The 144,179-nt window shown below is 35.6% G+C and overlaps 3 protein-coding genes and 1 long non-coding RNA gene across 4 annotated transcripts; 2 read left to right on the forward strand and 2 right to left on the reverse strand.

Annotated features, from left to right (window-relative positions):
- Positions 1-12,538: 12,538 nt before the first annotated feature.
- Positions 12,539-14,432, reverse strand: LOC127841530 (uncharacterized). Its single transcript, XR_008031054.1, has 2 exons — positions 14,285-14,432; positions 12,539-13,351 (listed from the first exon to the last, which is right to left on the reverse strand). It is a non-coding gene; the product is annotated as an uncharacterized LOC127841530 (long non-coding RNA).
- Positions 14,433-14,747: 315 nt separating this feature from the next.
- Positions 14,748-42,911, forward strand: LOC127840601 (uncharacterized). Its single transcript, XM_052369009.1, has 14 exons — positions 14,748-14,773; positions 17,471-17,521; positions 26,552-28,066; positions 34,885-35,355; positions 36,638-36,868; positions 37,415-37,633; positions 38,487-38,559; positions 39,187-39,297; positions 39,892-40,062; positions 40,315-40,455; positions 40,651-40,786; positions 40,995-41,307; positions 41,529-42,495; positions 42,697-42,911. Exons 4-14 carry the CDS (start codon positions 35,302-35,304, stop codon positions 42,870-42,872), a joined length of 2,592 nt encoding a protein of 863 aa, XP_052224969.1. The 5' UTR covers positions 14,748-14,773; positions 17,471-17,521; positions 26,552-28,066; positions 34,885-35,301; the 3' UTR covers positions 42,873-42,911.
- A 12,177-nt stretch (positions 42,912-55,088) lies between these two features.
- LOC127840602 (uncharacterized) lies at positions 55,089-90,665 on the reverse strand. Its single transcript, XM_052369010.1, has 17 exons — positions 90,623-90,665; positions 78,951-79,081; positions 78,701-78,795; positions 69,659-70,780; positions 68,624-69,040; positions 68,388-68,440; positions 67,005-67,241; positions 66,114-66,326; positions 65,638-65,707; positions 65,106-65,228; positions 63,742-63,867; positions 61,974-62,138; positions 61,278-61,407; positions 60,628-60,709; positions 59,601-60,291; positions 58,744-59,274; positions 55,089-58,234 (listed from the first exon to the last, which is right to left on the reverse strand). The coding sequence occupies exons 3-17, from the start codon at positions 78,735-78,737 to the stop codon at positions 58,065-58,067; spliced, it is 4,167 nt and encodes a 1,388-aa protein (XP_052224970.1). The 5' UTR covers positions 78,738-78,795; positions 78,951-79,081; positions 90,623-90,665; the 3' UTR covers positions 55,089-58,064.
- A 34,177-nt stretch (positions 90,666-124,842) lies between these two features.
- On the forward strand, positions 124,843-132,440 carry LOC127841519 (integrase/recombinase xerD homolog). Its single transcript, XM_052370399.1, has 3 exons — positions 124,843-125,098; positions 126,769-127,201; positions 129,398-132,440. Exons 2-3 carry the CDS (start codon positions 126,769-126,771, stop codon positions 130,384-130,386), a joined length of 1,422 nt encoding a protein of 473 aa, XP_052226359.1. The 5' UTR covers positions 124,843-125,098; the 3' UTR covers positions 130,387-132,440.
- The last annotated feature ends 11,739 nt before the right edge of the window (positions 132,441-144,179 follow it).

The following is a 144,179-nucleotide window of genomic DNA, read 5'->3' on the forward strand; positions in this document are numbered from 1 at the left end:
AAGGAGATCATCAAGAATCTTGACTATGTGACAAATTCCGAACTTGTTAATGGCTATCCACTTAAATGCGGTGCTAAAAGTCTTAAATATCGTACAGCTTGCGGACACTCCCATTGGCAGGCATTTGTCATAGTAGTAGTTGTTATCTCGACCAAAGCCTAAAAGACCATAGTCAGATGGATATATTGGGATGATACGGAATGCTGAACAGATTCTGTTTTGCCATGTATGCATTTTTACCTATGGATTTTATTATTTTTATAGCGTCATCCACATTTTCATACGAAACTTCTGTGAATCTGACGGAATTTTACCATTTATAGACGTTCCAGTGTGACGGGGGTATGGCAGGTGATGAATCATACTAAAGTCTCGAGGTTCCTTTTTTTGGAACAACGCCAATTGGCGATATCTTAAAACTGGGGAGGATTGCCGGAGCATGTTCTGCATCTGTGTGAGAAACTGCAGCCGTGTCTCTTCTATTAAACCGGTGACAGGTTTTAGTGCGTTGGCCCGAATGTGGGCCGGTTGACCGAAAGGGCTGCCTCTGATTCAACGCTTTGATGTAAAGCTCGTGATGAATTGAGTCCCATGGGATGGGGCGGTTTTGGCGAAATTGACGAAAGTTCGTATCGTAGAAATGCCAGTTTCCACGGGCTTTGGCTATAGCTCGTACAATGTTACAGTACTGCGCTAGTTGTTCGGCAGAGTGTGGATATTTTTGCCTATACACAAAAGAAAAACGGCAAAAGCATTTTTCCACTGCTCAACACTTATAAACGTGTGTGAGGCCACGGGGGTCAAGGACTGGATACCTTGATTAGAAATTGTAATGCTGAAAGTGTCAGCAGACTTACTGAAGGCAATGGAAAAATCCACAAATTTATTAGCCCAAATTTTCTTTTTAACCTTAAGGGGAATTGAAGCATAAAGAGGTATGGGCGGTGACTTTTGAAGGGATATAGAATTATTCAAGATTGATGGGTTCCCTGAAATACCAGTACCTGTGAAAGAGCTATTTTCCGCCGGTACCATGTTGTTGTTCAGAAAATTGTCCCGCGGTCCCTCATGTTGGTTTGTTTGATGCCCCCCATCGTTAAGTTGCTGTTCTTAATCATCCATTGTAGTTGATGTCTGGTGCACGTTTTTCTCAAAAAATGTCCAATATTTTCTTCTCCACTATGTCCTCAAGGCTACTTGAAATAGTGTACTATTTGTCTTGATATTTGTGTTTCGATATCGTTCCCAAATTGTCTCGTAATTTGTGGATTGGCCTCGTGTACAACTTGTGATTGGTTCCCATACAGTCCGGGTGTGTCAACGACTGGTCGTCTTGCTGCCCTATGACTGGTATTGTCAGTTAGTGCCAAAATTGCAGGGCCATTTGTGTTGACACTGTTTGTGGCTGTGTGTGAGGCTGTTTTCGCCTTCTTTGACAGTGTCGGTGGACCAACGCTGTTCTTCCTTTTCTTCGGGGGCATGTTGGAGATGAAATGAGTTCAAAGCAAAATGTTTTATCCCTGAAACGCACTCTATATAATACATATCGCAATGACTTAAATTTATATAGCAAAGTGAAGCCATTATAGTATCATACCATGTGATTTATGTATATACAAATAAATTACAGTACACATAAATTAGTTAAATAAATCCATCCACAATTCCCATTCCACAAGTAGTTAATAATAACCTTAGGGTTGATAGACAATAATCATTGAGCAAAACGTTTATTTTAAACAACAGTAGCCATATTCGGAGTAAGGGAAGTAGCTGCTACACTGCGGCACACTGCGCCCAACAAAACACCAAAATAACTAAACATATTGGTGTTCAATCAAATGCAACACACACATTCAACCAAATGTGACCACATTAAAGCATACAGGCTAGCAGACAGTGGGATATACTACACACCAATAAGTTAAATAAATCCATCCACAATTCACATTCAATTAAATGTGACAAGCACCTTCAATCAAATGTGACCGCGTTAAAGCCTACAGGCTCGCAGACGTGGGATATACTACACACAAATAAGTTAAATAAACACATCCACAATTCACATTCAATTAAATGTGAAACGCACACTCAATCAAATGTGACCGCGTTAAAGCCTACAGGCTCGCAGACAGTGGGATATATGACAAATACAAACAACCTAAATTCACACAAATAATGTGACCGCGTTAACGCCAAATGGCTCACAGACAGTGGTAATAAACATAAAAACCCACCACAATTCACAAACATGTGAACGCGATAAAGCCTAATGGCTCGCAGACGTGGGGGATTGTACAAATATAAGAGCCCAACCACATTCACATAACAAATGTGACCTCGATAAAGCCTACTGACTTGCAGAAAGCGGTGGTATATCAAAGATAGATAAAATAACAAAACCATACAACCTACATGTAAACAATACACCTGGCCGCATTTAATGGCTCACAGTCACAGACACTGGTGTATACTATATTAACATACATGGACATTGTCCTTATGTATGTACCTCGGCAGCTACAAAATTGAAGCAATTGTTATGTAATTGACAACTCATATGCTAGGATATATATTAGAATGTTTTTTATAATCTGTTGCGACATATCAAACAAAAACTGTAGTAAACGTACACCTGGTTCGAAATCAATTTTAGTTAAAATGGAATCGTCCGATTCATTGATTATGTAATGTACATGTTATCTATCTTGATAAACTGCTTTCAATTTTAAATAATCAATATTCTTGACATTTGAGATCAGCCTTGATTTCGATTTCATTACATATTGATTAGTGGTCTACAGATATTATAAAATATACTCTCATAGAAAACTGTATAATTCTTTACAGCTCTCATAACCGCATGCCGCAATGACCTGTAGAAGCGATGTTGACCAAATTGGTGGACCCCGTCTGCTGCAAATATATGTGTATAGGCACCGAAGATACGCCTGTGACTCCAGAATGTAATAGATGGATGAGATTACAATAAAATCTTTAAAATTGAATTTGTGTGACGTCGTTTTGCCTCGTATTCCTCTACACTGACGTTCCGAGGTTTCGCACGTGTGGACAATTCACACCGAATAACCTGCTTTACACTATAGTCCTTCAAAAGCAGGACGCCAATCTCCTCTAATGTACTCGACACGGTTAATGGCACTATCCCAGAGTCAATGCCTATCCCACAGTCTAAGTCGTTCTCACCGAGCTGAATTGCAACAACTTGTGGCTTGTGTCATTTTAAGAAAATTGTAAAATCGTTGCTTAAACTTGTCAGTGCTAATATGTCTCTGGTTATTTTCGCAAACGCACAGCCCACCCAGCTTCATATGGATCACCTCGCATTCCCTCAGGTCGTAGTTGGCAGGCAGGGAATGATGCTGAAAGTTCTCATGTATTCTACAGATAAAACTATGCACCAAAATCGTTACAGAAATTCTTTGATTTCTTCCCTCCATTTTCAAACAAAGGAAATCGACCTGTGCACTATTGAAAACTTGAAATATGCCCAAACCTGGTAATTTGTAGTACAAGTATCGATTGTATTCCGTGTAGTGCACAACTTGTCAAATAAATATCACTATGCAATCATGTATATTCAATAAAATAACGTATTGATTCAAATAAATAAAAAAATTCGTTGTTCTCTTTGTAGAGTCGTATAGCATCGGAATGTGCATAAATAAAGATCGTTACACTTCGTGTGTTTCCGTCATTTTTTACAGTGAATATAGCCAAGCTGATCCGATTTTCTGTAGATAGGTTAAAGTCTATCTGATTGCCGTCCCTTTTACTCAACGCATATAAAAACACAGATACGTTATTTCGTATAGTTTGCATGTATTCCCATCTTAGTAAGCAGCAAATTAAAATTGTTGAAAGCGCCTGCTAATCAAGTTTTTATGCATTGAAACTATGCCATATCCCATAAATATTATTCTCTTTTATTCAGCAAGGTGATTAATATACGACTTTCAAAAAGAATGCACCACATTACACATTTCTTAAAATGGTTATTGGTTGTTAACGGTAGAACCATAATTTTGCCGTTTATGGAAAAACTGCTCGATATCCTTTATTGGTTTTATGTAAGAAAAACCACCAAATCACTAAATAGTGTCCAATAATAAATCGCTTATTGCGTATAGTTCGTACACCACCCTCAAATGATTGTCATGATCATTATCAACATTTTCATTGGTATCGTTATGATCATCACGACCAGCTCAACCACATCCACAACTTCTTTTGTCCGTCATCATCCATCTATCAAACTGACACTTAGATCAATTTATTTCCCACAAACATCGACATCCATCACATAAAATCAAAAAAAAACGATCACTGTCAACGCTAACGCCGCGACCACTAGATACATTGCTACCACCGCTTCCTCTTCCATCATCACCACACTCGCCATCTCAAACACCATCGCAACAACTGCCATAACTACCCTCACTGCAACTACCGCAACCAGCGCCGCCGCTGCAACCGCCACCACCACTGCTACAGCCTTCATCTTGTTGCTGCAATTTATAAACATTTCGCTTGTATTTTTAAATAGATGTATATACTCTGTACCTGATGATTTGTTTACATCTGTACTTATTTTTTAAGTAATATATTTCACATAGATTAAAAATAATATATTTAGTTGATCCTGTATTGCAGCTTAAAACTAATCATAGCAGAGCAGTTATGAGTTCACAAACATAGTATTTGTTATTTTAATACAAAACTACTTATTTTAAGTGGATCTGTATCCGTAGGACTGTCAATGGAGATACTGTACATTAACATAGTGCGTTTTAAGTTAAAATAATGACATACGTAAGTGGTAATTTGATGCAATATCTCCACATGAACGTTTTTGTTTTTTCGTAATTTTGTAATTAAGTGCATTCGATTGTCCTTATGCGCGTATAGCTATTTTAAGGTTACGTTTCTCTATATAGAAGAACGATTGTGTTTGAACCAAGCTTTTTGAGTTTGTATTTAAATATATTTCACGATTCGATTGCGCGTTAGACATTAGCAGGACGGATATAATACCAAGTAACAGCTCCGATAGGTTGAAGTACCAGGTTGGTAAAGTACTGAGGGGTACATGCATTTTGTAAAAAAAATTGATCAATTTGTGTTTGTCGCTTCAATCATGTAGCGGTTCCCAGTTAATTTCATTTGCGGTTCACTTAAAGATTCTAATTTTAAAATTGAACGCGTATGTTTTTAGTGTGTTCTGTTATGAACGGTGATGTCATACTGTTTTGATTTTTGTTGAACGTCAACTATATTTTGTTAAACCTAGTTTTCTAATCACACAAACAGAAACACATGTTTCGAAAAATCACATCATTTTTTTTTACTATACACTAGTGCAACAGAAATGTTCAATATATTTAATATACTAACTCATATAAGTCGCTAAATGTTATACTGAGCCTTATGCCATAATGGGGGCAATGAAAGATGTCGTGACTTTATAGCGGACAGCTCCTGACTAGACTGCGCGGATGCCGTACATGACATAATACCAATGTTCGCATATTATCTTATTAGATGCTTTGAATAATATACACAAACATGTAATTGGCACGGAATTATTGTCAAGGTGATTTATTTGTCAATATTGTTAATGGCAGTGGAACTTGTTGAGGTCAATATTCATATTGTCTTTATTTTCTGTCGAGAAATGAAATGTTATCATGATTTTTGTCAGCGTTGTGTACAGTATAACAGCGTTTTCTATGCAACTGCGATGCATTGGTATAAATCATTGCTGGCAACTGAACAATTGGACTCTACATTCCAACTAAGCATAACAAAACGTGATTTGTTTACGAATATCTCACGCGATTTTTTTCCCATGCAAAAAGTTGGACAAAAATCCCATGGGAAAACGAAATATTCAATGGGAAGGCCAACTTTGCTCATACATTTTAAAGTGAAAAAAATACACACGATTTTTTAAGCAACAATAATTAATTATTAATAAAAAAAATAAGACTTCTATCGTATACTTTATCTCAAGGAAGCAAATCCTTAAGAAAAAGGGAACATACGTTTGCGAAATTTCGGTTACGCAAATATTTTTCCGGTGAACGTTTATTAAAGAATTAAAAAAAACATGATTAAAACATAATCATGAAAAGCGTTGGTGTACATTAACTATGCAACGCTTCTAATGTATTCAATTTTAAGGTGAAATACTAGTTATATAACGAGTTGTGTAAATACAGTCCTAATAGTGTACCGACGTTCATTTTAGAGCGTATTCTCCGATATTGTTTAAGAATGACAATTGCTGGCTACTTACATAGCTTGGCTGGTTTTCACCACAAGTGGTTAGCGTGTGGTTATGATATTAATTAGTTAAATGATCATTTTGAATGATAAATAATCATATTATAACGAAAAGTCTACTTTTCTGGAAAAAAAATCACTATCAAATATATGTATAACAAGGTATTCACCTCGAAATCACCCGAAAACAGGGTGCATCATCGCTTTGTTCAGCCATTACTTCATCAATTTTGGAGCGATTTTCACGATCTCAGTCTTATTCAACGCAAAAATGAATTTCCTTTCTTGAAATGAACATGTCTTGCAATATTATTACAAATACTGGGTCAACTTTTAAATAATAATACGATACACAACTCGCGTGACCCACTCGACATCGATCAGACCGGACTTAAGACTGAAATCTTCACGGAGTAAAGGGCTTTTTTCCTGCAAAGTTCACGGACCTCGATACCATAATTCAATAAAACGTATGAAGAAACATTCTTACCGTGCTTGCCGTTGCATTATGCATCAAAACTAACTTTCCAGAGTCGTTTGAAACCTTTGTTTACATATATTTCAACTAAATGACATTTTAACCACACGAGTGATTTCATTGGTCCAATGTGAAGGTGTGTCTTAACACCTGGAGATTTCATTCATGAATCCTGTCTGATGTGTAGAAATATAACAAGGTATATACATTACTAGAAAGGAAATTCATTTTTGCGTTGAATAAGACCGGGTTCATGAAAATCGCTGCAAACTTGATAAGTAATGGCTGTTCAAAGCGATGCACCATGTTTTCGGGTGATTTCGAGGTGAATACCTTGTTATATATATATATATATATATATATATATATATATATATATATATATATATATATATATATATATATTTGATAGTGAGCTTTTGTTGCTAGAAAAGTAGATTTTTCGTTATAATATGGTTATTTATCATTCAAAATGATGTTTTCACACATGAATATCATCGCCACACGCTAACCACCTGTGGTTTTCACCTTTTACATTCCTGCACGTACTCACAGTAGGTCATTATTTGCGTTGCCACGTGAAATAAACTAAAAAACATACATTATTTTCAGTAAAATTGTAAAGAACCAACGTGCGAGGAATATGAATAAGCCCATATTTGTTTGTATGTATTGGTGAACGAGGTGTGTGTGCAAGTTAAAACTGTAAAACATCGTAACCTGAAAACAATCTACGGGTTCTCTTATATACGGACCAACTTCTCCGATAAAGTTTATAAAATTGTGTGTTTTTAAATTATTTTACGTACTTGCAAGGTTCATAAGACAAATGTCATAATAAGAAGTGCCGGGTACCAGACTACCGTTGTCAGAAAAATCGATACTTAGTTTAGTATAGCCTTCGCCGGTCAGCGCTCATCATAATCGAAAGCACTCTGGATCAGCAGACGATTTATTTCATAAATCAATCTCTGGGTTAATGGTCGCCATCTTTCGAACTACTTTAAAAAGTACAACAACAACAATAACAGTAGAAGACAAGTTTAATTGCGAAAAGTTGAAAAATTGAGTACATGTGTCACGGTTGTTGAGTGAAATAGTGTTATTTTCAACTGTGTATGAAGCATGTGAACTGGTAGAGGAATAACCGAATTGTTGGTGGAAATGGAATTTAGAAATATATCTAATTATTCATCATCGTGTAGAATTATCATCAGCATCATTTCTGTGGAACATTGCACTATTCAAAATACAAGTGTTTCATAGATATGGTGCTTTTGACATAGTTCACTAACCATCAAGACTGAAATGATTCATGCACACAGGTAAAGTAAATAATTGAATTTGTGCAGAATGTTTATTTTTTACAAATTATTATTTAATTTGACCAATTTATTTAAGATTGAGTGCACTGAAACTCAGAGTCTAAAGCTTAGTAAGACACTTAAGCCAGTTTTCTGAGAAGAAACAATACTTGTTCAGAGTATAGCAGGCTCATGCGACCTCTGGTTTATTTATTTTGCCTCGGCCTTTAACCTGGGTCGCTTTGATTTCAGGTGTTTAGCCCCCATATCAACAAGGCTCTTGACCCTATATGTAGTTATTCATATTGTTTAAAGATTTTGAGAACCCTCACTCGGTGCCAGTGGGGATAAAACAGGGACCTTCTTATAGCTAGATGAATGCATCAAATATGCCAGCAACACTTTATAATCAATAACTTTATAATTGATGATTCTGCTCATTTAACTACATTACTAATTTACCAAAACAATGTGAAACACATTTTTATGCCCCCAAAGGAGGGCATATAGTGATCGCACTGTCCGTCTGTCTATCCGTCACACTTTGCATTTAGGTTTCGAAAAAATGCTCATAACTTCTATGTCGCTTCAGATGTAACATTCATATTTGGTATGCATGTGTATATGGACAAGGCCTTCCCATACACACACAAATTTTGACCCCTTTGACCTTGAACTTAGGGTCGGCGTTTAGGTTTTGAAAAATGCTCATAACTTCTATTAAAGCGTTTATCGGGGGCGTATGTCATCATACGGAGACAGCACTTGTTTTTGCTACTGTCCTCTGCACAAACCATGATATAACTGCATATATGCATCCAACCAAATAAGTAAAACTATTTGTCACTTAATTACAGTAAACTTATTGCATGTTAACTTTTCAACAATATATATATACATGTACATGTATATATAATTATATATAACAGATCTTGAAAAAAACACACATCAACTTCAAATTGTTTTAGTAAATTATAGGCTTTACTTGGTATTGTGACATTGACACCACTCATGCATGCGACTATACAATTATACAACTATGGAACACATTATTTATGAGAAATTCCAATACATCAACACATTGTCTCAGATTTAAGGCAGATAATCTAGTGCTTTTTTGATGCCATTTTTACTATTACACAAATTTTCATTTTATGTTATGATGCATTGATCTTGTTTCTAAATTAACCAAGCAATCATGTTAAACTTTTGAAGAAAGATGTTGTCTGATAAATATAGAAAATATAATCACTACAAAGTGAACAAAATTCAGTTGACTACTGTGACCAACAAAGATTTGCCAAAGAGCAATTCAGATCATGATTTAAATTAAATACAAGTAATATGAAAGTCTGCCTATTGGATCCCAGTTAAGACTTATTTGTCAAATCTGCACATTAATTTTCCCTTAGCCATGTAGAATTGGGGACTAAATACCATCAAGTCATGTAAAAAGGAGCAGGGTATAGCACGCTGCTATTGATCTCTTGAGCTTTCACATGAATTTTACGGGCAATTTTCATACAACAAATGATATTATATAGTGTAATGATAAAGCATTATGAGCACAAATTATATCTGTTACTAGTGGTGCAAAAATCTATTAAGTGTCACATTTCAAAAGAAAATTTATATAAAAAGGTATTATTAATTGTTAAAACGTTATAAAAGGTTATTTCAATTCACTAAAGCATTTAATTACAAGAACAAGTGCATTTTATGTCCATTACAATACATGTAACAGTATTGGCATTGTATTTATCTGCATTTGATGTATTTGTTACACTTAAAAATGCAGACAAGACACACTTCTAACAGAAACAAATGTATTTTTTTCTGCATTTTTCCAGCATTAATACTCTTCAAGTGTATTTTTTATCATCCCAAATACACTTTACCAGGAAAGAGGTATGTTAAAATGCATTTTTAGTTTGTTTTAAGTATATTTTCAAATGCATTAAGACACTCTTTTCTTTTGCAAAAAATGTTGAACAAAAACTTGAAAATATTTAATATACTAAAGTGTTGTAATAATTAAAGTTTTGTATGAGCATCAAAAACAGTGTCAAATTCATACCAGTGCCTATTTAGTAGCAGTAGGCCTTATATGGTCTACTTGTGGTAGAAATAATGCATTTTGTATAATACAACATACATAAATTAAAAAATATAGCTGCCCATACAGTTCAATACAATGTTCAATTAACTACACTATGCAAAGTTGAAATATGACATCAAGCTTGGAATATTCTTTTCAATAATGAATAATATGCTGTTTAAATTTATAAGTGAAATAGACACTTGCATATAAAAACTGATTTTACATCAAAACTAAATGTTTAATTTGATTTTTAGCTCCACTGGCCAAAGGTCATGTGTCCATCGTGCATCCATGCATAAACTTTTCCTTTAAACATCTTCTCCTAAACTACTGGTCCAATTTCTTAGGAATGTTCCTGGGGTGAACCTCTTTCAAATTTGTTCAAATTATGCCCCTGTGGTCAAATTTGACTCTGCCCTGGGGGTCACAAAATTGAAAATTTGCTTAAATAAGGCCTATTTTGTGAAAACTTTCAAAATCTCCCGTCCATAACCATTGGGCCTAGGGCTATCAAATTTGGTATGTAGAGACATCTAATAGTCCTCTACCAAATTTGTTCAAATTATACCCCTGGGGTCAAATTTGACCCTGCCCCGGGGGTCACAAAATTGAATATATGCTTATAAAGGTCTTATTTTTTGAAAACTTTAAAAATCTACTCGTCCATAAACATTGGGCCTAGGGCTACCAAATTTGGTATGTAGAGACATCTAATAGTCCTCTACCAAATTTGTTCAAATTATACCCCTGGGGTCAAATTTGACCCTGCCCCGGGGGTCACAAAATTGAACATATACTTATATAGGGTATATTTTGTGAAAACTACAAATCTTCTCGTCCATAACCATTGGGCCTAGGGCTACCAAATTTGGTATGTAGTGGCATCTTATAGTCCTCTACCAAGTTTGTTCAAATTATGCCCCTGGGGTCAAGTTTGGCCCTGCCCTGAGGGTCACAAAATTGAACATATGCTTATATAAGGCCTATTTTGTGAAAACTTCAAAAAATTTCTTGTCAATAACAATCCGGCCTAGGGCTATCAAATTTGGTATATAGTGACATCTAATAGTCCTCTACCAAATTTGTTCAAATTTAATCCCTAGGGTCAAATTTGACCCTGCCCCGGGGGTCACAAAATTGAACATATGCTTATATAATGCCTATTTTGTGATAACTTAAAAAAAAATCTTGTCCATAACCATTAGGCCTAGGGCTACACAATTTGGTATGTAGTGACATTTTATAGCCCTCTACTTAGTTTGTTCAAATTATGCCCCAGGGGTCAAATTTGACCCTGCCCTGGGGGCCACAAAATCAATTATATGCTTATACATGTATAGTGCCTATTTTGTGAAAATTTTAAAACTCTTATTGTCCTTAACCATAAGGCATAGGGCTACCAAATTTGGTATGTAGTGACATGTTATAGTTCTCTACCAAGTTTGTTCAAATTATGCCCCTTGGGTCAAATTTTACCCTGCCCGGGATCACAAAACTGAACATACGCTTATATGGGGCCTATTTTGTGAAAACTTTAAAAATCTTGTTGTCCATAACCATTGGGCCTAGGGCTACCAAATTTGGTATGTAGTGACATCTAATAAACCACTACCAAATTTGTTCAAATAATGACTCTGGGGTCAACTTTGACCCTGCCCCGGGGGGTCACAAAATTGAATAAACGCTTTTAAAGCGCCTATTTTGTGAAATCTTTAAAAAATCTTCTTGTCGAAAACCATTTGGACTATGGCTACCAAATTTGGTATGCAGTAACATCTTATAGACCTCTACCAAGTTTGTTCAAATTATGCCCTTTGGGTCAAATTTCATCCTGACCCGCATGTCACAAAATTGAACATTACATACGCTTATATCTTGCTTATTTTGTGAAAACTTTAAAAATATTCTTGTCCTTAACTCTAGGACCTAGGGCTACCACATTTTGTATGTAGTGAGATATAGTAGTCCTCTACAAAGTTTTCTCAAATTATGCCCCTGGGGTTAAATTTGACCCAGCCCAGAAGGTCACAAAAGTGTACATGTGCTTAAATAGGGCCTATATTTAAGTATTTGCACATGCAGAGAAATTTGTTTCAGCCTTTTTTTTCAGCAGTGGAGTGATACACAGCCATCATAGCCCTCTTGTTTAAATACTCAAAAAATGAAACCGTGTTCATGCTTGCATGAACACAGTTTATAAATGCTGTCAGAATGATAAAATATGCAATTACTATAAATACAAATGCCAGGGAAAAGTGCTTTTTGTACTAAAAAATTCGAATGAATATTACAATAATACATTCTGAATACTTTAGTATGTAATTAACAGTTTTTGTCTGAGAAAATCACTAAATTTTATATATTTATTCAAATTCACATAAATCATATTTCAAAAACACATCATTACTTCAAATCCTTTCACACAATACTGAAAAAAATGCACAGTTTCTGATTGTTATTGATTGTTTATTAATTTATACATGTACCATTTTTTAATCTTGATGCATCCTCAGTTGTATAATGCACATCTTAATCTGTTTTAACAGTTATAATATAAAGATTAAGACTGACTCAGTAAAATAATAATCCATGATTTCTGCAGTACTTGCAGACAAAATAGGAATACTGCTGTGATATTATCTATCTATCTAATGGGATATTAATTTGGCTTCAATAGAAAAAAATCAAAGCATACACATGTATAAAATGTGTATGTATATATTAGTTAAACTTAAATTGATTGACCATTGATAAAAAGATATTATAATATATATGTATGTATATATATATCCTTGTAAAACTAAAAATTAAATATGTATGTTTCTATTACATCATTTAGGACTTTTATTTTCAGACAAAGTAGAGTGAAGCTTAAAACAGTATCCAATTGTAACAGTCAATTTTGGGAAAATCAACCTTATAATTGTTTTCTGTGTTGGCCAATGTCATAATTGGTATAAAATGTATATTGAACTGGAAGTTTTCTTTATTTTAAATGATAACATTTGCTTGGTCAGCCATAATTGTCACAAACAAGTGGTCTTTTTACACTGTAGTTTTCTCACTGACTATGGGTTTGTTCTGAGAATGAGCCACACAAAGTATCGTTGGGGAGATGAGTTGTCAATTTTATGTTTATCAGTCTTTCATAATCCAGTATACCTGTAAAAAGGGAATTTGTAACTAATAATCACACAATATACACAATTAAAATTGTATGCATTTAGATTTATTTAGTACTGCACATTAATCATTTTCCAAAAATATGTAGCAACATTACATTGTATAATGCTGCAATACTAAAGTAATTTACTAATTAAAGGTCGCTGATGTGTAATGGATGTGGTGTCCACCTAATGATCTGGAGGTCACTGGTTTGATCCCCAGTGTGGGAGCATTCTTAAGAAATCTCCAAGAGACACCCAAGTACTGGTTCTAGGCCCAGGAAACGAACTCAAGAGCATTTCACATACATGTACGTAGTTAGTACTTTAAATTTAATCGAACTAAAAATGGGTTAAAACTAACAACTGAAACCCTTATTATTACATTTTATTTTGAATCAAGCAAATGTGCAAATTCATTAAAAATAATGAGTAAAATTTAAAAATTCTACTTTAAAGTAATCATGATAATTTAGATCATTTTCAGAATATTTAATGATGATAATGATACAATTATATATTCCCTAAATGATAAAAATAAAACATGTAATGTTAATTTATGAAAAAATCGTTTTAATTTTATCAATATCATGGTAATTACAACTAGATACAGGCAATTAGATCAGAAACGTGAAATATTAACCCATTCATGCCTAGCGTCCTGAAAAAAAGGACATTGCAAACAGCGTAGACCCAGATGAGACGCCGCATAATGCGGTGTCTCATCTGGGTCTGCGCTGTTTGCTTAAAGAAACTTCTGTAAGAAATATTCTAAATATAGAAATAAATATACCAGACACCCCTACTTTTGGAAACAAATTGATCCAATTTAGAAGGATGGGAGAGTCCACTGGGCATAAATGGGTTAATGAACAACCCAGACATTTGTAGTGATTTATGGTCACTATTTGATTAACGTTCTATACATGACCTGTCATAAAAGGTATTTTTAGCCAGTACTACAATCGGCAATGATAGTCTGTATTGCATACATATTCCAACGTCTATTATCGATTCGCTTCCTCAAACTGAACAAATATTTAATGTTTACATCGCGAAACGAAATGCATCCAGTTTCACTTTCGGTTTGGTTCGTTTTGTAAACACCGTAATTTCATCTTAAAAATTGGTTGATAGGGTGATTAAATAATAATGGAAAAGTAAATCACTTGGATAACAGGTCAAATTGCAACACAAATGAACGTTAATAGTGCTCTTAATATCAAAGTTTCGGTAAAAAGTTTAGCGCTAGTTCAACGCGCATGTATATAGCCTCATAACAATAGACTGACAACCTTTTGGGTAGTAAAGTAGTAATACAAGGCAATATGGCGACCGTTAGCCACGAGGCCTATCTTACGGAGGAATCCGAGATAGCCGATGTATCACGATTGAATCGAAAGAGGAATACACAGACTTGGTATTAATTTTCATTTTATGTAGTGTGCCGCTTGGTTAAACTTATTTAGAAGTATTCAGATGAGTAAAAAAGAAACTGATAAATAACCCGTTAATGTTCAGCTTATATAATTAAAACAGTCCATCAATACAAACCTTATATTAATAAATATGAACAGTGAAGGGTAAATCAACTTTCGATTTAAAGATTTTAAAGTGTTTATTAAATTTTAATTATACGTGCATGGTTCGTTAAGCTGTTTGTGTTTGAAAACAGTTTGTGTTCATTTATTATATCAGTGATATTAATGAGAGTAACCCGATTGTAATTATCTGTAAAGAAAAATATTTTCTACTTTCGATTTTGGAATCCCGGTACTTTCGTTTTCCGTATACGTTGCATGTGAATTACCGAGAGGGCGGTTTAACTCAATCTGATTGCTATTTAACAAGTTAAAAGTTGTTGCTTTTAACAAAAAGATAAACTTGACATTCATAATATATTTGTTTGTAGTATTTGCCAATCACCATAGTCTAGGGATTATTCTTGACTAAAAGAATGATGAGACTTGAAAAGGGCCTTGACGATTTATTTCATGACAAAATGTTCGATGGTTAAATGTGTACACAGAAAGTGTCTGAATTGTGCTGTTTCAGTACTTAAATTTAATCACCCCTTAAGCATATATTTCACGAGATAATTTTTTTAATTTAAAATATGTTGATGTTAAGTAAAAATGTTGTCAACAGCAAATGGTTATAGTATCCCCCGCCATAGGCGGAGAGATATTGTTTTGGTGTTGTCCGTCCTTCCGTCCGTCTTTCCGTCCGTCCGTCCGGCACTTTTGTGTCCGGAGCCATATCTTGGAAGTGCTTTGGCGTATTTGATTGAAACTTGGTACGAGTATTTATATATATGATTAAGAGGATGATGCACGCCAAATGGCATTGTACACCATCTGTTAATAACTGAGTTATGGCCTTTTGTATCTTGTAAAAATGTTTTTTTGTCCGGAGCAATATCTTAGAAGTGCTTTGGCGGATTTCATTGAAACTTGGTATGAGTATATATATGGATAAGAGGATGATGCACACCAAATGGCATTGTACACCATCGGATAATAACAGAGTTATTGCCCTTTGTATCTTGAAAAAATGCTTTTGTGTGTGTCTGGAGCCATATCTTGGATGTGCTTTGACGGATTTCATTGAAACTTGGTATGAGTATATATATGGAATAGAGGATGATGCACGTTGGCATTGTCTATCCGTCCAGAAAACTTTTGTGTTTAGAAGTATATTGGCGGGGGATATCAATTCAACGAATTTGCTTGTTTTTAATAAAATGTAAACGCAAATAATACTCCGGTAATCTATTTTAATACACATTATTTTCTAAACTACATTTGGTTGTAGACATTTCGTAACAGGTCATCTAATACTTCAGTTAAGTGGACTGTATAAGGTAACACGTTTCTTATTTCTATTGTGATCATTTTAGGATGATTTAAAGGTATATAATTCTTTAGTTTTAATAATGTAAGGAAATTAAAGCACTTTTTAAAAAAAACCAATACCTTAAATTAATTAATATCGCCTCAGTATTTTAGTTGTATAGTGCTGCGGTCCGAAGTTGTGTTTAGTTTAGTATAACCATGCTCGGAAATAAACACAGAAGAAGCAAATATGTTTAAGACATCGCACAGTAATTATAAAATGAAAAATTAAAAATACACGTAAGCTTTATCGTTATATAGGTAGTTGCTGAATTGACGTTTTTTCTGTATTGTATGTGTAAAGACTGAATTCACCAAACCTATTATGCTTTCGTTTCATATCTATATTATTTTGCTCCCCGTATATGTTACATGACAAACACATACATGCAATGTTGGCTTTTAATGGGCTAAGCAATACCAAAATTAAAACATTATCTTATTGAGATTGTTTGAAATAAAACTTGCGACAAATAAAAACATAGCCTTGGTAAATGTTTGAATAGTTTTCAAAACGCAGTTTTGAAATTATAGTGTAATGAGTTACCTTATATGTCGGACTAGCTCTTATTGTCAGGTAGCTCAACTTCAGTGATATTCAACGAGGTTGTTTTCAATGATTTTCATTATTAAAATATAAAATGCAATATAACTCCGGAGCCCCGAGACTTGTTAAATGCATTTTTGAAGTGCATCGTTTCTTATGTAAGAAAATAAGTTATATCTTAGAAAAGTCCATACTCCCTAGGCAGTCGTCGCGTTATACAACTGAAATAATTATTGTTTTTAACGCTTATTGAAACCCTCTCGGTGTCTTTAGGGAGATCTAATTAACGCTCCCACAGCTGGGATCGAATCCGTGACGGACAACATATTTACTACTACGATTAACGATCTTTCCTCGGTACGATGTCTTTTTTCCCCACAAATTCGAAGAATGTTAAACCTGTTGCCAAACAATAGTAACAAAAATTCATATTTAATAGGCGTTTACCAGTCTTTATCAATTTATTTTTCGTAAGTTTATTCGCCTTATAGAGCCTCTACGATTGTATTCTTGTCCATATAAAATTATTTCGTTTCAGATATGTATTAAAATTAACTATATCCTTCTTGTTATTGTAGTTTTTTCGAATTGTAAACGCTTCTTTGTTACATATGGTTAGTCTTTCTTTTTGTTGTTTGATGTTTGTTATTAAATGTAGGTTAATATATTCTTCCAGATAGACCACCAATGGCGCTCAGCTGTGCGCCTGTTCCTAGCAAGTCAAGTCGTGAGTATTTAACGTAGTTTAATTTGTGACTCGCTTCATTAAAAAATGAACATTCACATTACTTCATATATTGTCAGATTTCACAAGTGGACTTAATTCATATTAACAATGTAAATTGCAATTCTAAAATGATGTACGAATGAGGTTGTATTGAAATTAAACCGAGCCTACATAAACGTGAAGTACGAATGAGGTTGTATTGAAATTAAACCGAGCCTCCATAAACGTGAAGGAGTAAACGTTAATTCTTGCTTTTTCACCTTGGTTGTTGATGATAGATTTTCATGTGATACCTTTAATACCCCTCGGTCGTCCGTATGCCGTTAACAACTTCCTCTTTGTCATAAAAGGAGATTCAATGGTTGTAGGCAACCATACATGCTGAATGTTTGATTGAGGGGCATTTATTTACGAGTTATACGGAATGCTTTTTTCAATGCTGACGATATTATGTGAAAGTGTGACCAACATTCCGAACTTTGATCATCAGAGATCAATTGTGTTAATACGAATAACTTGTGCCAATCCAAAATTCGGATAAAGATAACCGATTCTGTTTCAAATACCTTTGCTAAATCGTATCCAAAACGGAACCAAAACTTGCACATGTTCGGATATATATTTGTTTATAAAACTCGCAAACCAAAACAGATATCATAAAATTGTAGATAACCAACAGTTTTATCCGCTGGATAAGTGTTTTCCATATTTATACAATTAGCCACTGATGTCAGCAGGAGCAAAAGGTTGGAATAATCAACCGTTTCGAAAATACCATCGGAAGTAGTTGATTTGTGAATACTGATTTCGAATTAGACTAGCGGCGTGATGGGCAAAACAAAATGCATAGTATGCATGTTTATGCCCCGAAGGTGGGCATAAAGTGATCGCACTGTCCGTCGCTCTGTCTGTAAGTCTGTACGTCTGTCTGTCCGTCACACTTATGCGTTTAGGTTTCGAAAAATGCTCATAGCTTCTATGTCGCTTCAGATGTAACCTACATCATCTGGTATGCATGTGTATATGGACAAGGCCTTTCCATACGCACAAATTCTTTTACCTCTTTGAACTTGACCTTGAACTTAGGGTCCGCGTTAAGGTTTCGAAATCTGCGTTTAGGTTTCGACAAAGCGTTGTTCGGGGGCATATCTCTTCCGATGTAGACAGCTCTTGTTTCTTTAAAAAAGAATCAATACGACATTTTTACTAGAAGATACATACCTATAAAAGACTCTGTATTTTCTAACTACATGTCTATATTAATGGAAAGAATCGTCGATATGCAACTTTAATACTATTTATTTATTGAAGATACGGTAGACTTCATTGAAATACATTCATATTAATCAAATTTAATGAATTTGAAAAAAAATCTGGATATCATATTAACGGAAATAGCGCGGGCTTGCAGCTTTTCGGGCGTTACGGCGACGTTACACGTTGTACACTTTTTATTTACATTGTTTATCTTGATGAAATCTTGCATAAAGCAAGCTTCTATGGATGTATCGTTTAGGATTTCAGCAAGGGCAGGTGGGGTCAAGGTCCAGGCCAAGGTGGCGATCATTGAAAACAGTTTCTGCTTCATAAATAGACTTTGGATAAAGATAATGTATGGCGTATAATTTGTAAGTAGAACCTAGCATAGGATTGCAGCGAGTGTAGTCCAGAAATGTCAAGGTCGAGATCACTGTTACTAAATATAGTAAACAAAAACAAATAGGTTGTCTCCTGTCTATAACATAAGCATTGTTCACTCATATGATGTAGAAAGCATGACTGGAGACATAGCTGTGGACATTTTGGATTTGTTTTCAAATGTCAATCTTACTGTTCCAAAACTATAGAAATTGGTTTCCAGTTCAAAACTTGCAGTTGGATAACTATTCACTCAAATTGTGCATGTCGGTTGCGTATTTTCAGGACAAGCAACATACTTCTTTTGGGACTACTCGGCTTAAGGTCATTTTTTTACATGTAGGCAACTCATAATATAAAAAAACAGATTTCTGCATAATAACTTGAATATGAAATGGGGTGTTGTGTCGACACTTTTTTAATACCACATACATGTATACCTAGCTTGTGATTTTTTTTGATAAAAGTTATATCAAGAACAACGTCCCTGTTTCTTAAAATAGAAAACAAGAAACTTTTCTCCTCCTCAAAAGCTTGTGTTTAATTGGGATTTAGTTGTGCGTTATTAGCTTACATATACCAGTTATCGCACCATTATTTATAATAAGTTAAAATGTTGAAAGTCTTGTCAAATATATATCATACTAATACGGAAATGTGAATGAAAACAAAAGTGCATGAGAACAAAATATCCTGCTTTAATACATTACCTCACTCGAGCATACCGTTCTGTTGTTGAGATATCGGGTAGCATCGATGTCGTTCGTCTTTGCGTCCTTGTGCAACTGTGTCCATGAACCTTCTTTTGTCCAGAACGAAACTTAACGGAAATACGTCTTGCATGGTCCTATATGCAAAATGATTAAAGGTGAGTTTAATTGCTGTACCATGTTTTTTGTAAGAACAATGTATATCATACCAATTAGGGGATGAATAGTTCATGTGAACAATACCGCTTGCTTTAATATATTACCTCACCCGAGCCGTTCTGTTGGTTAGCTATCGGGAAACATTGTCCGATGTCCGTTGTCCGTTCGTCCTTTCGTCCGTGTGCAACTGTGTCCATGAACCTTTTTTGTTCAGAACGAAATTTCTCTGAAATCTTAATTGGATTGCCCTATATTAAAAGTGTCGAAATGTTTTCGACCCGTTTATTAATTATGGCATGGGGCTCCCAAATTGTTTTTTCTTTAATCTTTTCCTTTCTAACCCGAAGGCCCAGATTTTAAATATTTGGTATAGCGAATCGTATTTTGGTTCTCAAAGTTTGCGCAAGTTATGCTTTTAGTGGTCATAGTCTTGCATATACATTTTTAAGGAAAACCATAAGGAAACCTTGTCTGAAAGCGAAAATCCCGAGGCTTTGTTGTTTGGTTAGAATCAGTGTGTAGATTTCCTCTACAAATTAGGTCAAACTTATGAGCTTGGGGTCCAATTGACCTCGCCTTAGAGGTCACCATTATTACTTTAATTATATCGGGAAAACATAGACAAATAAAATAGTTTCTGAAACCTAAAAATCTATCGGGTTTATTGACTCACTTGAGCAAAACATGATTGCGTGACGTCCGTCGTTCGTCTGTCCGTGACGTGACGTGTGTGTGCGCGCATCCGTTTATTTCTTCTGCAAAAGACTTCTCCTGAAGCGTGGGGCATAAAATTACTTTATTGAACACGAAGGTCTCTATACAATTTTTTAATTTTTACGGAAGTCGATTTTAGCTCGACTTTCCGAAGAAAAATGAGAGCTATACTACTCGCCCCGGCGTCGGCATCGGCGTTGGTTGAAGTTTTTTATAAAGTCAAATATCTTTAACACTATCAAAGATAATGAACGCAAACTTGGAATACTTCTTTATGGCAACAAGACAATTGTGTAGGTCAAGGTGCATAACTCTGTCAGCATTATTTTTGTATCATTGTCCCTGTGGCTGTGTATACTTAGAAAATTGAAAATTTTGTTAGGTTTTGTGTTTGGGTCCACTTTATTCCTAAAGTATCAAAGCTATTGCTTTCATATTCGCAACACTTATTAACTATCAAAAGGGGACTGTGCAGTTAAAGTTAAACTATGACTGGCATTTTGACAGAATTATGGTCCCTTTTATACTTGAAAATTGAAAATTTGGTTAAGTTTTGTGTTTTGGTCCATGGTACTCCTTAAGTATCATAGCTGTTGCTTTCAGACTGGGAACACTCTCTAACTATCATAAGGGGACTGTAAAGGACAAGTTGCATAACTCTGGTTAGCATTTTGACGGAATTATGGCCCCTTTTTGACTTAGTAACTTTGATTATTTTGTTAAATTTTGTGTTAAGTTGCACTTTACTTCTAAAGTATCAAGGCTATTGCTTTCAAACTTCAAATACTTTCTAACTATCATGAGGGTACTGTACCTGGCAAGTTAAAATTGACATTGACCTTTGAATGACCTGGAATCTTAAGGTCAAATAAATAAATTTTGCTTAAATTGCCATAACTTCTTTATTTAGGATAGGATTTTGATTCATACTTCGACAAAACAACACTTACCTGGCATACAACTATAGACTCCACCCAAACCATCCCCCACGCCCCAACTCCCAAACCCGAATTTTTTTGTTTCCTTTTGTTTCTTCTTCTTTTTGAAATATCATCTAATAAATGACCACACCCCCACATTATTCCCCCTCTCCACCCCCCCCCCCCCAACACACAAAAAGATTTTTTTAAACATGGTAAAAAAACACACATATTTATTTTTATTATTTTATTTTTGAAAGACCGTCCAACCATCCCACCCAAGCTATTGCTATCAAACTTGAATACTAACACTACGCGCGACTTGTTTTCTATAGACAAAGAAGGAAATCAAGTGTGAGTTATTCTGCAATAATTATGGGCGGAGCTTAATGTTTCAAAAAAAAGTTCCGAATAAATAAATAAAATAATTCGGTAAAATGCACGTGCTTAAACCCGCTCTTAAATAAATGTTATAAATGAAGCATGAATATAAATGTAATGAAACAACAAATTGTATATTTGGTGATAAGTGGCATAACCACGCCTACAAAGAATGTTATTTGTTAGGAAACGTAATTAAAAAAACATTTATAGCATGTCATCTTTTCAGTAGCATCAATACACGTGACGTCATTTTGTTTCTACGATTTTTGTTCTCATTGAAAGTGACGTCATTTGCAAAATATTTATGAATGAAAACAACGTCATATGTTTGTACAATTATATGACGTCACTAAATAGTGAACATTGTACTTAGAAGGGCGGAGTATTGAAAGATATAGTTCACGTCCAAAAGCTTGAACCAAATCAATCAAAATCGTGTTATAATCGAAATAATATTTTTCTATGATGGTTTGCTGACGAATAACACACAGTAAAGAGTATAGATGCGTGTAATTAAATCACTCGTGCTTCGCACTCGTGTTTTAATTCCTACGCATAGATCTATACTCCTTACTGTAGGTTATTCGACAACAAACCATGATAAAATATATTATTCTTAAATATAATCTTATCAGTTTGTTTTATGTTTTTACAAATGTTCAATAGATTGTGGAAAACAAACCATTATAAAATTAGTATTTCTTAAATATAATCTTATTAGTTTGTTTTATTTCTTTACACATGTTCAATAGATTGTGGAAAATATACATGAATTCAGAATCGTCTATAATGAACCACTTTTTAAAAACATTAGCGATCAATATGTTTCAATTATGGTCATCTTCCAGTTAGAATATGACTATATTACCTTGACCTTATTGAATATGAACAATTTTCCTATGATGGCTTACTGTGAAGCACTCGAAAAGTCGAGCGCGCTGTCTTATGACATCTCTTGTTTTATAATTACTTACATTCAAAAATCATACTGATATACAAAACGTAAACGTTATTGCGTTTCTAGAAAAATCGTTTACTGACGAATCACATATTTCGACTAGTAAAGTACAGTAATTTATATTAAAATTACATAGTCCCTTTGATAATTCGTTTCTTGGGCGTGGTCATTGCTTCTTAGTGTAATACTGCTCCTTTATTTTTTTTTAATTAAAAACTACCTTTGTGTTTGTTAATAACTTAGCCCTTCACAATTATAACGTTAATATTTTAATTATGCCCTGTTTCGAAGAAAAAGGGATATATTGTTTTGATGGCTGCCCGTCGGTATATTGTCGGTAGACCAGTCTGAAATGTCGGTAGACCAGTTCGTTTCCGATCAATAACTCGTCAACGAATTGACTGATTGGCTTCATACATCACATGTGCATTGGCCTTGGACATAAGATGACCCCTTTTGATATTGGGGTCACTAGGTCAAAGGTTAAGGTCACTATCATACTAAATTTGAAAATATATTCAGATCAATAACTCTTTAACAAATTGACCCATTGGCTAAGAACTTCACAAGTGCATTGGCATTTTACAGAAGATGACCCCTACAGTTTTACAGTAGATGAAGTAGGTGTCACTAGGTCAAAGGTCAAGGTCACTATCACACTAAGTGTTAAAATCGTTTCCGATCAAAGACTCGTGAACGAGTTGACCGATTGGCTTGATACTTCACATGTGCATTGGCCTTGCACAGTAGATGACCCCGTTTGAATTTGGATCACTAGGTCAAGGTCACTATCACACTTAGTGTAAAAATCGTGTCCGATCAATAACTCGTCAACCATTTGACCGATTGGCTTGATACTTCACATGTGCCTTGGCCTTCGACAGCAGATGACCCCTATTGAAATTGGGTCACTAGGTCAAGGTAACTATCACACTAAGTGTGAAAATCGTTTCCGATCAATAACTCGTCAAAGAATCGACCGATTTGCTTGATACTTCACATGTGCATTGGTATTGGACAGTAGATGACCCCTACATATATTGAGGTCTCTATGTCAAAGGTCAAAGTTTCTAGCACAATTAGTGTGAAAGTCGTTTCCGATCAATAAATCGTCAACCATTTGACCGATTGGCTTGATACTTCACATGTGCTTTGGCCTTCGACAATAGATGACACCTATCAAAATTGGGGTCACAAGGTCAAAGGTCAAGGTCACTATCACACAAAGTGTGAAAATCGTTTGCGATCAATAACTCGTCATCGAATTGACTTGATACTTCACTTGTGCATTGGCCTTGGGCAGTAGATGTTCCCTATGGAAATTGGGGTCACTAGGTCAAACGTCAAGGTCACTATTACACTAATTGTGAAAATCTTTTCCGATCAATAACTCGTCAACGATGGACCGATTAGCTTGATACTTCACATGTACATTGGCCTTGGACAGTAGATGACCCCTTTATATGTATATTGAGGTCATTATGTCAAAGGTCAAGGTCACTATCACAGTTAGTGTGAAAAAACATTCCAATCAATAACTCGTCAACGAATTGACCGATTAGCTTGATACTGTAAATGTGCACTGGCCTTGGACAGTAGATGACCACTACAGAAACTGGGGTCACTATGTCAAAGGTTAAGGTCACTATCAGACTAAGTGTGAAAATCTTTTCCGATCAATAACTCGTCAACGAATTTACCGATTAGCTTGATACTTAACATGGGCACTAGCCTTTGAGAGAAGATGACCCATATAGAAATTGAAGTCACTATGTCAAAGGTCAAGGTTACTATCAGACTAAGTGTGAAAATCGTTTCCGATCAATAACTCGTCAACGAATCGACCGATTTATACTTCACATGTGCATTTGCCTTGTACAGTAAATGACCCCTATTGAAATTGGAGTCACTATGTCAAAGGTCAAGGTCAGTATGAAAATTGTTTCCGATCAATTACTCTTCAACAAATTGACCGATTGGCTTGATACATACCATGCGCATTGGCCTTGGACTGTAGATGTCCCCTATCAAAATTGGCTTGAAACTTCCAATGCGCATTGGCCTTTGACAATAGGTGACCCCTATCAAAATTGGGTTCACTAGGTCAAAGGTCAAGGTTACTGTCACAATAAGTGTGAAAATTGTTTCCGATCAATACCTCATCAACGAATTGACCGATTGACCGGATGCTTCACATTTGCATTGGTCTTGGAGAGTATATGACCCTTTTTGAAATAAGGGTCACTAGTTTAAAGCCCTGTTTAGAGGGGCATATGTCTCCGACCGCAGAACACTTGTTTATCTTCAATCTGTTAATCAAACAAACACACAATGACGATCAAGAATGCATTTAGCTCACCTTAGCAGGACATGTTATCTGAGATACATGGATGGAGTAATTATCGTTGTGTCTCCACAAATAAGTCCAATATATTTTAACACATTTTTAAATATATTCCTTTCCATGTTACCGTTCACAACAAAAACGAATTGTCGAGAAAGCAATATAAGACTTTTATGGTACCCTTTCGGTGCCCTCAAATATATGAACGTATTAGGATATTGTTCTTCAACCCGCCATTACATGGTGCTAGTTAAACAAAGCTATAAAACATGGCTAAACAAATAACAACGTTTAGAACTTGCTGAACGCTTTTTAAGTTTTTTTTTTATACAAGCTGCATTGGATATATAGGCTATGCTGATAGAAGCCATCACTCGATATTGCATAGTGTAATGTTGTCAAAACGCTAGTACTTTACCAGTCATTGTCTTGTGGATCTTTTAATATAACATTGGTAATTATTAAGTTAAAGCGATAGTATTGCATAAAAGGAAATAATAAGTTATTATTTATTAATGACTATTGTTAAAAGACTATACAAATAAACCTGCATATGTCTGCCCATATTGCCGATCTATACGGTTATCCGAAAAGTATCCTGATATTACATACGATTATAAGTATACGGATTATGGAATTGGTTGATATCCTATTTTTATGTTTCCCAGTCTATACTGGGGAACATATATGTTTTTGCCCTGTCTGTTGGTTTTTTTTGCGTCAAACTTTAACATTGGCCATAACTTTTGCAATATCCTGATACTATTTGGATAACCATATAGTTTTGCAATATCGGCAGAAAAAATGCAGTCTTATTCGTATATTCTTTAAGCAAAAGTCATTAATAAATATTGAGTTATTATTCCCGTAAATGACATAATATCACTTTTTAGGAATAATTACAGGTTAAATTGTCAAATTCCACAAGAAAAACACTGGAAAAACCACTAGCGTTTTCACAACATTACAATATGAAATATATCGTTTGATGGATACTATCAGCACATCATGCCTATATGTTCACGGAAGCTTGTATTTAAAACTTTAAATGCGTTGGGTAAATCCTAAATGTGTTTTTTAGCCAATTTGTTTTACAGCTTTCTAACAAGCATCATGTAATGTAGGGTTGGAGAACAAATTCAATATCCTGATACTGTCGGTAACTCAGCTTATGCCAAACCATACTGTTCTATCTGTTTTCAGCATTTCCACCTTGGATATCATCAGCCTGGAAGTCAATAGAGATAAAATGCATTGTGAATAAAAGTATACAGAGTACAACACCAGTTGCGGATGTGGAGGAGATATGCAAATACCAGTATGCGCTAACGTGTCAATTACAAGATTTAAAGTCACGATTAATGAGATATGACTTAAACGTTAGTTATGCACAAAAGCACAATAAGCAAACGTGTTTAATTACTGTTGAAACATCCAAACAAAAGAACGATCTCAAATCATTGTTTGCAGATATTTGTTTGAATAACTTTCTGAAGAACTATTCTATTTTCAAGTTTAACCTTGATTTGGGAGAAGCAGTAAATGTAACCAGGACAGTGCAGCAACGAAAACCAGAATTGATTAGGAATGGGAACGCCATACTTTTTTCTAATGGTAATGAAATTATTTGTTTTGCCTCAAATAAAGAACATATGCATAACACGTTACGAGAAATCGGATACACAGACATCCAACGTGTGGAAACAAACATGTATAAAGAAAATTTGTTTTTACTGGGAATAACTATTCCTAACTTGTTCCCAAATGTAAAAGTGGAAATTGAGTCAGATTATCATTTTTTAAATTTCATATGGCAGGGTAAGGCTGACACTACGGCTCAAAAACTTATAGAAAAGTTTCTTCAAAGATGCTCTCGATCAACGGTCATATTTGATCGTAGCAGCGACGCATGCATGTTTATTTTTGACGAGAACGGTAATAATAGCAAGTCATTCAATGAGTATATAATATCGAAATGTAAAACGCTGCGAATGAACGCGCCAAAATTCCACTTTCGAAAGGAGAATAATGAAGTTATATTGTACACACAGCCTGCCAATGATCAATTGCGAATCATCATAGAAAAATCTATATGTTTTTTCACTCCAGCTGCTCCAATTTCACCAGATTTACGAAGATTTTCGCAACAAAATAAATGTAGGATATGGCTTGATGAATATAAAAACATTGTTGTATGCACGGATGATTATCGAAAAGACGTTAGTGAACTGTGTGAGAAATGTGTTACTGGTAAAGTTAGTGATGTTCTTAGTAGTGGGCAATCATTAATGGTTGATTTCTTTACCAAGCAAGGAAACGAATGTAAACGACAATGCAAGTCCAAGTTTAATGTTGACATACACGTTGAAAATGGAGTAGTCGTTCTACGAGGTAATTGTAAGAATGATGTCGCAAATTGCAAATCATTTATAAAATCATTGATCAAAGACATGCATACAGCAGTAAAGTTTGAAGGCGAGTGGTTGGAAAGCTTGAACACTGAGTGTAAGTATTTAGCTCCGGATAACTCATGTTCTTGGAGAGTGCACACACGCAACGAGAACAGTCGCGATGAGGCGCGTGAGGTAGAGTGGCTGGACCCGTACGGTGCTTTGAATATCTGCATTAAGGAAGGTGATATCGACCTATCCACGGACCTGTTTGTAGACCTCGTCGATGACAAACTGTTTTCGCTTTCGAAAGCATGTAGCAATACAGGTATGCGTATTGCATAACCAACAAGTGTTTAATTTCAAGCACTGTATTTTAATAGCCCATTTACCGATATAAAAACGTATGTATTTTATATGGAAACAAGTTTTAATCAATTATAAATGTTATTTATTGCACTAGTCATATACGTTAAAAGGTTAAGTTGACAACACGCGTATGTTCACAGTATGAGACATTATGCGTTGATTGAATATGTGAACATATCAGTTGTATTTTCTACAAATGATTCAAGTAAACACATAATAATCAATGCAAATCCCTAAAGCATTTCTCTCACAAAAAATAGTACTCGTAGCACGAGTTAAGTATGACCAAAGACGTTTAAGTGATGTTTTATGCATCCCCAAAACTTTTTTTAAAAGTTGGTATCTTAAAGTGCCCTTTTCGCGTTTCGGAAAATTGACAAAATTTTAAAAAATCCGTAGATTTTCGTTTAAGTTATGATATTTGTGAAGAAACAGTAATACTGAACATTAACCATGCTCTAAAATAGCCAATATATGCATTGTTATGCCCCCCTTCGAAGAAGAGGGGTATATTGTTTTGCACCTGTCGGTCTGTCTGTATGTTTGTCCGTCCACCAGATGGTTTCCGGATGATAACTCAAGAACGCTTAGGCATAGGATCATGAAACTTCATAGGTAGATAGATCATGACTCTCAGATGACCCGTATAGATTTTGAGGTCACTAGGTCAAAGGTCAAGGTCACGGTGACCCGAAATAGTAAAATGGTTTCCGGATGATAACTCAAGAACGCGTACGCCTAGGATCATGAAACTTCATAGGTAGATCGATCATGACTTGCAGATGACCCCTATTGATTTTGAGGTCACTAGGTCAAAGGTCAAGGTCACGGTGACCCGAAATAGTAAAATGGTTTCCGGATGATAACTCAAGAACGCATACGCCTAGGATCATGAAACTTCATAGGTAGATAGATCATTACTCGCAGATGAGCCCTATTGATTTTGAGATCACTAGGTCAAAGGTCAAGGTTAAGGTGACCCGAAATAGTAAAATGGTTTTCGGATGATAACTCAAGAACGCATACTCCTAGGATCATGAAACTTCATAGGTAGATTAATCATGACTCGCAGATGACCCCTATTGATTTAGAGGTCACTAGGTCAAAGGTCAAGGTCACGGTGACCCGAAATAGTAAAATGGTTTTCCGATGATAACTCAAGAACGCATACTCCTAGGATCATGAAACTTCATGGGTAGATTGATCATGACTCGCAGATGACCCCTATTGATTTTCAGGTCACTAGGTCAAAGGTCAAGGTCACAGTGACCCGAAATAGTAAAATGGTTTTCGGATGATAACTCAAGAACGCATATGCCTATGATTATGAAACTTCATGGGTAGATTGATCATGACTCGAAGATGACCCCTATTGATTTTGAGGTCAGTAGGTCAAAGGTCAAGGTCACGGTGACCCGAAATAGTTAAATGGTTTCCGGATGATAACTCAAGAACGCTTACGCCTAAGATCATGAAACTTCATTTGTACATTGATCATTTCTCGCAGATGACCCATATTGATTTTCAGGTCACTAGGTCAAAGGTCAAGGTCACGGTGTCCCTAAACAGTAAAATTGTTTCCGGATGATAACTCAAGAACGCTTTTGCCTAGGATCATGACACTTCATAGGTATATTGATCATGACTCCTATTGATTTTCAGGTTGTTAGGTCAAAGGTCAAGGTCACAGTGACAAAAAACGTATTCACACAATGGCTGCCACTACAACGGACAGCCCACATGGGGGGATGCATGTTTTACAAACAGCCCTTGTTTGACGATTTGAAAACCTGAAAATTATAAAGCGTTGCAACGCGAAACGATTGAATCATTTCTAGAGTTCTGTTGTTGTCGTTATATTTTGTGAAGCTGCGAGGATTGCTTATTTAAAGTATAAGGGATGGCCGAGTGGTCTAATTGGTAAACCTTTTATTTCAGGACTCTAGGGGTCAGTTGTTCGAGTCCTATTGAGGGTTACTTTAAAAAAAATATTCTTGATTTTTTACTGGAGCATTTTAGATCCAATGGTAACATTTATCAATATAACGCATCCAATGACAAACCTTTATACATGCCATAATCTGTGAAAAGGCCCCTTTAAGGCATGATTATTATTATTACATTCTAACTTATAAATGCACGTAGTTTCATTAAGCCTAAACAAAATATATGTTTCTAGTAACGTGTTAGAAAGTATGGGTAGATCTAGTTGGGTTTGGGTCTTTTCTGTTTTGTTTTTTATGATAGGTTGTGTTAACACACCTTTATTAGGTAAATGAACTTTCTCCTTAATAAACTGGTAAAAGGAACTGTTTATTATTTGATCTTGATTTATTAATAAACCTTTTCGGCGGTTTCTTATTCTGTAAACTTTATACATTTTGTACCTCAGAAAAGATGTACTATAATGGCAGTCATAGACCTTGGCCTAAAATATATAGTTATAGTTATCATATAACTGTTCCTTAAATAAACGTCATTTAAGATTCAGAGAAAACATTGAATCGCTGAATTATTTCATTTTTTGCGATTGACGCTCAGTGATTAAACTTCTTCAAAGTTTGAATTGCTGATAAAATTGTCGTATACTTATTTATATAAAAGACGAGGTCCAGGATCTTCGTATCATTAGTGTTTAGATTTTAGTAGTGTGTATTGCGATGCACGAGTATTTGTGTTTAATCCATGAAGCCATATGACATGGGAAGGTATTTCAAAAAGGCATGCTATTGCAGTGGTAGTTTTGCGCAAATATACACTCAGCCTCTTACAGGCTACGTCCCAATGGCAAAAAGTAATGTTTTTACCAACATCTAACCAGTCTAAGTGTCCCTTTGAAAAGCCAAACATTCCCAATAAACTCAATGTTGGGTTTAATGAGTAACTTTCAAAGCAATATATTCTCTTTCCACTTAACAATATAAATGTAAAAATGCAGGTACCTATGCTCTTATAATCAATTGGAAAACTGATATTTATGAATTTATTAATAATGTTTCATTAATCGCGCTATGTTTCCTAATCCTAAACGCTGAGGCTGTAAGATAAAAAAAAACACTGGAAGGGGCTTTGTATTTAAACAAAAAGGCCTGTTTTGGGGGTTACAACATTTTAGTGCATAAATGGCAGTTTGGAAGAATTCAAAACATTACCATATATAACCAAACACACGTAAGTAATTGTGTCATGTAATTGGTATATTAATACATTTTAATAGGTTTACCTTTCGAAAGCTCCCATTTCAGGCCCTTGCTGTCTCAATAAATTATACAGCGTGACGAGCGCAATTAAATATTGTTATGTTGTCCGATTAGCGCAGTGGTTGGTACATGCGCTTCTCACTTCTGCGAACCGGGTTCAAATCCCGTTCCCGGCGCATGTGAGTTTGGAAGGTGGTCACCCTTCCGGACAGGTGGGTTTCCTCCGGGCACTCCGCCCCCCCCCCCCCACACACACACCAGCATAAGAGCATACCAAACTTGAATAACTGTCAACAAAAACTAATAAGCTGGAAATTGCAGCTACAATTCAAAAGTTGTCTCAACTTTCGTAAGTCTAGTAAGCTAATTATGAAGGAGTGCTCGAGCATACTCCAGGTAAAATATAATGTAGCACCAGGCTCGAAAAGGACCTCATGTACTTCGAAATGCACTAACACACACACTTACTAGTTTTTCATGCAGATTATACAAACACAAACGCTTAATTTATCGTTTTCGTAACAAACTGTGGTATAGTACAATTTTAGTATGAAAACACGGTTGGCGTTAAAACAAAAATACGGTCGGATGGGCTACTGGAAACATTAGTAGCTTAAGGCATTAACAACTATCAATACACTGACACATATGTTGTCAAAATTATGTGATTTTAAAAGTTTATCATTATTGTCCCCTACCGGTTTCACCGGAGGGGACTTATGGTTTGCGCTCAGTCTGTCAGTCTGTCTGTCTGTCCGTCAAACTTTTCTGGATCCTGCGATAGGTTTAAAACAATTTGAACAATTTGGAATTTTGATTTGACCCCTGGGTCAAAAGTTATCGGTAAATTATGGGTAAAAACAACTCATTTAAGTAACAACATGCGACGCACATGATAATAACTCTTTACCCAGGGGTCAGATAAAAAATCCAAATAGTGCACCGTCGCACATATGCTCATAGCTACCATGTGTGTAAGTTTCAAGGTTCTAGTGCTAATAGTGTCGGAGGAGATAGTGTCCGATCACGCCCACCCATAATTTTGTTTGAACATAACTTCTTCATTTATTCACCAATTGACTGCAAATTAATACTGAAACATATCTTATGACAAAACGGTCTATCTTGACCATCCATGCCCATATTACCCACCCCGGGGCCCCACCAACAAAGACCATGTCCACCCAAATTGCCTTTTAATATAACATCTATGCGGCGTGGCGATACGCGTCGGCTCCACTTCTAGTTTATTTTGTATTAGGCGGCAAATAACACCGTTTTTAGCCGGATTTTTTTCGAAAAAATCTCGGCTTATAGATTGATGTTGTCGGGCGGGCGGGGGGGCGGGCGGGCGGGCGGGGTGGCGGCGTGCTCGAAAATGTTAAAGTTCTTATTTCATGGTATAACTTTGGTATGCTTGGACCTAGAGTCTTCAAACTTGACATGAAGGTTGGCCAGGATTAACAGATGACCACTGGTCATTTCAAGGTCATTCATTTGAAGGTCAAGGTCACTGTGACCTTCAATATAAAAAATGTTAAAGTTGTTATAACTTTGGTATGCTTGGACCTAGAGTCTTGAAACTTGACATGAAGGTTGGCCATAACTAGTTAGTAACCACTGGTCATTTCAAGGTCATTCATTTGAAGGTCAAGGTCACTGTGACCTTGAATGTAAAAATGTTAAAGTTCTTATTTCATGGTATAACTTTGGTATGCTTGGACCTAGAGTCTTCAAACTTGACATGAAGGTTGGCCAGGATTAACAGATGACCACTGGTCATTTCAAGGTCATTCATTTGAAGGTGAAGGTCACTGTGACCTTCAATATAAAAATGTTAAAGTTGTTATAACTTTGGTATGCTTGGACCTAGAGTCTTGAAACTTGACATGAAGGTTGGCCAGAACTAGTAAGTAACCACTGGACATTTCAAGGTCATTCATTTGAAGGTCAAGGTCACTGTGACCTTGAATGTAAAAATGTTAAAGTTGTTATAACTTTGGTATGCTTGGACCTAGAGTCTTGAAACTTGACATGAAGGTTGGCCAGAACTAGTAAGTAACCACTGGACATTTCAAGGTCATTCATTTGAAGGTCAAGGTCACTGTGACCTTGAATGTAAAAATGTTAAAGTTCTTATTTCATGTTATAACTTTGGTATGCTTGTACCTAGAGTCTTCAAACTTGAAATAAAGATTGGCCAGTACTAGAAGATGACCACTGGTCATTTCAATGTCATTCATTTGAAGGTCAAGGTCACTGTGACCTTAAATGTTAAAATGTTAAAATTGTTATAACTTTGGTATGCTTGGACATAGAGTCTTCAAACTTGACATGAAGGTTTGCAAGCACACTTAGATGACCACTGGTCATTTCAAGGTCATTCATTCTAAGGTCAAGGTCACTGTGACCTTGAATGTAAAAATGTTAAAGTTCTTATAACTTTGGTAGGTAAAAATGTTAAAGTTCTTATTCCATGTTATAACTTTGGTATGCTTGTACCTAGAGTCTTCAAACTTGACATAAAGGTTGGCCAGTACTAGAAGATCACCACTGCTCATTTCAATGTCATTCATTTGAAGGTCAAGGTCACTGTGACCTTCAATGTTAATATGTTAAAATTGTTATAACTTTGGTATGCTTGGACCTAGAATCTCAAACTTGACGTAAAGGTTTACATTTGATAATGAAATTGATGGAAACTTCAAACAATATGTTACTAATTTGCTAATAAAAAAATTGAGATCAAACTTTCCTAATTGTCAATTCAAGTTCATATTTGTGACCTTAAATGTTATTGTTGTTCATGTATATGCATGCATTCAAAACATAACACAAGGTTTGCTCATGCCTTGAAAAGTACTTACATTTCATTTTGACCTTTGAACAATATTTCAGTAATTTAAGTATTGCATTGACAAAAACACGAAAGGTACTTTCCTGTCATTTAAATCAAAAATCCGGCTTCAATGCGGTCATCTCCGACCGCGGAACTCTTGTTTAAATGTTTGAATGATCTCATAAATATTAAATAACTTACAAAATTAAGCACAATTTAGCAAACAACACTTTCGAATAGAACGTAACTCCCTCGATATATTTATAATTTGATTATTATTAGATTTTAAATCACGAATGAAAAAACATTTAATTAATTAAAATACATATTATATACGTATCCGTTGGAGAAAAATCTAAGTCACCATTGACATTCGCTCATATTTACAGTTCAACAGCATATTGTAGATCTTAATAAAAACAAATACGACCAAACAATAGCTATGCTTAACTTCAACACAATAAATAATGACTGAAAAATCACTTAATAAGAATCTGCTAATGGTCGCTCAATAGTACGTAGGTGCAAGAGTTGCATCCTATATAAATGATCTGTTTATTTAGCGACATAAGCATTTTCTTAAATATATATATATATATAAACATAGTGCAAGTTATAACTTTCTGTTATAATATTGTTACGAATGGTCACCTTCCGTGCAAATTAAAAGGAAAAACGAAACTATGCTATGTGATAATTTAACTGGTTTGAATATGTTTATATCATTTTTCTTTGCAGATCATCCACTGCGTAGCGTTTTTCCCCCGGCTTTTAAAATTCCGAACCTAAACGACATTTATACGCACAAAGTGTGTGGCTCGTTTTCTAATGGAAGAGTGCGATACAAGGACATTTGGGCCGTTGTGTTTGCAAAACAAATCGACAACAACATACTTGACACCATTCGCAATAGAGAAATTAGGATTGCGTTCACGCGCATGTTTGGTTTTGCGCAGCAGCAGAAATACAGAAGTATTTACACCAATGTTTGCTTAAGAGATGGCATCGGGAGCGAGGAAGAAGACCTAGTGCGGCAAATGGTACTGGCAGGCTTTATGCGCGTGCGATCATGTCTGCCAAACGATCGGAAAAAGCTCATTATACACGTCGGCAAAAATAAAACAGACGCGATGAAGGCTATAATTGATCGTGTGTATGCAGATGAATTTCCACTACAAAAGGCGCTCCCAAAACAAATGTCGCAATCAAGTAAGTGTAGTTATTAACTGCGAAAAAACTATCGAAGTTTTTTATTTTGAATTTAACAGTCTGTGTCCGTCTTTTTTGTCCAAACATTACCAATCAATTTCCATTATATGCATGTTTATTCCACCTTTTTAAATGTTAATTGCTATGAACATTAATACTAAAGGTTTTAATCTTAACCTTCGTTGATATATCGATGTTTAAAATGTGAAATGAATAGCTCAATCGTATCACTCGATATCTATTTGCTAGGGTGTTAAATAATTACGGCAATCTAAATGTCTTTTTTTACTTACAAAGACGTGCACTTATGTAACTCAGTTGGTTGATCAGAAACATATACATGTACATATTAAATGTTCCTTCTTTTCGCATAGGTGATTCTATCAGAATGCGCGTGGAAATTGGCAGCATACTGACCACTAAGGTAATGGTTTGAACATGTATTATAACAATGTGCTTTGAACACAATTATCGAACTTAACCTGCCGGAGGAAGTCACTGCTTACTTTAAATTGGTACTGCAGATATAATAGCTGTACACAGATGTTTCTCTGTTCCATTAAAAAGTGATATCCATTGTTATTGTTTGAACCATTTGAACTAATATGTTTGGCATTGTTTGCCTTCATTTCTGTGTGCATCATTGCTTCTGGTTGTTGCTAGACTAGCAAACCTTTACAATATTACTTATTTTAAACCTATTTATTTTAGCTCAATTTCATCGAAAGCCTAAGGCTTATATAAACACTCTCGAGTCCGTTTCCTAGGCCTAGAACCAGTACTCGGTGTCTTTGAGGGAGATCTAAAGAACGCTCCCACGGTGGTGGTCGATCCCGTTACCTCCCGGTCGCTAGGCGGACACCATATCCATTACACCACGGCGACAATATTACTTGAACATTTAAAATTTGCTTACGTCCAAAAGTAAACATTGTGTGCACTATGTTTTTGCCAAATTCAATTGTACAAACTAGTTTAATTACTCATATATTGATATAAGTAGCCTATATCTTACTGTGAAGGAATGAAATCATTGAAAACTTAAAAACATTTGGGTGATGCATACATGTTTTACAAACATCTCTTGTCTCAAGCATATTGTCATGGGATCAACGTATACATCTATACGGTTTTAGTTAATGAAGTTATTCTCATGCCAAGGTATATATCCGTCTATGATCGGTAATTGAGGACTTATAATCGCATTTTGGTGATAGCTCTGGTTTACATTTTACCGATAAATATTTGGTTTGATAAGACAATATAATTACAATATTTTCAGGCATGCGTAATTGTAAACTCCTGTGATAAAAAGCTACAGTTTAAGGGCGGTTGTGCACTACAAATCAGTGCCGCTGGTGGTAAACCACTTGAGGATGAGTGTCGGATTAAGTACCCTGATGGCATTAAACCTGGATTTGTCGCTTTCACCGGAGCACATGAATTGGCAAAACATGGAATCCGCTTCATTTTTCACATTGCTCTAGACAAGTACAAAGGCAATATCAAGATGGTAAAACTTTAGATTGTTAGTGTTCAAAGAAAAGCATAGCTTTACACATACCAAACAAATTGCTTGTATTTAATAACGCTTAATCGAAGCCAGTGCCAGTGAGGTATTTTGTTATTTCTGAAGTAAGGACAATTTAAATAAATTGTTTGATTGGTCATAAAACGTCTTCGCTTGTTTATTGTAAATAAGTTTTACCTTTGAATAAGTCATGTTGCATATTTAAATTTTAGCCCCAATTCCATTTTCAAACTTACAGATGATGAATTTGTAGGCACACAATGGGATACTAGTGAATTATGTCTGTCTTGTTCGTAATATGTGTTTTTAAGTGTGTTTTTTCTAAATAAGTGCATGTTTACATTCTGGTCAAGAATTATTGTATCAGTCTAAATGAGTGCATACTTGTTAATTACACGTTATTTATGTAAGGCATAATGCAGAATGCTTTGCACTACGACAATAGTTTAATAATTAGGCACTCTGGTAAAATGCCATATCGTTTACGACCCGATTTCGTTGTTGTTATTCAGCGTTTGTATATTGCAGATAAAAGATGCTGTTATTAGCTGCTTGAAATTGGCGGTGGAATTGAAGTGTTTCACAATAGCATTTCCAGCTCTTGGTGTTGGTACTCTTGAATATCCTTGGCGTGAAACAGCTTTCGTTATGTTTGAGACCGTGGAGGAATTTTCAAAAATCAACCCGGGGGGAAGCGTCAAAGACGTGAAATTCATTTGTCACACAAATGATACGCGTACTTACAGCGTAAGATTTTGTATTTTTGTCATGGCTATGTTTAGGGTAGAGTTGGTTCTATATACTCTGTACATTGGTTATTATGCTCTACACAATGCCCGTATCGCCACTGAGTATGTCCGTTCGAAGTCAGATGTTAATGTTTTTTGCACAATTGATCCGTCATAATCAATATCCGTCTGTCGGGTACTTAGTTTCGTGTTGATTTTAGTTTTGGTACTTTCTTTCTTAACCTTTAAAAAAGTGTAGATAAATTGTATGTGTTTCAATATACATGTACGAAGATATATGTTTTGCTCGTTATTGAACATCAGTGTAAATTAAAATACACAATAGTTTAAATCATTGAGTCATTGTCGACCTGAAATTGCTTGAAGGAACCCGGGGTGACTAGAAGCAGATTCTTGTCACCCTAGGATGACTTTAAGCGGATTCATGTCATCCTGGGGTGACTTCAAGCTGACCGGGTGACTAGAATCGGCTAGAAGTCACCCTAGGGTGACATGAATCGGCTTTTAGTCACCATCGGCTGACTTCAAGCCATTTCAGGTCGACAATGACCCAATGAGCAATAGTTTATGGAAGGTTAGCTTGCCTGACATCACCTAACGTCTACATGTAGGAAATATCCGTGTTTGAGCGGCAACGTAGAAAGTAGAATTTTACGGGACGACTTGTAATAAAACTCTCGTAACGTATTTTTTTTTACTGCAACATGCTTTTTACTGCCCTATTGGGACATGTTAAATACTTATATATGTCGGTCAGAGTTTTCTACACATTTCATTTATTTTCAGTTTATTAATTTAAAGTATTGTTAATAAATACGCGTTAATGTTTAAGTGATATCAATTGTTTGCAGGCTTTTGAAAATGAAGCTTTCAGACGTAGCGAGAACGGCAAACATAAACTTGGGCATCCTATTAACACAGCAGGTACATATTGATGTATTTAGGCAATTTGCAAATGTATGAAAAGATTAATGCGTCAAATGCAAGATAGTCCTATAGAGGTGCTAAAACTTGTTTAAAAATAATGCATATTTATCATAAAGGACTTTCAAATACATACACTCCTGTAAAACGTTTTGGCTAACAATAATAATTATTAAATCCGATATTGCATATCTATTGCTAGTTCGTTAGCCATTATAAGAGGATTGTCCAAAAAGATTATTATGACAAAATTTAGTCAAATTGTTATTTAAAATATCTATAGAACGCATAATACGAAGGTGTGTGATTTCAGATTTGTTAGTGATCATGGCTCAAAACAAGCTTTTAAATGACTATATTACTTTTGGACGAAATAATAGGGCTACGATGACAAATACTTGTTCAGCAGGAAACATAATTTAACATTGAAGTAGGCACCGAAAGTAATAGTATACCATTCAAGATGAAGGGTGTACGTTCATGATAAATTGTCCACAACACATTGCTTTGTATTCGGATGTGTTTAACCATCCGAGACATTATTATCAATAGTTTAACGAGCGGTTTGAACTCTGTGTGAACAAATTCAACAACACGGTCATATGTTGTGGACGTTTTTTAATTTAGCCCTTTTCCAATGCCTTATTGGAAAGAATGGTGGGACAGAAATCCGGGTTCTTAAAAGTCCGGGATATTGTGCATTTCCAGCATATGCAGTGGAAGTCAGAGAAAACGCAGGTACAGCCTTTACTATTAATAATGGCATAGGTTATAGGTCCTTTTTTCCTAAACCCAACCTAAAAGCAAAGTTGGAATTAGTCGTATTTTAATAAGACCGTTTTTTTTAATTTAAAAGGTGGTTCAAGGATTTGTATAGGAAAATAACTACGTCACCCATTATAATACGCATTTACAGTTTACAGTGAAATGATATCAACATTGATATTCTATAGTTTGTTCTGTAATGTTATTATGAGCTCTAAGTTTTAAAAATGCATGTTACAAAAGTTCACAGTTTGGAATAGCTGCATGTCACCATTATGTGTATGATATTCCCATATACAAAATCAGAAGGCATGGGCAAGTGTTGCACTATTCGGACTGTTTATCTAGTTTGCTCACCTAACAATATTTTTATGCCAAGATTTTGTGGATGATATACTATTATGGTTAGTTCTGTTGAATTATATCACGGCAAATTTAATTCCGGGTAATCGACTATTTTTAAAACAAATTGCAGCTTTCAGTTAAACATATGATCAGGTTAGCACCCTCAGACACTTTGGGCCCGTATGTTAGTAATCATTTTGGCTGTTGTTCTGTTGATTTCAGGTCAAACGAAGTTGAAGACAAATTGTAGCAAATCGAACGCTTTAAATCAAATAAAAGAAGCTAGACACCAGCCATGTTCATGGAATGATATTTTGTTGGGGCCTGTTGATCTGCAACAAGTGTTTTATACAATAATGAGTGAACGGATTACACACCTGATTTGGAATTTAGGTTTGTTTTTTAATTGTACTTTGATTTTATATACTAAACTTTACTGAGTGTCTTTGCAAGTAATATTTACAATGATTGATACATATCGTGTTTTTTTGTGGAGGTTAAATAGTGTGTATAAACATTTTAAATGGTTCATAGAAATATATTTGACTATCGATCATTGACATAACCATCATTCATCGTTCAATAGTTTTACTCAAGTGCGTGCACGAATAAATATGCAGAACCCTAATTTGGCTCTTGTTTTAGATAATTCATCAATGGAAAATATTGGTAAGCAAATAGAGACGATTGTGCGATCTATGGACGCAATGTGTGATCGTTTTTCGAATAATTGTTTAAGAACAATCGATATTGTAGTAGATGGTGATCGAGCCAACAGCCATCGGGGTATGTTCATAGCTTTATTTAATATTATACAATCTATCTACGTTTGATACATAACTTGTTCTTTGTTTGAGTGTTTTGTTCTGATCGAATATTCATATATGTTACATTTCTACATGCAAGACATTATTATAAGATGCTATATGTTAAGGCCATAATAAGGTGTTGAATACAATGTAACGTATTACTTTGTTTAAGATATACTCACGATCAACCCAGGGATATGTACGTTAGAGGTTATAGCCGAGACCAAGGAAAAGCTTTCTCGTGTTCAAGAAAGGGTAACCAAACGAATTCATGAGCTCAGAGAAGAAAAGCTTGTTCGATTCTTGAAGTAGGAATGACTTTTATGTCACTTTCATAGTTTGAAGTCCAAGTGACATGTGTTCTTACAAATATGTTTTGCAGTATAATATTGTTTAAGTTTCACATGCACATCTTAATTCAAAGTTGTAGTCCATAATATTGCAGCGTGTTCAGTAAAAAAACTATATCTGCAATATTTTAGTGTATGAGATAATACTCGGTTTATTATTTTTAAGATCTTTTGAAATGCTGTCACTTCCTGATACTGACACAACAACAGACTCATTTGATGCACAAATCCCTTCTTCGGGCAGTATAAATGGATATCAACAGCCAATCACACCTTCAAAGACTGTCGCAACAGACGCGTCAACGATTTACGACAAGACAGATTCACTAAACTTAGTTCCCAATATTCCGAACAATACGCAATTAATTACAGAGGGTATCGCAGATCCTACCAAACAACTTCATTCTGATTCATCTCTGTTGGATACAAATTGTGCGACATATACACATTCTGGGACAGAAATAAGCAAGCATATTCATGTAAAGTTTACCGTTTCTTTTTTTCAAGGATTGTGTTATAGTAGCGTAGCATATTCATATCTTGTTATCATAGGTTTAATATCGTTTCAAAAACTTATTTTTAATGTATATTAATGAGAAAAAATATGACTATTATGCATTTATTTGTTATAAATTATGTATATTTTTATAAAAATGAGCATATCTTTATCATCATATAATTATACCTTTTTTACTTGAAGATGATAGAGGTTTCGGCTGAAATAAACAGTGGAATCGTTCGCTTTTTGGCAGGCAGTCTTTCAAGTTGGATACAAGATATGTACAGTATTTTCTCTGTTGAAATTAAACACCATGATGGGGACTGCGCTACCGTGTATGGATCGCTCGATGCCATTTCGAAATTTGAAGAGTATTTAAGTACGAAATTTCCTAGAGGGCCAGATGAGTTGGATTTCAAGGAAAACCATTTTGGAGATACGACAAAAGTTAGAAAAGTCGTCTCTCAATACCAATATGAGTTTATTTGTAAGTTTGATATCAAACATCCGGGAAAGTACACTTACGAACACGGTCACGTTGAAGTAAATGTTAAAGAGCAAGAAGTGACCGATCTGCATTCATGGATAGATACGATTGTGACAGAAGTTTTACCGTTTGACAATGAGACTGATGCTAATTTTGCACTAGATAAACTGAAAATGACTGAACAGCTTTTGTCGTTTAAAAAGTTTGATACAAAAATAATAATCACAGGAATACTCTCAAATGTTAAAACAGCATTTGCAAGCTTTCTAAACAAGAAGTCATTAAGCATTAGTTTTGAAAGGGCGGCACTACGTATCGATCTGCAACTAGATCATGATGATATACTGCAAACAAAGTCTGATTTTGTTGTCGTATCATCAACTCCAAAAATGCACATGTCAAAGGGTGCCGCCAGACTTATACATGACATGTTAAATTTCGATGAAGCCTTTAGGACCAGATGTGAGGAATCTATAAAAGAAAATAAAGAAGTACGAGTCGGTGAATGCCGTGTAATTGAATCTGGACTGGGTATAAGAAAATGGATCGGACACGTTTACGTTGCTAAAAGTACGTCACATGCTGATATGCTTCATCATATAGAAACATCAATTAAGAACAGTCTCCGGGAAGCGGAACTGAAAAACTGTCAAACAATCGCATTTACATGCATCGGATCAGGTACGTGATTGCAAAATTATATTTATTTAGATTATAACCTATGTCTGTTACATGTTTATTAAAACGCTTGTATTTTACTTTGAATCATTATTATCAAGGAACATTCCCTGGTATAAGTATAAAAAACGATAAATAATACAGACTTGCTTTTATTTCTTTCATACATTTTAATTATTATTCATGTCACATTTATATTTGTAGATCTTGGGCATGATGGTTTGACTATTCACCAGTGTGTAAATTGTTATGTGAGTGCAATCACGTCGTTTACGCCTAAACACAATATGAAGATTATATTTGTGGAAAACAACAAACCACGTTTTGAAGACATGTGTGCAGCCTTCCGTCTAACGATTCCCCATGGAACTCCGGTTTAAAATTAAAAGGCGTTTAAACATAGACTATAATGGCAGATCAGTATTATGGCATGTTCGCGTTGTACGTCGTTTTGACGACACGTGTAAACCCTTCAATAGTATGATAACGAAAGTTCAAATACTAAGGAGTTTCTAAGACTTATCATTACATGTTTACGTTGTATTTAATGTTTTTCCCCCGACTCTAATCGAGACAGGGTTCAATAAATTGGATTTGTTCGACTGACCGTACACTGTTCGTGTACGCCCCATGTATGGTACTTCTATTTACAGATTTCCATAATGCTCGGCTAAAATGTAAAGGTCTGTGTGACGATTTGCAGTTTATTTAATATGTCGTGTTAGATAAAAATAGAGGTCAAAGTGCAAGATCTAATTTTTGACGCACTTAAAGGTGGCATGATTGTACCAACATTTCAATGTTCATTTTTGACGATGCTGGAACAGCATCGTCTAAGGTATGATAACCATCAAAATATCACAATGGCGACCTATGTAAAAGACCGAGCCAGTCCGATTGAGATAACTCGATTTTATTTACTTCCCTTGGGCATACGTCACTGCGTAGGAGATTGCTCGTTGATTCTCCTAGCAGAGTTGTCGTTCGTGTTTCAACAAGCTCAGCTATAAATAGGACAGCATATTCTGGGGAAAAGATTTAATAATAGTTTGAAAACGTTAATTTTAAATCAGTTATATTCAATCTATTATATGTTTATAGTTCAATGAAACAACTATGCAATTTCTGTATTGTATTTGACATTGGTCAAGATTTAGTAAATAAATTGCGAATTAAAACGTGTATTATTAACTTTCAACGCGATCATTAGTGTAAAGAAAACGAATTATTTCGAACCTGCCATTTGTAAACGTTGTAGCGACTATTGTATATAAACAACATAATAGCAGTAACATATCTGTGAAATCGCTCTTATGCGTGCTTTCTCATTTTGCATATTTAATAAACTTTTCAAACAGAAATTACAGAGCCACGTCAGTGCACATACTATGTTTGATAATTCATTCGTTGTTGGATATTGTTTGCTGTTATAAACACATATTAGGTCATATCGCGGAGATTTAGTTAACCTTACCATGTGTTCATGGGCGAACTCACGTATTCAAGTGCTCTTACGACTATGTGCTCATGCCTTCTTTCGGGAATCATCATGAAATTATTGCCGTACTTAGCGAACAAACATGTCTAAGCTTATTGAATTAGAGACAAAAAATAATCAAAAGAGAAAAAATATATGTTCATGCACATGGGTATGTGAAATCACGTTCGTACACATAGCATCATTAACTTAGGAAAGAAAACAACGAAATATAACGTTTGGTATGATATACAGGCGGGTTACATTCTCGATTAAATATAACACGAAATATCTTAAAAAAGATAATCGACGTGTATTTTCTGTACCACTTATCTTTGAAAACGTTCTGTTACAGTAAAACTTTTGTGGGTTATAACATTACGATTCAGCATATAAATTCGTGGAATTGATCAAGCTCCCCATGGGTTCTACTTCCCCGTACACCCACATTTTTTTCGTACCCTACATTTTTCGTACCAAATTTTTTTTGTACCCATTTTTTTTTCCTACCTAAATTTTTGCTCGTATCCATTTTTTTTTCGCAGCCAATTTTTTTTCTTACCCCAATTTTTTTCGTAACCAAATCTTTTTTCGTAGTTATTTTTTTGGGCATAATTTTTGAATCCAAAATTGTCGTATCCATTAATTTTCCTAACGAACATTTTCGGACTCACATACACAATTGTGGTGATGTAGATAAACTTAAATAGATGTTTTTATATCAATCCTTTTCAAAAGCATCGACACACCAGTACTGTCAGTACTTTGATTATTCACCCACTGGGAAGGCGGGGGATAATAAAGATTCGCTCTTGGCCTTACGTTCATATGCACTTTCTTCTAATCGTCGGATTGTTTTGACCAGCTATATTCTCAACATGTTTAAAATAAAACGACAACATTTAACCAGTCTATGAAATTTCGCACCTGGTTATTTTTATGTAATTATTTTGCGTATAAAGACTAAAGTCACTCTTGCAGCAAAAACATATGATTAAACATTTGTTTTTATTCATAACCAAGATAATTTGTACACTTGGTGCATTTGTTTTCAATATAAGTGGTACAAAGTTAAATGTATGGAGATCTGTGCTCCTTTGACATTTTCCTTGTTAAGTGAACTGTAGTCCAATTTGAAAGTGGCGCATTCAGGTTTTATAAGTGCGGTCTTCTCAATTTGTGTCCGCATCATATCCTTTATTGGATTCACGAAACGTTGCGTAAATGAGTTTCTCATTAAATGTTCAGAAAAAATTCATTAAAAGTCAGTCATGCTATATCGATGTATGCCTTCAAGGTTGATTGTTGATTTCTTTATTTATGCCCCCCTTCGAAGAAGAGGGGTATATTGTTTTACACATGTCGGTCCGTCGGTCGGTCCGTCCACCAGATGGTTTCCGGATGATAACTCAAGAACGCTTAGGCCTAGGATCATGAAACTTCATATGTACATTGATCATGACTGGCAGATGACTCCTATTGATTTTCAGGTCACTAGGTTAAAGGTCAATGTCACAGTGACTCGAAATAGTTAAGTGGTTTCCGGATAACTCAATTATGCTTACGCCTAGGATCATGAAACTTCATAGGTACATTAATCATAACTTGCAGATGACCCCTATTGATTTTAAGGTCACTAGGTCAAAGGTCAAGGTCTCAGTGACTCGAAACAGTAAAAGGGTTTCCGGATAATAACTCAAGAATGCTTACCCCTAGGATCATGAAACTTCATAGGAACATTGATCATTACTCGCAGATGACCCCTATTGATTTTCAGGTCACGAGGTCAAAGGTCAAGGTCATAGTGACTCGAAACAGTAAAATGGTTTCAGGATGATAACTCAAGAACGCATACGCCTAGGATCATGAAACTTCATAGGTACATTGATCATGACTGGCAGATGAATCCTATCAATTTTCAGGTCACTATGTCAAAGGTCAAGGTCACAGTGACTCGAAACAGTAAAATGGTTTCCTGATGATAACTCACGAATTAGAAGGCTTAGCATCATGAAACTTCATAGGTACATTGACCATGACTGGCATATGACCCCTATTGATTTTCAGGTCACTAGGTCAAATGTCAAGGTCACAGTGACAAAAAACGTATTCACACAATGACTGCCACTACAACTGACAGCACATGTGGGGGTCATGCATGTTTTACAAACAGCCCTTGTTCCAATACATTTTCACGCATGTTGCCTCAAGTACTTAATTGTGGATTGCGCATTCAATCAACCTCATACACTAAACAACTTACTGTGCTTTTCATTTTCTGTCATGTTCCTAAAGCATTGAAAAAGCCCTTGTTTTGCTCCATTGTTCTTTCAAAATGATTGTTTTAAACAATTAATTATAGGTGTTCGTATATAAATATTAATGTTTTATCATATTGGTTACAAATATTAGCAGACCGATCTGCTTTCTATGTCATAGCAATACCAATTCACTGGGTCTCATTCACTTGTTTTAAACCTCAAGTTGTTTTTATTTAAGAAAAACAAAGAATTGACATATGGGTGTATGCATTTTGCGCAATGAGCTGACTATCATAAATTTGGCTAACCCATTATAATGTTTAAATAAGGATTTAAACATTAACCATCGTCAATCGGTTTGATGCCTTTAAAGCAAGGTTGGAGTCGATTATCCAGTCCTATTATGTATATATTTGCTGACTAGAAAAAGTGTATAAATTGCAACTTTCCGATTAACGTTGTTTCAGTGTCGTGGTCGGGTCATCTGATATTGGTAAGTAATAACACACGAAAGTGGATTTTTTCCCTTATTTCTTGCAACTTTCTTAGGTAGAAACACATTCGGATAAGCATACATCAACATTTTCTTCATGAGTGGGTGTTATGTCATTACATGTAAATACGTATTGTATTAACCATTCAATAAAGCATCATCAGCACAATAATTTGATCTTAAGTTACACGAACATATTTTATGCAAACTACCAAAGGTCATAATTTGTTCTAATTACCAGTCTCTAGAGCTGCAATGCCTAAATTCTACTTAAACGATATTTGTAAATTTTGTGAACCGATCGACAACCGACAATTCATACAAATAAGTTTAGGATTAATGTGTTGCCCCTCAAAGTAAAGTTCAAATTAACAAGACATAATAAATTGTTTATATATTATGAAATGTAACTTAGCTGAAAACAAAAGCAACAACATATGTTTTTTTGGAGTTCATTTTATTGTTGTTTGGAATAGTCTGGTTGTCCGTTCGTTGATCGCGAACAATGATGCGCTTATTTTAATAAACGTTTACACTGTTTTTTTTATTAATTAAACTTAACAATAAACATGTTTGTCTTGATATTAAAGTGGCCTCGCAATTTATTTAAAAACTACTTTATATTTCTAAGATACGTCTAGACCTATTTAATATCTTGCACAGGGGAGAGTCGTAACGCGCATAAACGTAATGGTATCAATAGGTTGATCAATAAAACGTGCGCTGATAATAATTTGTAGATTTCCATTATTAAATGAAACCTATAGGCGTTTAATTACAAAACAGGTGAGTACAAATAACAGGGTGGTTTGCTTCTGTCGTTGTCTCAAGATATCGCATGCGCAGTATGATACATATATTTTAATATATGTCTCGTATTTGCATTTAAGTAGTCGTAGAGACAAAAACGATATAATGCAGGACAAAAGCGTCGTATCATCACAAAACTAGTGTCATCGTTAACGAACTCATTTATGTTGATAAAGGCATACAAAACATAACCGCATTTTATGATGCTTACTCGGATCATGTGTCGAATATAATGATATGTACATGGCAATAACTATTGTATTGTTTGAAGTGTTTTTGTGTTTTTGTTTCATTTTGTTTGCTTTTTCATTTACTTGTTTTTATTGTTGTTTTCAGAAAAACAATATATATGCAATTAACTCAATATTCACTATTTGTAAATACATGTAAAATTAGACTCACTGAACTTTCATTGAATAACGTTTACACTTAGCAATTTATTTGAGCACAAAATGTTTACAGCGGAGTCAAAAAGTAATTCGAGGTTGACACTTGTTTTACCACATTGTTTGTGTTTTGTTATCTTTTTTTTTTCAAACGTGTAACGCTCACAAGTTCGATCATTCCTAAGCTTAAGTTACATTAACACATTCTTGCAAATATTTGCATTTTCACACTACCGTAAATCATAGTGCAAAGTTTAAATATGGTATTGTAGCAATCATATTGTTTTTTAAGGCTATTTTATCCAAACATTTCATTGTAGAATATGCTATATAATGTGGATATTGTTAAGTTAAAACACTTGTTTTCAGGAGTATTCCCAAATATTTCTGTATTTGCAGATTTATTTTTAAAGAATGGAATTAATATCAAAACCTTATGTTTATTGTCATTTGTTCTGTTTAAATTACGGCATACACATTCCAACCAATATCAAAACCGTTTCGTTTTGATTTTGGACGTGAAGTTATTATTTATTGAAAACTATTTTGGATTTACTGTAACTCGATTTTAATTTTGTTTTATGGTTTCCTGTATTTTCATATTTGAGCTGTTATAATGTTTTAAGTGGTATTTTTACACATTGTTGGAACTAAGTTCAGAAAAATGTGTACTTGATTCTTCTTAATAGTTGTATGTTGTGACAAATTGCGTGTGGGTTGTGATTTTTATGCCCCCTTGGAGCGGATTGGAATTCGACATTGCATTTGTCCGTCCATACGTCCGCTCATTTTGTGCAGCTCCTATTTAACCACTGAGTTGATCTCACTCAAATTTTAACATGTTATTGATCTTTGTGACTAGGTGACCGGATAGGAAATAACTAATGATAAGTTGTTGTTTTTTCTTCAGTAGTATTGCCCTTTATCTCTTATAATTATGCCCTATCTTCTGGGTATGCAGTATTTCGTCCGAATATTGTGTGTTAACTACTTCTTAACTACTTTGCTGATATAATTGAACTTTTTACTGTTGTAAGGTGTATATGAAGAGAGGAATGTTTGCTGCGACAAGGTTTGGACGAATTATGGCCCTTTTCTGTTTTCCACTATGAAATGTAGAGTTCAACATGTAGGCTTGTTCATCTCCTCTAATTTGTTAGAGATTGTTAGAGAGTTTTCTCAACTTTCACAGCTGAATGTTTTGAACTTTGTCTTTTTGTTAGATATTAAATGTATAGTTGATTTGACTGTGTTCAAACGTACGTAGTGGGGCCTCAGAGCCGATTTCAGTTTTAGTAGTTTTTGTATTTTATTTTTATATATAGAATCCGGGTTGTCCGCCCGTCCATTAGTCTGTAAGTCCGTCAGTCACAAAACTATTTAGGAGTTTATCTCAGAAACTATATAAGATATTAACATGAAACTCCATATGTGTATAGATATCAATGAGGAGAAGGGCCATGCACAAGAACCATAACCATACTCTTCTATAATAAGAGTTATTGTCCTTTGTTTTTGTAAAATGAATTTGTTCAAATCTATATCTCGGATACCATACAAGATTTCAACATGAAACTTCATGTGTGTATTGAAAATAATAAAAAGAAGTAACATGCTTTAGAACCATAACTTTTCAAATACTTAGATAAGAGTTATAGCCATTTGTTGTTTTTGTATGATTGAACTTTTTAGGGCTATAACTCAGATATTATACAACATATCAACATGAAACTTCATGAGTGTGTAAAAATAAATGGGAAGAAGTGCCATGCACAAGAACCATAACCGTGCACTTTCTTAACTAAGAGTTATTGAACTTTCTTGTTTTTGTATCAACGAATTGCTTGTTTATATTGCGGTAACCTATATTTATACTATTGCATAGTACAAAAAGACAGCAAAACAAAGCCGGTGACTCTCTTTTCACATTGCATTTGTAAGAATATGTATATATGTTTGGGAAACGAATAAACACATATATTATCCGATGACATACACACTAAAAGTAGGTTTTATTATATCTCCCGTAAGAATGTCAACGGAATTATATTGGAATGACAATGAACATCTGCCCGTAAGTCTGTCCTTTCGTATGTCTTTCTGTAGAAACATACATAAGCATAGTATTTTCTTGTCATTGTTATTCAGCTTCATTATAATCACGGTGCCTTTACCACGTGACTTTTTAAGATATGTGTGGTGAGTAAAATATCAACAAAAGCGCGACGCAGGTAATATTTTTAAGGATAACTTTTTTAATATTTCACCATTTGTAATGGGATAAAGTGGAGAGCCCGCTCATTCATGAGAGTTTTCTATAGGTATCATGATTTTATAAAACAAATAGTATTTTTTTAGGTAAAATGCAACCGCTCGTGAAAACGGTTAGAAAAAAGGTAGGATCAGTGTGGGGACATTATTTTATTTTGACACAGAAACCACCTCTGGTGAAATTAAGCAATAAACTTTATGGGCGGAGCTTACAATATATCATTTTGCATTCATTTTCAGGTTCCTGTTATATATTTACGAAAACAGTTCAAGAATAATATTCTTACAGTAATATGATCTGTGTGGTATACGTGTTTAGAAGGATCTGTGTGGTATCCGTGTTCCTACAATTTACGGATAAATTGAAATAATAACGACAATATGTATTTTGTATTTAATTTCAATTATTTCAATCCAACTTCTACTACTACTATTACTACTACTTCTACTACTACTACTACTTCTACTACTACTACTACTATTACTACTACTACTACTACTACTTCTACTACTACTACTACTACTACTACTACTACTTCTACTACTACTACTACTACTACTACTACTACTACTTCTACTACTTCTACTACTACTACTACTACTACTACTACTACAAGTAGCAAAAATAGTAGCAGTAGTAGTAGTAGTAGTAGTAGTAGTAGTAGTAGTAGTAGTAGTAGTAGTAGTAGTAGTAGTAGAAGTAGTAGTAGTAGTAGTTGTAGTAGTAGTTGTAGTAGTAGTAGTAACAGTAGTAGGGATAGTAGTTGAAGTAGTAGTAGTAGATCTATTATTATTATTTAAAAATTGATTCATTTCAGTAACAACCTATATGACACTAGTGAACGGAAAATGGTTAGGGGAAGAAAAAAGAAGAAAAAGTTTCACGAGACAGGAAAGCTATACAAAAGGGGACACTAGGAATAAGGTGGGGGCGGACGAAACGAAACGATAGCAAACTGTTGCCAACAATAAGAATGGGGATAGACGAACACAATTGAAATTTTAACATATGTTATGTTAAAGTATGCATGAGCTTGCATTATCATACGGTACACATCCATACCTTTATTATATTTCTTTGGATACCGTATACAATCGTTTGTTTTTGTATTCGGACACAAATTCTGCAATAGAAATTGTGTAAAATATAACACAGTTTGACACAAAGCAAAGGCATGTTCTTATCTGAGTAATATGTACGTTTTAAAATCAAAGTTGAAATAAAAACTGATAAAACAGAATCCACCAGACGTATTGGTTTGTCATGGATTTCAAAGTGCCTTGCATCATTATGAAGAAACTTTAAATGACACATATTGTTTCATTAGTTTATTACATATATAGATCTTGACAATCATTCGCTATGTGTTGGTTTAAATGTCATGTTATAAATTATGTCGTTTTATTCAGTATAACAAGTGTATGCTAATCTTTAGTGTTAATTATTTTTAAGAGAATATAAAAAGTAAATGTAGAAATAGTATATTAAATGATTATATATGAACGATTCTCCTCTTGTGCTGTGGTGGGATGCAGCTGTGAAGAATGTCAAGACATATTTCGAATTAAGGAGTATTGTATTTTATACACAACCTTAATGCACCTGCATGTTACGTGCGTCGCGCTTTTGTTGATATTTTACTCCCCACACAGATCTTAAAAAGTCACGTGGTATAGGCTCCGTGATAATGGTTCTGTAACTGTAGTTCCAACATAAGTTTTGATGAATAGCCACATAATGCGGTCATACATTTTAAAAACTTCTGTCATGTTATGTTAACACAAATACGTGCTAATATTGAACAACTCTGTCATTTGTATTTATTCAATTATCTTAAATATTGAGCTTTTCTGGTAAGACATTCGTCCGAGTATCCTCAGGGCATCCTGGTGTTTCAGCGGCATAATTTTTGCGCGTGAACTTGTTCAACTTTATGAAAAAAATGTTTACTAATCGAATTGATCAAATTAAGTGTATACACTCAGAGGCACTTTAAAATCGACAATAACTTTTTCACAACTTTCTCGATGTATTATCCAAATATTTCTTTAAAATGGCTTATCAATAAAAAAAATATCCCATAGAAAATGTTTTCGAATTGATCAACGATTCGATAAATTATCATTACACTATGAAATAAGCATCAGAACCTCACAATAATGTCACGCAATTATTCATCTAAAAAGACATTCAGTGATTTCTTTTTAAAGAGAATCTCAATCAAAAATTACATAAATAGGAATATATGTTTGGCTGTTCAGTTATGTCAATACATTTCTGTGATTGCAGATTGATACATGTTTCTCATTAAGAACCCATAATACAAGCTGATTGTCGATGGAATGCTCATTCGTTTATGAAAACGGTCAGGTTTCCGTAGGTTTCAAAGTGTTAAAGGTCTCGTCTTCACACCGATCTCCAATTTGTATTACAAATGTAAAATAAGTATTGGGATTGGGTATGGTTGATGGCAAAGTATTGTGGTACATTTTTAAATACGATGCTTGTACGAGCGTGTGATCAAATACGACCCGTAATCGCATCATCATCTATACACGCCTTTCAATAAAAAAGAACAGGCCATATGTTGTTGTTTTTCGAACATATTTTCCGGAGAAAATAATACTATGAAAGAGACCATCACATACTTCAATTAGCACGCCCGAGGAGACCACACGCGCACCTGATCGAAAAGTATTAGAGCAGCACGGATCAACGATTTTAATGCAGTTTTTCAGATATTGCTCTCAAAACACAATGTGTTAAATTTCAATTCGATTTCTTGCACAGTTTTTGAGCAATTAGAAGATTTATGAAATTGTTGCGAATTAAAGAGCTTTTGAGCAGTACGATATAATAGTATTGCCGTCAATATGTTGAACAAGATATATCTTTAAAAAAAAGATATACGGCGTTGATTCTGGTTGGAGTTGGTGAAAGGTAAAGAGTTCAATGAATGAGATCAAAAATAGCGAATGTCTTTTCCTGTGCAGTTCTTAGCTCAATCACACGCAGTACGGGATGTTACGCGGAGTTTTCGCGGCTTATTTAACATTATTACATATTGCTGGTCATAAACCTATAGATACAAAACAGAAAACCAAAACAACGATGGAAGTAAAATTAAAACATATGAGTCAACCGGCCACACCCGAAGTATCCGTACATATTCTAAATATTTATACGCGCGTTCTTCGAAAAACCTGTTTTAGTGGTTTGTCGGGCATTGCTATTTGATTCGATTATTTAAAGTATCGAGAATCATCGCGCTCATGCTTAATACATAAGTCAATATTGTGGAATAATTCTTGATAAATTAATAAAAAAAATATATTTATCATGATATTGTTGAAAACACATTACGAATCTATTATTGACAAACCATAATTATATCGCTGAATATCATTGTACATATTTCTGGTCTAAAAAAAAATTCCAGTTCATCTAGTTCACGCGATAGCGTCTATATTATATAACGATTATTTTACTGGCCGTGAACTGACCCTGATACCTTGCGGGTTGGAATGCAATTCATTAAATTTAGGCCACTCTTCCACTGCTGGAACGACGGCTTGTTTAAAACTTTATACTTTTACATGTTAAATATTCAATTTCGAAAACAATTTAAAATGGTTTGGCCAAAATGAATATCAGGATAGGGAAAACGATACTTTTATGAACTTAAATATACTAGTACACAGACAGGTATATGGAAGTAATTACTAAATATGAGAACATAGCCTTTATGTACAAACGCTCTGGCGCTGGCAATCCTCTGAAAATAAAAGGTGCACGCGCAAACTGTATTGATATCGAGAGTTGTGTGTAAAACTGTTCTATCTATCAAGCCTTTTCATTAGAGATAAAATTGTTTCATGCTGAACACGCAGTAAACAGTATTACAAAGACGTGGTCATGTTTCCAATGTTCTGGTGGTATGCACAAATCAGCCAATGGAATAAATGAAGTGTCTTCATTCGTGTCTAGACGCGGGAAATTTTATTGGACACTTACAAAGGTCAGGAAAGGTCAAAAGTGGCGTTAAACAGCTACGCCGAAAAAATGCCTGTGATAAGAGCGCTAACTAGTTTATAGATACATTCATTAATAAATTTAGTTCATACTGTACCTGTTTATCAAATAGGCCATTTCATCAATTTAAACAGGACCTTCTTTCAAACATAACAAAACCCCCCATACCAGTGAAAACTTACACTATGCTGGTTAAATAATTTTTTCTGAATATGCTCATATCAATCAAATTAAATGTCCCCGAGTAACAATAGTATTACGAAACTTGTGTAACAATAGTATTACGAAAGTGTTCTTTCAATATTTGCAACATGATTATTAAGCTACCACTGGACCATGCTGGCTTTCGGAATATAAGCTACGTTAGATCTAAAATTATTATCCAAATTATCGATGAAAAGAGCAACAGACGCTTTGTTATCTACTGATTTTTCTTTATTGTAAATCGTCCACAAACGAATTGATTGTTTTACATTTTCTTCGTCATTAAAGTTACTTCGCTATTTCAAATTAAGTGCATTCATTACTTTTTGCTTACATGATTAAGATATCTAAAATGCTCATTTGCCACATTGTTAATAACTCAGCTCTACACAAACAGTACATGTGTACTTATTTTAAATATAATTATATTCTCTGATAAATGATTCTTTCGCTGGCTAATTGAGCGTTCATAAACACTGCCTTGCGCTATTTCGATGTTTTGTTCTTCTTATTTGTTCACGGATTGGGGATGTAGTCACAACGTGCATTAGCATTTTAATACAATGGCAATAGGAAATATCAAATTTGATATTATATTTTTACTTAAGTTTATGAAACAAAGCGGAATATTATTATTATTGAGTGAATAATTAGCACACACTCAAGTAAGGTCTTTTATTTTCTCAAATAAATCGTAATATAAAAACAACAACATAATGTTCCAAATGATTATTTCATTATTCGTCAAAGCCTGCGATTCCTCATTATACTTTTTATCAATGTTAATGTATCAATTTAATAACCAATTAAATACAAAACCTTAACATTCAACTTTCAAGTGTTTTTGTTAGTATGCATCAGTTACTAAGTTGGAAGAAAGCATATAAGTTACGTAAAGTAGCTGTACTTGAGAGGTATTTAGTAAATGAACATGATATATTTTTCATTACAATTATAAAACATGCACTATAACAAGACATATTATTAACAAGATTATTGCCAAGCAATATATGTCCCCTACCGGCTCCACCATTGTCATATTTTTTTATAAATATTTGTTGCCATAGCAACCATAATTTTTGACGTAGGAACATAATGAAATGACGTCATTATGTCCATATTGCCATCTATTAATGTTTCAAGTTTCATGAAAAAAATGAACTTTTTATGTTAACGCAGGATCCAGAAAAGTGTGACGGACTCACGGACACACAGAGCGCAAACCATAAGTCCCCTCCGGTGAAACCGGTAGGGGACAATAAATCTTTAACAACAAGATAAATGTCGCATAGTCCGAACACATGCACTCATTTTAAGCAACATACACAGATTTATTCAAAGAAGCGGACTTAATACCATACGGAACTCACCTGAGACCTCAATTAAATAAACAATTTGGCTTGTGGCGTTCACACGGTTTCCCACAAGATTAACCAGGCTTTTGATCACACCACAATATTTTTCGAACGCCTGCCAGAGACCATAAAAAACAACTGTTAGAATGTTCTGAGCGTGTTTCATGGGTGAATCTTACGACGTAAAGATCATTCAAATGGTTGTAATAAAGGCACATCATGAAAAATGCCAGCCTTATTGCACAATACTTTATTGTTAACACTCTTCGCAGAAAAGTGACGTCATTCATTTGACCAAGTATTTTTTACCCCATATGCCCCCTTTTAAAACTTTGCTGAGTAATAATTTGGGCGAATGTTCTGAACAAGTTTTAAAGTAAATTGGTCGATTAATATGGTGTCTAAAGTGTTCGACGGCTTAAAAAAAAAATTGACGTAGTGTAAAATTATACGTTACCAAGTTTAAAGCTCTGATGAGATTTCATAAAAACAATTGTTCTGACCAGGTTTCATTAAAATCAAGCAAAAACAAAAAAGAAGCCTCTATTGTCTCCACGTTTTTTTACTTGCTCTAGAGACTTGGTCTCAACGTTACCTAGTTTCAAGATCAGCTAAGATTATATTGGGACAAATATTCTGACCAATGTTCATGAATATTGGGCAATAAATGTGTCTTCTAGAACGCCCATAAGGTTAATGTTGACCACGCATGATGGCCGACGAATTAAAGGCGACCACGGAAGCTCACCATCAGCACGTTGTGCTCATGTAAGCTCCAAACAGCAATTAATTTAGTGCGTGCTAACTTAAAACATACAATCATCAAAATATGTGTAATAACGATAATACAATAATGGGAATAAAACAATTGCCAATACAAGCAGGCCTGCACACATTCGTCAACATGAAATCTTTTAAGTCATAAGTTTATAACAATATTGCCACTAATGCTTGAAACGTTTTGACGATACATGAACGGCATGTGTTAAAAATGATAAAACGAATTTGCTTTCTTTCATTTATTAAAACCCCTCTACGTCCAATTTATATATAAAGTTATTTGAACAATGGACAGTTTATTAGCACGTTTGTGCACACCTTGAGTGAATTTCTTGTAGGGAAATTGCAGATGATATCTGGAGTAAGCTATCTGGATCTCTCTCTGTTGAAAGGCAAACTATAATTATGTGCGAATCAAGTATTTTGTTAATACTGTGGCTACCGTTGCGTCCAAAAATAAAATGCTAAACAAGTAACTTTATTGAATTGCTGTCCCCAGCCAAATTGATTGTGTTTATGGACTGGTGTGAATCCCTTGATATACGGTGTAATCCTAAATACTAATTTAGTGAAGTGTTGCTTTATGCATTGCAATTTTCCTACGTGATATTTTTGCGCACATGAAGTTTCATCTTAAAATCTGATTATCTGAGATCTTGCCCTGAACAGTTGCATCGTATCGAACAACAAAGGGCAATAAATCGTATTTGAGAGTTGATTTATGGATCTTGTACGACATAATTCTCCCAAATGACATGTTTACACCCATGACGTTTCTTGTTGAAATACTGTATCCTATATGAAAGATATCCATGAAAAGTTATATCATATGCAAACAAACACAAACAAAAAAAAATATTTAGAAGGAAGTGTATGGTTATAGTGCATGTGCATAACACTTTCACATTGATTTCAACACACACGTGAATTATCATATTGATACATTATATAGTTTATAAAATAAAGCACTGACAAGTGTGTGACAGCCGGACGGAGGGATAGATTGACTCTCCGACCATGCCAATTCTATACCCCACGCTCTTGGCGGGGTACAAAAAGCACATATACAATAGCTAAAACGAATATGTCATCCACTACATACAATAAACGCCGAGAAAAATGTTCGCACACACACGGTATGAAACAGAAACAAAAACTTTTTTTCACATGTGCATTAATATTCCAAAGTATTACGACGTAGAGACTATGTTTTTATAAGGATTAATATAAACAGCAATTATATTCCTAATAAACCGTAAACAGTACGCAGACTTTAAATTGATTACAGTGTTGCAAAATTTACTTCAATAACGAATCGAAATTGCACACGATGTGTTCACACGAATGTCTCGCATTGTATTATTCCATCAATTTTATTTAAAATAGTAACTTGTTTTAAAACATTTAGATACGTTGAAACTCCGCCACATTGGTATATGATCATTTAAGGCATTATAACACAATTGTGATGTCCGTGTTCATGTATCATTCCAATGTTATAATTACAGTAATTCTCTTTGTAAGATGTCGTTAAACATCTTTAAATGTGCACCGTTGTCACAGATAATATAGATTTCAAGCTGTGACTTCAATTTTACTTCCAACGCCTTCAATCCTCGTACAATTGCTGCACTTGACTGTCGTACGGGTGACTGAAAGCGCCTTTCGTCGACTGAAAACATACATGAGAAATTATTATAATTGTTGCCACCACAAACCAACAAATAAAATCAACATTTCTAATAAAGACACGTCACAAATTCCAATTTTTATCTTCACTAACAAATAAAGTAACTAATATAACGCCAATCGCATTACTGATAATCACAGGTTATCTGTTTAGTCCATGAAAATCGTATTATCATGTGCTAAAGTTTATGACCACAACTTAACCACGATCACAATAAATAATTAAGTTGGAGATAATCAAAATAATTATAGTTTGACCAAGTCACAAGAGCTTTACATCTCAGTTTTACTCAAGAATACATACTGCAGTATATTACTTTCTGAAAAAATGCCGCACCCAATTTAATCGAGTTTATTTACGTAATTTATGTATACATACATAATGAGACACTTACAGTTTGACATGACGGACGGAGTGTGAATGTATAGTTCGTTTCATTAAATCTGAGAAGCGTCTAAAAACCAAATTTTAAGAAAAACAGTTAAGTTTACCGCTTTTTCCAAACAATGGAATACCAATTGACCGCCATTTATTTTGTATAACCATCTCAAAAATAGATTCTGATATTTGTTGAACATGTCTTCCGAAGACTAATATATCGTCGAATATTTCTGGATTCCATAATGGTAGGTCACACGACAACACATTCCTAATGCTGGCAAAATTGCTGCCAATACTTTGCTTGACATTTACACTTTTAGAATTTTCCATGAAATCATCGAAACTTTTGATCGAGATATTTCCGCCATCATGTACAATTAGTGTGTCGATATTACATTCGTTTCCGTGTTGGAATACAACTTTTACGTTTCTTCTCTGCACTGGAGGTAAATTTTTGCATACATTGGGCGCACTTTCACTGTCTATAGTTTTTATCAATTTATCAAATACTTCTAAATATTCCTTTGTTTCAAGAACTATATGTATGTGATTCAGCAAAGTGTTGTTTCGGTTAATATCGCCAATCGCTCTAGCAATTTGCTGGGCACTAAGTTCTAATATTTCAATGTCCGAACCATTTCCTGAAAGCATATAAAAGTATCATGAAAATCAGTGTGTCATTATTCTTTTAATTTATGTGCTTGAGGTAAACTAAATATTAAAAAAGTAAACTAAGACACTGCTTGGTTTTTAAAGTTTAACTGATTATTAAACACCTATATTTGTATGCAACATGAACACGTAATTTCAGAACCTACATCCAAACGAAAGTTAAAATGCATATGCCCGGCTTCCGCCTTACCCCAATAAACAGGACTTAAAAATCCAACTATTGAAAGAAAATACTTCCTAATATACTACCCCTATTCTAGAATTCTAGAATTGCAAACAAAACCTTTATACTAACCCGTTCCGATAGCAGGAATAGCAATGCTGTTGTATCCATATGCAGATGCAGTTTCAAAACAGTTCAAAAAGATTCCCTCTAGCAGCAATTGTGTGTCGTTATTACACGCTTTGAACTTCGGAACGCGTACGTGAATAACTCGTTTACATGAAAGGGCATCCGCTTTTGTCACGCAACATTCGTTGGGATATAGCTTTTCTTTTTTCACTGCAAACAGTTTTCTGTACGCATCGCCACCACGTTCGAAAAGGCTTTTTGATAGCCAAAACTTTTTCTCACTAGTCTTGTGAGTAGGGGAAACAACACAGTTCTCGTTACATTGTAAAATGTCACCGATAGTTAGTTTAACATTCACATTTCCGAAATCATACGTGTAATAATCATTGCCTTTTGATTCAGACAACGTCGCCATTGAACTCAATGGTGTGCTCGGATTTTGTCTGGTATTAGATGTATTGATTTTATGCCCTTGGTTACGCGTTGAAGGACTTCTAGGAAACTCATTTAGCAGGTATTTTTCAATTTCAATAATGGCATCGAAAGTCCCTGCCACTTTTATTTCCGAAAGGTTTTTGATAATTTTCAGTCCGAATATTGTCTTAACATCCTGTAACCAGGTGTCTAGGCGCTCTGACTCTAACAAATACTGAATTATCCCACAGTTTATTAATGCAGTCATCTCATACAATTCCTAAAATACAAAACACAATGTTAAGAAACAATACAACCATCAAATACACATTTTGTTTTGATAAAAGAAAACTCCGCTTTTGGTATGGCGATCTTTATCGTTTAAAGTAGATTGTTCTTTTAATGTGTTTAGCTAGAGTTTTCAGCATGTGTAATAGTTTTAATATCAAACCGACAAGTTAACCAACTATTTCTTATTCCGGGTTATTTGGTTTACCAGTAGCAAATGCGCATACGTATTAAACTTATTTGTTCTAGACACCCATACTACAGACGAAGTTTTTTTAGTAAAGAGCAGAACCTCATTTAGTTAAAGACAACACACACTTTCACATACCGTTTGGCTCACTTCTGAGTTCATATTGTGTTCAAAACTAATATTAACAAAGTCATCATCCACGTTCGTTTCTTTAGTCGGACTGAAAACAGACAATAATAGCAAATTTGATACCACTGTTGCGCTTAATTACCCTCATGAGTCTCAGCTACGATAGCAACACTACTTCGAGTTAATAATTGTTGGATAAAGTATTGAGGCCTGCATCGAGATTTCATGCCAATAAAAGGCTAAAGTTCACTTCTTTATTCGGTAAACAGGTTGCTTCAAACAATCATTACTGTTGTGTAAGCACACGTTACTATTTTAATGCATGCTTGATTGTAAGCTTGTAACATTATAAAAATGCAACATGATCTAAATACATTAAAAATAAACGCCAAGACAATTCTCTACAATTTGGAACAATCAAATATATTTAAGTTCAACGCAATTTTCTTTGACTATAAAAGGCGAATTTGTGTTGCGTTTTAAACACATTTATATGCATTAGAACACTACATTCGTTTCATGTAAATTATATAATAATCATGTTACAATTGAAAGTAATCAGATACGAATCGGTAGAAGAAATGATATTTGCTTAAGGTCTTTCGATGCAATCAAGCACACAAAATAATGTTAAAGAAAAAACGTCTGGTGACAATTACCATAAATCACCCTGTATCATCGCATTGATATGCGTGAAACATGCGTCCACTGCTTCGTTTGCAAGTCCTAAAACCGTGACTCTTGCGACAACCGCGTTGTCTTCTTTTGGTAACCATTCGGGTGCAAAAACTGAAGCAAAGAATTTGCAATCGTGGTATGAGATTTATTTTATGTATAGTTTGTATTATATGAAATATCATTGCAGACTAATATGGATCACTGTATGCATATATCTCTTTATAATAATACGGTAAACATTATAAGTCTGCATTGTCTCATTATCTCCATATAAAAGACATATAGTACGTTTCAGCTTTTGTTTTATTTGAATATGGGCCTCATTTTAACAAGAAGAAGTCCACTGTGTAATTTTGCAAACCAAATACAACACTTTCCGTGTTTGGGGTATCATTTGTATTTTGTCTCATAAGTATTAATCTACCTCCTTCCCCGGACGTTGCCAAAAACAAGTGCTTTCATATAATCAGATAATACAGTGTATTTGATTAATAAGTCTATATAAATCATAAATGTTGCATAACCCGGGTAAGCTAAGAAAGGAAAGACGCTTTTTCAATAATCTGATTTATATGTCATCGGAGCAAAATAACGGGTTCCTTTTAAATCTTTAAATCTATATCGGATAATTGAACAAAAAAACATAGTTATATGAACATGAAATTCGTCATACATACATAGCGATGACAACCGCTGTGACTTTGTGGTGACTTCAGTTAACTTATAGATTGTGTCATTGTAAATACGGTTTGGAAGAATAATGAACACATGTTGTAGGTACTCGTAGGAGCTTGCCGTGTTTATTCCATCAATTATTGAGCGAATTGCAACCATGCAGCGCTCTGAAAAAAAAAATTTATTCTTATACGTATACACTGTGAATAAATGGACATATATGAAAAGCTAGTGGAAATAAACCAAATAATTTGATTATTAAGTATTAAATCGATTTCAATAAAATAAATAAAGAGCTGTATTTATGAAACACAATGCCCCTTACTGAACACTTAAGCCTAGAGGCAACCATGTAAGAGAAAAAAATTAAGTCCAAGGCCCGTAACTCCGTAAAAAAATCGATAAACCGGAACGAAACTCGAACTTGATCTATAAGTCATGCAGATTCACACACCAACAATCAGGCAAATATCTAAAAGCGTTCAGGAAAAGAATCGAAAAACGGATGCCGGACGGACGGACAAACGGGTAGAGTAACGAACGACACACAGTGCGACTGCTATATGCCTTACCTACCGGGTAGATAAAATGGAATGCTACAAACAAATTAACAAACACCTCTTGGCACAGGCATAAGCTAGAAAACTTGAGGCCAACAATAGTCCTTAAGTGATCACATGAGTTAAACGTAAAACAATAATCAAAGAAAAGACTTGCGGATCTTTTTGAGTTTGCTTAGATTGGTAATTAAACAAACATTCAGACTTAGACAATGTGGCTAACAGGGTTGCTCTTGGATTTGACTGGATGATCTAGTTTGTTTTATCGCACTTTACCCAGCTTCGACCTTGGCATAAATTTAAGATAAACATTCTGACAAAGTTTCAATAATATTGAGCCATAGAAGACTATTAAAGATGGGTTAAAAGATTTTTTTATCAGATTTAACCTACTTAGATTGATTTGACACACTTGACGTGAATTCGAATTTTAACCACGAAGTATCAAGATCTCAAGAATTTGGTGTAATAAATCTGACTGTTTTAGTAGAAAGAGATTTGACATGATGACTTAGCTTTGAACTCACTTGATTAAAGCTTATAATAGTTGTTCTAACGATAAACCTTATGACTTAGTTTCTTCAGGACTGAGGCATGCATGAAATGTGGCTTCTCATATAAAAACAAACATGTTCGAAGAATTGACATTTCAACCTTCTTTTAATACATACGTTACAGAGATTCGAAACTGGTCTTGGTGTTTTGCATAATTAAATTTCTGACCACATTTTATCAAGATTGAGACGTAAATGTGGCTTATAGAGTAGAAACAGTGTTTTTCGAAGACTTGACCTGGTGGCGTAAATTATGTATACTCTTGAACAAGATTACAACTTATAGTGTCAAGATATAAATTCTGACCAAATTGCTTCAAGATGGTGTGAAAATGTGGTCTCTTAAAGAAGTATCGAGCTGGATGTTGAAAACGCAAGACTAACGACGACGGACACAAACTGGTCACACAAACTAACATCGAGCTATTTGCGCTCTGGTGAGAAGATTCTTTAAGTGTTTTTTGTTATTATGTTGTTGTTTTTTGGTGTTCAACATTTTTCGTTATTACCATGAATCTGTTAGGTAATCGGCATGGTTTTAATAGTAACTTATTTACATAATACCGACTGACAGAGTTGCACTATGAATGTTAAATGTCTGCGAAATGAGTTTGTAAATCTGATGTAACATTTTATTAATTTTCTGAAACACTTACCAGTTGTGTCGTGACCCAACCGTAGGGCCAGTCTTGTTACAGACTTGCCCTCACATGCTTTGATCGCGTCAGAGGTATTACTAAACTGAGATAAGAAAAGTCCAGGTCCACGTAAAAGAAAAACTCCTACAATAAATATGATTAATCTTTGAAACATAGTTCAATTAAGTGTATACACTCAAGTCGCTTAAGACAATAACAATTGATGTTACGTGATCTGGTAAACAGGTCCTTATAGATATCAAACATTTACATTTTAAAACCAATACAAGCAATTTAACTTTGAGCACTTCATACATAACATTTCTGTAAGAGGGTTGTTTCTAACCCTCATTCTCTCGCCGGTATGTATGACGGTTTATGACGCGCAATAAAGATGATAAAATACGTAAGTCCTAACAACCGTTTCTTACAATTTATTTTATTGTTCCATAAAAGTTTTTAACAGAATATGTAAAAGGTCCATCCCGGACATTCTAGGTATTATGATCTAAAATGTGTTGGTTATATATAATTTGGATAGTATTGATTTAAGATAATCTAGATCATGCAAGAGCTGTCCCAAGACTACCCCCCCCCGGTTTTAAATTCCAGGGTGCATTATTTGTAAATCACTGGCATGATGACCCAGAAGACAAACTGAAGTGGAATGCATGACAAAGTTATGAAGTAGATAAAATAAAAATTTGCAGTGGCCTGGTATTTTTAAAATACAAATTCATGTTAAGTTTATATTACAATCGGTATTTGATAAATATTGATCTGAGTTCACATAAACTCGAATTATCTTTGTACAAAGGCTTATTAATTTGACTTGTGTGCATGTCAAATGTATTATAGATTCACATATACATATATAAATGTTGAATACTAACTTAAACCTTAATTTTAAAATAGTCATATTTCAGTTGACTGAATGTTATAGATGAAGGCCGTAAGCTATTTAGGCTATTAAATCAGTTTTATTTGAATAAATTTAGTACACATATATAAGAGTTGTTGCACGTTTTCATTGTAGGGCAGTGGAAACTGCCTGGTTTTGTATTATGTGTTTTTTAATGAACTGAGGTTGTATTTGAAATCACGAAAGGAAAACAATCACGTCGTACACATGTCTTTTTATCATTACATATTTGTCTGATATGGAAACCGAAATGGTTGAAATGACACACATAAGATTAATTTGATAGATCTTGACTTTCCAAAAAAAGAATGATTGGTTTACGGAATATTATGTTTAAAATAGACGTTGTTCGAAGCAAAAATTAATAAGGAACATCGGACAAGTTGTGATTGGTACAGTACGGTAATGGGCCACACATAAATGAAAATTTTGTAAAAGCAATAATTAATAAATAATATACCATTCGTATCCGTAACATCGAACATAACTGTAGAGACTGGCATGCGCTTTACTGTCGATATGTTTGTAACATGTACGAAAACATTTTCTCCCTTAATGCTTAACTGCTGATACAGCCCTGGAACTGACACACGCAACTATGTACCTTGCTATACTTTGTAAACGGTAAGCTCAACGCCACAAATAACATTTAGCAAACTATCAACAATGTTCATTTAAGACTCATTATTAACCATTGACGTTAAGCACAGTATTGAACTTCCAAGTCAATTCAAAGTCCAATCTAAATTGTAACATGTTGAAACACAACAATTTCGTAATCATGTAAATAAGTTTGCAATCGCTGTTTAATAATAATTGCAATGCAATCAATTGCGTATACATGTATAGTAAATAAAACATACACTTGTGAGCCTGATAGAATAACGGTTAAATTGCGGACTGTCGATATAAATTGGTTAAGTTTAGTTAACAGTTAACGTTTATATACGTGCGCATTTTTTCAAACCAAACATAACTTGAGTTCTACTCACTTAGTGCTGGTGTTTCTTTGCTTATGATGAGATCGCCAGAAAATGTATCTTCGTTGACAGCTTTTACTTGCTGAAATATGCAACAAAACACTTTCATTATCAACATTCCCCCCGGTAGTTACCTCAACATAATGGTGAAGGGTAACTACGGCATTCACTTATTATGTCCTTAAACTGAAAGGACTGTTAACTTATAGCTGTGGGCATGCAAATCAGCGCTATTTTCTTTGAAATTGAACCATGCATGCAAGGTTTATAGTCAAGAATCTAATAGAAAAAAAAAAAAGATGAAAGACCATGTATAATTACTATCATGTTTGAATCGACAATAATCACTTTGTGTGCAGGTATTTGCAGCTCTGCTCGGAAAAATCAAATCTCTGTGCGGACATTGTCTAACATCGTTTGTTCTTGTGAGATACCATCAGTTTAGCTGTCGAAATGATAAATATTTGATAAAAAGAATTGTATTTTACCATAAAATCACTTTCAGGCGCGACAAACAACACAGTTTCAAGATGAGCACAAACACGCTCGATCTCGTATTCTTTTGCAGCGGCTATCATGGCATACATAGTGTCACGCATAGGATACTTATTTCGACCAGTACCAATAAGCGGGATTGCAATCGCTGTACTCGTATGTCGGTCTGCTTCTAACAGACACAGCTTCACCATTCTGTTTATGACCTGTAAACAATTTAACCAACACTATAAAGTATTAGCACTAGTTCATGAAGTATATTTTTACAACTTGCACTGTCAATGTCGTGTCTTGAATATCCACGTATGCCACATTGCTAATTTTTTTATAGTTTTACTTGTTCTTACATAAGTAGCTGACACCTCACGGTGACCTCGTACAGATTTCGAGAATGGCACCGATCAAACTTCAAATATAGCATTAGGCAAAGAACAATAACACTAAAAACGGGAGCTTATGTTCAGGTTCATGTGCAATACACTTCAAAACAGGAGGACAAAATGTAAACATCCTTATTAAATTAATGCAATACAAAAGTATGAAAGCATAAGTTAAGGCTTATGTGCATTCGATTCTTCTTATTGAGGTATATTTTAACGTTAGGTTTAAAGCTGATACCTGTTAGAGTTTTCAAGATTATTATGCGAGGGCAAAGAAACGATGTTAGGACGATCAGAAAGACAACCTAATTCTAATATACCCCTACACAACTTTCCAATTGTTGGGTAGTAAAATACTTATTGCAAGAGTAAACCGTTGAAACGACACATTATAAATAAACACATCTAGCTCTCTAAACATCATGTTTATGGACAAGTATGATAACATTTCCAATGCGTCATCATTTTCCCAAATACATATATTATAGAAAATAAAAACTTGACCATCTGAAAGGTATTTTTCTGGAACTTTGGCAGCACGCAGTGAATTATACGTTTTATTCCTTTCGTCTTCAGAGATCCCGCCTCTGTTACAACGCACTGTCCTTCAGGTAATTCACCTTTACATCTTTCGTTGCATTCCGTCTGAATGGACGTACCGCCATGTTTAAGAATTAGAGCGGAGATTTTACCCTTGTTGAGAACTAATTTGCGATTGACCGTGTTCACAATAGCTTCTACCTAATTAATAAAACGATAAACAAATACAATAATCATATATAATTTAATATCTGTAGGCACGTAAAAAATCTCATTTTAATAACAAAACTCGTATAAACCAAACCAAGCTTTCAAAACAAAGTATGTATGTGGTTTAAAATCCTTGATTCACGGACCTAGACATCCTTACGATGAAAGAAAGTAATATTTCGTAAAGTACCGTTACCTTTAGTAACGGTCACTTAAATATGTTGTCTTTGAAATAAATGCAGTTTATGTACGAGTTTCACTTAAAAGGTAAACTCTAGATGCATCACCACCATAGTTTTAAAAGAAGTTGCACGATTTTAAAAATACACCAACTCGGTATTGTTTCTCTTAAATAAATTATTTTTTCCGCTATTATTAAAGTAAGAATTTAAAAAACTCGTCTTAGTGCAAGCATGGAAGCTATAATAAGGATACTGCTGACAAACGGTCATGTTTGTTTTTGTTATTTTGTGCAAAGTGCCTATCCAGATGACCATAGTTCTCTAAATTATATTTAAGTCCCCATTATAGTAAACCTATGCTCCAGCTAATTATTGGCATAAAACCTTGACATTGGCATACAAATTTGAGCAATATGTGTTGCACACAAACGACCCAATTTGTTCAAATACAAGATATAAGTTGATTACGGTAGCCTTGAAGAATATTTATTTTCTTGGATTACGAGTGGTAAAATCATCTACGCCGAGGCCAACATAGTTTCGTTTATTTAAATGCATTTCATGCTGGAATAATACCGCAATGCCGACAAAATAATGACGTCCTTTCACATTTAAATAGTTAAAACTCATCGAAACTTTTACCTGTTATTGTTCACTGTTTAAAACAGTGAACTTCCCGTGTTAAAACACTTTCTCATTAAAATCACGCTTAAGTAACCAAACATACGTATTACTCTGCGTATTGACGCTAAAACTCGCATGATACACCCTAAAAAGCAATTTGCATTTAAAATTATAAAAATAAAATGGATCTCAGAATGCTTTGCAAGTATGAACTAAGCTTCTTGATCCTCTCTTATGTAAATGTTTAGCTTTTACACTAGAAAGATATGCATTTATTAAATACGTAATACTTCTTATTACGAGCAATTAAGCTTGATAACGAATGCAGTACCCGTTGTTCTATGAGCGAACCACTCCGGACATCAATCTCCAAAGGATAGAAGCCTGCCAAATTAAACAAAAATATATCCGTTTAAATGTACACACACGTTTGCTTGAAAAGGTGAGCTTTATATCATCTCTTGTGATATATGATTTTGTTTTTGACAAGAAACAATCGAACATATTTGCTTTCCCCACCAGCCATTCACTAACAAGGGTAAGGGTAATTGAAATAAACGTACGCACCTTCAAACTGCATGTCCATCGCATATATTCGCCTTAAACGCATAAACATCTGTTCAAGCAGGTGATGTTGGTTTATCACGTTGGCAATAGAGGCGGCATTTTCGTCAGGTGTACAACAAATGTAGCACTGAAGCTTACTCGTGTACGCGGCATTCATAAATTGTTGCAAAAAATCTGGAGCATGACAATCAGTCGTTGATGCGTGTATTGATACTGATTTGTACTTGTCACCATTAAGCACATCTTTGAAGAATTGTGTTATAGAGTTCACCACACTGTCCATACTGTCACTTGAAGGGTTTGCCACAGCAAGCATAACTATGCATGGGTTATCTTTCGTTGCCTGCTTGACGAACGTTTCTCCGAGTTTTAACTTTGTGCACGAAGCTGTTCCCGATGCATTTATGAAACATTTCTCTGTAAAAGAACTTAAAATTGTATACACAACGCAATAACTGGTAAATCATCACATCATCAATCAAATGCCTAGTTTATTTGTCCAATGGCGCATGCCATTTAGTTATGTACTTATGCTTATGCGCACATTCTATGGTATTCCAAACTTGATTAAACAAAAATTTACAATTTCGATTGATGTACATATTAAGGGTAAGGGTGAGGTTTGGGTATGGGTACACTAGAGGGTTGATAGATTGCAAATTATGTACAGAAAAAGACAAACAAGCATTATATAATTATGCAATATTATTATACTTGCAAGCATAGATTACTGCGAGTATTCTGTACTTGTTCATAGTATGCCGTTAGAAATGATGTCATAAATAATGAACATTAGCTGTTAGTAACTGTAAAGCACAGTGAAACGTCTTTGGAAAGATAGTTTTATTTCATTTGTTTTGTACTTTACTATTTTACAAACATACTCTGACGAATAATTTTCAGAGATGTAATTACATTGTGTTATTTATATCCATTCATTCTTTATATTCGTTTTTTGATATTAATGTAATTATAAAATTTTCATGTGAAGTATACAGAAAAACGGCTGAGACGTCAACAATTGGTTTTACTTACTTAAAGATTGTTTTAATAAGTCACACACGGGGACTCCTAATGTGGTAGTTAGTAGCAATACAGCGTCCACCTTCAACTTCAACAGATCTCCCTGGACTAAATGCAATCCTATTCCGTCAACATCTACCCAACTAGCAATCGGTCTCGCTCCAATTGAATCAGCATCTGTCATTGTGACGTTTATGTCCACTGTGCAGTGATACTTATGAGATATTCGTTTAACTTCATCATCAATTAAATAAATATTGGACGCAGGTGCCGTACACTTGTAATCCTTTTGGGCAAACACGGTTCTTGCTTCCGACGTAAATTGTGTGACGTGTTGCTTTGTACCTACGATCTTCAGCATACCTGTGTGCTCCTTGTAGGGTAAAACAGTGACACAAAGCGTGGTCGCAAGTTCCATAACCTTCTCCTTAATCTGACCACAATCTGACATAAGCGCAGCTTCAATATAAGGATTCTTGATTATCTGATCCAGCTTAGCATTGCCATCCAAATCTTCCATGACATCCCTTGTTGCCACGAATTTGGTAGCAAATTCACTTGAAAAATGTTTGAATAGCTTACAATTACCACTCCATCTTGATATGTGTGTCTCAACTTGTTTTAATTCTGTTTTTGTTAACACAATTTCAACAATTGATTGTGAAATGACTTGTGTCGCCTCATTCACATCTGATTGTGATTTGCCGCAAACATAAAAATGTCCAGACAGTGTGCACCTATATACGCGCACGTTCTGATTTCTGTATACGTTACATATGTAATCGAACACTTGACCATTAATTCTTCCGTTGTTAATCAAAAGTGTTTCTGCTAAATCCGATCTGAACCGGACCTTTTGTGAGCGTAGAGACGTATTAATGAACTGGTCAAATACAGATTTAATTAAATGCCTGTTTTCTGGTTTGCATTCAAACGTTGCAGTGTCAGTGTGCGTATTTTCTTTCACCACAGTGATTCCATTAGACTTAAGGTGTGCTGCAATACCGAAGTTAGTCAGAACTGACCAGGGAATACTAACGTCAACTTCAGCAAGCGGAACTGACCAGGGGACACCAACGTCAACTTCAGCAAGCGTGGAGCGATCGTCATAACTCAGCTTAACATACTCATCATCTGAAAACAAACAAAATACAATGAATATTTGTTAGTAAGCATCGAAGTTAGTTTTATACGTACAATAATGCAGTTAACTAAGTACATAAGTTACTTGCACTTGTTTTTATCAACTATGATAAGTGGTGTGTTCGAGGATATATATTATTTTATTTGTTCACATTTCGATATAATTGGAATGATGTTTTGCGTTATTACTTATTATTTAATTAATAAATTATTTTAAATAACAATTTTTTGCAATCAAGCATTCAATGACCAATACCCATAGTAAATGTGTTTTTTTTTATTTCAGTGTGCCCCTCATACATGGCGTGCAGTTTAAAGATTTATAATGACAGGTTAAAAGATGCTTGAAGCAAAAATCAGAAAAAAATATTTGTATTTAAGTACAAGTGTATTATAAACATATTATTTCGTTTTGTTCGAAGCGAGCACTTTTGAACGTGATAAACCATTTGTTTATAACAACATCAAAGATTCACATCAAGAATAAACTAATCAAATATTGTAATATAAAATACTAGGTCAGCTCAAGTATTTGAAAATTAGGATACTTTCAGTGTTCGACACTAACGGGAGTCCGGTGGTCTGAGACTCCAGGAAATAAGAGACGGACTCCTTGTTTTTGTGTCAAAGATGTCCGTCGGACTCCTCCAAAATCATCTTTGAATTATAAAAAGTCCATTCGTTTCAGAATGTCTGTTAAAAAAAATATCTTAGTCCGAAAAAGGTATTGTCGAACGCTGTCTATAAAAACCTAGTTGCATTTTTTATTGTCACATTAAAATTGTAATAATTTAATATTCACCCTCTATATACTGCAGATGGAAGTTTGTAATACCAAGTCATAACCGCACAATTCAACCAGTGCTTGAGAACTGTTAGAGTTCCTCTTTACAAGATAGATCATAGACAGCTGGTCTATTGATAGTGAGAAGTATTCAATTAAAACTAAGTGATGTCGGAAGCATATACAAAACCAGAACAATACCATCATTGTGACGTTGCACTTGAATAGTATTTTTCTTTCATCCCATGAAAACCCCTTTCCGGTCTACACGTTTGTTTTCAGAAGATGCATTGTTCATACTTGTATTATAATGATGAAACAACTTTTATTGTCAATAATATAGTTTAAGTAAGCAAAACAAATGAAATGCAATTTACAAGTTTTTTGAAACGACTGGGAACGCAAAGGACCCGAGTCTGTTAACAAAAATGTTAAATAAAAACCCTGTTAACAGTGCTCTGTCATATCTTACACAGATGTTCCTAACAAGAGTCCTTATAAGATCTAATGAGCAAACTTACTTACAGTGAGCTTTTGTGATTACATTTTGCACATTTTTAATCATCGTTCCTACATGGCCCGTTATTAAAATATACATTGTTAACACTAGAGATTATACTTATTTCCAATTTATAAGAAACTTTCTAAGAAAATTGTTCAAAATGACGAATGGGTAAATTACAAAACTGCATTCAAAAACTTGGTTACCATGTCAAATTAAACGAACAATTTCTTTACATTCCCGAAATAACATGTTTATCAAATCCTCACGGAACTTGCTGCGAACGCTTTTTAAATAGTATATCTGCCGAGTTTGAAAAGGGTTCAGGTCTACTTAAAAATATGAGTATCAGTGGGCTAAGACGTTTTCCTGATTCGGATGAAACTTTTAACAATCTAGAAGTCAAATGTTCTGTTAAATCATCATGAAACAACCAGAACAATTGTACTCATGATATTTCAACTGAATACACAATTGATTCTACCCGTTCCGAAAAACGACTTAAGGTTAAAGTAGTTTAGGAAGGGATCATTTAGAAGTAACTCGTGTTAATCGTTCGGTTCGTCCGAAGTGTTTAAATGTGTTTTTAATAATACCCTAGGGTGAAATGTGCCACTCTTTGAAGTTTACTTGCTTGACAAGTACTTAAACAATGTCTTCTCTGAAACCGCAAGGCCAAGAAGTTTGATTTTAGCAATATCATTTTATTTCGGTCCTCTACCAAGTTTTGTTTTTATATATCGTCCCTCGTGTGAAAAATGGCCACGCCATATGATGAAGACATAAGACTTACATATAAAAATAAGTTTTTTCTCAAAAGGTTAGGGCATGGATTTATTTGTTGTTTAACATCGTATACTCTTCCTGTAACAAATTTGTTAAAATCATCCCTCTTGGATTAAAATTGATCCCGTCCTATGGGTTACTTGTTTAATTATATGCATTAGTGAACACTTTGAAAATCTTTTCTGGAGCAGCAGGACCTAGAGGCTTGATATTTTGCATGTTTCATCTTTTTTTTAGTCCATTGTTACAGTTGTTCAAATAATGCCCCCCTGGGGTCAAAACTTACCACATCCAGGGACTAATTATTTATAAAGACTTGTATAGAAAATATCGATAACTTCAAAACAATTTTTTTTTCAAACCGCAAGGGTCAGGGGTTAGATATTTGGTGTGCAACTTAAAATGATTTTCCTATTTTCTTCTTATAAGTTTTCTCAGACCATGTGTCTGGGTTAAAAACTATCAACAACGGAATCATCTGTGAATTATGGAAAAAAAAACGTATCGCGAGATCAGAATGTCCGCACCTTCTAACATCCGATAACAAGAGGGCCATGATGGCCCTGTATCGCCCCACTGTTTTTTTACGCGAAAAAAACGTGCAATGCGCATGGGTTTAAATGTACTCAAGCATATGACTTTCTCTTTCTATCCCTCGTCCCACTGGGCGCTTAAAGTTGGAAGGGTGAGAATTTATATATGGAAATAGTAACTACCGTGTTAACTAAACAGACTAAAAAGCCTGGGAATTGTTGCACAGGTCCTTTGCTTATAACGTAGGTACATCTATCTCTCCAAAAGATATTGTCGTTCTTTCTATTTCACATATTTTTAGATGCTGAAGATCAAATCTACGCATTTGATTTGAAACAGATTCACAAGGACTATATGAATCAAAATGCCTTAACCCTTTACTAAACGACACATTTCGGACATTCCCAATTTGAAAGAGGTTGCAGACGACAATTAAATTGTAATGGAATCTGACGGAAATGATCAGATAGGGAAGAAATAATTGTGATAAAAGGAGAAATTGCTCATCTCATCTTGAGCAATTTCTCCTTTTATCACAATTATTTATAAAGTCGTCAGCTACTAACATGTAAAATCCTGTAAGTGTTTGGTAAAGGGTTAACAATCTTTGGTTCCTTCTTAAGAGCCTTTCACACATTTATAACAAATACAATCGTAGCATCTTTCTTTGTAAAGAATCATCTCAAAATATAACAAGGGTTGTTTGTAAAACATGCATGCCCCCCATATGGGCTGTCAGTTGTAGTGGCAGCCATTGTGTGAATACGTTATTTGGCACTGTGACCTTGACCTTTGACCTAGTGACCTAAAAATCAATAGGGGTCATCTGCGAGTCGTGATCAATGTACCTATGAAGTTTCATGATCCTAGGCGTATTAGCTTTCTTGAGTTATCATCCGGAAACCATTTTACTGTGTAAAGTCACCGTGACCTTGACCTTTGACCTAGTTACCTGAAAATCAAAAGGGGTCATCTGCGAGTCATGATCAATGTACCTATTTAGTTTCATGATCCTGGGTGTAAGTCTTCTTGAGTTATCATCCGGAAACCATTTTTTTAAGTTGAGTCACCGTGACCTTCACCTTTGACCTAGTGACCTGAAAATCAATAGGGGTCATCTGCGAGTCATGATAAATGTATCTATGAAGTTTCATGATCATTGGCGTATTCGCTTTCTTGAGTTATCATCCGGAAACCATTTTACTGTGTAAAGTCACCGTGACCTTGACCTTTGACCTAGTTACCTGAAAATCAAAAGGGGTCATCTGCGAGTCATGATCAATGTACCTATTTAGTTTCATGATCCTAGGTGTAAGTCTTCTTGAGTTATCATCCGGAAACCATTTTTTTAAGTTGAGTCACCGTGACCTTCACCTTTGACCTATCGACCTGACAATCAATAGGGGTCATCTGCGAGTCATGATAAATGTACCTATGAAGTTTTATGATCCTAGGCATAAGCATTCTTGAGTTATCCAGAAACCATTTTACTATTGCGGGTCACCGTGACCTTGATCTTTGACCTAGTGAACTAAAAATCAATAGGGGTCATCTGCAAGTCATGATCAATGTACCTATGAAGTTTCATGATCCTTGGCATAAGCGTTCTTGAGCTATCATCCGGAAACCATTTTACTATTTCGGGTCACCGTGACCTTGACCTTTGACCTAGTGACCTGAAAATCAATAGGAGTCATCTGCGAGTCATGATCAATGTACCTATGAAGTTTCATGATCCTAGGCATAAGCGTTCTTGAGTTATCATCCGGAAACCATTTTACTATTTCGGGTCACCGTGACCTTGACCTTTGACCTAGTGACCTGAAAATCAATAGGGGGTCATCTGCGAGTCATGAACAAATTTGGTAGAGGACTATTTGATATCACTACATGCCAAATTTAGTAGCCATAGGCTCTATAATAATGAACAAGAAGATTTTAAAGTTTGCACAAAATAGGCCTTATTTAAGCATATGTTCATTTTTTTTACCCCCGGGCAGGGTCAAATTTGTCCCCAGGGGCATTATATGAACAAACTTAGTAGCGACCTATTTGATGTCACTACATACCGAATTTAGTAGAAATAGGCCCAATAGTAATGGACAAGAAGATTTTTAAAATTTGCACAAAATGGGCTCGATATAAGCATATGTTCAATTTTGTGACCCCTGGGGAATAGTCAAATTTGATCACAGGGGCATAATTTGAACAAACTTGGTAGAGGACTATTAGATGTCATTACATACCAAATTTGGTAGCCCTATGCCATACGGTTATGGACAAGAAGATTTTTAAAGTTTGCACAAAACAGGCCTTATATAAGCAAATTTTCAATTTTTGACCCCTCTGGGCAGGGTCAAATTTGACCCTAGGGGCATAATTTGAAGAAACTTGGTAGAGGACTATAAGATGTCACTACATACCAAATGTGGTAGCCCTAGGCCCAATGGTTATGGACGAGAAGATTTTTAAAGTTTTCACACAATAGGCCTTATATAAGCAAAATTTGTACAAATTTGGAAGAGGTTCACCCCAGGAACATTCCTGAGAAATTTCATCAGAATTTGACCAGTAATTTAGGAGAAGAAGATGTTTATAGAAAAGGTTAACACACGGACGGACGGACGCACGCACGACGGACACAAGACCATGACATAAGCCCCGCTGGCCTCTGGCCAGTGGAGCTAATAAAAAGCCACTAATCGATGTGCTTTAACACATTGACAAAACAAAACAATCCGAAATTATGTATTTAGGTTCCTTGTCGCAGTTCTTGTGAGTAGCAATAAGATAAACTCTCGAACACTGAATCATCCCAATCTTGGTCGTTTTTTTACTAAGATATTTTCGATTGTTTAACTAGCTTTCGCTGAACAGTCTCTAATCACTATACACATCATCACAATACCCGTAATTATGCACGTTTAACGGCCCCAATGCACTGAGGATGGGAACGACTGTGAATCAGGGTCCGGTTTAATGAAAAACTACAAAACCCGACTGTAGTCGGTTGACTGTGTGGTAGACCGACGCTCGTCGGCCGCCAACTGACCACTCGTCGCGTTCAAGGAGCAAGTTGCCGCGACTGTGGTCGCACGACGGTGTGGTCAGTCGACTGCGGTCGTGGAAATCGCTATTTTTAGGAAAATTACTACTTCAGCCATGAACATTCGACGGCGAAAATACACGCGAAAAATGGAATACGAAGACAGCAACGATTCGAGTCATTGCCATTCGTGGTCCAAAAAAGAGATTGATATCCTTTTAGAGCTTGTTATCGAGAACAAAAACGTGCTGTGGGGAAAGTACGGGCCATTGGTGACCGAGGCAAAGAAGCGTAAACAGTGGCTGGAGTTTGTGGCAGCCATAAACGCGTGTAGGGTGGCGTTGAGGACAGCAGACACATGTAGAAAAAGCTACGGGACATAAAGAGGAATGCACGAGACTGACCACTCGTCGCGTTCAAGGTACCAACATTAGACTCCCAGACAGTCTGAGACGGTGCCAAGATCGCCTTGACACCTGCAGGAGACTCCCAGACAGTCTTCGATGGTGCAAGACAGTTTCCCAGACCGGCGGATCACCAGTAGGAGACTCCCAGACAGTCTGTGACGATGCCAAGACCGTCTGGGCACCAGAAGGATACTCAAAGACGGTCTGCGACGGTGCCAATACCGTCTCGGCACCGGCAGGAGACTTTCAGACAGTATTTGACGGTGCCAGACAGTCTCTCAGACCGGCGGGGCATCTGCAGCAGACCCCCAGACAGTCTGCAACGTTACCAGACAGTCTCTCAGATCGGAGGGGCACCTGCAGCAGACCCCAGACAGTCTGCGACGTTACCAGACAGTCTCTCAGACCGGAGGGGAACCTGCAGTTGACTCCCAGACAGTCTGTAACAGTGCCAGACAGTCTCTCACTCCGTCGAAGACTGTTTGGGAATCCAGACGGTCTTTGCGCCGTCGCAGACTCCTGGGAGTCTCTTGCAGGTGTCCTGACGGTTTGGGAGACTGTCTGACACCGTCTGGTAGTCTCCTGCAGGTGCCCGAACGATCTTGGCACCGTCGCAGACTGTCTGATAGTCTATTGTAGGTGCCCAGACGTAATTGGCAACATCGCAGACTGTCTGGGAGTCTCCTGAAGCTGTCTAGACGGTCTTGGAACCGTCGCAGACTTCTTGGAGTCCCTGCAGGTGCCCCACCGGACTTGGAAACTGGCATCGTCGCACACTGTCTGGGAGTCTCCTGCAGGTGCCTCGCCGGTCATTAAGACTCTCTGGCACCGTCGCAGACTGTCTGGATGTCTTCTGCAGGTGCCCAGATGGTCTTGGCACCGTCACATACTGTCTTGGAGTCTCCGGCAGGCGCCCAGCTGGTCTGGGAGACCTTCTGAAACCGTCGCAGACTGTCTGGGATTGTCCTACATGTTCCCAGACGATCTTGGTACCGTCGCAGATTGTCTGAGAGTCTCCAGGCACGGGTTTTGGGTGCCGACAAGCGTCAAGTGACGAGCAGTCGTGGTGAGAGGGGTGGACTGCGGTAGCTCGACAGTATGTCGCACAACGCGCGGTCGACTGACGATCTTCGCTCTCTATTAATACCGGTTATCGTCACACGACGATTATTCGCTGGTACAACCATAGTCGCCCGACCATGGTCGCTCTCATTAAACCGGACCCAGTTGTGCGTAAATAACCCCATGTCACTATCAATCAATAAGTTCAGTGGCTTTGTGGCGGTTAGTTGGCTGTGTTATATTACCGGGTATGTTAACTATTAAAGGGAAAATGTATAAAGCAATGGGCTGTTACAACAAATCCCAGAGCTCAACAAGCAAGCATATATAAATGCATTATAGATATATAAAAAAAATATTTACAATAATTAGCTTAAAGTGTACTGGCATGTGTATCATAATTTTGCAATCTGAGATAACAAATGACATCAAAGATTGAACAGCAGTCACGTTGAACTTCGATTTGAAACCAAACGAGTAAGAGGATTTCACAATTTATGTTTAAGATGTGTCATTAACCGAAAAATACGGTATAAAAGTGGATTTAAAGTATTTAAGGACTTCCTGAAGTATAGTCGGACTCCAAAATTCCAGAAAAAGTCCAAAAAACTTCTCACTCATAATAGTTAGTGTCGAACACTGACTTTCATTTGATATAACAGCACAAATCTTGATAAAAAGAAAATACAAAATCAGTAATAAACGGTAAAATAAATAAACTCGAAATGCAGTTAACATGCAAAATTTATGCACACATTATAACTACACAAGGAATTTCCAAATAACAGACCTGAAGTTTCTGACTCAGAATTAGTCATACCCGCCATTGTGTCTAGATGGGCGAGTTAGGTGCTATGCAGGTTTACTATGATTTAGTGTTGATATCTGAAAATAATAGTATCAGTCTCTATTAAACACATGTTCAACTGTCATGTCATAGACATCAAACACCACTTTTCAAGTGGTTAGAATACATTCAAACATTATACTAGTAGTTTGATAATGATCATTTACGCAAGTGTTTGACATTCAAAACTTACCTTGTGCGTTCAAATTGATTGATTGTGACATCATTTTATCTTGGATCAGCACTTTTGCCGCAATTTTTCTTGGATACAATTTGCTTTCAGCAAGTATTTAATCGTAATATGTCGGCTACCCAACACATTAGCTAAATGACAAAAATAAAATAATATACGTATCGAGAACATTATAAGTCATAAAATATGCAACATACTGACCTTAATTACATAGATAAATTATAAAGAATTCAAAAAGTTCAACGTGGTCTCAAGACCATTTTGTGTTCGCAAAGACACCCAATATGACAACTAACCCGATAAGCTTTTCCATGGCTTTTCTCATCACTTCGGAAATATCACCAATATCGTGAAAGTTGCCAATTTAGCGTCAATATACTCTCAATTGGAAAACAGTAATTGTTTAATGTATACATTTCGAAAACTTCTTATTTGTATACATTTTCAATATTTCATGTTTAACTTTATTATTACATGTGTGTTAACCGCTCAGTTCAGAAAAAAAATCATAATAAAATTTATTTTTAAAAAGAATGTCAAAAGACCGTAACTATATCAATTGACTGTCACCGTGATATTCTTACTATCAACATTCGCAGGAAGTAAGGTATGAACACTGTATAAAAACAGCTCAACCTGTAAATTGGACAGATAAAAAGGAGCATTAAGAGAGTATGCCTACTGCGACTTTGGTGCGATTTGGCTGCTTCCCAAACCAAGACTCGAAAGCAGTAAAAAAAGCTGGTCTATATAAAGATCACGTGGATATTTAACAATAACTTGAAATCGTTTAAATATTTCGATGAAGAATAAAGAAAAATACCACGTATTATGACCGTGGGGGTGTAGAAATACCAAAATCCCCGTAATTACCGAAATCCCCCGAAATCCCCCCACCCCCAAATATCCCCCGAAATCCCCAATAATATTTATTATTTATCAAAATACTGCGGATATTAAGATAGAATATTGCAAAATACAATGAATTTACTGATGAAAAATTGTTTTTATCCATGTTTGGCAGTGAAAAACTAAAATATATACATAATTATTGGGATTCCGAGTATGAATCCATAGTGCATGTTTTCACAAGCACGATCAGGTACAGAAATCCCCGCTGTAAAGATCTTAAAGTGTCAAAAAATCATCTGGGTGGCTTTTTGATATTAGAAAGAAGAGGTACAGACAAAAACTTAACAACAATATCCCATTTCTTTTGAAAAAATATTGACTTGTAGCGGGGATTTCGGTAATTCTACATTCGCCCACAGAGTACCGAAATCCCCCATATTTACATATGAAAGTGTCAAAAATATCATTTGTATTCTTGTTTTAGGCTTTGCTTGAATGTTTACGTGCAAAAAATAATATTAATGTTAATTATTAAGCACACTTGACAGCATAAGTTTCCTCTTAGGGGGGATTTCGGTAATTCTACATTCGCCCGCCGAGTACCGAAATCCCCCATATTTGCGCCTTATAGGGTCAATATGTCATCAGTATGATTGTTTCTTGGCATCGCATAACTGTTAATGTGCAAATAATGATATCAATATTAATTTTAAGCACTCTTGACACCATGCGCTGCCTCTTTGCGGGGATTTCGGTAATTCTACACAAGAGCATAGACGCGCGTCGGTACCGAAATCCCCGCTGTACAAACCTGCAAGAGTCAAAACAATCATTATAGTGCTTACTTATTGTAGAAATCAGTCAGACAGACAAAAAACTATCAACAATATCCCCTTTGGTGACTTCTGTTGACAAATTATCACTAAGGCCAGGGATTTCGGTAATTCTACATTCGCCCGCCGAGTACCGAAATCCCCATATTTGCGCCTTATAGGGTCAATATGTCATCGGTATGATTGTTTCTTGGCATCGCATAACTGTTGATGTACAAATAATGATATAAGTATTATTTTTAAGCACTCTTGACACCATACGCTGCCTCTTAGCGGGGATTTCGGTAATTCTACACCAGAGCATAGACGCGCGCCGGTACCAAAATCCCCACTGTACCAACCTGCAAGATTCGCAAAAATCATTATTGTGCTTACGTATTGTAGAAATCAGTCAGACAGACAAAAAACTATCAACAATATCCCCTTTGGTGACTTCTGTTGAAAACTTATCACTAAGGCCAGGGATTTCGGTAATTCTACATTCGCCCGCCGAGTACCGAAATCCCCCATATTTGCACCTTATAGGGTCAATATGTCATCAGTATGATTGTTTCTTGGCATCGCATAACTGTTTATGTGCAAATAATGATATCAATATTAATTTCTTAGCACTCTTGACACCATACGCTGCCTCTTAGCGGGGATTTCGGTAATTCTACACAAGAGCATAGACGCGCGTCGGTACCGAAATCCCCGCTGTACAAACCTGCAAGAGTCAAAAAAATCATTATAGTGCTTACTTATTGTAGAAATCAGTCAGACAGACAAAAAACTATCAACAATATCCCCTTTGGTGACTTCTGTTGACAAATTATCACTTAGGCCAGAGATTTCGGTATTTCTACATTCGCCCGCCGAGTACCGAAATCCCCCATATTTGCGCCTTATAGGGTCAATATGTCATCGGTATGATTGTTTATTGGCATCGCATAACTGTTGATGTACAAATAATGATATAAGTATTATTTTTATGCACTCTTGACACCATACGCTGCCTCTTAGCGGGGATTTCGGTAATTCTACACCAGAGCATAGACGCGCGCCGGTACCGAAATCCCCACTGTACCAACCTGCAAGAGTCGAAAAAATCATTATAGTGCTTACTTATTGTAGAAATCAGTTAGACAGACAAAAAACTATCAACAATATCCCCTTTGGTGACTTCTGTTGACAAATTATCACTTAGGCCAGGGATTTCGGTAATTCTACATTCGCCCGCCGAGTACCGAAATCCCCCATATTTGCGCCTTATAGGGTCAATGTCATCGGTATGATTGTCTCTTGGCATCGCATAACTGTTGATGTACAAATAATGATATAAGTATTATTTTTAAGCACTCTTGATACCAATCGCTGCCTCTTAGTGGGGATTTCGGTAATTCTAAAATGTAGAATTACCTAGAATTCCTAGATCCCGTTTCTGACTCATACTTTAATGGATTCGATGCAGCAATTTACTTCTTGCTCAAAAATCGGAAACTTTACAATGTCAATATAATCCACCCCTTTTTTGATTTGTCGGCGATTATATGAGCCTTGTCATATATATAATTATATTCATGAGCGATTATATGATGCATGTGCGTAAAGTGTCGTCCCAGATTAGTCCGCACATGCTATTCAGGGACGACACTTTCCGCGTAAACTTATTGGTAAGGAGGGACTTCTTTGAAACTAAAAATACCATAAAAGTGGAAAGTGTCGTCCCTGATTAGCCTGTGCGGACTGCACAGTCTAATCTGGGAAGACACTTTACGCACATGCATTAAGCCCAATTTTGTCAGAAAAGACATATAACGTTATGGCGATAGTGGTCTTAGATGTGGTGACATACAGTAAACTTATAATAATCAAGAACATTTAAAACACTCATCATTTAAAGAGTTTGACTGACATTGCGCGAAAAATCTTTGCGTGAAATCTTCCAATTTAAGTCAGTTACTTCGTGCTAACAGCCAATGCGATGTATTTAATTGCCAATGTCGGTTATTCTTCCCACACTCTGTTTTGGTTTTGACATTGTATCTTCACAAAGAAACGTATACGTTGGATATAGCTATCACCTAACGATATTACTTTAGCCATTGTAGAATAATATTTTGCCAGTAAGATCGAGCTGTGCTTAATTATATTAGTTGATACAATAGTGATAAATATGTCAGCACACTTCAAACTGACATTTATAATAATAATAGTGTAATAATATGAGTTTTAATTCACACATCTCGCCTATGCAGCATTCACTCAACGTGTAATGGCACGCGCATTTTATATTATTTGACACTATTAGAAATAATGATGTTAGCACAATCAAGCTGACAGATTCGTATCAGAATTTAATTATGTGTAATGTATATCGAACCTCTCGCAACGTTTACTGGCACGCGGACATAACCAAATTATTGCCACTAATGCTAGCTATAATTACTACAGTTTGTAAACCAGTTCCGGGTAATCAGCAGTTCCGAATAATCTGTATTTAATATTCCATAATGCGACACTTAAAAATAAAATGATAAGTGTCTAAGGCATACATTTGGTAAATTTAGGTTTTATTTCTTAATATCCACATTCACACTTTGATTATTATAAGCGCCGTCTTTAATTAGGCCATCAAAAAGTACTTAATAAAATGTGCAACGGTGATGTTGATCCATTCTCGTTGTTTAATGTAAACGTACAAAACAATTTAGCAATAAATGAAATCAGGTATGTTGGTAGTAAATCCAATTTTCCAGTACAGTAGCGAGGTGTCTGTGTATTGAGCGGATAGATAAAGATCACCACAGCAGGTTGCTGATACACAGTGTAGACTTCCCCTGTTTTATTTTTTAACCCTACCGGTTTCGCCGGAGGGGACTTATGGCTGCGCTCTGTGTGTCCGTGAGTCTGTCTGTCAGTCTGTCACACGTTAGTATTCAATCGTTTTGCGTTGTTTTTAAAACGTCAAAAGATGCATATATTTGCTATATTAGAGCATGGCAAATGTTCCGTAATACTGTCTCCTCACAAATATCATATCTAAATCGAAAATTTGCGAATCAGACACAACTTTTAAAATTTTGTCAATTTACCAAAACGTGTAAAGGCCCCTTTTATAAAGAAATGTCGTAAATTTTTTTAGTGTACGTGCTTGACATATTATAGCACTGTTTTGGAATTCAACCGGAATTTGACCCATAATTTGATGCAAGCCACAGTTTTCTACACAATTGTATGAAACAATCAATATATTGGCGCGATGGAACTTTATCTATGAATCACGCTGAATAGTATCAGATTTGCATTATGTGTAATGTAGTTCGATTCGATGGTGTATTGAAATATATACAATAATGATAATAAACAGTAGCAGGCAACAGGCATCAGGTTGATAAGAAGATCTGCTTTATTGAACGTGAATATCATCAAAAAATAAAAAGTGTTCAGAAATTATAAATTTGCACAGTATCATTATTAACACCTTAATACCATCATTTTTAAACTGATATCGGAAATAAAGAAATTTCGTTTTTTATTTGTGTGTATGTGCTTGAATGAATGTTGTCAGTCAGTCGGTCGGTCGGTCGGTCGGTCGGTCAGTCAGCAGTCAGTCAGTCAGTCAGTCAGTTACTCCGTTAATTTCAGACTTCTCACAGCCTTCAAAAAAAACAATCCTGCAGCGTTGTTGAACGTTGCTCAGGCCGAACAGCAACTTCTCAAGACGTACAAAGTCCAGTTTAAACCTCAAACCATTAAAGCCGCTGACCATCAAAGTGATCCAGTTTCAATACAAATTCTGCGTGCATACCATCCAGTAGTGTTAACACAAAAATGTCCGTTAAAATCAGTAGGCGATGGCAACTGTCTTTTTCGTACGGTTAGTATGTTAGTTTCAAATAAGCAAGACAATGACATTCTCTTGAGACTGCTTGGTGCGTTAGAATTAATTGAACATTCGGACTATTACAGAAATGAGAACTTTTTCAAGGATTCACGCTTGTTGCAAGCCAATTTTAAGTCTTGAGTCCAGGATGCACTCACAATTTATTCTCCATGTGAGCTGGCACACATTTACGCTCTTAGTGCGGTATTGGGAAAAACTTTGAATTCGTACTATCCGCCACAGGTTGATTCATACACATCTTCCCAACCCTATAATCTTAGAATCGTTGGTAGGGGAGTAAAGGATTTGCATACCGATTTAACACTCATGTGGACAATGTGCCGCTTTGATATAGGGGATTTCAAACCGAACCATTTCGTACCGCTTGTTGACAGAACCGGGCCAGATAACATTTTCGTGACAGTTGATGATATGTTAGACATTGACCGAGCATGTTTTAATGACGATTCTTACAATGAGTTAAATGGGACACAAACGGTCGTTGTTGATGATGATGTTGATGATGATGATTGTAATGAGGATGATGATGATACTAATAATGATCGCGAAGGGGATAATGATGATAATTATGGTGATCATAATCATGGTCAAGATGATGATGTAGACCAATCAGTATTAATGTCTGGTGACAACACGTTGTCTGATTTAGCGGCCAAATACGACTGTGTCATACAAGTTGCAAAAAAAACAGGTCCAGCTGCTAGTCTCATTCATGACGACGAAAATTTAGGAAAAAATAGCGCAAATGATATAGAGAAAACTACTGTCCTTGAAGTCGCATATGCAGGCAAATTAGAAAATTCTTTCCTTGAAACTAATAAAGTTATAGATTTATTAACAAACACTGTCAAGGGTATCGACAAAATTCCAACTGGCTTGAAGTCAAATGTTTATTTTGTGATGAATAATGGCGATAACCACCACAAACGTAATAAAAACAAACGATCTTCATTCAATGATGACTGTGGAGTATGGGACAGCAATACAGGCGCAAGTCCAAAATCTTTTTATGTAAGAGACAGTGATGGCGACTTAACTATGCTCTATAAAAGAAACGGTCAGTTCTGTAAAAGGAAAAAGGAATGCGGTCAATGTGTGTATGAGCCGTTAGAAAATCAACCTGTCGGAAACGAAATTGTCTGTCTGCAAAGATACTATGTCACACTCAAGCTTGACCGACGTTACAAAAAACGAGTGTCTTGGTTATCAAACAATGGAACTGACAGAAGTTTGGCGGTTGTCGAATACTTAGGAACTTACTTACTTACTTACCGGTAACGCAAAATGTACGTCGGAGTACACGAGAACTCCGCAATTAGTCATGGACGATATCGAAGCAATGATACCAAAAGACAAACCATAGGTTATTTACAACAAGTTAAAAGACAAGTACGACGATCTCGAATGTCCCTCTGGAACGCAACAAATTCGTGACAAAAAGAAATACGTATTGTCCAAAGACCGACCTCATGCAACGCGAAATAACATCGCCGATCAAATCATAACTCTATAAAATATGGTTACCGACAATCACGATTTTTTGCGGTCCATTATCAGGACAAGCAATAGAACACCGACAATAATTTGTAACACTGACGAACAAATTATGGACCTGAAAAATATCTGCGCTTCTGGTCAAGCAATTCTAGGCGTAGACAAAACATACAATCTATGCGATATGCACGTGACGGTTACATGTTACAAACAAATATTTGTATGCAAAGTCACTTCAAAGGATCCTCCTATTTTCATTGGACCAATGTTCATTCATGACAACAGTGATGTTGAGACGTACGGACAGTTCTTCAGTCACTTACGACTGAAACTCATTGACACACCATTAGATAAAATGGTTATAGGCACTGACGACGAGAAAGCCTTGGTGAACGCGATCTCAACATGCTTTCCCGACGCAACGCACATATTATGCACTCGACATTTATTGCAAAATGCAAAACAGAAATTGACGGACGACGCCATTAACATAAAAGACAGACAATACATTCTTGATCATATATTTGTATGTATGTGCGTTTAATTTATTCATAATTTTTTTAAGAATTATTTTTTAATGTTTTCAATGTTTATCCACTTGACAAAACCAGGTATGATACATGTAGCAAAAGCATTTATATCATATTGACGCATGTGCGCAGCGGGTAATCAGATTCCCCGCTGCGGTATTCAGATTATCACCTTCAATCGGAGGCAATTTAATTAACACCCCGCTAATAAGATAACAGGATTAACAGCTTCAGTAAGTTGTGATTTAATTAAAACCCCGCTGATAGTTTACCTGTGTATTCCGTTGATATTTCTATCATGAATTAAATGAAACACAAGTTAAATGCCCCATCTTTTATATTTCTTTATAAATTTTAATGGTAATCATACCTGTTTTTTTATCATTGTTCACCTTTGTTAATACAAGCATGATCTTGAATTATGTAACACCTTCTTTGCATATGTATATGTACAACTATTGTATATACATTTTTTCTATTTATTCATTCCATTGTTCTTTTCTTATTCTAACTTTACAACCTTCTTTGCACATGTATATGTAACATAGTTGTATATATTTTTCTTTCGTTTTAAATTCTGTCTTTCTATCTTTTATTCTAATTTTACTACCATAATTGCATATGTATATGTAACATAGTTGTATATATATTTATTTCATTTTTTTATTCTATCTTTCTATCTTTTATTCTAACTATACTACCTTCTTTGCACATGTATATGTAACATAGTTGTAAATTTTTTTTATTTTTTTTTATTCTATCTTTCAATCTTTTATTCTAACTATACTACCTTCTTTGCATATGTATATGTAACATAGTTGTATATATATTTTTTCAATATTTGTACTGTATGTTTTTGTGATATGTACCACTTAGTATGCATTATATTTTTATATACACATTCCGGCCAAAATGCCGGTGTATGTCCTGTATTTTTTATAAATATTATTACATTCTACTATATTCTGATTTGGAATTGAGGATAACACATTCATTGACAGACAAGCTTGTCTAAAGCTGTGCAGTTTTATTTCAAAACAACATCTGCAAATTTTAACGTCTTATTTATATAGCTCGGCCTATGTTTTTTTTTATTTTCTCGTTTAAATATTTGGGACTATTTCGGCCTATTTTTTTTTTTACGAAATTCAAAATTTGGCTCTTTCAAGAGGTGGCCTCCACGTGGCAAGAGCTGGGCAACATATTCATTATGTTGCCAAACAACCTCATGTATATATAGAGATAACTTGAGTGCTTGGCGGTGATTCAGTGCTGTGCAGGGGAGATAGGCTGTATGACTGATTTCTACAAAATAAAATACTTGACCTTGACACTTGACGGTTTGTACAGCGGTTTAAGTTCTTGTGTGGATTTACCGAAATCCCCGCTAAGAGGAAACATATGCTTGCTTAATAATTAACATTAATATCATTATTATCACTACTATAAGAAAGTACTATAATGCTTTCTTTTTGCCACTCGAATGCCACAACGTATGCTTAGTAATTAATACTAATATCATTAAACTTGTTGCTTACCGGTGTATTGATGCAGTCGATAACGAGCACCCCGCCGGGACTACAGTAGGGTGCTAATACACACGTGTACCGGGTGCAATACCCGATCCAAGCAACGACGTGTCAGAACGGGGATTTCGATAATTCAACCTGTTTAAAATGTGCTCGCTCGTAAATCGAAATCACCGTTACTCCGATAATGATCATAATTTATCAAGCGTATGTACAAAGTAATAACAGTTAAAAGTTTCCAATTTTTGAGCAAGAAGTAAATTGCTGCATCGAATCCATTAAAGTATGAGTCAGAAACGGGATCTAGGAATTCTAGGTAAATCTACATTTTAGAATTACCGAAATCCCCACTAAGAGGCAGCGATTGGTGTCAAAAGTGCTTAAAAATAATACTTATATCATTATTTGTACATCAACAGTTATGCGATGCCAAGAAACAATCATACTGATGACATATTGACCCTATAAGGCGCAAATATGGGGGATTTCGGTACTCGGCGGGCGAATGTAGAATTACCGAAATCCCTGGCCTTAGTGATAATTTTTCAACAGAAGTCACCAAAGGGGATATTGTTGATAGTTTTTTGTCTGTCTGACTGATTTCTACAATAAGTAAGCACTATAATGATTTTTTTTACTCTTGCAGGTTTGTACAGCGGGGATTTCGGTACCGACGCGCGTCTATGCTCTTGTGTAGAATTACCGAAATCCCCGCTAAGAGGCAGCGTATGGTGTCAAGAGTGCTTAAAAATAATTCTAATATCATTATTTGTACATAAACAGTTATGCGTTGCCAAAAAACAATCATACCGATGACATATTGACCCTATAAGGCGCAAATATGGGGGATTTCGGTACTCGGCGGGCGAATGTAGAATTACCGAAATCCCTGGCATTAGTGATAAGTTTTCAACAGAAGTCACCAAAGGGGATATTGTTGATAGTTTTTTGTCTGTCTGACTGATTTCTACAATAAGTAAGCACTATAATGATTTTTTGACTCTTGCAGGTTTGTACAGCGGGGATTACGGTACCGACGCGCGTCTATGCTCTTGTGTAGAATTACCGAAATCCCCGTTAAGAGGCAGCGTATGGTGTCAAGAGTGCTTAAAAATTAATATTGATATCATTATTTGCACATCAACAGTTATGCGATGCCAAAAAACAATCATACTGATAATATATTGACCCTATAAGGCGCAAATATGGGGGATTTCGGTACTCGGCGGGCTAATGTAGAATTACCGAAATCCCTGGCCTAAGTGATAATTTTTCAACAGAAGTCACCAAAGGGGATATTGTTGATAGTTTTTTGTCTGTCTGACTGATTTCTACAATAAGTAAGCAATATAATGATTCTTTTTTACTCTTGCAGGTTTGTACAGCGCGGATTTCGGTACCGGCGCGCGTCTATGCTCTTGTGTAGAATTACCGAGATCCCCGCTAAGAGGCAGCGTGTGGTGTCAAGAGTGCTAAAAAATATTATTAATATTATTATTTGCACATTAACAGTTATGCGATGCCAAGAAACAATCATACCGATTACAATTGACCCTATAAGGCGCAAATATGGGGGATTTCGATACTTGGCGGGCGAATGTAGAATTACCCAAATTCCCCCCTAAGAGGCAACTTATGCTGTCAAGTGTGCTTAATAATTAACATTAATATTATTTTGTGCACGTTAACATTCAAGCAAAGCCAAAAACCAAGAATACAAATGATATTTTTGACACTTTCAGATGTAAATATGGGGGATTTCGGTACTCTGTGGGCGAATGTAGAATTACCGAAATCCCCGCTACAAGTCAATATTTTTCAAAAGAAGTGGGATATTGTTGTAAAGTTTTTGTCTGTACCTCTTCTTTCTAATATCAAAAAGCCACCCAGATGATTTTTTGACACTTTAAGATCTTTACAGCGGGGATTTCTGTACCTGATCGTGCTTGTGAAAACATGCACTATGGATTCATACTCGGAATCCCAATAATTATGTATATACTTTAGTTTTTGACTACCAAACATGGATAAAAACACTTTTTCATCAGTAAATTCGTTGTATTTTGCAATATTCTATCTTAATATCCGCAGTATTTTGATAAATAATAAATATTATTGGGGATTTCTGGGGATTTCGGTAATTACGGGGATTTTGGTATTTCTACACACCGACCGTGTTACGTCATGTACATCTACAATCTATTGTCTAATTAACGTATGTCCCGTGAAAATAGTATTTCTTCGGCATAGGATAATATTATGTCTTGCATTGATAAATGTTTGTTTTTTATTTAAAATTATGTAATTATAGTTATGTAGTAGGTTGCAAAACAATTACATTTTTTATTGCAAATTTTCGAAAACGAAAGTGAACATTCTAATTTCCATGTCTAATGAACGGAAAACGAAAGTACTATCTACATCAATGTGCATAAGTGCGCTTAGAAAATGTACCGTATAAATATTCTTATATTCCCACTACAGAGTATATGGCATACATTAAACACATAAAAAAATACATGAATGTAATTAACGGATATATACCAACAAGCAAAATGTAGGTTGATGACATGAAACGCCCAGTCTAACAGCTGGCTAAACAACACTTACTTGCTTAACCTAACGTTCAATCGTGGATTGGTTCCGTATTCGTGTCAAAATAAAGCCGGGATCAAGGCAACATTAATATTGACGGTAAAACGAACTAATTTATGTTCTATTAATCTTATGTTCGAGCATGAGCGTGTTTCCACTGATGTTTGCAAAAAAACACACGAGCTTTTATTAACAATTGTTTGTTACAAGGTGCTGACTCATTCTGGATCTAAATACCAACTTCACAAACTCATCGTAATTATTTGCGATCTGTATTTTATATGCGCATAAAGTGACTGTTCTACTCTATTCTTATAATAGGCAGTTGATGAGTTTATATAGATTTTATCCCAATAGATGTCTGTGATTTGTAATTCATTTTACCTAACTGTATACATTTCGTTATCATCAGCATCAATATCATCATCATCATTATAAAAATCGTCGTCATCATAACATTATCATCATTGCCATACTTTTTGCGATATTTTGTTGTTGTTTAAACATTACAACCATACACATGTATTTTTTAGAAGTTTCTGCATCATCTTAAAATTAATATGGCATACATACATATCATGTCGCGATTCTGCAATACGGCGGAGTCGACTTTAATTTGATACCAAATGTGAAGCATATAGCATTAAAAAAATGCTCGAAATAAAATAAGTATATGAGTATAAGTTCAATGAGAATAACTTCGGAATTTAATACAATAATTTAACATCATGAGCATGTAAAATGCGACGAAATGTTTCATAATTAGCTTTGAATTTAAGTAAATCCCGCACACCTTGAAATGAAAGTAAATTTAAGTATACAGAAGAAACATATTTTATCTATGCCAATTAGAATATATCTGGTGGCTACAAGGTAGAAATCCCCCTTTTTGCGCTTTAAAACTTAAAAATAATCGCGTTTGTTGAAATCTACGTATACGTCTAGAAATCCTTCGTTCGATTTTAAAAGCGGTTCCGTTTGAAAAATAATAAATTACTTTCTAAGTAGGTTATATATTTAATATTATATATGCAAATTAGAATATATCTGGTGTAACAAGGTAGAAATCCGTCTTTTTTGCGCTTTAAAACTTTAAAATAATCGATTTTGTCGAACTGGACGTATACGTATAGAAATCCTACTTTCGGTTTTAAATTTGAAAAAAAATTACTTGCTAACTAGGCTATAGATTAAATGTTAATTTTGCACACTTCCAATTTGCATCTATATGTATTTATTAACATGTATTTTATTTCTAGGTGTGTGGCTTTAAATATGCTGAAAACCGTCATGATAAGCATCCTTTCTTCTTAATCATCATCATCATCATCATCATCATCATCATCATCATCATCATCATCATCATCATCATCATCATCATCATCATCATCATCATCATCATCATCATCATCATCATCATCATCATCATCATCATCATCATCATCATCCTCATCCTCCTCCTCATCATCACCATCATCAGCAGCAGCAGCAGCAGCAGTGTCCGCATTGTCTTAAAATTAACATGGCAAACATGTCGTGTCGCGATTCTGCAATACGGCTCGAACTTCCGGTTGGCTTCTCATCAAAGCATCTATTTTGTATTGCTATATTCTGTATTCTTCTTTAACCCCCTTTGTAGAGTAACCAAACAATTGTTTGTAGACAGTGAATAATCCACCACCGAACATGAACAATGTACTTTACACGTTCACATTGTTCACACCTTAAATTGTACACCTTTCTATAAAATATAATAGTGCATCCACTATTCGCGAATATATGTGATTTAGTACTATAAACGTGAGTTTTCATTAGTTGTTAAAATATAAATAAATAAAAAATTAAATGAAAGTTTATTTTCTGAAGGACGAGGAGTGCTTCTATACATTGATATTTTTCGGCTTTGCATACTTCAAATAAAATGGGTGTCAAAACATTCATCGTTTGTTGTTTATTTTCAAAGAGGTTATTATGTATAATTATATGAAAGATTATTTACCTTAAATTATCCATTAATTGAAATCATTTAAAGATTCTTGAAAATCCCGGCCGAAATATATCAAGAGGGTCCGCATATACGCTGTCTCCTCATAAAATTAACACCCTGTCTGTGTTATAAACAAGAGCTGGAATCGTTAATTTATTAAGCTTCATTAGTAATTAGCTTTATTGATATGTTTCGTGAACAAAGTATTTCAATGTATTGCATAAATAATTTAATAATCATGACAAAGGAAATTACATGGTCGGTATCTAAACAAAAGCATAATCGCCAAGACCGTAGCATCAGTACTCTGCGTTAGGACCGCGCGATACTTTCGTACGCCTTCATTCCTTACCTAATTTCATATTTAAAACTATTTGTTTTCTATCGTATACAGAATTCTATTCTCCTAAGCAAGATGTAATTTTTAAAACTGAACTCCAAATATAAACGCTACAAATCGGTCTAAAGTACGAAAATGTCAACCGTAAATCTAGACTCTAAAACAGTGTGATATTTGCAAAAGTTAAAGTTATAACTCGCCGGGCTGCCCAAATCAGAAGAAAAACATAATATATATTTATGTATCTGAAAACTTCGTAACGTAGGCTTTCTAATGACATATAATTTGTCAAATTCGGCCGAGAAATGAAAGTAAAATTTAAAAAAAGACGTGAGTGCGTACATCAAAATGTATAACCTCGGCGCTTCGATGTACGCTTATCGATAGCTACCGGTCACGTGACAAAGTTTCGACAAGCTATTTGCCGATACGGTCCCGTTTCATATCCGTCTCATCTAGAGTCCGTGGGTTCGGTACGCTCTCTACTCTGTCGCTGCAGTGCATTGCTGTCGAATCTGCACTAGTCGTTGACGGAGTTACAGGGGAAACGCTGTTAATGTTCGTATGGACCGGCATAGCACAAACACTGGCGGCGGCAACATCTCACTCAGAAATAAAGTCGGGGGGTATCGGTACACGGTGTCTCCTGACTCGAAGGAGCATTATTAACCGATTGTAACAAATTTGGCGCTGACTTAAGTGTCCGTCTGTACACCTACATCCATCGCAGCTTCTTGTACACGATTGCCGGACATAATATGACGCTCATCGTACGGAACAGAGATATTCTCTCTATTGGTATCATGCAAGCCATCGTCTTTAAATATAAACTGCTCAAGTTCACTTTCTATTTTGTCAAAAACAAAGTTAGTTAGTCTATCTTGTAATTTAGTCAATCTAGCCTGTACCGTGCTAGTTAAACCGGTCTGCAAATTCTCTCGCGAAGACTCATTACGTGTCGGACTGACATCATGCCGCTTATCATCAACACATTCGCCCGCCTCAAGACGTTAAAGTCTCTTAGCAACCGTTTGTAGTGTCATTTGTAATTCGTCATTACGGGCTTCTAAACGTTAACAATAGGATTCTAATTTATTAAAGTCTTTAAGTTTTTCTTGGTTTTTAAGCTGGGGTACCTTAACCTCTTCTTCCTTTTTCTTTTATTTCAGTTCACGTTCTCGTATATCACTCAACTTAGTCTGACATGAACATTCTGCACCACTAACTTCTACGCTCTGCGCTTGCTTCGGCCCAGAGCTTTTTTTGCTACTTTCGCGCGACTCGACACTTGCACCACTAACCATGGTGAGTATCTCGGACTCTTGTAACTGACAACTAGCCATTTCATCGTGTAAGATATCGAGAGCGACCGTGCTCTCTGTTACCTTAGTTAACTTTGGAATTTGTAAGCGTAAATTAGAGTCCGACTTTAATTTTGACATAGGCTTTGGTTGTTTCTTATTGTCAATACGAGATGCAACAGTCTCTTTTTAATGACGTTTGCTCCTCAAAGCTATCACCAGTTTGTTCGCATTCAGAGACGAGCACCGAATCAGCCGTTATACCACTCAATGTGTGTTCTATAGCAGTTTTTTCGGCCAAAATGTCGAGTGCTAGAGTTTGCTGTGAATGATCCGTTGCAGCGTATGCATTAAAACTTGTAATTGAACGACTATATCAAGGAGGACTAGATTTAGACTTTCCTCGAGTATTTGATTTCACCGCATTTAACGTTTAAGACGTTGCATTTGTTTCAGAAGTTTTACAAAATCTACAGCAAAACGACTCGTCGGAAGACGCAGCTAATAGTTCAATTTCATCTTTCTTAAGCTTTTGACAATGATAATGAATCCAATGAGAATCTTTGGTACACAAGACACTGTTTGTTTTGCATGCACGGTTACAACCTGGTCCTGGGCATTTATCAGTGTCTTCTTTACTGTTATTGATAGTTATCGCTACACAAGCTTTAGACAGAGCATTTGTACATTGTTTGAAATTCAGTCAACTTTTCAACCAGCAGGTCGTTAAAACACTTTCAAATCTATATTGTTACTAACACACAGAAAGTCCGCAATATCATTTATATTGGCACATCGTCTTCCAGAAATGTCATAGTCTTTACCATTTAGGAGAAATCTAATTGTGGTTACATAAACATTGAGCGTATATCTGGCACCATCGACCTTAACGACCCTTTTGGTTCGACTGACCCCAGTATTGTCAAATGTGTCCGTGACTTTCACATTACAATTTTGCTCCGCCAGTTTATTTAAGTATTGGGAAAGGGCAATATCAATTAATTCAAAAATCACTGCGTCGATTGAGAAGACTATATTGCCTTCATATGATACAACTTGAGCACTTTGAGCGGCCTCAAGGTTGTTCCTTAGCATTTTGTCAATGTTCAGGGCATAGTTTTCAAACTTCTGAGTTTCTGCTTTCAGCAGGGGTTTCTTATTTCGAACTTCCATGGCCATGCTTACCCTACAACCACTCCTCCCGTACGAGTAGTATGAACAACGAATTGTCTACAATAAAACATAGGGACGACAATACAACTACATAAAATGTTATAAAAGGGTCTAATTTAAGAACACTAAGCGTTAAAACAGTTTTAAAAGTTCCGAACTAAACAAATCCATTATGGCGGCCAATATTGATTTCCTTTGTTCCACGTATTCACACGGTTATTTATCTACTCCGGGCGCATATATAGGGAATTTGGGCAATGAAAACTAAACCTGTCTTTTTCCTGAAACTGTTCGTTGTATTGTCGAATCTCCTCCAACAGAATAATGAATTAAAATATAAAAAATAAAGAGCTTAAAAATATACGTCCTATCACCACAACTTCCACCATGATCATTCATATAAATTTTGTCGGATGGCTCGAACTGTTTTCGCAGTCCCGGTCACAATTTTGTACACGTTCTTTTGTTCGGATGGCTCGAACTCGCTGCGGGTGGCATACACTGTTAATCGATTTGGACCGCGTGATTAAAGGCACGTAATAATTGATTTAACAACGGTTGCAAACATGCCATCGAATCAACCGTTAATTGATTTGAGTAAATGATGACATTTTGCATAAAATCTGGCGTTTTTGTAGTAACCTGTTTTATATCAACTGGCTGTTATAAAAGCTTTGTTTCTCGACGACAGCTATGGAACGCAACACAGACTAACATAATGTCCTTTAAAAAGAATATAAATAAATAAATACATGCAGTACTGTCAATAAAGTAAATGATTTGTATGTAGTGCTGATGCATGTTTTGTTCCTCTTTGTTCTTAGTGCTTTGTGTTATCAGAAAATCTGCTACGTTACAACGTGCTGATATAATTTACTATACGGTATTTGTTTGATTGTATTTGCAACTGTTTTTAAATATTGGAACATAAAAGTACTACGTATATATTTGGTTCTTATTAATTCAAAAGCAGATAGTACTACGAAGTAGTATGAGTTAAAGCAATATGCGTACTCTTCAATTGGAGGAGAAAATGAACTGCATACTTTTTTGTAAACAAAAATCTTATTAGAAATCGGATGACTCGAATTCCGGATGGCTCATTGTTGCCGGTCCCGTCTAGTTCGAGCCCCCGGGCTTCGACTGTAATATGATATACACTATGAATAACAGTATCTACAAAGTAGTTTTTAATCAAATTTCGTGGTATGCGCCTCGGGGCTTTTTTTCTTCGCAAATGCGCGCTAAAATATAAACGTTCGAGGAAGCATAGACTGCAAGAGGAGATGAATTTAAGCATACTAATCTGTTTCAAATATTTCTGGAAAAAGTTGAAAGACTTAAGAAATTTGTGTGCTATGCATAATTAATGGCTTGATTACCCTGGCTCTTTTTCAGCAGCGAAATACTGGAATTCAACGTTATTCACGTATTGGTTAACTATTAACTGGAGATGTGCCTCGCACCAACAAGTTTTGCTTTGTTTCGGATATATTTCTCAATTTTTAGAAAACACGGAACAAAAATCCTAAATCCTTATATGAACTGCATCTCTTCACAAGCAGGCCATATGTCAACAGCAACAACAACAAAGGTTTATTGTGATAAATAGGCCACCGGCCCCTGACACAAGTTATGGAACATAATTGCATATATACAAAAGCATGTGTGCACATAACATCATCAAGCATACATTGGTTTAGATTTAACTAATTTGGAAAGGTAGTAAAAGATAGGTAGCTACCCTACAACGTTAGTAACTCCTTCCGTCTAACTAATGCGAGATAAGTATACGATGCTAGGTCCCTAATACATGTTTCATTTTGACTTGACATTAATACATGTATATGAAATGTCATTACATTTGGGATTTATACGCAATTTACTCGGAATAAAATTTGTCCTTAGATCCTTAAACATTGGACAGATGAGAACAAAATAATTTCCGTTTTAACTTGTTTTGAATTACAAACTTTACAAACTCTTTCGTGTATTGGAATATTAGAATACCGACCCCCTTCTATTTCAAGTGCATGGTAACCTGATCTAAATTGCGAATAACAATGCCTGTATTTTCGTACGCATAGAATGTCAAGGTACCTTTCAAGACTGTACGATGACTTTATATGTAAACACTCACTTTTGGCGAATTGATAAAAATGTTTTGATTAATTATGTCCAACTTCAAATAGTTCTAACATGTTTATTTAGACAGTCTACATTTGATATTAGAAGTAATTATCCCTAAAAGCACTGAGCATGTGCTGTGGTTAGCATAATCCAGTCGATTTGATTTCATGTGCGCAAATGGTCAGTATAACATTAATTGCGATGTAAATATAAATGAATTGTATTTCTTTATATAAAATGGGCGGTTATTTAAACTTTTTTATGTTTGTTCTCTCATGTTCAGACCAAAATAATTAACAGAAATCAACGTTTATTGTACAGCTCTTGTTCTAATAAGATTAGTTTCACTAGCCCACTGCTAAGATGTACATGTAGTGTGAGAGCAGCGTAAGGCAATTCTGCTTTAAGATTTAGGTTGTTTACACGAAAACCGAAAATAACATACACGTTACATATGTAACAATAATAAAGGGTGTATCGATACAAATTGTATGCCTTTTCTTTCTGTGAGCAAACTTAGATCCACAAATATTATCGCATACCCTTGAAAATACTAGTATACCGAAATATCGAATAAACTTTCATCAAGCATACTGAGTAACCTCGCTGATGTACACAATATCGTCGCTGTCGTTCTCAAACCTCGTAGCTCCAAAATTTTCGAAATATTTTTTCGTCTTTTCCGAATATATGAAGTCTGGTGCGTGTTTTGTGCTATATCTCGTAGCTCTACGCCAATCAGAGCCCTTAAAAAAAGCCACGTGACGTGACGAAATGTTGTAGAATGATTGTTGGCTTTTTCCCGGCGAAAAGTCGTAGCGACGTCATTTCACCTATAGGTACGTCGTTTCGTTTGGACAAATTTGACAAAAACGTTTTTATAAAAAAATTATTTGCAACTACGAGGTTTCCTATAAAAAAATGAGACGGTTTTTTCTCTCTCCTGAAAAGTTGGCATTTTGTAGCTACGAGGTTTAAGAACGACAGCGACGATATATTAAAATAGAAAGTATAGTGAATAGACATGGCCAATTACTGACAGGTTTGTCGCATACAGTGTTTATAAATGAACAACAAAGGATAAAATTAACACATCAAGTCATTTTAAAGGTACCGAAGTTCAGTCTTTATCTGACTTTGCAGCGATTGTACATGTATATTAATTACAACCAACGAACAGTATAATATACAGGTATAAACGTAGGAAATAATTTGTTGCAATAATCCAACTCCCAGCTATATTGACCCTCCGGGTCGCTGGTACTCATAAAAGCTCAGAGCATTCAAGAAGAACTAGGATACTAATTTGGTTTACCTGCCTCATGCACTCATTTGATAAGTCATATACACGAAAATTTGCCGAACAACAACCACCGTTTATTGGGAAATGTACTGTATACATAATCTACATAAAAGTACAAGGTTTTAGTTTGATAAACCATATAATAGTGTTTATTTTTTTATAAAATTACAATTAAATACAGTTTTAAAAGATTTTCTTTATGCTACACTGTGCAATTACGGATGTGTACATTATTGTTTCTTCGTTGCAAATAAATGACTGATAACGGATTCACGAATCATCCGCGTATTGCGTTATCATTTAATTAAAATATTCTATTTCAAATAAGACGGCCAATATGTCCCTTGGTAACAATCCTTTACGATACCCTCATGACTTGCACATTAATAGGTGTTTGGAGTTCTGTTGATGATAGCAATCACCAACTAATATCAACAATGTAGAGTGTAACCCCATTCTGATAACGTGTTTTGATATAGTCAAGAACACTGAGCAGTAAATGTGGAATCTAGATTATCCACGTACTTTTAAACATAAAAGCGAAAACAGACTTGTTCCCTTGAGTCTTTCATTCCAACAGAGCAAACACCAGTCACACACTCTTCCGAAATATCACAATTAGCAATGAATGCGCACTCTTCTGAGATATAATATTTAATAATGAATACGCAAGCGTTTTAATGAATTTTTTTTATGTAGCCCATATTACCTGCAACATACACATCCACCAGGCCGCCATATTTTGCAATGTAGATGATATCGGTTATTATATGACAACACAAAATTGACAATCTTTTAATGAACGAATTGACCAAATTTCGAACTAGATTGATAAACAATAGGACAAACATTTCACACAAAAATGTACCGCGCTTCCTGAAGATCAGACAACACACACGGACTGTTTATGAAAGATTGTTTACGATTCCAAAAAAGCCGTATAAGGGATACAAACCGAATGTTCAACTTGTTAAATAATTATAAAGCTCAAATGCTTTAAGTGACATACTGATGAGGAAAACGTGTTCACAATTTATAAAGTGTCTTCATACCCATACAATGACAGCAGGCTAACCAAGTATCCATTGTAGATTTTGGTGATGCACGACGGACAAAAGGTTTAGTGTAGAAGGTAAATTTTGACGACGCAGTACGTATAAACGGCTACGTAAAGAAGGTACATTAAATGACGCATGAAGAACATAACTCTAAGTGTAGAATGTAAATTTTGATAACGCAAGACGGACAAAAGGCGATGCCAAAGACACAACACTCATGAGCATGTTGAACTAAGGTAATAAAAACAACAACATTTTATTAACATTTACACACAACAACACATCTCTGAATACAAACAGAAACAAGGTCATGAAACCGAGCCTTTCACCTAGTTATCTTAGCTTTCCTTTGACGATTTTGTATTTCTTTTTGCCATTCGCTTGAATCTCATCTTCTATCCGTTTATCAATATTAGGGCAACATAATGTATTCATTTAGCTATAAAATACAGTTCTTTATTACATCGTCACAAAGTCGCAGAAAATAATTCTAACTAAATAAATATTAATTTATTGCCATTACTATTTCTAAACAGCTATGCGGAGCCAATGTCTTAAATCCTCCACACAAGCAATTTAACAATGAATCGTTTTTATTTAATTCTTTAATGCACTCCGTTTTCAAAAATACACGAAATCTACAGCATATGCAAGAGCATACACAATAGTCAGTTAATAACATGACTATAAAAAGAAATGTTCCAAAGGCAAAAGATGTCGGACGGTCCCAATCAAGAGCTGTGTTGTGAAACACAATGCCCCCTACTGCGCCGCTTTGAAGCCATATATAAAATAATTTGACCTTTGACCAATTAATGATAACCTTGACCTTTCACCACTCAAAATTTGCAGCTCTATGCGATACACATGCATGCCAAATATCAAGTTGCTATCTTCAATATTTCGAAAGTTATTATTAAAGTTAAAGTTTTGGGACAGACACACACATATAATGACAGGCAGACAAACAGGCTAAAAACAATATACCCCTGATCATTCGATCCGGGGGCATACCAATTTTAATTGTTTTAATTCAATTTCAAGTCAAATCACAGACATTGATATTACACAAACAATAACAATATCTATTTACCATTGTAAATGCTGTTACACTAAAAAAAAATTCACATTGACAAAGAAACGTTACTGCGTGTGACATTGTTAGTATATTTGACATGTTTTGTCTTGATTTCATGATAGTATGTCAATGTAGTTCACAATACGTTTATGAATGAACAAGAAATAGACCTACCATTCACACGACCGTCTATCATCAGTGCTACATCATAAGGCCTAAGAACACACTTTTAAAGCCCATTTACTACCTTGACCTCTAAGTGAGCAACCTTAATGCAACATGGGACACATAGTCTTGAAATGAATAAAAAAAATTGCCAGTTTATTTTGAAATCCAATCATGGTTGACAAAGTAATTAGCTGGACATAAACATGTACTTTCACTATACCCATATGAGTTATATGCATACAAAAACTTCCAGTGTCCATGGTGACCTTAACATAAGAACCTATTAACATTTTTGTGGCACAAGACACGTATTTGTTATGTTATGAACAATTGATTTTAGAAATCCAATAATGCAGGTCAAACTGTATATGGCCTGGCCACAAATATGTATTTCTCTATATGCTTATCCATCTTAGCAATATCTGGAAACTTCAAGTGTTCCATTTGACATTGAACTTGACGTGTGCCCATGGTGGCTAAACACAACATAATATTTTGATATGATGAAATTGATGATCATTTTTTATAATGAATTTCAAACTCACATAACCATCACTGATACGAGCACACACACTGACTTAGGATAAACTATATGCCCTCCTGCAATTATCATGGCGATGGGCATAACATGTTTACTTTTTTAACCTACATAGCTGTTCACATTATATTGAACAATTTAAATGAGCATGTTGTGTGTGTTTACAATTCCTACATAACTGTTCAATTGAACAAGCACTATGGCTTATTGCACATACATGCTTTTGACGACGGATAATTCTTTACGTTCTTTTCTTTACTGAACTATCCACTAACAAGTTAGGCATTAATTTACCCAGCTTTCGATATATTTGTTATACAAGATGGCCCTAGATCGCTCACCTATGTTATTGGAATACACAAGTGTGGCCAGTTTTGAACACTTTTTTTTAATAATCTTTGTAAATGATCACAATCTGATGTCACATACCAACTTTCACAGATGTGAGCTTAATCAAATTAGATGGAATTGTAAGGTATTTAGAAACATTTCTCCACTACAGACCCAGACAAGATCAATGTTTTTTACCACGGGAATTATTGCATGAACAAGGTTGATGATCACTACATGATGATACATGCAGAATGCTACACTATTGGGTTTAATGTTTATGAGGAGAGAATATTAAATGTTATTTGAGTATATCTGTAAACAACTATGTGACCCATGGGCATTGACATTTTTTACTCCAAGGGAATGATTATAATAATCATTGTAGAGGACCACAATATGATGTGGCATTCAAATAATGTATCAACGGGATGGGCACTGTGGTTTCAGATAAGACTTTAAATTTATCATGCTATATAAGTCATAATAAATCATGTGACCTCTTGGACCTGACCTTGGGATAAAAATGATCTGAACAAACCTAGTTTAGAATCATTACGTCAGATTAAATATCTACTTTAAATCATTTATTAGCAGTCTATATACATCATGTAATCCCTAGAGTGTGACAATTTTTGACCCTAGTGTCCTCCTAACAAAATAAGTGCAATACTCCTGTACTAAAAAATTAGTACAATAAAAAAAATCAGTGTCTCACACCAAATATGAAGCTCTTACCCATGCAGTTTCAGATATTTGTTTTTACTCAGTTTACTATGTCAAGTTGTATTAATCATTTGACACCAAGCGTGTGGTAAGTTTTGACCCCAGGGTCATGCCTTGAAAAACAAGGGCTGTTTGTAAAACACGCATGCCCCCATATGGGCTCTCCGTTATAGTGACAGCCATTGTGTGCATATGTTTTTTGTCACTGTGACCTTGACCTTTGACCTGAAAATCAATAGGGGTCATCTGCCAGTTATGATCAATGTAACTATGAAGTTTCATGATCCTAGCCATAAGCGTTCTTGAGTTATCATCTAGAAACCATTTTACTATTTCGGGTCACCGTGACCTTGACCTTTGACCTAGTGACCTGAAAATCAATAGGGGTCATCTGCTAGTCATGATCAATGTACCTATGAAGTTTCATGATCATAGCCATTAGCGTTCTTGAGTAATCATCCGGAAACCATTTTACTTTTTCAGGTCACCGTGACCTTGACCTTTGATATAGTGACCTGAAAATCGATAATGGTCAACTGTGAGTCATGATCAATCTACCTATCAAGTTTCATGATCCTAGGCATAAGCATTCTTGAGTTATCATCCGGAAACCATTTTACTATTTCGGGTCACCGTGACCTTTGACCTAGTGACCTGAAAATCAATAGGGGTCATCTGCCACTCATTATCAATCTACCTACCAAGTTTCATAATCCTAGGCATAAGCGTTCTGAAGTTATCATCCGGAAACCATTTTACTATTTCGGGTCACCGTGACCTTGACCTTTGACCTAGTGACCTAAAAATCAATAGGGGTCATCTGCGAATCATGATCAATGTTCCTATTAAGTTTCATGATCCTAGGCCCAAACGTTCATGAGTTATCATCCGGAAACCACCTGGTGGACGGACCTACAGACCGACAGACCGACCGACATGTACAAAGCAATATACCCCCTCTTCTTTGAAGGGGGGCATAAATATTTATTAAAGGAATACTATGCTATGTGATACATTAAATATGAAACTCCAGCCCCTTGCGGTTAAAGAGAAGACTTTTTTAAGCTTTGGTGATCTACATACACAGCAGAAAAAAACGATTACTTTAAAAGAGGGTAATGCAAAGACCATTCCTGTGAAGTTCCATTACAATTTGCACAGCATGAGTTTAAGAGATATTGTTGAATGAAGGGTCTACAGACAACTGATGACGCATGTCAGACAAAAGCCAATCCAAAAGCTCAACTTGATAACATGTTGCACAGGTGAACTATACACATACACAACACATTGTAGTCAATGAAAAGAAAACTTAGAAAAGCATATATAAATGGTAAGAACTGTAAACACTTGGAATTGCATCGCTTTTATAAATGCAAAGTGTTTAATATGTATTATAATTTGCTATAACTATGTGTTGCAAAAGTAAATAATATAATAGCCTCATGTTGCAATTTTGTAACTATGGCATATGATTGATAAGAGACTTTACAATAGAATACTGCATGCCATTTAACATGTTAAAGGTAACACATCCTTAACAGTTATGGATAACCCATAGCAATGCAGTACATATAAAATAAGAACAAACAAGTAAGTTATACATAACTTAATCTACATTCTAAAAGGCTAGGTTCACTTATTTGTACAATTAACCTTACAACTTTTTTCTATTAAGAAAAATACAAACAAGAGATGTGTTTGTCAGAAACACAATGCCCCCTATTGCGCCGCTTTGAAGCCATAAATTTGACCTTTGACCTTGAACGATGACCTTGACCTTTTGCCACTCAAAATGTGCAGCTCCATGAGATACACATGCATGCCAAATATCAAGTTGCTATCATCAATATTCAAAAAGTTATGACCAAACTTTAACAAAGGTTAAAGTTTTAGGAACGAAAAATACAATATTTGACCTTTGACCTTGAAGGATGACCTTGACCTTGACTTTTCACCACTCAAAATGTGCAGCTCCATGAGAAACACATGCATGCAAAATATGAAGTTGCTATCTTCAATATTGCAAAAGTTATAAAACTTTAACCAAGGTTAAAGTTTTGTGACACACACATATTACAATGACTGACTGACACAATGACAGACAGACAGACAGACAGACAGACAGACAGACAGACAGACAGACAGACAGACAGACAGACAGACAGACAGACCAAAATAATATACCCCCGATCTTTCGATCCGGGGACATAAAAAGCGTTTAATCACTATAAAAACATATACTCTGGTTTTTAACATCCGCTATGGAAAAATAATAAAAACAATCACCAAACACATATTAAATAATTAAAAAACAACAACAAAACATTATTAAACAGACACAGACGTTAAACTCAACATGGCGCAAGTGTTCAATTAAAATGCAAATTCGCTGAATCGATATCCCCCGCCAATATGCTTTTGAACAAAAAAGTGTTTTATTTGACACTAAAAAAAGCATTTTTTCAAGATACAAGGGGCCATACTCCGTTATTAAGAGATGATGTACAATGCCATTTTGCGTGCATCATCCTAGTATCCATATATATATACTCATACCAAGTTTCAATGAAATACGTCAAAGCACTTCCAAGATATGGCTCCGGACGGACGGACCGACAACGCCAAAACAATATCCCTCCGCCGATGGCAGGGGATAATTATATCATGTGAACATATTTTAGATTAATAGGTACTCATCCATACAGAATAATATTACAAGATAAGCGAATTCAATTCATACCGACAATTCGGTTAATTTTGTTTCATAATAGACAGCAATAAATCAAATCAAAGTGATTCAATTATGTAAAAAGAAACCAACATAATATAATGTTGTTTACAGTATGATTGCATAAGCATTATTGACTGACAAAAATGTTAATTATTAGTATATTCTTTCTGTCTCTGTCTGCTTTTACTCAATATCAACTTTATCCAATTAAATAAGAAATGGATTCTCTATTGTGAGTAAAGTCCACTGTTCTACTTTAACACACACACACACACACACAATACAATTAATCACACATCTAATTTTGCCAATTGCATTCAAAAGCCTATGGTCATCCCACATTTGTATAAGTTTAGTTTACATCTTGAACATAAGAAAATTGTTGTCTGATTACATTTGGCATGATCCTCATTCCAGTATATAACATGAGCAGGAAGTGCTCACATGATATCAAGAATGAATTACTTACAAATGTAAATACAAGTATACCTTGGTAAATATTGTTATGCAATACTAAGGTCATAAACCAATGTTTCTGTTTGTTTTAAAGCTGAGAATTATGTACATAAGAGTTATTGTATTAGATTTTTTGACCAAAAAGGCCAATAAATATAAACCTTTCAAATCCAACAAAAAACATAGATACCCAAGACGAAAAATCAAAATAACATACAAATGGGTAACAAAAATTAACTTTCAACATGGAAAATAAAAACAAAGCAGTGAAATTTTGCCACTTATTCATGCTTATAAGTAAAGTACACACGTGATATAATTAGCGATTGAAAGTAAAAGTGTTTACTTGGATTTATCTGTTATTACTGTGCAGAATCTTACACACCAATTACCAGTACTTCAATTGTTTATACATAGGCGGTTCATGGTATACAACGGACAGCAGCACACACATATATCAGTTATAAATTTAGGTTCTGCATTTGTTCACAGTTAAGCGTGGTCACTTTAAAATCACAGATAGTCATTAAACATCATTCTGTTATCACAATTCCTTTTATCTTATCTGTGGGTTTGATGTCATCCAGCGTCACGCCTTTAGCTTTCAGCTCATCAGTCACCCTGTCCAAATAGGTTGGATCAGGATACCCAAACCTTAATTTAACATAACAATTATTTATATATATATTTGTTTAAATATATAAATCTTTACCAAACCAAGCAACTGATTATTTAACATAACCTATTTTTTTTTGTTTATTATATTAGTACAATTACAATCAATGGTTAATTAAAATACCATAATGTATGCATCTGTACCAAAAACTCCAATACTTTTCTAATGAATGGAAGTAAAACATACTGGGTATATGGCCTATAGTCGGTTTTATGGTGGATGTCGTTCCAGGTTATCACTCCTTCTTGACCTGTTGTACGTGAATTCCCAATGATGAACACCAGTTTCCTTTCAAAAGCAACTTTAAGCATTCTGCAAATGTTTTGTCCTTGCTCATTGTCAGGAAGAAAGGCAGTTCGCGTTATACCTCTGTAATGTGCATCTGGGACAAGATGAAATTCCTGGAATAAACATATGCATTCAAGATATTTTCTACATGATCATTAACTTTTTGAAACTATTGTGGTTTAAATTTTAATTTAAAAGTGCTTATTTTGACACATCTGCATCTACACAAAACTATGAAATATTGCTCAAATATACCGATTGTCGTCCATTCAAAAACTCGTATCGAATGCTAATTCTGCCACAGGTCTTATATCCAGTACAGTAATTGTACAGTGACCGTGAAACAGTCATCTTTCCTGGTGGCTGATCACCTGAAAAAATACTAAGTTAATTTCTCCAAACACAAAATAAATTAAATTTAATCACTGCCAGGAATACAGAAAGTCTAAATAAATACATGTAACACTTTATTAAATATAATATCAGTGTATACCTGTGATTGTTCCACATACTTTTCCACAAGTCGGACAACTTTGCTTGAATGTCATTGATTGATAAATGCAGTCTTTACAAAAAATGTGACCACAAACAAGCTTTTTTGGTTCAGTTATTCTGTCTTGGCATATAACACACATATCTTGTTTCTTCAACTCTTCTGGAGTAACCTGTCATGACAAGAACATCATGAAAACAGACACAGTTAATTCGCTTTTGTAATGGATGCTTTTATTGAAATATGAGGGCAAAGCTTGCCCTAGATTGCTCACCTGTGTTCCAAGACTATATTTTCAAACCTTGGGGCATGATTATGTTTCGAACATATGAGGATGATTTTTTTTTAACCTAGGGACATGATATCGACAATCTTTGTGGGAGACCATAATCTGATGTTTCATAAACGATGTAAAAGCTTTGAGTTGCGTGGTTTCATTTTTTTTTTAATTTATTTTTCTATAGAATTCAGTACAATAAATCACACCCAAATTATTTAAAACATGGGAATCATTTGAAGCAAGAGCTGCATTTGTGAAACACAATGCCACCTACTGCGCTATCCCCCAGTAACTATTTTAAAGAAAACAAGGCCCATAACTAAGCCAAAAATCAATGGAAACTCTCACTTAATTCATCTGTTAGTCATGTTGGTAGATTTAAATACTAAAAATAAGCTCAATATCTGAAAGCTTTGCAAAACAAAAACTCCAGAAAAAGGTTATAATACAGATGATTTCCAAGGCCCAAAACTTCGCCATAAATCAATGGACCTGAACAAATGTCACACTGCATCCAAAGATAATGTAGGTAGACTCAAATACCAAATATTAGCTCAATATATGAAAGTGTTGCATAAAAAATATCCAGAAAACAGTAACAATGGAGAAAACTTGTTAGTCCAAGGCCCTTTACTTCGCAAAAATTCTATGGACCGAAACACTTTCACATTTCATCTGTAGGTAGACTCACATACCAAAAACCAGCTCATCTGAAAGTGTTGGGCAAAAAAACTATGGAAAACGGTTATTATAGTGAAAATTCCCATAACTTTGCCAAAAATCAACGGACCAGAACAAATTTCACACTTCATCTGTAGGTAGACTCACATACCAAAATAACCTCAATATCTATAAGCGTTGCGTACAAAACCTCCGAAAAATGTTATCATAGTAAAAATTCTAAGTCCAAGGCTCATAACTACGGGTACAGCATAAAGCAGAAGACCGGAAATAATTTCACACTTCATCAGAAGGTCATGTAGGTACACTCACATACCAAAAATCAGCTCAATATCTGAAAGCATTGCCTTAAAAAACTCAGAAAAATGGTTATTATAGAGAAAATTTCTAAGTCCAAAGTCCATAACTTCACAACAAATCAATTAAGTGACCGGAACAAATTTCACACATAATCTGTAGGGCATGTATGTTGACTTGCGTACCAAAATTCAGCTTAATTCTTAAAGCATTGTTTAAAATCATACAGAAAGCGGTTATTCTAGAAAACATATTTGTATCCACTTTTGTCTCAAATCTCTATGCCTTGCACTTTCTATTTATACTAGCCCCTACCTTGGATGTTATCCCTTTAACAAAAATTACTTCCCTTGTCAAAAATGACATTGTACCTGCCAAATAAAAATTATCTCCCTTTAAAGCTTATTACTTTCGTCAGATTTTTTTTAGATGAACCAATTAAGGGTGTATCTTCGTCAAAAATCAACGGATCGGAACTTAATTTTACACTATATCTGTAGATAATGTACGTGGAATCATATATCAAAAATCAGACACACAGAAAGACAGATGGACAGAGAGTGCGCGACTGCGATATGCCACCCTACAGGGGACATATAAAAAATATTAAGAGAAGTGCTATATAATGTTAAATGATAAAAACTGCACCCTTTGAAAAGTTGGTTAAGAAAAGATTGTACAAGCTTTTTCACTGGATATGTATGCATACCGTTTGTGACCTGGGGACTTGCAAGTTTTGACCATGCAATGGCGAAATTGGTTTAAACAAAATTTGTACGGGATAAATTAAGGAACCTGCTATCAAATACAAAATATCAAATAAGTGGGCATTTTGGTTCCAGAGTTTTTTTTCTTTTTAAAAATTCAATTTAAATTATGTTACCAATTGGGAATGGCTCAGGTCTAACTACAGTGGCACTCTTGTTTTAAGGTTAGCTGTCTAACCCAGCTTTTCACCTATGTTGACCTTTGTAAGCGACCAATCAGTTTGAATATAAAATTTCCCGCCTGTAGGCCTGAAACTTTTTGAAGTAGAAAACGTGCAATATACGAACAGTTTTCTTATTTACATAAATATTATAACGGCCACCGGAAAAACTTTGCGAAACCGAAATTTCGCAAACTTAAGTACCCTTTTTCTTGAAGGTTTGCTTATTTGTGATAAAGTATAAGATAAAAGTCTAACTTGTGATTAATAATTGGTTATTTTTGCTTGTTAAATGCGTTTTCTTCACTATGAACTTTATTTGCAAAGTTGGGGTTCCCATGGGATTTTTGTAATATCCCATGGGATTTTTCATTATCCCATGGGAATTTTGGTTTCTCCCATGGGATTTTTCTCCAGCTTTTTTTATGGGAGAAAAAATCCCATGGGATTTTCAAAAACATAAAACACGTTCGTTTGTGCTTAGTTATCGATTTTAAGCATTGTTAAAGCATTTGTGCTTATTTTCGTTCAATTTACTTTGATAGAAAAAAAATCCCATTTTTTTATGGGAAAAAAAAATCCCATGGGACTTTTTTCTGATTTTTAGAGATTTATTCATGTAACCTTCAGAAACACTACCTTTTAACAAATGATGAGCATTTCTCGCGATTTCAACGCGTTATATCGTGTTTTAAAATAATAAAAAAATCCCATGGGATTTTATTGTCCCATGGGATTTTTTTGTCCCATGGGATTTTTTTTCCCATGGGATTTTTTTTTTCCAATGGGATTTTTTTTAAGGTATAAGTTTCTAAAAGCTATATAATAATAATAATTATAATAATAATAATAATAATAATAATAATAATAATAATAATAATAATAATAATATTAATAATAATAATAATAATAATCGTGCTCAATATGATGAATTTGTACTTTTAAGCGACTAATATTTTTATTCGAGCCGATCGTCGAGTCCGAATGGTGAGTATAAGAGCAATTTACCAGTACAAATAAATCTCACTTGTGAAGAGAACGCTACCGTACTATAAAATAATCTTGATAATAAGTCACATCATTTCTCGACAGAAAATGAAAACAGTATCCATATTGATGTCAGCAATGTCCCCTGCTATGATAAATATTGACAAAATGAAAAACCTTGACAATAATTCCGTGTCGAATACGCATTAGATTATAGCAATCAAATTCATATAAGCATTGATAAGATAATTTGCGAAAATGGGTCTTATGTCAAATACGGCAAGCGTAGCTCCATTCCATAATGTCCGGTATTAAGTCACGTCAAGTTTTGTGGTCGAATTATAGCATAATAATCATTTTCACATTACGCGAATCATATGAGTTTCCCTACATATATTGTGTTAAAATTTATGTTACACTAATGTGCGATGATGAAAAGGGGATTTCGGTAATTCTACATTCGCCCGCCTAGTACCGAAATCCCCATATTTACGCCTTAAAGGGTCAATAGGTCATCGGTATGAATGGTTTTTGACTTCACATGAATGTTAAAGTGCAAAAAAATGATATTAATTTTAATTATTAAGCACTCTTGACAGCATTAAGTTGCCTCTCAGTGGGGATTTCGGTTATTCTACACTAGAACTTAAACGCGCGCCGGTACCGAAATCCTGCTGTACAAACCTTCAAGTGTCAACAAAATTATTATAGTGTTTTTTTTTCATTAGCAACCAGTGACATGTATTATCTCCCATACGGTTACTTCTTTTGGAAAATAATTAGCGGGGATTTCGGTACTGCTACATTCGTACGCCCAGAGCCGAAATCACCCATGTTTACGCCAATCCCCCATATTACGCCTTAAAGGGTCTATATGTCATTATGTTTGGGTTTTGGCTTTGCATTAATGTTGATTTGTACACAATCATATTAGTGTTAATCATTTAAACACTCTTATCAGAATATTTTTTCCATTATTAAATAGTTTATTAATGTGAAAAATGTGTAAACGAATGTAAAAAAGGTAAAATGTACATTTAAAACATTGGTTACACAAAAGTATATGTAAATATAACATGACATAGTAATAATAAGTCTTCAGAAAGTATTTTCCAAACAAATCTGATGAAACAAATGATATCGTACTACCTTATTTACAATATGCTATACACTTTTGCAATCTGTTATCAATGTTTAATCAAAGCATAAATCAGGATAATATGTTGCCTCTTAGCGGGGATTTCGGTAATTCTTAACAAGCACATAAACCCGCGCCGGTACCGAAATCCCCGCTGTACAAACCTTCAAGTGTAAAAAAATACTGATTTAGGTTTAAATAAAGGGAACAATAGTATTTTTGGCCACCAAAAAGCACTTCCGCGTCAACAAAACGATTGAAATTATGTCAGAAACCCAGCTTTTCATTGTATATATTGCAATACACCATCGGCCGCCGAGAGCGGAATACTGCGCTTGGCCGCTAAACAATGTGGATTGCATCAAATTAAATGTCAATTTTCGATTTTATTACAAAAATAAACACTGCCTTTTTATAAATATGTCAAGCACGTACACTTAACAAAAAAATCGATATATCTTTATGTAATGTAGAAAAGTAAAGCGCTTTATATATAACAATGTTTTATAATGTCTCTCTGGTTGAGAAAAAAAACTAAACAAAACCATGTAGAACATATATGTTTTCATAATTAAAAAAAATATTTAATGATGCACGTGATGTTTTATAATTGATTTAAGTTCACGTGTCATTGAACGAGTTAAGGGAGAGATGCGAATTAAATTACACATAATTAAAAAATGATACTATACTGTCAGCTTGATTTATAAATTGTGTTCCATCGCGCCAATATATTCATTGTTCCATGAAATTGTGCATAAAAGCAAAACGATTGAAATTATGTCAGAAATCCTGCTTTTCACATGAAATGATCTTTAACACTTTATTTATTCCAATCAGGTAATTAATAATAATAGGGGAAGTCTATACTGTGTATTAGAAACTTGTTGTGGTGATCCCTATCTTATCCGCTCAATACACATCCACCTGGCTACTGTACAGAAAAAATTAGATTTACTTCCAAAATAACTGATTTCATTAATTGCTAACTTGTTGTCTACATTTTAAATTAACAACGATAATGGATCAACATCACCGTTGCACAATTATTAAGTTCACAGTTATCTGTACTTTAAATAGATAGCCTAATTAAAGACGGTGCTAATAAAGAACAAAGCGTGAATGTGGATATTAAGAAATTAGATCCTTTTTTGCATGACACTGGCAGTATATCATTTTATCTTATATAAATAAGCCACATTTAAGACATGGATAAAATTAAAATAAGACACATTCACTGGGGGCTGACGAGGTCAAAGCGTAGTCCGTTTCGCTACGACGTCGGGTATATGTTTTACTACGAAAACATTGTTTAAATACACATGACATAGAGAACGGATAAGTCGAAAATTGTGTTTAAAACGGGTAAGATTATGCTTTTCTAATAACAAAACTCTGGATTTAAGCACAATCACATTTCATAGGTCTGTTACATCAAATTATAATCCAAGATGTGTCTGGTTTATGCGGTTAAACCTGAAATATACCGCTGATTTATCAAACCGAAGTCAAGTTTAACTTAAAAAATGCAATTAAGGTTTACAACTGTGTTTAATTTTACAATTTCCATATTGATCTATGTATCGTTAAGCCACTGGTATGTTTAGAAATGTGTAGGGTGACCCAGTTATCAGAAATAAAGGCTAAATATTATTAATAGGCATGATCATGTCTCTGACAGTATACGTATATGCCTCGCTACGACAACGCTTTAGCGTGTATGCGTTTCTCAAAGAAGACGTATTGGTTATCTCTCAAAGGCAAAATAAAGAACAGTTTTTTTAATACAGAGTCATAAAGTGGCTGGATGTTTCCTTTGAGGAAGAGGTAGTAACAGAGCACCAGATAAGGTTTTGTGAAATTCTTAAATTACTACCAGATTTTCAAAAAGAATTCTTAACTCTGAAATTTTGCTCTTAACGTTACTACTTAGTTTTAAAAAATAATTTTTATTTTTTATAAATGACCCAAAAATAAATAATAATGGTTATTTTCATGCAAAAAAAATCAAAATAAACATACTAGCAACTTTATTTATACGAGTTCAACAGTGTCTTTTCAGTATTATACAATTTTATTTTTCAAATACCTTCATATGCCCAAACTGTGCTTAGATTGCATGCCTTAGATGAATTTTTACATATTTCACAATTTAAACAGGTCTCCCCTTCAATCCTTTCAACGATTAGCTACGGGACTCGTCCCTTCCACTCGCTCAATGTTTTTTTGTGATTAAGTTTGGACCCGTCGTGTCGCGTTTTTGTTTAGCTTTTCCGACCATGTCGGAAACTGAACATACAACATCGTATAATATCTTTTCTATAATGTCTTTCTAAACATTTAACTTCGGCTCACTTTGCGTACAATATGTTAAAAGCGTGTTTTTTGGGCGCTTTGCAGTTTTTTAGGACGCTCTCTGGGCGCCGCCATTGTTTTTTGACAGATAGACTGTATACGCCGCTTTTATTGGAAAAAATGCGCTTTGTTAAACAAACCCGATAACCATTCTATATAAGCACCGCAAAGATCTTTAATACGCGAAAAGAACTCAATAAAAAATCGATACGAACCGATGTAAAAATAATATTCGTAACTTGATTTTGTAATTCTTAATGGTACGACAAGATTTTATAAATAAATAGTAACGGACTTGAAAATAATTCCTAATTACGAAAATACGACCCTTATCTGGAGCTCTGTAGTAACAACGGCACAACATGACCCGAGACGCACAGTCGACATGGAAATGCACATTATTATTATATAATTAAATTCACGACTAGGCCAAAGGAAACGATTAAAATCGAAAATCCATATAACAGATGACAGTTGAGAGTCGAGAACCTAATGTCGTCGGTCTCAATAATAATGACGCATCTTCAACTTGTGACAATCCCATATACGTTCATTTTGATAGAAACCGACGATAGGTTTTCAGCATACTGTACTTTTTATCAAATAACATTCGATTCTCGTTATCCCCAACTCGCTTATCTCGAAACTTTGCTTATGTCAAAGTAAATCCCATGTCCCAACTTCGATCATTATTGATCTCATACGGATTTTGATTTTTGCATTGTATATATCAAAGCGATTTTCTTGAAAATCGGTTATCGTCAACTAATTTTGAGATGAATTTCATGTTCGTTTACATAGTTTTACCTGTAAAATCCACACCTGTAACAGCCGTAAGGTGTGGAACGTAGGACCCCAATGGCACAAATCCACAATTGCCTAATCAATGTATTGTTGTTAAGGTGTGGCAGTGGGTTTCTGTCACAGGTTATTGTTTACTGCGTACATGACGGCCGGTAAATTTACATCGTGTTACAATGCGGTTAAGGCCCAGTCTCACTATGATGCCGGCGGAGCCCCATTGCGTGATCAGGCATCTACCGGGATGAACCGGGGCCCTACCGGGATGAACCGGTGCTCCACCGTGATGAACCGTGGACGACCGTGGACAACCGGGGCTCCACCGGGAAAGTATTAAAATGTTTAATACCTCCGGGATGAACCGGAAGTCATCGGGTAGGACCGGCAACGACCGGCGTGGCACCCGGAACAACCGGGACTGCACCGGGAACAACCGGTACGGCACCTTAGCTCCACCGGGGCCCAAACACACCCCTGCAGAGCTACGACAACGCCCCGGTGGAGCCCCGGTGAATGCCGGCAGAGTCCCTTTATAGCTACGTTACATAAGTAAACCGGTGCTCTGACGGTGCCGTCCCGGTTGTTCCCGGTGCAGTCCCGGTTGTTTCCAGTGCCAAGCCGGTCATTTCCGGTCCTTCCCGGTAACTCCTGGTTCATCCCGGAGGTATTTAACATTTGAATACTTTCCTGGTGGAGCCCCGGTTGTCCCCGGTTAAACCGGGGCGTTGCCTCAGCTCTGCCGGGGTCTGAACCGGTATAGCCCCGGTGAGTGCCGGCGTAGTGACGGTATACCGGGGCTCTGCCGGGACTCTGCCGGCTTTCACCGGGTTCAACCTTTTCGTTTGAATGTTCATGCGCACAGTGAAGCACGGCATCTTTTGCACTGGGAAATGGCAGTCTGCAGTAACTGCAAACTGCATGTGATATGTCCTGAAATGGATACAGTAACTTCGTTGAGCAACCTATACATTATATTTGTACTTCGTTGCGCAACCTATACATACTCTGTGCGAAACCTATACATAAAGCGACTTGTAATTTCGTTCGAAACAAAGCATTTGAATAATTAAAATACATGTTCGTAACCTGTTTTGTACTTTGAAATGTGTAATGTACACTGAATCAAAGTAACATGTAGTTTTATTTAATTTAAGTTACAGTAATTGGCTATTTTAACAGAATAACCACCTTATGCATTGCTTCAAATCAAAATATTTCGATTTTAGCTCAAAATAAACTTAAAGGTTGCAACTATGCGCATTTGTTATTAGTTTGTTATTGAAAATAAGTACCTACCATTACTGGATGTTCCGTTCTCTAATCCATAAACACCAGAAAAGATGAAACTCGCCTGATTAAGTAGTGTATTTACACAATGTTTTCGTAGTAAAACATATACCCGACGTCGTAGCGAAACGGACTACGCTTTGACCTCGTCAGCCCCCAGTGCATTTGCATCTTTCATTTCTTGAAAAAAAAATAAGCACGCAGTCACATATAAATAAGATACATTGAAGACACAGAAAAAAATAAATAAGACACATTTGCATCTTTCACTAAATTTTCTTAAAAAAACATGTGAAACTGAAGAAAAACATTTATTACTGACACATTATTCTAAAAGTCGACAGGCAACATAAATTCAAAGAGGGAACCACAATTAAATAAGATCAATTTTCGCATGATACTGGTTGTATAGCAAGTAGTCACATATTAATTACAGCTTGCATTAGTTGCAATAATTTTGTTAAGTGCGCGTGCTTCTGAACGTTGCGTTAAGCGAGAGTGTTGTCATTTTGTTAGTTTTATATTTTGGTATTATGTATGATTATTGCTTGTTTTGAATTTGAAATAAACGCTTTCTGGCAAATAAGCATCGTCTTAATTTTAATACAAATAATGAACATTTGACATACAAAATGTCCAATAACATACCGGCAATAACATTATATATATATGTTAATTTCTGTGCATGTTTATACCGAAATTATAGCCGACATCGGCAGTTAGGGAAATTTAGTGACACACTTTAACACATAAAACATGCATGATAGTTCTTTTTTCATATGATATTCCCCTGGTTGCTTACCGGTGTATTGGTGCAGTTGATAACCCCGCCGGGACTACAGTAGGGTGCTAATACACACGTGTATCGTGTTCAATACAATCGTCTTAATTTTAATACAAATAATGAACATTTGACATACAAAATGTCCAATAACATATCGGCATTAACATTATATATATGTTAATTTCTTTGCATGTTTATACCGAAATTATAGCCGACATCGGCAGTTAGGGAAATTTTGTGACACACTTTAACAAATAAAACATGCATGATAGTTCTTTTTTCATATGATATTCCCCTGGTTGCTTACCGGTGTATTGGTGCAGTTGATTACCCCGCCGGGACTACAGTAGGGTGCTAATACACACGTGTATCGTGTTCAATACCCGATCCATGCTACAACGTGTAAGAACGGGAATTTCGGTAATTCTACCTTTTTAAGCTTGCGCACCTCTAATGGGCACATATCCAAATATAATTTAATTAATTATTTTCCTAATCAGCATCATTTCACTAAACTACATGCAAATTTGTAGGTAGCTTTCCATGCTTAAAAAAAATAAACCGATTTTTTCAAAACCACCCTCACGCTCGGCTTTTGTACAGTTTATTTTCACCTCTGGGGTATATAAAAGTTCCATAATTCATTCAAATTTCCAAATATGGGCATGCAGTTGGTGTGTACAGATGCAGTAAAGGTGTTTAAAGTTTAAACAAGATGAAATAAGTATTCTTTTACAGACATTTATGTTTTACAAATTTTAATCTATGGAATAGCGCCATGAAATGTAAGTGATTTCAGCCAAGTAAAAATTGGGTCGGTTAAAAACAAAGTGTCATAAAATTCAAAATAGTATCATTTAAGTTATATTTTAAATTAAGTTTTTATAGAAACACTATATACAGCAAAAATACCAAAAAATAGACAGATTTGCCATTTACTTTTTGAAATAAAAATAAAAATGCAACATGCATCATTCGTATTTTCAGCAGTAAATTAATCAATTTAGCCATAACGTTGTTTTAATTTTAAAATTGAAAGATGTGCATACAATTTTCAACATATTTAACAATAAACATAGCTTATGTGCTATATTAAATCAAATTACGTTAGAAAAGAAATAAAACGCGTCGCAAAAAGTATGCGATGTCGGCAGGAATCGAACCTGCGCGGGAAAATCCCAAAAGATTTCAATTTCTTCGCCTTACCCACTCGGCCACGACAACTTTACATCTGTGTAACCTTAAATTAGATATATATATAAGTAAACAGGTAAAAAGGCTCGCTCGATCTTTGAAGAAATCGCGAAATCGTATTTTTCAGATGATAATTGGATCAAAGTCAATATTTATAGTGAAAATAATGTAATCTAAATGAATAAGTTAAACATATATCAAAATTCGAAGTTTGAAAAAAATAAAATGCATCTCTCGGAAATAAGCGGTCATTGAAGATCGGCAATGGCTTATGTATGAAGTTAAAGGACAGTTGAAAGTTTCCATTTTGCACGTTAATGATTCTGATAATATGGTGACAAAGGCAGCAGTCCTATGCAGTATTGTGTTTGACCGGAAAGTAGCGTGATCTGTGTCGGTGTTGGGCGCTCTGAGGGCGCAATCCGGCTACATAGGTACAAAGAAACCTCTTGTGGCTATAGTCCATGGATCGGGTTCGGCAGACAGGGAACATGTAAATTTTTATATGTATGTTTTATATCTTAATTACCTAAACGTATATTTATCCTGGTTACTTATTTACTGAGGTATGAGTTAGTCGCAATGATTGTAGATACGTTGTACTATATTTAGTAAGTATTTGGAGGACGAGTGGCACGGGCACGCGCTTTATTATCACTTATGCAAGGAACGCGTTTTGTTTATTTACGTATTTTTGATATTCCGATAGGCTTAAGGGAGGTAACTTATTCAAGTAAAACGCGATATTTTTTGCAATGCCTTTTTATAACTCTTGTTTAATTAATTACATACGAATATACAGCTAAATTTAAGATGATTTTTACCAGAAAAAAAAATTGGAGAAAGATATATTGAGATTTTGATATTCCATAGAATGCGAGTCTCCATATATATTTTCTATTGCAGGGGAGGTAATTTAAATTTTTTAAAGTCTCCGAATTGGTCTTTGTTGTATCTATTTACGTTTATTTTCAAGCTTATGGCGATTAAAAAATTAATTATTATTAGTATATGCTCACATGGATATTGGTACGGATATATCGTGTTCATATAACTGTTACTACATCCATTTCATTCATCATTCAGGTCGGGCTACACAAATCTCGTGAAGAGGCCTGTAAACAAACTCTCATACACACACTCTTCACTCATCGTGGCGCTCTCGCATGTCTGAGGCGATATATAAGATCGATGTCATATATAATACTGTATTCGCTGGTATTTTCGGTTGATATGTTTGATTGCTTAGGACGCAATGAATATAGTGTATATATATTTAATCGAAGTGAGCTCATTGTTGTTTCTGGCGGTATTCAATTTCTGGTAATAGTTTCGCGATTAAAGACGTCGGTTCTCGGTTAGGTGTGGAATGTTCTTATTTGTTAATGTGCCAAGTGCTTAAAGGCGGTTTATCGCACTTTATTAGTCGGCGTTTCAAGAAAATGGGTAATAAATGCAAATCAGTAGGTGCTTAGAAGACTTAAGTACGGCAAGAACCACAACTCACTCTGCTAGGAACGATTACCACTGCCTGTCTGCAGCAGACGACAAATGATTCTGCTCTAGCAGTGAATGTATATACCAGCTTGTAAACGCCATTGGCCAGTCAAGTGTTTATCATTAAAATATGCACATATTGGCTGCTTTCATGCAAAACGAGGCTTAATGCACGTCAAATAAGATTAGCCTGTGCACAATGATAAGCATATGCAATGCGAACAAGCTAATCAAGGACGACAAGAGCGAACAACTAAAGGGCCTTCAGCGCTTTGATTTATAATATACATTATGTCCTATGTTATATGGCGTATAGCTACTAATATATGTGTGTATAAAATATGTTAACCGTCTTTATTTTTTAAATAAATGAAATCATACTGAAACTCTACGAATTGAGGATTTACATGTTTTTATGAGCTGTCAAAGATTATTACAAACAACAATTATTATCTTTTTTAATGCAGACACTTTAAAAGACTGTGGGTGCGGACCCAGGATCCTGCGATAAATCAAACGGAAAGGTACTTTAGGTACTTAAGCTACGTTGAAGAAACTCGGACATTGTTGACGCCCTGTCTTCAATAAATACTGTTTTTGAGTGAGGTTAAACTTACAAATGTATTTGTTAGCCAATTGACGTGTATCGTGGTATTTTGAAATTATTTTTAAAATAACTGGGCTAAGCATTGGTTTCGGTAGAAAAGTACTGCAACAATTTCGCTAGATTTGAACACATTTTAACACTCCGCATTATGATATTTTGATTCAATTTTTCATATTTATACCAAGTGAGTTTTCATTTGACCGCCTTGCGGATACAGATCCATTAGCATGTGCTTGTGTATTATAATAACAATTAATGAGTTAATTTACTACTTACAGTATCGTTATTTTCATCAACATCATCGTTATCAACGTTATCATGATCATCATCATCAACATAATCATCATCTCATCATTATCATCATCATCATCATTATCATCATCATCATCATCATCATCATCATCATCATCATCATCATCATCATCATCATCATCATCATCATCATCATCATCATCATCATCATCATCATCATCATCATCATCATCATCATCATCATCATCATCATCGTCATCATCATCGTCATCATCATCATCATCATCATCATCATCATCATCATCATCATCATCGTCGTCGTCGTCGTCGTCGTCGCCCTCGTCCTCGTCCTCGTCCTGCTCCTCCGCCTCCACCACATCATCAGCAGCAGCATCGTCATCAGCAACAGCAGCAGCATTATCGTCACTTTCACCAACAACATCGTTATGGTCGTCATCGTCGTGATCATCATCATCAGTGTCATCATCATCATCATCATCATCATCATCGTCATTGTTATCGTCGTTGTTCTCCTCCTAGTCGTCGTCATCGTCATCATCGTCGTCATCGTCATTCTCATCATGAACAATTTCAACAACCGTAAAACCTATCGCTCAGCTCATTTTTGCAGTGAATTCGGATGTTATATCAAATCTTTTTGATTAATAGAGTTTGCTGCTTAATGTATTAATAACTAAATAATAATGTTGATAATATTGAAAATAAATGGTTTCAATTTTATTTATCCGTTTAAGATGCAGTATTTGACCAAGTCAATTTGTCGCTAAAAGTAGTCATTACACATTCAATCCAAAAAGCGTTACGAGTTGCTATTGAAACTATAATCGCATTCCGATAAAAATGGTGTCTGTATTAGGGCCTGTTTAATTTCTACGCTTAATTGCAATTCATAAAAATATTTTTAAGGGTACCGGTATATCTAGACACACTCTGTTATCCAAACAATCCTTGTGATCATAAACAAATAAACAATGAAATATAAATAAAATTAGATGATAAAAAATGGTATCTTCCTTTTTGCTGTTGCTAGTTATCAACAGAGTAGCAAAACTTTTAAATATAAATTATATTCAATTCATAGCACGCTTAAAGATTTGAAGTTTATCTAAATCTATAAGCACAAACATATTTATGTAGCAGTTTTCTGATTGCGCTTGAAAAGATGTGATTGTTGTTGTTGCATTAATAGTATCATTAGTTTGTATTTCCAGATTAGGTATTCCACCATACATTTTGTTTTTAATCAGATGTCTTATAATTGGCATTGCAATATTTCAATAACGAGTAATCAACACAATTGACTTTATGTATTTTTAATTGTTTATCCATATTATCATTAACACTTGAGGGAAAAATAAGCTGTGTCATTTTTATTTTTTATTTTACTTATGGTTCAGACAACTCTGCTTTTACTATATGCCGTAATAATTATAAGTTTCCGTTCACTTAAAGATATTGTTTTTTGTGTTGGAAATTTAAATACGAAAAATATTTAGAGAAAAGTGTGTTATGTTTGTTTGTCAATTATTTAATTGAAGTAGAAATAATACATCAGTGTACATAATTTTATTGTGTTGTTCCCTTCGTTCTTTACTTTAAAAATGCAACTTAACAGCTTTGCAATCAACTGAAATAATATATAAAAAGTAAAAACAATAAACGTTTGGCTTTCTTAATACGATATCATTTCAAACGCTGTTGGAAGGAACCATTGCTTATTAGAGGTTTACAAGGTAATTTACCCAAGTACGCAAATGTAATGGTCGATTGCCCTTAGGCATGATTCTGTTTTATTACTTTAATCCGGTTGTAAAAATGCATGACCGAAGGGTCATCAGATAAGCAAAAACAGGGTCAAAATCTGATAAAATAGCGCTGTTTAACTGACTGTACGAAAATCCGTATGTCCGAAAATTTAGAATCATGAAAACATAAATATTTTGGCTTAAAATGGAAATGTAAGAAAATTTAGAATGTAAGAGAAAATACGGTGGTTTTATGGTGTTTAAATCGATTAGAAATAGCAAAACCTAAAGACATTATCTCAAGTGTGATTTTCAAAAGATTTTATATGAATGTACACACACGGTAAAACTAGTCTATTAAAATGAAATACCTTCATTGGTTCTCATGTTTTTAATATTTATTAAACATAGGTATTTGTGAACACTTGTTGTTATATAATATTGAAATGTACACGCATACTGAACATAAAATCATTAGCATAACGGCTAAGTTGGTTTTTACTAAGATTGCAATAGTGTTTATTTTATTATTATGAATCTTATGAGGATAATTTTGAAAGTATGACACAGAGTATCTGAAGAAGATATATACATAATCACATATGTTGTTGTTGTTGTGGTTATTGTTTCAATATTTTTATGAGTATCATACATTCAATGACGAATAGCTATTAATTTGTCATACAAACACCATAATTATTATTGGATTGCGGAGATTAAACAAATCGATTCCCTAGTAACTGATATAACTGATACATTTTTTGAGCGACAATTTGAAACTAAATCTAGTATTATTTAAATTTGATTATTTTAATTGCAGACTTTTTTTATTAACCCCAATTATTGTGTACGCAACGTTTCTTTTATTTAAATCGCTGAGTACGAAGCATCAAGCTATTTTTTAATTAATTGACAGTGATCTTTAATGAATGTCATAATATAAATTGAAATCAATCTTAATTAAAGCTTGAGCGGTTGGTTTGTAATAAGTTTTGTAAATGTTGCTGTAGGATATGTATGCACAATAAATACTAACGCTCTGGCATATTGTGATGGTGATATGATTATATATTGCACAATGAATATGTGATGATGTTCTTGTGATAATATTGAGGCTATAATTAGTTTTTGAATTAAGCTAGCTAATTTCAAATAAGATACAAACACATCCCAATCCTAAAATTATCAGTAAGTTATAGTATTGTTTGCCTCTAGGCGCATAATTAGTTGAAGGCCTAGTTTATCTGTTAATCCTCGCCCCATGTGGTGTCCCAGTGGGTACACTGATATTAATACACGATGTATTGGTCCACAATTAAATCTCTTATAAAAACATGTCTCTCAGGTGACTGAAAAATGGCTGTTTAGATACAACAAATACTACTACAACGGAGACTAAGATAACACATGTTACAATTAATTTGTCTTCCTTGCGTTCTTCTTATACGACAAACACTTCTAAAACAAAAAAGCAAAAAGCCGCTACTGCTACTGCTTCGGCTACTCTTACTGCTACTGCTGCCGCTGCCGCTGCCACTGCCACTGCCGCTGCCACTGCCGCTGCCGCTGCCGCTGCCACTTCCGCTGCCGCTGCCGCTGCCACTGCCACTGCCGCTGCCAGTGCTGCTGCTGCTACTGATAGTGCTACTGCCACTGCTACTGCCACTGCTACTGCCACTGCTACTGCCACTGCTACTGCCACTGCCACTGCCACTGCTACTGCCACTGCCACTGCCACTGCCGCTGCTGCTGTTGCTTCTGATAGTGCTACTGCTACTGCTGCTGCTGCTGCTTCTGCTGCTGTTGCTGTTGCTACTGTTACTGCTACTGATACGGCTACTGATACTGCTACTTCTACTGCTACTGCTAGTGCTACTGCTACTGCTACTGCTACTGCTACTGCTACTGCTACTGATTCTGCTACTGCTACTGCTGCTGCTGCTGCTGCTGCTGCTACTGCTACTATTGATAATAATTCTCCTTCTACTTCTATTTCTAATATTGCTAGCGATGCTTCATAATTTATTTTTAAATGTATCATTTTGTTAAAACAGGAAAGAACTGTTATATATATTTTCTTAAAGGGATCTTTTCACGCTTTGGTAAATTGAAAAAATTGAAAAAAGTTGTTTCAGATTCGTAAGTTTTCGTTTTAGTTATGATATTTGTGAGGAAACAGTAATACTGAACATTAACCATGCTCTAATATAGCCATTATATGCATCTTTTGACGATTTTAAAACCTAAAAATTATAAAGCGTTGCAACGCGAAACGATTGAATAATTTGGAGAGTTCTGTTTTTGTCGTTAAATTTTGTGAAACTACGAAGATTGCTTATATAAGGTATAAAATACGTCGAGAATGTGTACTCGGCGGAATAGCTCAGTAGGCATAAGCGTTTATACTACAGGACTCTGCCAGGACTCCAGGGGTCACTGGTTCGAACCCTGCTCCGGGCAATGTACATTTCCTTTTTTTTATTTTTTTTTTCTTGATTTTTTACTGGAGCTTTTATGATCCAATGTTTACATTTATAATATTTTATGCATACATAAAAAATTTTATGTGATTGTTCGCCTTCTAGTCTAATTATAGAGATTAATCACGTGACCGATCTAACCAATAATAATCTATCCCAGCCACGCTATGTTACTAACCAATCGGCTTAAGTTATAAGACCACGTGAGCCCTTTGGCCAATCAATATTGATATTGGCCATTATGCGCTCGGATTTTCTACTTACAACTGCTAATACAATAAATTGAGATTATTTTCAATATTTACGCGTCTTAACGGTAATTTCATAGTTACTCTTTATACCATACGACGCATTATCACTTCGTTTTTACAGAGGATTACATTTCATTTGGCGGCGACCATTACTTTTTGTGTTAATTTGGGATAAAGGTGACAACCTTTGTTAGCTGGTATTCAGTACAACGAAGTCTCGGAAAGAAGTCTCCCGTGACGAGATCCAAGATGGCGGCGCCCATACCGAAGAGGATTCTGGTATTCGGGCACTCTTTCGTGAGCAGGTTGAAGGACTTCATTCGTTATGATTCGTCACTCCGGTACGATTTGGGTCTCGCGGGTTGTCCGGTTATCCAATACTCGGGTTTTCCCGGCGCCACGGTTGATCGTCTTCACAGCAAGTTACAAAAAATCTTGGATTTTAATCCGGACATAGTGATTCTGGTAATAGGGACTAATGATCTTTATCAACCACATCAATCACCACTTTCCGTGGCTTCGGCAATTCGCGATCTAGTGGACACGATTCTTTATGTTGATGGAATATCTCAAGTTATAGTCTTGCAAACACTTCATCGACACTTACCTACCTGTCAAACACGTTACCCAGTGGATCCTCAATGGTTCAACACCAGAGTGGATGAAATGAACAGGCTACTCATGCAATGGCTCAATTCTTCACCCAATGGGCGAACCTACCTGTGGCGTCTGAAGGGGTTCTGGTCACCTGACTGTATACTTTCGAACTTTGCGGAGGATGGTTGTCACCTTTCATCTCGTGGCCTGCTTCGTTTCTTCAACAACATCCGAGCTGCAGTGGTCGCCGCCTTGAATCAGTCAATCTGATTCAGTATAGATACGTATTCTTATATTTTGTATATATTGTGCCTGATTTCAATACAGGTTTCTATCTAGTCTACCTGATTAAGATATCAGCTTAAGAGTCCAAGGAGGACTATATTTATAACTGTGTAATATTTTGACAGTTTATTAATTACATGTAGTTCTGACTACTCAGATATTTTCTATATATCCTTACTGATGTTAGCTACCAGCACAAGCTTTCATTGCTATCCACTTATGGCTCAGTTAAGTTAACTGTTATATTGGATATTTATGTTATAATAGTTATATTTAATAGCTGTCAGGCCGGGCTTATATTATAGTTCTCTACGCAGGACCTATTATGCCCATTATAAATTAACAGCTCAGGCCAGGCTTATGTTTCAATATTTTGTCTGACGTTACTCAGCAATTGTCTGATATTGATGATAAATGGCCCTCCTCGCGGGATCCTTTTTGCCTGGTCTGAAACTGATTTTACAGTTCTCTACGCAGAACTATGTTGCCTGATTTTAGTCATTGGTTCAGCAAGGCTTATTTATTTTCAATATTTTTGCCTGATATTCTACGCAATTCAGGCTGATATTGATGTTATATTCCTCTACGCAGGAATTGCCTGATATTCTACGCAATTCAGGCTGATATTTATGTTATATTCCTCTACGCAGGAATTGCCTGATATTCTACGCAATTCAGGCTTTTATGATGTTTTATTCCTCTACGCAGGAACTATTTGCCTTGGCTGATACCAATGTCAAGTTCCCTACGAAGGAACTATTTTACCTGAGCTCAGTTTCAAGTCAGTCCATGGTTATTTTGGTTAATACTATAGCTTATATAGTCAGACTGACAGGTTCATTATGTTTTCCAGATGAAACGTGGGGGAAAACGTAGCAGGACGGCTACATTGAGCGCCTGTCCCTGCTGCGATGGGTCTACAGCCACCCCCAAGCCTTCTAAAAGGTCAAAATCGTCGGCGCCTAATGAGGAGCCGGCCCCGGTCACAGTTGAAGAGCTCGCCATTCCCGATGCACCGAGCAGACGGCTGGTTAGTGCTACCACATCCATGGTTCCCTCCCCTGCTGGTCAAATCCAAAATCAACACTGCTCAGAGGTTCGGCAGGACACGTCAGCTGTCCATCAGCCACTTCCCCTTCCACTCCCATTGGGACGTCCAGGCCTAAATGCGGAACCGGCCATGCCTCTAGTGGATTATGACAGCGACTCATCAAGATCATCGGATGAGGACCATGACCTGACTTTTCATCAGGCTGTTCGTTCACATGGGGCGGACCTTCTACAAGGTACGGGCATGTTGTATGCTGAACCGGTCAGTACCCCAATTATCAGCCAAGTTAAAAAGTCGGTGTGCAAAGACATCTGGAAAAACAAATATGTGGACTTGGCCCTTCTACTACCATCGGCAATGTCTGGCCAGGCCACCCAATATACTCTACAAATGGATAGAAACGCACAAATATCCATAACACCTAAATCAAGCTCAAGGAAGATAACCAACATTGAGCTCTGGACAACCGCTTTCCTCCGCTTTATAGCGGTTTATACGTTAAAGTTCCCGGCAGAGACTCAAGCTCTGCTAAAATATGCAGAGATCGTTAGAGACCTTGCAACCCGTCGTCCGGGCTTAGCATTTTCGTATTACGACAACCATTTCAGAATCCTACGGGAAACTATTCCACTTCCATGGGACCGACTCCATACGGAGTTTTGGCTCATGGCAAGCACGTTGGCCCCCTCCATCCCCTCTTTTCGTCCCCAAAGACCCACCCCAAAACCATCGTCGCCAGTCAAAAGATTCCTTGACAAAACCTGCTTCCATTATAACAGACGCTCCCTCTGCCACGTCCCTTCTTGCCCACACCCCCATGTCTGCGGCTTTTGCAGGGGTTCACACCCAGCTTACGAATGCTCCTTCTTCTCAAAGGAACACGCTGCCAGAGCCCCCTCCACCACCAAACCCGCTGCACAGCATAGACAAGCCAAATAAAACAGCTGTGGTTACCCCTATTTACATTCATAAACTCTCCCAATTTCTGTCAGGTTACCAATGGGCTAACTATTTGATAGAAGGTTTTACTTCCGGTTTCAAATTAGGTTATTTAGGTCCTCGGGTTTCAGCTTCAGCCTCTAACCTTACATCATGTAAACAACACCCTGATATTGTCCGTCAAAAACTTAACGAAGAACTTCAAGCCGGTAGGGTTAAGGGTCCTTTCTCATCCCCTCCCCTTGGCAATTTTCGAGTAAGTCCCATTGGCGTGGTTCCTAAAAAATCTCCTGGTCAGTTCCGGTTAATACACCACCTCAGTTATCCTCCAGGTCAATCCATTAATGATTATATTGAGCCCGAACTAGCTTCAGTTTCATATTGCTCTTTCGACGACGCCGTAGCCCTCCTTTTGAGTATTGGCCCGGGGGCTCTTTTCAGCAAAACAGACATTGATTCAGCTTTCAGGTTAATCCCAATCCACCCTTCTGACCATCACTTACTAGGTATACAATTTCAAGATAAGTTCTTTTACGATACTTGTCTCCCAATGGGAGCCTCGTCTTCTTGTGCCATTTTTGAACGTTTCAGTTCCGCCTTGCAATTTATTTCGGTCACACATTTACACATCCCACATATGGTTCACATTCTAGATGACTTCTTATTCATGGGTCCAGTTAACTCTCCTATATGTCAAAGAAGTTTAGACAATTTCTTAAGTTTTTGTACCCAAATTGGCGTGCCCATCAAATCAGATAAAACTGTCACGGCTACTCCTATCATTACCTTTATGGGTCTTGAATTAGACTCAATCCTTATGGAAGCACGTCTTCCTGCAGACAAGTTAATAAAAGCCAGGACACTTTTAAGCTCTTTCGTTAAGTCACGTAAGGTCACCCTTAAGGAACTGCAATCCCTTTTGGGTCTTTTAAATTTCTGCTGCCAAGTCATAGTTCCCGGTCGCGGTTTCTTGCGCAGACTCATAGATTTGACATTGAATGTCTCCAAACCTCACCATCACATTACGCTAAACAAGGAAAGCCGCAAGGACCTACGCGCTTGGCACCTATTCCTTGAACATTTTAATGGGAAACAAGTACTCACTGAACAACGTTGGCTCTCGTCCGATACTTTGCATCTTCATACAGATGCATCTGGAGCTTTAGGTTTCGGAGCTATTTTTGAGTCACACTGGTTTTCAGGTACCTGGCCAGAAGCTTGGTTGGCTTATGACATAACTTTTAAGGAAATTTTTCCAATTTCTCTTTCATTGGAAATCTGGGGTCAACAACTTAGAAATAAGTGTATCGTTTTACACACTGACAATGAAGCCGCGGTTCACATTATTAATAAACAGACATGCCGAGTCCCTGTCATTATGTCACTAGTCCGCCGTATCATTTTAGCCAGTATGAAATATAATATCCTTTTGCACGCACAACACATCCCGGGAAAATACAATTTATTACCTGACCTCCTTTCTCGTTTACAGATCGCCAAATTCAAGGAAAGGGCTCCCCTCATGGACCAGCTTCCAACAACCATTCCAGAGTACCTGTTCATAATTTGAACCAAACAGTTTACAATTTATTAAACAGATCCCTTGCTCCTTCCACAAAAGCCAGCTATAAAAATGCTTTTCTCCAATACCAACGCTTTCATTTGGCTCATTATCCTACGCTGCAATGCTTACCCATTTCATCTGAACGCTTGGCACAATTTATCGCGTACTGTCACAATCAAAACTTTCGGGCTAACACTATTTCTACATACGTTTCCGCTCTTGGTTACATTCATAAATTATACAATATGGTCAACCCCACGGAATCCTTCGTGATAAAAAAGTTATTGTACAGTATCCGCCGCATGTCAACTGCGGATAAACGCCTGCCTTTCACTGTGGCCAACATCCAAACTTTACTGGCTGCCCTCCATTCCCACATACTGGACCATTACAACCGGGTCCTTTTAAAGGCCATGTTTCTTACTGCCTTTTTTGGCCTTTTCCGGGTAGGGGAACTTTCCATTTCCCAAAACGGTCACCAAAATACCGTGTTGCGCAAGGACCTCACTTTCATGTACACAAATGCCAATGTTTCATCGGCAGTAATAAATGTTCGTAATTACAAACACTCACAAGGTCAAACTACCGCTGTTCCACTTGCCCTTCAATCTGACAAACAGCTATGCCCTGTTCGTGCATTAGTAAGATACCTACGGCTATGCCCTACGCAAACAGGCCCCCTTTTCCAATTTCGTAATGGGGATCCTGTCACCACTGCTTTCTTTAGGTCAAATCTTCGAACATGTGTCGTGGCTTCTGATCTAAATCCACAATTTTACACATCCCACTCTTTTCGCATCGGAGGTGCTACTCACGCCCATTCCCATAAAATGCCTGCCTCCCAACTCCAACGTTTGGGACGTTGGCGATCAAACGCATATGTTAAGTACATTCGATCTACACCATTACCCCTTTAATACCCCCAACTTATCAGACACTGACTGTGTAGGCGGCAGCGTTTGATTACATTATGGAGGGGAACCATACGTGCTTTGCATCTCTAGCCAGTTCATTTTATTTTCATCCAAGAATATGGACTCTACGTCTTGGAAGTTTCCTTTTTGTTACCTGACAGTTTAAGGCTGCAGGTATTTATGTGTTTTTCAATTTTTTATTATTTTTTTTTTTTTTTTTTTTTTTTTTTTTTCCTTATGTACATAATTTATGTCACATTTGCTGTATCAATTATATTTTATGTTTTTGTATTGTCTGACGGTTTAAAAACCACAGCCTCATCGCTTTCCTGCAGGATTGCTTACATTTGCATCTAACAGTTGTTTGGGTCACTGTGCAAACGTAGTAGCACTACGTCTTGCAAGTTTCTCTTGAGTTTACCTGACAGTTTTAGGCTGCACATAATTTTTAATATTTTCTTTTCTTGTGTACATAATTTATGTTAAATTTAATGTATTAATTTTCCTTGTTTTGACTGACGGTTAAGGCCGCAGCCTTCCACCGGAGGGCTTACATTTGCATCCCTACATGGTTATGTCACTGTACATTTTACCATAGATTTATGTTCACTGTTCAGTTAGGGTTATACGTAAATTATACCCTTTTTACAGTGCCCGTAGTTTTTCGTTTATGCCAATGTCTGCTGTATAGTTTTCTTTAGTTGTCTGACAGTTTAAGGCTGCAGCAACAAAGTTATATGTTTCACATGTTTTACTTAACATGTTCAGTTTTCCTTTTTTTGTATTTTGGTTTTCACTTGTTTTGTTTCGTGTTTTATATTATGATTAAGATTTGACCGTCATGTACAGATCTCATCATTTATCCATTGTTCACATCCGTGACATTTTTGTGTGTTTTTCTAGTCGTACTTTGTCTATTTTATTAGCAATTTACATTGTGCAATTGTTAAACCTGCTGGTTATCTCGCTAGTCTGTGTTCAATTTTAATAACCATCCCTGCATAATACTTCAAAATGGCAATGTCTACTATTTACACATATTTTAGACTTCACCTTAAATTATTTTTGCCCTAGGCAATCCATTATTCTTCATAATGCTTTTTTACTATTATTTTATGCAGCTTACATGCAATTTTCGATTTATTCTCAGTAAGTGTCCAGGCCACACGGCTGTTCACTTAACCATACAGTCTACAATTTGTTTTTGACGGTTTAAAGCCACTACATATACCTTTAGGGGTAGCTCCCCACTTTCTATATGAGGTCCTCTCCCGTACTCCATGGGCGGCGGGGTTACCTTTCAGGTTCCCCTTGTGGCGGGTTTTTACCGCCCATTATGCCATTCAGTAAAATTTGTTTTCTGTTCTTTAGTTCTTTTATGGCATTTTAAAATAAATGCCCTTTTTCAATCAATCATTGTCTTTGTTATTTCCTTCGTGGCATACGAGTCCGTCCGGTCTATGACCTTTTCTTTACCACTAGGACAATACATAAATAATATTTTATGCATACATAAAAAATTTTATGTGATTGTTCGCCTTCTAGTCTAATTATAGAGATTAATCACGTGACCGATCTAACCAATAATAATCTATCCCAGCCACGCTATGTTACTAACCAATCGGCTTAAGTTATAAGACCACGTGAGCCCTTTGGCCAATCAATATTGATATTGGCCATTATGCGCTCGGATTTTCTACTTACAACTGCTAATACAATAAATTGAGATTATTTTCAATACCCACCGCCACCCCTTCTCCACCTAGAACGGAATTGTTTGTTTTTTATGTGAATTTTTTATGTAGTATTTTCTTTTTGTCTCATAATACCTTCAAAGTGCCTTTATGAAAATGTGTTTTTATGATATGTTCTCTTGCTACATGTCTTTATGACAATGGGTTTTTACGATATGTTCGTTTGCTACATGTCTTTTTATTACTGTTCTTGTATAGCTTTATGGGCGGGTTTTTACCGCCCATTATGCCATTCAGTAAAATTTGTTTTCTGTTCTTTAGTTCTTTTATGGCATTTTAAAATAAATGCCCTTTTTCAATCAATCATTGTCTTTGTTATTTCCTTCGTGGCATACGAGTCCGTCCGGTCTATGACCTTTTCTTTACCACTAGGACAATACATAAATCAATATAAAGCATTTAATGAATACGTTAAAAAAAAATGCCAAAATCTGTGAAAAGGCCCCTTTAAAGGTGTAAAGAATCTAAACTTTTCTGCGATTAAAGTTTTATTTAACTGGATTAGTATAGGCCACATAACAGACGCTATTGTACTGATTTGTACTAAACAACATTTTGTCATAATCAACAGTTTTAACATGCCGCAGTTTCCTTGGAAGTTGACCTTTGATTGGAGTTATGTATAAAACATTAACAAGGTATTTGTTGACAGTTTGTCCTGTCACAATTATATATTAGTTGAGCCAAACGTGTGATAAAGATCCCTTTTGGGGTGGCGATAAATACTATTTATATTGTTCAACAGTGGGAGACTGAGAAAACATATGTTACAATTAATTTGTCTACTTTGCCTGCTTCTTCTTTATATATTTTTCTTGCTAATCGTTTTAGTTTAGTTTTAGTTAAGTAGGTATATCAATTTACATTTTTGATAGATATTTATTTGGATAGTAATAGTATGTTTTATTTGACTTGACATCATTGAACCGGTTTATTCATTGATAAGATCGGGATCTCCACAGGTGTTTAATCTCGATTGTTAGGTGGGGAGAAGGGTCCGAATGATAATGTTGTCGTCGGCTTACGAATCACATTTCACAAGTTTTAGACAAATATGCATACGTTATAAACCTAATTTAAGTATTACATAGATAATAACTTATCTTTATTTGATGAACTACGTTTAAGGTATAAAACTATAATTATCTATGTGTTGTGTGCCGCATACATACCATCTTGCTTTTTTTAAATTTGATCACAACGGTCAGAAGTCATAAACATTCATTATGCATGGTTGCTAAAGCACAGTTTATACTAACTAACCTATGTTTATTGTTGTTTGCTAGGGTAATTATTATTATGTTTTATTTTTTTTTATTTTTTGGGGGGGGTGGGAGGGCTTTTATAGAAGATTTCAACTAGTCCTTCAATTAACGAAAAAAAATAAATAGACAGCTTCATTCATGCTGTTCTATTATGGTGTTTTAACGCATATAATTATGTATGGTTGATGAAGCACATTGTATGCTACCGATGTTTATTGTTGTTTGATGATGATGTTAAGTTGGTGTTGCTGTTGTTGTTAATGATGATGATGATGAGGAGGAGGAGGAGGAAGAAGAAGAAGAAGAAGAAGAAGATGATGATGATGATGATGATGATGATGATGGTGGTGGTGGTAGTAATGACGACGACGACGATGATGATGATTTTGATTATGATAATGAGATTTGAATTAAATTAATGCGCAAAGATTTTTCTTTTTAGCGGCCAAATGCAGATATCTGCGCTCGGCCGCTGTAAGGGTTATGTAATATTTGCAATCTACATAGGAGTCAATAGCAGATACCAAGCACCATATGCTTATGAGAAACAAAAGCAAAATATTGGCAATCGCTGAAATCTCGAATATGACTTAATCATTTTATTAAATGAAAACCGGTAACTATTTTAAACGGTTATTATATTGCAACAACTTAGCGGTGTTTATCCAAAAGACCATTGTTATAATTACAGGGACGTCAATAGGCCAAACTATTCAGGAAATATGATTTGAGTCGTCAAGGATAGATTTTGAGATCAATGTACGTCCGATGAGATTTAAAGGGAGTTGGAGGCGTAGGGACAGATTCGTTCGAGTACGCGATCATTTGAGAACAAATTATGTTGAAGCTTTATCGGAATTCCAGAAATTTGCGATCGGTACCGATTTTTCCTGGTTCTTTTTTATTGATTCTGATAAGTTAGCGGCCGGCACGGACATGAATATTAACTGACGAAAACCTCTTCGCTACTTTCCGAAAATCTTCGACATGTTGCAAATATCCGTAATATTCCGCATTGTACTCACCAGAAATTGCAACTAGAAAGACTACAATAAATCAGTTAGCTACGGCTCGGGCGGGGATTTACCTATTATCCCTGTAAGGGACCTAATGCCCCAGACTACCGGCTATTTTTTCCGGAATTCGAACTTGATACACTTGATATCCCTGAATTAAATATTTATATCCGCAATTTTGATCTCTAGAGTGCTGACTGTTAGTATTGTATTTGACTGGAATGACTGTCGATTATGTGTTTTTAAGATTAAAACAAGCTTACGAAGAACTTTGTGTTTGCTTTTTTGTACGCTTTCTTTTTAAAAATGTATTGTCCGCCACGGACGCAACAATTGACCAAATGTACCAGATTGTGGTCTCTTTAAAGTGCTATGTTTTTACTGCCGTGATATCTTTAACAAACTACACATTATTGATCGTGGACGTTTTATACTCTTATTGAATTTGTTTCCCCAAAATATGCTCTTCTATTAGTAGATGTTTAGGTGACGATGTTCTAATTATAGATCTTACACGGCCAAGAAACACTAGATAGGTCTTTGCAAAGAGAGCTGTTGGATATCGTGAATGCGTTCAATGTGGCCTGTTTATTTCAGAAAGCTATGTGCAATGTTTTATGGGGATTTCTATCAAATTGCCAATTGCAAAATTTGATTTAATTCATTCGGACCTACAAGCGGGAAACTTCTTCATTAAAATTCAATGGGCTTTTAAGAAGTTCGTTGAAAGGCCAAATTTGACGTTAAACAGCAACGCCGAAAAAATTGCTACTCAGTCTTATTTATCACTTTTTTTGTAAGATTTACCAGTAGACGTTCTTCAGTGAAATTAAGCAAACACACAGTGCCGACAAATATGGAAGGGTATTTAGGTAAAAATTACATCCTTCTTTGTGACTGTGTCATGATTCTTGATGGTACTTTCAATTAGTATGTAGACACCTTTTCATGCTTGATGACACTTACATCTTGCCTGATGTCCAATGTCTATTTACATTCTGCTTAATGGTATCATGCATGTGTACAGATGCAACATTCTTGTTCGTTAATTGCATGCTGCATATGTGTATGTTGGTTTGTGCAGAAAGACTTGTGCAATAGGCGCAGTGCATAATGAAATCAAATATTAATGCGTTTAATAAATTAACGCGATGGTAAGATGTGAGTTTCACCCAAGCACAAAGCAACATACTATCATGCATGATACAATGATGTCAATTGACAGTCATTCCGAAATGCTACGGAGGACTACGGAAATTTACGGCGTATAACGGAAATTTTATGTTATAGGAGAAGTTGCGCACCTTTGTAAGATATTTGCTACTGAACCGAAATTAACCGCGTGTTTGTAGACTTAACTTTTTTTTGGTTAATGACTAACCATAATTTTTGTACAGTAATTTACCTTCAATAACCAAAGAAAGTCTATGGATATATTTCAATATATGCTACTAATGCATGTATGCAGAGCTCCAGATAAGACGCTTAAAGTCGTAAAATGTTTACATTATATGCATTGATATTGAGTTTTACGCATGATCACACATTTTGAATTCTTATTTTATTTTTCCAATGTGTAACCGTACGCACAGAATTTAAGTCTACTTTTTTACTAAATTTAATTCAATTTTTTACGACTTTAAGCGTCTTATCTGGAGCTCTTCTTAGACTATAAACCTAAATGCGGATGTGCCAAAAATTATATTTACCTGAAAAAAAAAGAATTAATAATAGACTTTAAGGCTGGATTATTATAGAGTGTAAACCAAGATTTTGCTGAAAAAGTTATCTGGAACTTTGCATGTATGTTGAGAGGAAATCGATTACATAATTTCAAATTTACTAGAGTACTTTTATATTGCACCACATAAAATGCTTTAAAACTATAATATTGAAGTGCACATATAAACTTTATTATAGATGGGTAGGTATTTCGTGTCAATCTCTTTCACATATGAAAGAGCTGTTGGTCATGCTGCTTTAAGTACATATAGATGCATGACACAATTTAGATTAAGCAAAATAAAACACTAGGTATTTGCCAAGAGTCAAATATATACGAGCAGTAAGAGCGTAATCGTGCACAGCGAGACTTACTCATGTAGAATTGAAACTCTTATTGCTTTCTTTCGAAATAATTTCATGTGTCCGATCTAATATGCAATATGCCCGGTGTTTTTTTTGCGGATTAATGTTCCGTTTTAGATCCATAATTAACGAATGCCTCAATATTTTCATAACTTAACACCGGAATAATGTTCACCGACATTTTGTCATACAGATTGGATATAAATATTATAGAGCTTAACAAAAAATACATTAAGCCCTGTTCTCCCGGCACACGTGCTGGACACACAGGTGGTTAGCGTGTGGCTATGATAATAATTAGTGAAAACATCTTTTTGAATGATAAATAATCATATTAAAACGAAAAATCAAATGTTCTATATATAAAAAATCACTACCGTTTTATATATAACAAGGTATCCAACTCGAAATCATCCGAAAACGGGGTGCATCGTTTTGAGCAGCCATTACTAAATTAATTTTGCAGCGATTTTCATGACCCGGTCTTATTCAACGCAGAAATGAATTTCCTTTTAGGAAATGTATATATATTGTTATATTTCTACACATGCTGGGTCAAATTTTAAGAAATAAAGCTATACATAATTCGCTTGACCCAGTTGTTATCGATCAGACCGTATTTATGAATGAAATCTCCAGTTGTAAAGACACAACTCCGCATTGGAGCAATGAAATCACTCTTGTGTTTAAAATGTCAGTTGGTTGAAATGTATGTAAACAAAGGTTTGAAAATGCGCTGGACAGTTAGTTTTGATGCATAATTCTACGGCAAGCACGGTAAGAATGTTTTTTTCATACGTTTTATTGAATTATGGTATCGAGGTTCGTGAACTTTGCAGGGAAAATGCCCATTTCCCCGTGAAGATTTCAGTCATGAATACTGTCTGATCGATCACAGCTGGGTCACGCGAGTTGTGTATCGTGTTATTTTTTAAAAGTTGACCCAGTATTTGTAAAAATATTGCAAGACATATACATTTCCAGAAAGGAAATTTATTTCTGCGTTGAATAAGACCAAGATCGTGAAAATCGCTGCAAAATTGATGAAGTAATGGCTGTTTAAAACGATGCATCCCGTTTTCGGATGATTTCGAGTTGGATACCTTGTTGAATATATATTTAACTTATTTTTTTTAAGAAAAGTTGATTTTTCGTTATAATATGATTACTTATCATTCCAAAATATGTTTTCACTAACTAGTATTATAGCCACACGCTAACCACCTGTAGCTGGACACTTTTAAAAAACACTATACACATTCAAGTACTTATGCACTTAATTGATTGTAAACAATGACGGTTGAAATCCGTGCGTGGGAATTTTTCTGGTAACCAAGAGCGACGTCAACGTTCATGACAAACCTGTTTATATGACATTTATTTATTGATTTTTTCCAACTTGATTGAAAATTATGTTTTATGATATTTTAATACATGTAGATGAAGTAGTTGTTTTCTCAACGAGGAGTACAATAGTTGTACAGTACTAGACACGAGTACTTGTAACTTTCAGGTTTCTCTGTATACCACAGACATTATATAGTCATAAAATGATAAATATGTGTTTATAGAAATTGTAATTATAGCATGGTTAACAGACTAGAGAAATCTGAAAGTTTCACGCACAGGTCTGTGGCAATGGGGGTTTGGGCTACTTTATAAATATGAGGTCGATATGCAATGCACATCGGTAGATTACGTCTACTGTAATTATTTGGACTAGGGAAGGGCCACAATTCCAACACATCAGCCCCGTTATGTTCTGAATAAAATACATGTATAATTTCTTGAGTGCCAATTGCATCTTACAAATATCAAAAACATTCACGGCAGTCAATTCATTGTGTAAACTTACTGGTCTTCATGACAATAATGAACGTATTTAGTTTAATGGAGATTATATAACGAAGGGAACTAATTCAGCTTATTCAGTTTACTAGTCAAAATGATTCGGATGTTTTCGCTTTTTTTTCCGAAAAGTAATTTATTCAACATACGGAAAATAAACGCGCGCCACCTGATGTCATAATTTAGTAACTTGCATTCTGCTTACTGCCTGTTGCTAACTGCCGTTGTTAATGACGCTTAGTGGCAAAACCGATTATGACTGGTTTCAGGAATAATGAACACACAAACATTGGATAGTCACCAAGCATGTTGAAACAATCATCAAGTATAACCGATAGAGAACAAGCATGTTGGAACTGTCATGAAGCATGTTAGAATAAACATCACGCATAATGTAAATATTATTCATGAATGATGTAATGTTGCAGCAATCATCAAGTATAAACGAATAGACAACAAGCATGTTGGAATTGTCATCAAGCAAATTAGAATAAGCATCAGTCATAATGTAAATATTCACCACGAATGATGTAACTTTTACCTATATATCCTTCCATAGACATGTGTTGTTACTAAAATAGACATAGAGATTTGAGCATTGGGAGTGACCTAATCATACTGTGCTTTAGCAGTATTACGGAATACCGTTAGTGCCATCGTGGTTACACATTAAAATCCAGAGGGCGAGAACGCGAGAACGCGATAGTACGATGGCGACAATGTGACAATACGATGATGACAGGGTGACAATACGATGGCGACAATGCGATAGTACGATGGCGACAATGCGAGAACGCGATAATACGATGACGACAATCAGACAGTGCGATGACGACAGTGCGACAATACGATGGCGACAGTGAGATAGTACGATGGCGACAATACTACAGTTCGATAGTGCGATAATACGATGACGACAGTGCGAAAATACGATGACGACAGTGCGACAATACGATGGCGATAGCCGACAGTGCGATAGTACGATGGTGCCAATGCGATAACGCGATAGTATGATGGCGGCAATTCGAAAATGCGATGGCGACAGTGCGACAATACGATGGCGACAATGCGATAGAACGATGGCGACATTGCGATGATACCACGGCGACAGTACGATATGACTATCGCATTGTCGCCCACGTACAATCGCACTGCCGCCATTGTATTGTCGCACTGTCGCATTGTCGTCATCGTACTAGCATATCGTACGAACGCATTGTCGCCATCGTATTGTCGCACTGTCGTCATCGTACTTTCGCGTTCTCGCATTCTCGCCCTCTGGATTTTAATGAGTAACCACGGTGGCCCTAACGGTATTTTGTACAGTAAAGTGCGTAAAATCTGGTTTGGAATAACAATTTTTATGCCGAAAACAGATGTTGGAAACCCGACTTTGTTTTATAAGTAGTAGTCTAAATATACAATGAGTTTTCCGAGCATTAAATAAACATATTAAAATAAAATTCATGTTCGTATCAGTTGAAGTTCTTGTTAATAGTAGAAGCAAAGAACACAATAAAACGCTGATTGGGCTTACTAATTTGAGGCAAGAAAAAACACATCGCGCTATTATATATAACATATAACGCGCATCCGCAAAGTTCGAGCGCCCGTCTCGGTGCCGTCGTTTCCGGTGAAAGTTTCGCACAGGAGCTACCGAGTTTGGATATGAGACCACGAATCATGGCTTGACTTTATATATCAGTCAGCGTAGTACCTGACCAGACTGCGCGGTTGGACAAGCTAGGATGGACCAACTTCGGCCGCATATGACATAAGACCCATTTTCGCATGACGCGGGTCATCTGACCTTTATAATGTGTATATAGCTTTGAATGGAATTTGCACATAGTTTTTGGCATGGACTTATTGTTATGTTAATGTGTTGCACGCTTTCAAAAGCAGAGGGCATATATAAGATCAATTATACTACGGAGTTCATTTTCTGTTGCAAAATGAAATGCAATAAAGATTGTTACTCCGCGGTGTGTACAGTATGACAGCGTTGTCTGTCTGCGATGCATTCATACTGGTTCTAAGCTGGCATACTCACCAATTGGACTCAACCATCTGCTCGAACAAGAAATGATAAGTTCTACTAGCATAAACCTTTAATTGTAACTCATTTTAAAAATATTCATGTTATTTATATTATTCAATTTATTATTCAAAATTATAATTATTATTTCCTTTATTGTTGTTTTTCGCATTAAGAAACTTATTCGGCTTACGAAACTGAAAAATCCCATTTGAAAAAAATCCCATGGGAGAAAAAATCCCATGGGAGAAAAAATCCCATGGGATTTAAAAATCCCATGGGATTTAAAAATCCCATGGGATTTTTTTTTTTTTTAAACACGACTAAACGCATTAAAATATCGTAGTTGTTCATCATTTCATAAAATATGACGTTTCTGAAAGTTTCATGAATAAATCTCTCAAAATAAGAAAAAAATCCCATGGGATTTTTTTCTCCCATTTTAAAATGGGATTTTTTTATTACTAAATATTTTTATATATAATTGGCATAAAACCAATATACAGTCCTTAAATAACGTTAAAATACTTGCAAACGCAAATAAAACACGTTTTTTAAAATGTTCAAAATCCCATGGGATTTTTCTCCCATTTGCAAATTATGGGAGAAAAAAAAATCCCATGGGAGAAAAAATCCCATGGGAAAATCGAAAATCCCATGGGAAAATGCAAAAATCCCATGGGAACCCCAACTTTGCTTATAAATTTCATAGTGAAGAAAACGCGTTTTTTGAGTGAAAATAACCAATTATTAATCAACGATAAGACTTTTATCGCATACTATGTCTCAAAGTAGCAAATCTTTAAGAAAAAGGGTACTTAAGTTTGCGAAATTTCGGTTTCGCAAAGTTTTTCCGGTGGCCGTTTTATGTAATTCAATCGACTTCCTATTTTTGGGAAGTATAGGGTATGAAAAGGGATACTACAGTTCGTTTCGAAACCATGTTAACTGCATGCTCAGCATGAAACAATGTTATTTTTACTGATAAGGCTTGAGAGATAGAGCAGTTTCATACTCAACTCTTGACATCAATACATTTTGTGTGTCCCTTTATATTTAAAAGATTGTTGGTGCCAGAACTTTTGTACATAAAAGCTGTGTTCTCATATTTAGTAATTTCTACGATATTGCATTCTTAAAGCACTCGTATATTTTAAATCATATAAGTATTGTTGTTCAAAAACTGATATACGCTTGGACGAAAATATTTTAATTTTTTTTCGAAATTGACCGTAAAACATGTAAATGTATAAAGCTTTAAACAAGCCATTGTCCCAGCAGTGGAATTGTTACCTTACTTAATGAATTGCATTCTAACTCGTAACGTATGAAGGTCAGATCAGGGTAAGTAACGGAAATCGTTATATAAAAGCTATCAAATGAACTAAGTGAATTTGAATTTTATTTTGATCAAAAAGATATTAAATGAAGATAAACAACAACTACTAGAGCTTTGTCACAGACGTGACGAATACCCCCACATGCCGCATTGACAAATTATATTTTTCATGTCGTCTTCACAAAAAACAGCGGACACCATGCTCAATTTTTAAAACGCACTAAGTGACCCCTTGACCAAGTTTTTGACCCAAAAGGCCCATGTTCTAACTTGGCCTTAAGATCATCTCTATAAAACTTCTGACCAAGTTTGGTGAAGATTTGATGTCAACTACTTGAATTAGAGAGCGGACACCATGCTGAATGTTAAACAAGAGCACCGCCTTGCGGGTGCAGACCGCTCATCTATTTTCTTTTTAAAGGTGAAGGGACTTTTATCTTCAATCACAAAGGAGGGAGGGGTGGAGTGAAGAGGGGTGTATAGTGTGGGGGTGTGGACATTTATTGCATTACCTTCCAAAAATGCGGAAAAAAATTCCAAATAAAAAAAAATATTCGGGGGAGGGGGGGGGGGGGTCGGTGGGGGGGGGGGACTATTGGATGCGATTGTTGGACGGTATTTCAAACATAAAATAATAAAAATAAATATTTGTGTTTTTTAACCGTTTCAAAAAAAAATTGGGGGGGGGGGGTGGGGTGGGGGTGGGTATAGTTTGAGAGTGTGGTGGTCATTTGTGAGATGATCTTTAAAAAAAATAAATAATAATAATAAAAAAAATAGGGGGAGGAATTCGGGGGGGGGGGAGGGGTGGATTCTTGGGTGCGATGGTTGGACGGTATTTCAAACATAAAATAATAAAAATAAATATTTGTGTTTTTTAACCGTTTCAAAAAAAAAATTGGGGGTGGGGTGGGGGGGTATAGTATAGTGTGAGGGTGTGGTGGTCATTTATGAAATGATCTTAAATAAAAAAAATAAAAAAATAGGGGGGGAATTCGGGGGGGAGGGGGGTATTCTTGGGTGCGATGGTTGGACGGTATTTCAAACATAAAATAATAAAAATAAATATTTGTGTTTTTAACCGTTTAAAAAAACAATTTGGAGGGTGGGGCGGGGGGGGGGGGGTATAGTATAGTGTGAGGGTGTGATGGTCATTTGTGAGATGATCTTAAAAAAAAAAAATAGGGGGGGGGGGGAATTCGGGGGGGGGGAGGGGGGACGAGGGGGTAATCTTGGGTGCGATGGTTGGAGGGTATTTCAAACATAAAATAATAAAAATAAATATTTGTGTTTTTTAACCGTTTAAAAAAACAATTTGGAGGGTGGGGCGGGGGGGGTATAGTAAAGTGTGAGGGTGTGGTGGTCATTTGTGAGATGATCTTAAAAAAAATAAAATAGGGGGGGGATTCGGGGGGGAGGGGGAGGGCAAGGGGGATGGTTTGGGTGGAGTCTATTGTGGTATGTCAGGTAAGAGTAGTTTTGTCAAAGTATCAATCAAATCTAATCATAAATAAAGAAGTGATGGCATTTTTAGCAAAATTTAATAATTTGACCTTGAGAGTCAAGGTCATTCAAAGGTCAAGGTAAAATTCAACTTGCCAGGTACAGTAACCTCATGATAGCATGAAAGTATTTGAAGTTTGAAAGCAATAGCCTTGATACTTTAGAAGTAAAGTGGATCGAAACACAAAATTAAACCATATATTAAAAGTTACTAAGTAAAAAAAGGGCCATAATTCCGTAAAAATGACAACCAGAGTTATGCAACTTGTCCTTTTACTGTACCCTTATGATAGTTTGCGAGTGTTCATAGTATACAAGCTATATCTATGATAGTTTAGGGGTAAAGTGGACCAAAACACAAAACTTCACCAAATTTTCAATTTTCTAAGTATAAAGGGCCCATAATTCCGTCCAAATGCCAGTCAGAGTTACATAACTTTGCCTGCACAGTCCCCTTATGATAGTTAATAAGTGTTGCAAGTATGAAAGCAATAGCTTTGATACTGTAGCGTACTGCCCCGATTTGTACTACCCCGTATTGACTTAATTAGTTAGTCGTAACAAGTTTCAAGCAAAATAACGCCGCCATAAGTTTAAATATTTATTCTGTATAACGTACGTCGATTGTTGGATTACAACAGCGGATATATAAAACTCCGGAATTTCCGGTTCGTGGAGCTAAGCAGTTATTTCTTCGTAAACAGAAAACGTTAATCGACTTAAAAAATGAGATGAAGAATCTGTATCTCGGATGAATCACCACAGGATGTAAACAAACAAGTCAAAAAATGAGACAGTTCATGAAGGCGACCCGATTGAAATTTCAAGCGAAACAATAACAAGAAAGAAAGTAGAAAACCTTATCTGCAAACTGGATCGGCGATTCAAGTTTAACTGTTCTGCTGATCATCCACCGAATAGCACCTCTTTAGTTCTTATGATCCA

The sequence above is a fragment of the Dreissena polymorpha genome, chromosome 8 (genome assembly GCF_020536995.1).
Source record: "Dreissena polymorpha isolate Duluth1 chromosome 8, UMN_Dpol_1.0, whole genome shotgun sequence".
Classification (NCBI taxonomy): domain Eukaryota; kingdom Metazoa; phylum Mollusca; class Bivalvia; order Myida; family Dreissenidae; genus Dreissena; species Dreissena polymorpha.

Bases quoted from the DNA above. Each gene is read 5' to 3' on its own strand.
- LOC127840601 (XM_052369009.1), top strand. From the start codon at position 35,302: ATGCAGATGAATTTCCACTACAAAAGGCGCTCCCAAAACAAATGTCGC. The intron at 38,560-39,186 runs GTACATATTGAT...TTTTTAATTTAG, and splicing joins GCATCCTATTAACACAGCAG to CCCTTTTCCAATGCCTTATT. The intron at 40,456-40,650 runs GTATGTTCATAG...ACTTTGTTTAAG, and splicing joins TCGAGCCAACAGCCATCGGG to ATATACTCACGATCAACCCA.
- LOC127840602 (XM_052369010.1), bottom strand. From the start codon at position 78,737: ATGGCGGGTATGACTAATTCTGAGTCAGAAACTTCAG. The intron at 67,242-68,387 runs GTACTGCATTCG...TTTATTAATTAG, and splicing joins GTTCGCTCATAGAACAACGG to GTAGAAGCTATTGTGAACAC. The intron at 60,292-60,627 runs GTATGTGAAAGT...TTTGTATTTTAG, and splicing joins ACTCAGAAGTGAGCCAAACG to GAATTGTATGAGATGACTGC.
- LOC127841519 (XM_052370399.1), top strand. From the start codon at position 126,769: ATGAAACGTGGGGGAAAACGTAGCAGGACGGCTACATTGAGCGCCTGT. The intron at 127,202-129,397 runs GTACGGGCATGT...TCTCGTTTACAG, and splicing joins TGGGGCGGACCTTCTACAAG to ATCGCCAAATTCAAGGAAAG.